Below are 144,179 nucleotides of genomic sequence, written 5' to 3'. Positions count from 1 at the left end.
CAAGGCCAATAAGATAATGGGTTGCATCAAAAGGGGCATAGATGCCCGTGATGAGAACATATTCCTACTACTTTACAAATCACTGGTCAGACCACACATGGAGTACTGTGTACAGTTCTGGGCTCCTGTAAACAAGGCAGACATAGCAGAGCTGGAGAGGGTCCAGAGGAGGGCAACTAAAGTAATAACTGGAATGGGGCAACTACAGTACCCTGAAAGATTATCAAAATTAGGGTTATTCACGTTAGAAAAAAGACGACTGAGGGGAGATCTAATTACTATGTATAAATATATCAGGGGGCAGTACAGAGATCTATCCCATCATCTATTTATCCCCAGGACTGTGACTGTGACGAGGGGACATCCTCTGCGTTTGGAGGAAAGAAGGTTTGTACACAAACATAGAAAAGGGTTCTTTACGGTAAGAGCAGTGAGACTATGGAACTCTCTGCCTGAGGAGGTGGTGATGGTGAGTACAATAAAGGAATTCAAGAGGGGCCTGGATGTATTTCTGGAGTGTAATAATATTACAGGCTATAGCTACTAGAGAGGGGTCGTTGATCCAGGGAGTTATTCTGATTGCCTGATTGGAGTCGGGAAGGAATTTTTTATTCCCCTAAAGTGAGGAAAATTGGCTTCTACCTCACAGGGTTTTTTTTGCCTTCCTCTGGATCAACTTGTAGGATGACAGGCCGAACTGGATGGACAAATGTCTTTTTTCGGCCTTATGTACTATGTTACTATGTTTTGCTGGACTGGTTTTTTTGACACCATGTCCCATTTGAAGCCCCCCTGATGCACCCCTAGAGTAGAAACTCCAAAAAAGTGACCCCATTTTAGAAAGTACGGAATAAGGTGGCAGCTTTGTTGGTACTAGTTTAGGGTACATATAATTTTTGGTTGCTCTATATTACACTTTTTGTGCGGCAAGGTAACAAGAAATAGCTTTTTTTGCACGTTTTTTTTTTTTTTGTTATTTACAACATTCATCTGACAGGTTAGATCATGTGGTAATTTTATAGAGCAGGTTGTCACGGACGCGGCGATACCTAATATGTATACCTTTTTTTTATTTATGTAAGTTTTATACAATAACTTCATTTTTAAAACCAAAAAAAGTTTTAGTGTCTCCATAGTCTAAGAGCCATAGTTTTTTCAGTTTTTGGGCGATTATCTTGAGTAGGGTCTCATTTTTTGCGGGATGAGATGACGGTTTAATTGGCACTATTTTGGGGTGCATATGACTTTTTGATCGCTTGTTATTACACTTTTTGTGACGTAAGATGACAAAAAATGGCTTTTTTTACACCGTTTTTATTTTTTACGGTGGTCACCTGAGGGGTTAGATCATGTGATATTCTTATAAAGCCGGTCGATACGGACGCGGCGATACCTAATATGTATACTTTATTTTTATTTATGTAAGTTTTACACAATGATTTCATTTTTGAAACAAAAAAAATCATGTTTTAGTGTTTCTTTAGTCTGAGAGCCATAGTTTTTTCAGTTTTTGGGCGATTATCTTGGGTAAGGTATGATTTTTGCGGGATGAGATGACGGTTTGATTGGTACTATTTTGGCGTACATGTGACTTTTTTGATCACTTTTATTACCTTTTTTGGGAAGTAAGGTGGGCAAAATTTCAATTTTCTCATAGTTTTTATTTTTTTATTTTTATGGTGTTCACCGTGCGGGGAAAGTAACATGACCGTTTTATAGATCAGGTCGTTACGGACACGGCGATACCTAATATGTGTAGTGTATTTTATTTTTTTAATTTTTATTCAGTAATAAATGTTTTTTTTTTATCTTAACTTTTTTCACTTTTTTTTTGACCCAGACCCACTTGGTTCTGGAAGATCCAGTGGGTCTGATGTCTGTATAATACAGTACAGTACAATATATATTGTTCTGTACTGTATTTTACTTACACTGAACAGATCTATGCTTTCAGCATAGATCTGTTCAGCACCATGGACAGCAGGACGCCTGAGCAAGCGTCCTGTTGCCATGGGAACCCTCCCCGTCTGCTCAGAACTTCGCAGACGGGGAAGGGTAAGCACAGGGCTGAGGGGGGCTCTCTCCCTCTCCATCGGGGGGCTGCAAAGGCACAGCAGCCCCCCGATGGAGAGGGAGGGAGCTCCCTGACCGACGACAGTTAACTTTTTCCATACAGCGGTCCGTACGGATCGCGGTATGGAAAGGGTTAAACGGCTGACATCTGCACAGATGTCAGCCGTTTATACCAGGGTGCCAGCAATGTGCTGGCACCCTGGTATACCCACTAGAAGCCAACGATCATTCATGGGGAAGCGGGCGGGGGATCGCGATCCCGCCTGCCGCACCGCCCCCACCGCATGCGACACCCCCCCCGCACCACCCGCCGGCATAAAATCGTGCAGGGGTGCAGTGAAAAATATTGATTATAGGCACTCAAAAGTTTCTGATCCCCGTGGTCAGGGACTGCGGGCATCAGAAACTGCAAAAAGCGCAGCAAACCGCAGGTCTGAATTGACCTGCGGTTTGCTGCGATCGCCGACACGGGGGGGTCACATGACCCCCCCTGGCGTTGTCACAGGATGCCGGCTGAAGGATTTCAGCCGAAATCCCGTTCCGTTTAACCCCTCGGGCGCCGGAATACTGATTTCAAGTTAGGACATACCGGTACGCCCTGAGTCCTTAAGGACTCGGGAAATAGGGCGTACCGATACGCCCTGCGTCCTTAAGGGGTTAAAATATAGTGCAAGTATGGAGATCACTGATGAATTGCATGGTGGTATATTACCATTGAAAGGAGCAGTGTATAATGTGATAGAAAAATTATTATTGACTGAAAAAAGTTAAAAATCATTATTTTTTTCTACATTGAATATATAGGTTTATGTTCTAGAACGTGTTACTACTGTTTTGTACATTGTGTACAGCAATAGCGCTCCCCATTGCCCTTGAAACCTAGAGGTTGACAGGCACAGACAAATCTAGACCATTTCAACATGAATGGGATTAAAATACATTATATTAAAATAAACATAGTGCCAGCCCACTTTTTTTTTGGTGTCATTGAATCAATACAAATTAATAGACATTATATTTAAAGAAAAAATAACATTTATTATATTTATAAGAAATTTGTATTTTTTTTATATTTATAAATCAAAAAGTTCACTTGTAAAAGGGCCTGGATTTGAAGTGGGGAGACGATTTCCCTCCGAAGATCTTGGATATCCACCTTCATATTGGGCACTCCCCTGGGCAGAAGCTTCACTTCTATAATATCTTGTTGGAGGGGGATTATGGGAAAATGTTGTCCCAAATGGCCTCCAATTTAACATAGCATCCCGATCTCTTTCCAAGTTATGGACTGTATCGATCGGTTCTTGAGGACCTGCAAATAGGTCCATTAAAAGTGCCACAGCAGATATACACCGAGCTTTTCGTTCCTCTGGTATTTTTTTAAGTAAGGGGACCAAACTTCTTATCATTGCTTCATCAGGATTCTCACCTCGATTCTGGTTTAGATACTCCATAACCCTTGATTCAACAATGGTTCGAGTATCTAAAGCAGAATCGTGGGGAGGGGGACCCCTACGTCTACCAGAGGAACGACGCTGGGTATTTATCTGCTGTGGCACTGTAATATTTTGGGGTACATCCTCAGATACACGTTCTACTTCAACATTTTCTTCTGCTGACTGTGATGGAGGTGCAGAACGATTATCAACTGAAGACTGTCCAGACGCTGCAGCAACTTGACTAGAAGAATCTTGAGGCTCATTGCTCAGGTTATCAACGGTCCTATAAAAATATAAAAAAACTTATTATTAATTAACCACTTCAGCCCCCCTAGCTTAAACACCCTTAATGACCAGGCCACTTTTTACACTTCTGCACTACACTACTTTCACCGTTTATTGCTCGGTCATGCAACTTACCACCCAAATGAATTTTACCTCCATTTCTTCTCACTAATAGAGCTTTCATTTGGTGGTATTTCATTGCTGCTGACATTTTTACTTTTTTTGTTATTAATCGAAATTTAACGATATATAAATTTTTCTCTAAATGTATTTTTCTACATGTCTTTGATAAAAAAAAAATGTTTGGGTAAAAAAATAATGGTTTGGGTAAATGTTATAGCGTTTACAAACTATGGTACAAAAATGTGAATTTCCGCTTTTTGAAGCAGCTCTGACTTTCTGAGCACCTGTCATGTTTCCTGAGGTTCTACAATGGCCAGACAGTACAAACACCCCATAAATGACCCCATTTCGGAAAGTAGACACCCTAAGGTATTCGCTGATGGGCATAGTGAGTTCATAGAACTTTTTATTTTTTGTCACAAGTTAGCGGAAAATTATGATTTTTTTAATTTTTTTTCTTACAAAGTCTTGTGACAAAAAATAAAAACTTCCATGAACTCACTATGCCCATCACAAAATACCTTGGGGTGTCTTCTTTCCAAAATGGGGTCACTTGTGGGGTAGTTATACTGCCCTGGCATTTTTTGGGCCAAAATGCGTGCAAAGTAGCTTGAAATCAAAATGTGTAAAAAATGGCCGGTGAAATCCGAAAGATGCTCTTTGGAATGTGGGCCCCTTTGCCAACCTAGGCTGCAAAAAAGTGTCACACATGTGGTATTGCCATACTCAGGAGAAGTTGGGCAATGTTTTTTGGGGTGTCATTTTACATATACCCATGCTGGGTGAGAGAAATATCTTGGCAAAAGACAACTTTTCCCATTTTTTTAATACAAAGTTGGCATTTGACCAAGATATTTATCTCACCCAGCATGGGTATATGTAAAATGACACCCCAAAACACATTGCCCAACTTCTCCTGAGTACGGCAATACCACATGTGTGACACTTTTTTGCAGCCTAGTTGGGCAAAGGGGCCCACATTCCAAATAGCACCTTTAGGATTTCACAGGGCATTTTTTTACAGATTTTGATTTCAAACTACTTACCACACATTAGGGCCCCTAGAATGCCAGGGCAGTATAACTACCCCACAAGTGACCCCGTTTTGGAAAGAAGACACCCCAAGGTATTCCGTGAGGGGCATGGCGAGTTCCTAGAATTTTTTATTTTTTGTCACAAGTTAGCGGAAAATGATGATTTTTTATTTATTTTTTTCTTACAAAGTCTCATATTCCACTAACTTGTGACAAAAAATAAAAACTTCCATGAACTCACTATGCCCATCACGAAATACCTGGGGGTGTCTTCTTTCCAAAATGGGGTCACTTGTGGGGTAGTTATACTGCCCTGGAATTTTAGGGGCCCGAATGCGTGAGAAGTAGTTTGAAATCAAAATCTGTAAAAAATGGCCGGTGAAATCCGAAAGGTGCTCTTTGGAATGTGGGCCCCTTTGCCAACCTAGGCTGCAAAAAAGTGTCACACGTGGTATTGCCGTACTCAGGAGAAGTTGGGCAATGTTTTTTGGGGTGTCATTTTACATATACCCATGCTGGGTGAGAGAAATATCTTGGCAAAAGACAACTTTTCCCATTTTTTTTATACAAAGTTGGCATTTGACCAAGATATTTATCTCACCCAGCATGGGTATATGTAAAATGACACCCCAAAACACATTGCCCAACTTCTCCTGAGTACGGCGATACCAGATGTGTGACACTTTTTTGCAGCCTAGATGCGCAAAGGGGCCCACATTCCTTTTATGAGGGCATTTTTAGACATTTGGATCCCAGACTTCTTCTCACGCTTTAGGGCCCCTAAAATGCCAGGGCAGTATAAATACCCCACATGTGACCCCATTTTGGAAAGAAGACACCCCAAGGTATTTAATGAGGGGCATGGCGAGTTCATAGAAAATTTTTTTTTTTGGCACAAGTTAGCGGAAATTTTTTTTTTTTTTTTCTCACAAAGTCTCCCTTTCCGCTAACTTGGGACAAAAATTTCAATCTTTCATGGACTCAATATGCCCCTCACGGAATACCTTGGGGTGTCTTCTTTCCGAAATGGTGTCACATGTGGGGTATTTATACTGCCCTGGCATTTTAGGGGCCCTAAAGCGTGAGAAGGAGTCTGGAATATAAATGTCTAAAAATTTTTACGCATTTGGATTCCGTGAGGGGTATGGTGAGTTCATGTGAGATTTTATTTTTTGACACAAGTTAGTGGAATATGAGACTTTGTAAGAAAAAAATAATAATTTCCGCTAACTTGGGCCAAAAAAATGTCTGAATGGAGCCTTACAGGGGGTGATCAATGACAGGGGGGTGATCAGGGAGTCTATATGGGGTGATCACCCCCCTGTCATTTATCACCCCGCTGTAAGGCTCCATTCAGACGTCCGTATGTGTTTTGCGGAATCCGATCCATGTATCCGTGGATCCGTAAAAAACATACGGACGTCTGAATGGAGCCTTACAGGGGGGTGATCAATGACAGGGGGGTGATCAGGGAGTCTATATGGGGTGATCACCCCCCTGTCATTGATCACCCCCCTGTAAGGCTCCATTCAGACGTCCGTATGTTTTTTACAGATCCACGGATACATGGATCGGATCCGCAAAACACATATGGACGTCTGAATGGAGCCTTACAGGGGGGTGATCAATGACAGGGGGGTGATCAATGACAGGGGGGTGATCAGGGAGTCTATATGGGGTGATCACCCCCCTATAAGGCTCCATTCAGACGTCCGTATGTGTTTTGCGGATCCGATCCATGTATCCGTGGATCCGTAAAAAACCGCGTCTAATATACCTGTTAGGGGTTAAAAAAAATCGCATCTACAGCCTGCCAGCGAACGATCGCCGCTGGCAGGCTGGAGATCCACTGGCTTACCTTCCGATCCTGTGAACGCGCGCATTCACAGGAAATCACGCCTCTCGCGAGAGGACGCGTATATGCATCCACCCAGAATAGCAGGGCCGCTGCCAGGACGCAATCCTGCGTACGGTGGTCCTGAGGCGGTTCAAATAAAAAAAAAATTTTATTAAGAATTATTATAGTTTATAAATTAATTGTATTTGACAGGCATGCTGATCCTGCAGACGTCAATCTGTTTTAAAACTACATTTCCCATCATTTCAGGACAGCCTACAGAAATCCTCTTAGAGAGGACCATTGTGGGAGTTGCAGTTTTCCTACTGTTTTAGAAGGACGCAGGGTCACTATCCAAGCTATAGGGTATGAAAATGCCTTAGGCCCCTTGCTGACGAGCGTAACTGATTCTGTCTGGATAGATTGGCAAACAAGTTCAAGTAAACCCACGGGATTCCTCACTCAATGTGTGCGAGATTTGTATTAAAATAAAAATTCGAACCTATAAAAAAAAAGTTTCTATTCTAAATTGAAGCTTCCCTATCACCACGAGAAAACCTCTATGTTAGAATATACCATCGGATTTCAGTTTGATTGTTAAAACTCAGATCCGACAGTATATTCTAACACAGAGGCGTTCCCATGGTGATAGGGACGATTCAAGTTAGAATATAAAAAGAACAATGTACATAATGGCCCTCGGCTGCCTGGCAGCACCCTATCTCTTACAGGGGGCTGTGATCCCCACAATTAACCCCTCAGGTGCGGTTATGTACACTGTTCTTAGTATATTCTAACTTGAAGAGTTCCCATCACTATGGGAACGCCTTTGTGCTTGAATATACTGTTGGATCTGAGTTTTAACGATCAAACTGAAATCCAATGGTATATTCTAACTTAGAGGCTTTCTCATGGTGATAGGGACGCTTCAATATAAAAACATACCATTGGATTGGAGAAAACTCAGTTCCCAATGGTATATTAATAGGGACTCCTGACTTTACATTGAAAGTCAATGGGAAATGGATCAGTTTACAATTACACCTATATTGTGTAACTGCAAATGGATCCGTCCACATTTACTTACATTGAAACTCAGGATGGATCCATTTGGTTCAGCACCTCCAGGAGCACACCAAAACTCAGCATACATCATTTAGATGTCCGCCACCAGAGCGGAATAGAGGCTAAATGGAGCCAAATATATGCATTCTGAATGGATCCTTATCCATTCAGAATGCATTGGGGCTAAACTGATCATTTTTGGGCCGCATGTGAGAGCCTTAAAACTGATTCCACAGGCCGACCCAGAAACGCCATTTTGAAAGTAGCCAAAATATAACTATAATCCTCAAAATGATATTTAAATATAATATTTATAAAACATTACTTACGGTCTGGTCTCCATTATTGGCCTTAAAAATTGAAGATGGGCGGTATATAAGTAAGGTTTTTTAGCCAATGTTCTGTCCCCGCTTCATGTTTATTTCGCGCTTAAATTGATCCCGACAGGAATACCATCGATTTTTTATTTTGGAAACTAGAATAAAAAAATAAATTTTATTAAACAAACATATATTTCAAATTTTTCCTGAAATTTTAGAATTCTACATATCTGAGATTTTCACACTATCCAAACATTATTCTACTCAATTTAATGTATTAGCTGTAAGGCAGGCATGCACTACCTGAGGCCCTCCTGCTGTTTACAAACTACAACTCCCAGCATTCCTGCACAGCCTACAGCTATCAGCCTACAGCAGGGCATGTTAGGAGTTGTAGTTTGACAACAGCTGGTGGGCCACAGCTTGAGCATTCATGCTATAAGGGGTTTAACATGTTTGCAAGGCAAAAAATGTTTTGGGCAAATGCAGCTGCATATTAATGCGTTGCTATGCACAGGTTTGCAAAGTAAATTTCTTAGACTTGGGGGTTAAAATGTTAGAAAATCTATAAAAAAAAGCATGCATATGCAGCTGTATATTAATGCCTTGCTATACACAGGTTTGCAAAGTAAATTTCTTAGACTGGGGGGTTAAAATGTTTGAAAATCAATAAAAAAGCATGCATATGCAGCTGTATATTAATGCCTTGCTATGCACAGGTTTGCAAAGTAAATTTCTTAGACTGGGGGGTTAAAATGTTTGAAAATCAATAAAAAAGCATGCATATGCAGCTGTATATTAATGCCTTGCTATGCACAAGTTTGCAAAAAAAAATTCTTAGACGTAAGGATTTGAAAAGTTTGCAAAGCAAGAAAAAAGCATGAATATGCAGCTGGATATTTATGCTATATGGAATGAATGGTCAGCCTGCTGCTCTTCAAATGCTGAAAAAATAGCCTTTATGCTGATGATGTTCTTATATATTTAAGGGATGGATATTTAGCCCTGCCCCATGTTATGAGGATAATAAATTAATTTGGTTTTTTCTCTAGATATAAAGTGAACGGTCAGAAATCTGCCCTATTACCGTTAAATAGTGTCCCCCTAGTTAAAGTGGCTGTCGTTAGATGTCTAGTGTTAACTGACTCACTGGAATATCTGGGAGTTCGGATCGGTCCCTTGGTGAGAGACTATACTAAATTGAATATTATCCCATTGATAGACAAAATAAAAAATAAAGTACGTGTATGGCAAAAGTTGACGATGGGTCAGGCAGACAGGATTGCCCTAATTAAAATGGTGCTTCTCCCACAGATGCTATATCAACTTGCTCCCTGCCTGATGTGGATTGAAGACGCGCATTTTAAAGTCCTGGAGAGATTGCTTAATGAATTAATTTGGGGCAGAAAAAGAGCACGTATTAAGCAGAATTACTTATGGCTAGCGGAGGAGAATGGGGGCTTATCTTTTCCCTATTTGCGGGGCTACTACTTGGCTTCTCAAGTACAATGGTATCTTTCTGACCCCCTTAATATATACCCCCAACTTTTTAGAGATTACAAAGGAACTCAGCGTGATATATTTAGTATTCTAGAAACTGAATATATGGGTGAAAAGGGGAAAAAATTTATTATATCACACTATGTAACTTGTCTGGAATTCACTTAAAGGGCTTCTGTCACCCCACTAAACTGATATATATATTTTTGTGTACTTATAATCCCTATCATGCGATATTGCTATACCTTATGTTATTAATAATTTTCGTTCAGTAGATTTTGCAAAAAACTTACTTTTATAATATGCTAATTACCTTTCTACCAGCAAGTAGGGCGTCTACTTGCTGGTAGCAGCCACAGAAAACCGCCCCCTCCTCTTGTTGATTGACAGGGCCAACCGCGTTCTCCTCCTCCGGCCAGCCCTGTCAGCATTTCAAAAATCGCGCGCCTGTGTTGATTCAGCGCAGACGCTCTGAGATAAGGAGGCTCGCCTCCTCAGTACTCCCTCAGTGCGCCTGCGCCGATGACGTCTTCTCTTTCGGTGACGTCATCGGCACAGGCGCACTGAGGGAGTGCTGAGGAGCCGAGCCTCCTTATCTCAGAGCGCCTGCGCCGAATCAACACAGGCGCGTGATTTTTGAAATGCTGACAGGGCTGGCCGGAGGAGGAGATCGCGGCTAGCCCTGTCAATCAACAAGAGGAGGGGGTGGTTTTCTGCGGCTGCTACCAGCAAGTAGACGCCCTACTTGCTGGTAGAAAGGTAATTAGCATATCATAAAAGTAAGTTTTTTGCAAAATCTACTGAACGAAAATTATTAATAACATAAGGTATAGCAATATCGCATGATAGGGATTATAAGTACAGAAGAAAAAAAAAAATCAGTTTAGTGGGGTGACAGAAGCCCTTTAACCACCTCAGCCCCCCACCTTAAACACCCTTAATGACCAGGCCACTTTTTACACTTCTGACCTACAGTACTTTCACCGTTTATTGCTCGGTCATGCAACTTACCACCCAAATGAATTTTACCTCCTTTTCTTCTCACTAATAGAGCTTTCATTTGGTGGTATTTCATTGCTGCTGACATTTTTACTTTTTTTGTTATTAATCGAAATTTAACGATTTCTTTGCAAAAAAATGAAATTTTTCACTTTCAGTTGTAAAATTTTGCAAACAAAACGACATTTTTCTCTAAATTTATTGTTCTACATGTCTTTGATTAAAAAAAAATGTTTGGGTAAAAAAAAAATGGTTTGGGTAAATGTTATAGCGTTTACAAACTATGGTACAAAAATGTGAATTTCCGCTTTTTGAAGCAGCTCTGACTTTCTGTGCACCTGTCATGTTTCCTGAGGTTCTACAATGCCCAGACAGTACAAACACCCCACAAATGACCCCATTTCGGAAAGTAGACACCCTAAGGTATTCGCTGATGGGCATAGTGAGTTCATAGAACTTTTTATTTTTTGTCACAAGCTAGCGGAAATTTTTTTCTTACAAATTCTCATATTCCACTAACTTGTGACAAAAAATAAAAACTTCCATGAACTCACTATGCCCATCACGAAATACCTTGGGGTGTCTTCTTTCCAAAATGGGGTCACTTGTGGGGTAGTTATACTGCCCTGGCATTCTAGGGGCCCTAATGTGTGGTAAGTAGTTTGAAATCAAAATGTGTAAAAAATGACCTGTGAAATCCTAAAGGTGTTCTTTGGAATGTGGGCCCCTTTGCCCACCTAGGCTGCAAAAAAGTGTCACACATGTGGTATTGCCGTACTCAGGAGAAGTTGGGCAATGTGTTTTGCGGTGTCATTTTACATATACCCATGCTGGGTGAGATAAATATCTCGGCAAAAGACAACTTTTCCCATTTTTTTTATACAAAGTTGGCATTTGACCGAGATATTTCTCTCACCCAGCATGGGTATATGTAAAATGACACCCCAAAACACATTGCTTAACTTCTCCTGAGTACGGCGATACCAGATGTGTGACACTTTTTTGCAGCCTAGATGCGCAAAGGGGCCCACATTCCTTTTAGGAGGGCATTTTTAGACATTTGGATCCCAGACTTCTTCTCACGCTTTAGGGCCCCTAAAATGCCAGGGCAGTATAAATACCCCACATGTGACCCCATTTTGGAAAGAAGACACCCCAAGGTATTCAATGAGGGGCATGGCGAGTTCATAGAATTTTTTTTTTTTTGCCACAAGTTAGCGGAAATTGATTTATTTATTTTTTTTCTCACAAAATCTCCCTTTCCGCTAACTTGGGACAAAAATTTCAATCTTTCATGGACTCAATATGCCCCTCAGCGAATACCTTGGGGTGTCTATTTCCGAAATGGGGTCACATGTGGGGTATTTATACTGCCCTGGCATTTTAGGGGCCCTAAGGCTGGGTTCAGACCTGAGCGTATTTGATATGCGCGTTTAACGCGCGTTTTTGTCGCACGTTTTTATGCACGTTTTTTGCAATAGTAAACGCGCGTTTGACGCGCGTTTGTGTGATTGACTGCAGTGTCCTATGGCCACAAACGCGCGTCAAAACGCCCCAAAGAAGCTCAAGAACTTGTTTGAGCGTAGGGCGTTTTTCAGCGCGTTCAAACGCGCTGTAAAACGCTCAAGTGAGAACCAGGGCCATAGGGAAGCATTGGTTTTCATGTGTTGAGCGTTTTACAGCGCGTTTGAACGCGCTGTAAAACGCTCAAGTGTGAACCCAGCCTAAAGCGTGAGAAGAAGTCTGGAATATAAATGTCTAAAAATTTTTACGCATTTGGATTCCGTGAGGGGTATGGTGAGTTCATGTGAGATTTTATTTTTTGACACAAGTTAGTGGAATATGAGACTTTGTAAGAAAAAAATTAAATAAAAAAATTTCCGCTAACTTGGGCCAAAAAAATGTCTGAATGGAGCCTTACAGGGGGGTGATCAATGACAGGGGGGTGATCAGGGAGTCTATATGGGGTGATCACCCCCCTGTAAGGCTCCATTCAGACGTCCGTATGTTTTTTACGGATCCACGGATACATGGATCGGATGCGCAAAACACATACGGACATCTGAATGGAGCCTTACAGGGGGGTGATCAATGACAGGGGGGTGATCAGGGAGTCTATATGGGGTGATCACCCCCCTGTAAGGCTCCATTCAGACGTCCGTATGTCTTTTACGGATCCACGGATACATGGATCGGATCCGCAAAACACATACGGACATCTGAATGGAGCCTTACATGGGGGTGATCAATGACAGGGGGGGTGATCAATGACAGGGGGAAGATCAGGGAGTCTATATGGGGTGATCACCCCCCTGTAAGGCTCCATTCAGATGTCCGTACGTGTTTTGCGGATCCGATCCATGTATCCGTAAAAAACATACAGACGTCTGAATAGAGCCTTACAGGGGGGTGATCAATGACAGGGGGGTGATCAGGGAGTCTATATGGGGTGATCACCCCCCTGTCATTGATCACCCCCTGTAAGGCTCCATTCAGACGTCCGTATGTTTTTTACGGATCCACGGATTGGATCCGCAAAACACATACGGACATCTGAATGGAGCCTTACAGGGGGGTGATCAGGGAGTCTATATGGGGTGATCACCCCCCTGTCATTGATCACCCCCCTGTAAGGCTCCATTCAGATGTCCGTATGTGTTTTGCGGATCCGATCCATGTATCCGTAAAAAACATACGGACGTCTGAATGGAGCCTTACAGGGGGGTGATCAATGACAGGGGGGTGATCAATGACAGGGGGGTGATCAGGGAGTCTATATGGGGTGATCACCCCCCTGTCATTGATCACCCCCCTGTAAGGCTCCATTCAGATGTCCGTATGTGTTTTGCGGATCCGATCCATGTATCAGTGGATCCGTAAAAATCATACGGACGTCTGAATGGAGCCTTACAGGGGGGTGATTAATGACAGGGGGGTGATCAGGGAGTCTATATGGGGTGATCACCCCCGTCATTGATCACCCCCCTGTAAGGCTCCATTCAGACGTCCGTATGTGTTTTGCGGATCCGATCCATGTATCAGTGGATCCGTAAAAATCATACGGACGTCTGAATGGAGCCTTACAAGGGGGTGATCAATGACAGGGGGGTGATCAATGACAGGGGGGTGATCAGGGAGTCTATATGGGTTGATCAGGGGTTAATAAGTAACAGGGGGGGGGTGTAGTGTAGTGGTGTTTGGTGCTACTTATTACTGAGCTGCCTGTGTCCTCTGGTGGTCGATCCAAGCAAAAGGGACCACCAGAGGACCAGGTAGCAGGTATATTAGACGCTGTTATCAAAACAGCGTCTAATATACCTGTTAGGGGTTAAAAAAAAAATCGCATCTCCAGCCTGCCAGCGAACGATCGCCGCTGGCAGGCTGGAGATCCACTCGCCTACCTTCCGATCCTGTGAACGCGTGCGCCTGTGTGCGCGCGTTCACAGGAAATCTCGCGTCTCGCGAGAGGACGCGTATATGCGTCCAGGAGGAATGAATCGACCGCCTCCAGGACGCGTCGCTGCGTTCGGCGGTCCGTTGGTGGTTAAAGCAATCTTGGGAATCACTCATACACTTAATTTTACCCCTTTATGGTATAATGTGAACCTTAGTGAATTTAATAAGATTGATGATATTAAATTCTGGGAAAGGAAGGGAATAATTAGGGTTGAGCAAATGACACACAATGGTGACATTAGGACTTTAGTGGATATATTTGGCCACAGAGATGTTAATATATAGATTAAGGCTGACATGTCAGCCTGCATTTGTGGGAGGGGCGCAGGCACACATAAAACAGTACTTGCGTGCGTTTCCGGTGCTTATTCCCGCCACGAACATCACGCCCTTCACAGCAGCGCAGCTCGTCAGGTAAGTAGATCCCGTCAGGTGCCTCCGGTCTTCCGTCTTCTGCAACCTGCCGGCCGGGTAAGTGATAACCACCTCCCCTCATTCGTTCCCCCGCCACTGCACAGCACAGCAGGCATCTCTTACCTACTCCCGGCTGGGCTCCGCCACTGGTTCCCGCTTCTGGCTCGGGGCGTCACGCGGTACGCCAGGCTTGAGGTCCGCCCCGCGGCGTCCCTGTTACCCGGCAACGATGTTGGCATCCTTCCCCCTGCTGTCACGTGGCCCGGCTCCCTCTCTCAGCTTCCTCTCCCAAGCTCCGGTCTGCGCTTTCTTTCCGGCTCCCGTCGCATCGCTGGTCCTTCACTTGCCCTGCACACTCGGTGGGGGTGGGGCAGAGCCAGTGATGCGGCGGGGGGGGGGGGGGGGGGCGCTGCTCACGGGGCTGTTCGGGCTCGCCGGCATGGAAGGGTGCCACTTTGAAAAAATAAAAATAATAATTAAATTATAAGATACATTTTTACAATATAAATAAAAAATTAAAGCAAACAAACCCTTCATACTGCACGGTAGCAGTCACACGCTACCACTCCGCATCGGGTTCGAGAATACAAATAACTCATAAAATATAACACCACGTCCCACTGCCACTTGGCCATACATCAGGCCTTGAGTTGATTAGAGGCAGCTTACTAATAGCATGACAGGAATTTCCATAAGCTCACAGGGGCTCACCAGGATCCCTAGGTCCTGGGTGGGAAATAAATGGCGCAGTCTCTGGACATTCACGTGCCCCCCTCACGATACTGATTATTTTGCAGACCCAGGTGCTCTACTGCTCTAGTTACATATCGTCAGCCAAGGTTTTCTCAAACAGTTCCGTCTGAGCCGACCATCGCCTATTCCACTCTGCTACATCTGCGGACGTTTCCGGTAAATACTTCTTTTTCCTATCACACTCTCATTCCGCCTCTCAGTCCTACGTGGTAATGTCACTGCCAGTCACGGTTGGCCTCCCCAGGGTGGGTAGCTTCGATTCCTATTGTTGCCTGCTTCAGGCTCTCTTGGTAGTCACCGTGTCTGTCACGCGGCAGGTTCACTTCATGGTCATACCACAATGTTCATTGCCGGTTCACTTCACGTTCACGTCTGTCAATATTATGTTGTTTGCCTGTTACGTTCAAGTGCCGTCTGTTGCCTGTGACGTTGCAGGCTTACATTTTAACATAACATGTCTGTTGCCTGTTACGCTTCAGGCTTACGTATTACTTGCCTTTGTTGCCTGTTACGTTTCAGGCTTACGTTTATAATATACCACGACTGTTGCCTGTTACGTCTCATGCTTACGGTTTTTAATTTATCATCTGTTGCCCGTTACGCTTCGGGCTTACGTTCATATCATACCATGTTTGTTGCCTGTTACGTTTCAGGCTGACGTTTATAATCTACCATGACTGTTGCCTGTTACGTTTCAGGCTTACATTTTTTAATTTATCATCTGTTGCCCGTTACGCTTCGGGCTCACGCTTATATCATACCATGTCTGTTGCCTGTTACGTTTCAGGCTCACGTTTTCATTTTGTCATCTATTGCCTGTTACGCTTCGGGCTTACGTTTATAACATTTTCATGACTATGGCCTATTACGTTCGGGCTTACGTTTGTCATTTATCTTATCTGGTGCCCATAACGCTTCAGGCTCACGTTTCCCACTGTTGCCTGTCACGCTCAAGGTTTCACGTTTTATTATTTTTCAACTCTGTTGCATGTTATGTCTCAGGTTCACGTTGTTAATGACTATTTCTGTCGCCTGTCATGTTTTCAGACTCGAATCCATATTCTCTTTCTCCGGTACGATTTCAGGTTTGATGTTCATTTTCTTCTGTTTTTCAATTTCCTGTCTGGGGCCACGCCCTTGTAGCTTCCTTACGTCATTTCACGCTCTAGTCTGGCCAGGTCCTCCACAGTAGCGCCCGTTTTTGAGCACTAGGCACTCGCCCACACTCTAGTTCTCCTTCAAACCACCATTCACGGTTCGGGTGTCACTTCGAATACAGGCCTCCAGCTCAGCTATTCATTTTCTGTTTGTCGCCTCGCAGCTACAGTATGTCGCATACCTCCAACATCGAGGAAGCCCTATCGATTCCTGAAACACCCGCATCCGAGCAGCCCAGCTCCTCATCACTAAGGAGTTGGACAATTCCTAAGTTAATTGCGGAACTTAACAGGAGAGGCATCCAACACCCTGCTTCCGCCCGAAAGGCAGAATTATATAGACTGCTGATGGCTGAACCAGCAGCCCCGGACTTGGAGCAAGTCTCCATGTCCACTCTTCAAATATCTCTGATACAGCTGCATGCCATGATGAATAACATTGCCTCCTCAGTTTCGGACGTGCAGTCCAGACTCCTGGCTGTCGAGTCCTACCAGGGGCTGGCATCTGACCGGTACGCTTCACCCTTGCCTGTAGCCTCTACTTCAGGGCCCGTTCCCCCAGGTAGGGTCCTAAGGGCGCCTGAGGTAGCTTCCTCGCATTTCATCCCTAGCAACATCAAAAAAGACATTTTAGAGGGTAAAGACGTCAATCTAGCGTCCATTCTAATAGCTACCCACGACACGATAGATAGTAAAACAATCGCTTGCGGCGACGTGTACATCGTTCTTAAGGCCAGGGATCCCTACTGGAGCGCCGGTGCCTTCTCAAACAGCTGATCGGCGGGGGTACCGGGTGTCTGACCCCCGCCAATCAGAAGCTGATGATCTATCCAGAGGATAGATCATCAGTTAAATGAAAGTGCAGAACCCCTTTAAAGTTAATGTCAGTGCAGCCTGGATGATTACAGTGTTTACTACTTTACCGTTTAGAGAAATCATGTTCAAATGTGAGCGGTGGGGAGGGTGATCTGTGGATGTCATGAGTCATTACACTGTTATAGGGGGGAGGGATCTGTGGATGATACTCTTATAGTGTTATAGGGAGGGGGATCGGGGGTCTGTGGATGTCATGACACTGTTACGGGGAGGGGGGGGGGGAAATCTGTAGGTGACACCGTTATGGGAAGGGGGGGGATCTGTTCCACTCTGTGGATGACACTGTTAGGCTCCATTCAGACGTCCGTAACAGCGGCAATGTGCAGGTCCGCATTTTTTTCCGGGAACGGAATTGCGGACCCGGAAGTGCGGGTCCGCATTTCCGTATACGGCAGCACGTCATGCTGCCCTATAGAAATGAATGGGTCCGCAATTCCGTTATGCAAATTTCGGATGTGTGAATGGGGCCTTATAGGGAGAGGGATCACTGATATGGGGTGGATCTGTGGATGACACATAGCATAAGATGCTTTAAACGGTATGTGTCATCCACAGATCCCCCTCCATAAGTGTCATCCACAGATCCCCAGGCAGCTAGGACATGTTGAAATATGAGTGATTGGGGTTTTTCTTCCCCATTGCGGTTTTAGGTATTGGGTAAAGTATCGCAGCATTTCTAAGCATACTTGTGTAAATGTATCGTTGTTATAGCTGCCCCCCCTACTTTTGTCCTGGCCCCCAGTGTGCCCCCCCAAAATTTGAAAGCTAGAGACGCCACTGCACCCCTCCAGCCATTTAGTTAGGGCAAGCAGACCATTCTCTCAGTTAGGTCCCGGTCCTTCGAGGCACCAGCTCTCTTCCGTAGCCATGACCACAAATAGATTAAGGCTGACATGTCAGCCTGCATTTGTGGGAGGGGCGCAGGCACACATAAAACAGAGGCATGCCCTCATCGTACTTGCGTGCGTTTCTGGTGCCCCACCCTCCCTCCCCTTTTCTCTCCATATTCCTCAGGGTATGCCCCCTTATAGGCCTACCCGCGGCATGACTAAGGGCACCCCTCCAGCCATTTAGTTAGGGCAAGCAGACCATTCTCTCAGTTAGGTCCCGTTCCTTCATGCACTAGCTCTCTTCCGTAGCCATGACCACAAATTAGATAAGTATAAATATTTTCAGGTTAAACACGCTTTTATGTGCACTAAAGATAAAGAGGTTTTAACGATCAAATCACATGACTTTATGGATTGGTGCTTTAACTCATATCAGAATAGTATGTCTATTTCACTAATTTACAGTAAATTGAGAGTGGAAATGGGTAAAATGAATAAGTTTAGAAGTGAAGCGAAATGGGGTCAAGATATAGGGAATAATAAAACACTAAAATGGGATGCAATATACAGAAATATTCAGAAAATTTCCATATCTGGGAATCACAGGTTAATTCAGTTTAGGATTTTACACCGTTTATATTATACGCCTTCTTCTCTCGCCCGGTTCTATAATAATGTTTCAGATAGATGTCGTAGATGCCTGGCCCAACAAGCAGATTTCATACATCTTGTCTGGTTATGTCCTGTGATTCAGGTTTTCTGGACCAATGTTTTTTCTGAGCTCCGCAGATGCTCTTTATTTAATTACGACGCAGATATAACCACTGCTGTTCTAGGCACCCCCCTATTTGATGGGCAGGGACGAGAAAATATGTTCTGGATGAAGTCGCTGATGCTGGCCAGGGTTATAATTGCCAGGAATTGGGGCTCAAATAACCCCTTGGCTGTATCTGTATGGCATCAACTTGTTGATAAAGTGAAGAAATACAAGAAACTTGCCATTCATAAGAGTCAGAAAATAAAATGGGATAGAACTTGGTCAGTATGGCCATAAGGCCCTGTTCGCCAAGGATGTGCTCCGAGACAATGAGGGTGGGTGATTAGAATTAAATAGGGTTTTTGGATATTAATTATGTACTCATGATGGATAAGCTGAGTAAATTTGTGGATATTCATTGTGTTTGTGTACCATCATGTTATTTAAATTGTCATGTTTTGGATATAAAATAAAGATAAATCAATTTAAAAAAAAAATGGTAGGCGCATAAAAGAACATCGAAAGTTGCTCCTCAACCACCTACTCCATATGGACCTCGTCCTCTTAGTTCAAGATTATTATTTTTACCTATTTTATGTTATTTAAACCCTTAACGACTTGGCCATTTTTTGCAAATCTGACCAGTGTCACTTTAAGTGCTGATAACTTTAAAACGCTTTGACTTATCCAGGCCATTCTGAGATTGTTTTTTCGTCACATATTGTACTTCATGACACTGGTAAAATGAAGTTAAATTTTTTTTTTTATTTATAAAAAAAATACCAAATTTACCAACAATTTGTAAAAAATGGCAAATTTCCAAGTTTCAATTTCTCTACTTCTATAATACATAGTAATACCTCCAAAAATAGTTATTACTTTACATTCCCCATATGTCTACTTCATGTTTGGATCATTTTGGGAATGATATTTTATTTTTTGGGCATGTTACAAGGCTTAGAAGTTTAGAAGTAAATCTTGAAATTTTTCAGAAATTTTCAAAAACCCAATTTTTAGGGACCAGTTCAGGTCTGAAGTCACTTTGCGAGGCTTACATAATAGAAACCACCCATTCTATAAACTACACCCCTCAAGGTATTCAATACAGATTTTACAAACTTTGTTAACCCTTTAGGTGTTCCACAAGAATTAATGGAAAATAGAGATACAATTTCAAAATTTCACTTTTTTGGCAGATTTTCCATTTTAATAATTTTTTTCCAGTTACAAAGCAAGGGTTAACAGCCAAACAAAACTCATTATTTATGGCCCTGATTCTGTAGTTTACAGAAACACCCCATATGTGGTCGTAAACCGCTGTACGGGCACGCGGAAGGGCGCAGAAGGAAAGGAATGCCATACGGTTTTTGGAAGGCAGGTTTTGCTGGACTGTTTTTTTTTACACCCATGTCCCATTTGAAGCCCCCGGATGCACCCCTAGAGTAGAAACTCCATAAAAGTGACCCCATTTAAGAAACTACACCCCTCAAGGTATTCAAAATTGATTTTACAAATGTCGTTAACCCTTTAGGTGTTCCACAAGAGTTATTGGCAAATGGAGATGAAATTTTAGAATTTCAATTTTTTGGCAAATTTTCCATTTTAATCCATTTTTCCCAGTAACAAAGCAAGGGTTAACAGCCAAACAAAACTCAATATTTATGGCCCTGATTCTGTAGTTTACAGAAACACCCCATATGTGGTCGTAAACAGCTGTACGGGCACACGGCAGGGCGCAGAAGGAAAGGAATGCCATACGGTTTTTGGAAGGCAGATTTTGCTGGACTGTTTTTTTTTTATACACCATGTCCCATTTGAAGCCCCCCTGATGCACCCCTAGAGTTGAAACTCCAGAAAAGTGGCCCCATTTTAGAAACTACGGGATAGGGTGGCAGTATTGTTGGTACTAGTTTAGGGTACATATGATTTTTGGTTGCTCTATATTACACTTTTTGTGAGGCAAGATAACAAGAGATAGCTGTTTTGGCACAGTTTTTATTTTTTGTTATTTACAACATTCATCTGAGGGTTTAGGTCATGTGATATTTTTATAGAGTCGGTCGATACGGACACGGCGATACATAAAAATAAAGTATACATATTAGGTATCGCAGCGTCCGTATCGACCGGCACTATAAAAATATCACATGACCTAACCCCTCAGAACACCGTAAAAATTTTTAAATAAAAACTGTGCTAAATAAACAATTTTTTGTCACCTTACATCACAAAAAGTATAATAGCAAGCGATCAAAAAGTCACACGCACCCCAAAATAGTGCCAATAAAACAGTCATCTCATCCCGCAAAAATAATACCCTACCCAAGGTAATCACCCAAAAACTGAAAAAATTATGGCTCTCAGACTATGGAAACACTAAAACATGATTCTTTTTGCTTCAAAAATGAAATCATTGTGTAAAACTTACATAAATAAAAAAAAAGTATACATATTAGGTAAGTTTTACACAATGATTTCCTTTTTCTCACTTCATTTTTTGTCCTACTTTGGGACTTGGAACTTTGGGGGGTATATTCCTTTACAATGCATTCCAAGTATTGGAATGCATTGGCTGTATGAGTAATACTGTGTGCATTACTCATACAGCTTCCTGCCTGTGAGATCCAGGGGGCTGGATCTCACAGGCTCTTCACCGGAAGGCAGCACGATGCCTTTCTTAGACATCGCGCTGCCTTCCATGCCATCGGGTCCCCCCCACAGCCGAATGGGGACCCGATGGCACCGCCGACACCCGCCGCAAACCGCAGGTCTAAATTGACCTGCGGTTTGCGGCGATCGCCGACACGGGGGGGGGGGGGGGGGGCAAAGGTGCTCTTTGGAATGTGGGCCCCTTTGCCCACCTAGGCTGCAAAAAAGTGTCACACATCTGGTATCGCCGTACTCAGGAGAAGTTGGGCAATGTGTTTTGGGGTGTATTTTTACATATACCCATGCTGGGTGAGAGAAATATCTTGGCCAAAGACAACTTTTCCCATTTTTTTTATACAAAGTTGGCATTTGACCGAGATATTTATCTCACCCAGCATGGGTATATGTAAAATGACACCCCAAAACACATTGCCCAACTTCTCCTGAGTACGGCGATACCACATGTGTGACACTTTTTTGCAGCCTAGGTGGGCAAAGGGGCCCACATTCCAAAGAGCACCTTTAGGATTTCACAGGGCATTTTTTACACATTTTGATTTCAAACTACTTCTCACGCATTAGGGCCCCTAAAATGCCAGGGCAGTATAACTACCCCACAAGTGACCCCATTTTGGAAAGAAGACACCCCAAGGTATTTCGTGATGGGCATAGTGAGTTCATGCAAGTTTTTATTTTTTGTCACAAGTTAGTGGAATATAAGACTTTGTAAGATTTTCCGCTAACTTGTGACAAAAAATAAAAAGTTCTATGAACTCACTATGCCCATCAGCGAATACCTTGGGTGTCTACTTTCCGAAATGGGGTCATTTGTGGGGTGTTTGTACTGTCTGGCCATTGTAGAATCTCAGGAAACATGACAGGTGCTCAGAAAGTCAGAGCTGCTTCAAAAAGCGGAAATTCACATTTTTGTACCATAGTTTGTAAACGCTAAAACTTTTACCCAAACCATTTCTTTTTTACCCAAACATTTTTTTTTTATCAAAGACATGTAGAACAATAAATTTAGAGAAAAATTTATATATGGATGTCGTTTTTTTTGCTAAATTTTACAAAGTAAAAATGTCAGCAGCAATGAAATACCACCAAATGAAAGCTCTATTAGTGAGAAGAACAGGAGGTAAAATTCATTTGGGTGGTAAGTTGCATGACCGAGCAATAAACAGTGAAAGTAGTGTAGTGCAGAAGTGTAAAAAGTGGCCTGGTCATTAAGGGTGTTTAAGCTAGGGGGGCTGAAGTGGTTAATAAGTGACAGGGGGGGGGGGGGGGGGGGGGGGGGGGGGGGGGGGGGGTGTAGTGTAGTGCTACTTATTACAGATCTGCCTGTGTCCTCTGGTGGTCGATCCAAGCAAAAGGGACCACCAGAGGACCAGGTAGCAGGTATATAAGACGCTGTTATCAAAACAGTGTCTAATATACCTGTTAGGGGTTAAAAAAAAAAAAATCGCATCTACAGCCTGCCAGCGAACGATCGCCGCTGGCAGGCTGTAGATCCACTCGCTTCCGATCCTGTGTGCGCGCGTTCACAGGAAATCTCGCCTCTCGCGAGAGGACGCGTATATGCGTCCACCCAGAATAGCAGGGCCGCCACCAGGACGCAATCCTGCGTACGGCGGTCCTGAGGCGGTTAACGACATTTTGATGCCATTTGCAACCCTCTAGCCCTTTCCATTACATTTTTACAGCCATTTTAGTGCTAAAAAGTTCGGGTCCCCATTGACTTGGGGTTCGGAGTCAAGTTCGGGTCCCGAACCCGAACTTTTTTCTCAAGTTCGCCGAACCCGAACATCCAGGTGTCGGCTCAACTCTACTGATGATTCATCCAAAGTTAATTCGTATAAAACTTCGCTTTAATACTGTACAGAGCGGGCGCTCTGCACAGTATTAGAATGTATTGGCCCAGATGAGCCAAAGTTATTACTTCGCGAAGTCTTGCGAGACTTCATGTAATAACTATGGAAATTAATTTCTACGGTAAAAAACCTTTGTATCGAACTCGCGTTCAGTTCCGAGTATTAAAATGAAGTTTTATGCGAATCAACTTCGGATGAAGCATCCGAAGTTAATTTGCTCATCCCTACTAATAATTACCACCAAAATAACCTAGTCAAGTACCACACGTCTCAAAATAAATCACAAACACATAAAAAAATTAATTCCGGACACCAGAAAAAAAAAAATTGCCAATTTTAACCGACTGGACGCTTGGTAAACTTAAAGCAACAGACCCACTGACGTCGAGGGGTCCTAAAAAATGCATAAGCAACACGAACGGTATCCATATTTTCGTACGTGAGGAGGTCATCCAACATATAAGGCAGCTGAAAGGGTGGCCTCTGGAGTTTGGGGCAAACGCAAGTTATTTTGGAGGGAAAAACACATTAGCTTATCACCAAAGTCTCACTGAGGTGATATGAGCTCTGCAGCGTTCTTCCACGTTTCGTGTCTTATTACAGCACACAGACGATATTCCTGTCAGGGAAATCCTCTACAATCTTCCCAGCGCTGTCTCACGCCTTTCCTTCACCTCACAAAACGCTGCTGCTGCTGCTGCGCTCTCCTTCTCCCAGAGATGTACATGGAGGGGGCGGGGCTAGCCGAGCACGTGTTTCCTGTCACTGACTGAGGCAGCTAGTACACAGACCGGGCTGTACGTCATGGTGATGGGTCCTGCTGAGAGCGGTGTAGAGGTGCAGCCGGGCACGATGTCCCCCTGTGCCCAGACCTGGCTCCACCGCCTGTTGTCGATGCGCTACTGGAATGAAGTGAAAGAGCAGTGTAAGATGGCAGGGCCTGTGGTAAGGAGAAGCTTTACAGTCCACATGGACCGTACATGATGTGTGTGCTGATCGTGACTACATGCTCTATAAAGAGAGTATATATATATATATATCAGTTATATATATATATATATAAAATTAGAATTATATTCGCATGTGAAATTGCACTTTCCTTCACTTTTCACAGCAAGAATAGTAAAGAACTTTCTTTGCTGTCAGTGGTATGAAATGGTAATTGAATTCTGTAGTAACTGAACTGTGATAACAAGAAAATAGGGGAATTTAGTAATAAGGGGTTAAATTCTCCAGTAACATGATGTGTGTGCTCAGTCGGGGGTCTTGCGGTACTGTTGTGTGGATAGAGCTGGGCACTGCAGTGCTGGTCACTTTCCACCTCCCGACCGCCTAACGCACGGATGCGTCCGGAAGGTGGTTGATTCATTCCTCCTGGACGCATCCGTGCGTCATCTCGCGAGACGCGAGATTTCCTGTGAACGCGCGCACACAGGCGCGCGCGCTCACAGGAACGGAAGGTAAGAGAGTTGATCTCCAGCCTGCCAGCGGCGATCGTTCGCTGGCAGGCTGGAGATGTGATTTTTTTAACCCCTAACAGGTATATTAGACGCTGTTTTGATAACAGCGTCTAATATACCTGCTACCTGGTCCTCTGGTGGTCCCCTTTGTTTGGATCGACCACCAGAGGACACAGGTAGCTCAGTAAAGTAGCACCAAGCACCACTACACTACACTACACCCCCCCCCGTCACTTATTAACCCCTTATTAGCACCTGATCACCCCATATAGACTCCCTGATCACCCCCCTGTCATTGATTACCCCCCTGTCATTGATCAACCCCCTGTAAAGCTCCATTCAGACGTCCGCATGATTTTTACGGATCCACTGATAGATGGATCGGATCCGCAAAACGCATCCGGACGTCTGAATGAAGCCTTACAGGGGCGTGATCAATGACTGTGGTTATCACCCCATATAGACTCCCTGATCACCCCCCTGTCATTGATTACACCCCTGTCATTGATTTCCCCCCTGTAAAGCTCCATTCAGACGTCCGCATGATTTTTACGGATCCACTGATAGATGGATCGGATCCGCAAAACGCATCCGGACGTCTGAATGAAGCCTTACAGGGGCGTGATCAATGACTGTGGTTATCACCCCATATAGACTCCCTGATCACCCCCCTGTCATTGATCACACCCCTGTCATTGATCACCCCCCTGTAAAGCTCCATTCAGACGTCCGCATGATTTTTACGGATGCACTGATAGATGGATCGGATCCGCAAAACGCATCCGGACGTCTGAATGAAGCCTTACAGGGGCATGATCAATGACTGTGGTGATCACCCCATATAGACTCCCTGATCACCCCCCTGTAAAGCTCCATTCAGATGTCCGCATGATTTTTACGGATGCACTGATAGATGGATCCGATCCGCAAAACGCATCCGGACGTCTGAATGAAGCCTTACAGGGGCATGATCAATGACTGTGGTGATCACCCCATATAGACTCCCTGATCACCCCCCTGTAAAGCTCCATTCAGATGTCCGCATGATTTTTACGGATGCACTGATAGATGGATCCGATCCGCAAAACGCATCCGGACGTCTGAATGAAGCCTTACAGGGGCGTGATCAATGACTGTGGTTATCACCCCATATAGACTCCCTGATCACCCCCCTGTCATTGATTACACCCCTGTCATTGATCAACCCCCTGTAAAGCTCCATTCAGATGTCCGCATGATTTTTACGGATGCACTGATAGATGGATCGGATCCGCAAAACGCATCCGGACGTCTGAATGAAGCCTTACAGGGGCGTGATCAATGACTGTGGTTATCACCCCTGTCATTGATTACACCCCTGTCATTGATCAACCCCCTGTAAAGCTCCATTCAGATGTCCGCATGATTTTTACGGATGCACTGATAGATGGATCCGATCCGCAAAACGCATCCGGACGTCTGAATGAAGCCTTACAGGGGCATGATCAATGACTGTGGTGATCACCCCATATAGACTCCCTGATCACCCCCCTGTAAAGCTCCATTCAGATGTCCGCATGATTTTTACGGATGCACTAATAGATGGATCCGATCCGCAAAACGCATCCGGACGTCTGAATGAAGCCTTACAGGGGCGTGATCAATGACTGTGGTGATCACCCCATATAGACTCCCTGATCACCCCCCTGTCATTGATTACACCCCTGTAAAGCTCCATTCAGACGTCCGCATGATTTTTACGGATCCACTGATAGATGGATCGGATCCGCAAAACGCATCCGGACGTCTGAATGAAGCCTTACAGGGGCATGATCAATGACTGTGGTGATCACCCCATATAGACTCCCTGATCACCCCCCTGTCATTGATCACCCCCCCTGTCATTGATCACCCCCCCTGTCATTGATCACCCCCCCTGTCATTGATCACCCCCCCTGTCATTGATCACCCCCCCTGTCATTGATCACCCCCCTGTCATTGATCACCCCCCCTGTCATTGATCACCCCCCCTGTCATTGATCACCCCCCCTGTCATTGATCACCCCCCCTGTCATTGATCACCCCCCCTGTCATTGATCACCCCCCCTGTCATTGATCACCCCCCCTGTCATTGATCACCCCCCTGTCATTGATCACCCCTCTGTAAGGCTCCATTCAGACATTTTTTTGGCCCAAGTTAGCGGAATTATTTTTTTTTTTTCTTACAAAGTCTCATATTCCACTAACTTGTGTCAAAAAATAAAATCTCACATGAACTCATCATACCCCTCACGGAATCCAAATGCGTAAAATTTTTTAGACATTTATATTCCAGACTTCTTCTCACGCTTTAGGGCCCCTAGAATGCCAGGGCAGTATAAATACCCCACATGTGACCCCATTTCGGAAAGAAGACACCCCCAGGTATTCCGTGAGGGGCATATTGAGTCCATGAAAGATTGAAATTTTTGTCCCAAGTTAGCGGAACGGGAGACTTTGTGAGAAAAAAATTAAAAATATCAATTTCCGCTAACTTGTGCCAAAAATTTTTTTTTTCTATGAACTCGCCATGCCCCTCATTGAATACCTTGGGGTGTCTTCTTTCCAAAATGGGGTCACATGTGGGGTATTTATACTGCCCTGGCATTCTAGGGGCCCCAAAGCGTGAGAAGAAGTCTGGTATCCAAATGTCTAAAAATGCCCTCCTAAAAGGAATTTGGGCACCTTTGCGCATCTAGGCTGCAAAAAAGTGTCACACATCTGGTATCGCCGTACTCAGGAGAAGTTGGGGAATGTGTTTTGGGGTGTCATTTTACATATACCCATGCTGGGTGAGAGAAATATCTTGGTCAAATGCCAACTTTGTATAAAAAAATGGGAAAAGTTGTCTTTTGCCAAGATATTTCTCTCACCCAGCAAGGGTATATGTAAAATGACACCCCAAAACACATTCCCCAACTTCTCCTGAATACGGCGATACCACATGTGTGACACTTTTTTGCAGCCTAGGTGGGCAAAGGGGCCCATATTCCAAAGAGCACCTTTAGGATTTCACAGGTCATTTACCTACTTACCACACATTAGGGCCCCTGGAAAATGCCAGGGCAGTATAACTACCCCACAAGTGACCCCATTTTGGAAAGAAGACACCCCAAGGTATTCCGTGAGGGGCATGGCGAGTTCCTAGAATTTTTTATTTTTTGTCACAAGTTAGTGGAAAATGCTGATTTTTTTTTTTTTTTTTTATACAAAGTCTCATATTCCACTAACTTGTGACAAAAAATAAAAACTTCCATGAACTCACTATGTCCATCAGCGAATACCTTGGGGTGTCTTCTTTCCAAAATGGGGTCACTTGTGGGGTAGTTATACTGCCCTGGCATTCTAGTGGCCCAAATGTGTGGTAAGGAGTTTGAAATCAAATTCTGTAATAAATGACCTGTGAAATCCGAAAGGTGCTCTTTGGAATATGGGCCCCTTTGCCCACCTAGGCTGCAAAAAAGTGTCACACATCTGGTATCTCCGTACTCAGGAGAAGGTGGGGAATGTGTTTTGGGGTGTCATTTTACATATACCCCTGCTGGGTGAGAGAAATATCTTGGCAAAAGACAACTTTTCCCATTTTTTTATACAAAGTTGGCATTTGACCAAGATATTTCTCTCACCCAGCATGGGTATATGTAAAAAGACACCCCAAAACACATTCCCCAACTTCTACTGAATACGGAGATACCAGATGTGTGACACTTTTTTGCAGCCTAGGTGGGCAAAGGGGCCCATATTCCAAAGAGCACCTTTCGGATTTCACAGGTCAATTTTTACAGAATTTGATTTCAAACTCCTTACCACACATTTGGGCCCCTAGAATGCCAGGGCAGTATAACTACCCCACAAGTGACCCCATTTTGGAAAGAAGAGACCCCAAGGTATTCGCTGATGGGCATAGTGAGTTCATGGAAGTTTTTATTTTTTGTCACAAGTTAGTGGAATATGAGACTTTGTATGAAAAAAAAAAAAAAAAAAAAAAATCATCATTTTCCACTAACTTGTGACAAAAAATAAAAAATTCTAGGAACTCGCCATGCCCCTTACGGAATACCTTGGGGTGTCTTCTTTCCAAAATGGGGTCACTTGTGGGGTAGTTATACTGCCCTGGCATTCTAGGGGCCCAAATGTGTGGTAAGGAGTTTGAAATCAAATTCAGTAAAAAATGACGAGTGAAATCCGAAAGGTGCTCTTTGGAATATGGGCCCCTTTGCCCACCTAGGCTGCAAAAAAGTGTCACACATCTGGTATCTCCGTACTCAGGAGAAGGTGGGGAATGTGTTTTGGGGTGTCATTTTATATATACCCATGCTGGGTGAGAGAAATATCTTGGCAAAAGACAACTTTTCCCATTTTTTTATACAAAGTTGTCATTTGACCAAGATATTTATCTCACCCAGCATGGGTATATGTAAAAAGACACCCCAAAACACATTCCTCAACTTCTCCTGAGTACGGCAATACCAGATGTGTGACACTTTTTTGCAGCCTAGGTGGGCAAAGGGGCCCATATTCCAAAGAGCACCTTTCGGATTTCACAGGTCATTTTTTACTGAATTTGATTTCAAACTCCTTACCACACATTTGGGCCCCTAGAATGCCAGGGCAGTATAACTACCCCACAAGTGACCCCATTTTGGAAAGAAGAGACCCCAAGGTATTTCGTGATGGGCATAGTGAGTTCATAGAACTTTTTATTTTTTGTCACAAGTTAGTGGAATATGAGACTTTGTAAGAAAAAAAAAAAAAAAAAAAAAAATCATCATTTTCCGCTAACTTGTGACAAAAAATAAAAAGTTCTATGAACTCACTATGCCCATCAGCGAATACCTTAGGGTGTGTACTTTCAGAAATGGGGTCATTTGTGGGGTGTTTGTACTGTCTGGGCATTGTAGAACCTCAGGAAACATGACAGGTGCTCAGAAAGTCAGAGCTGCTTCAAAAAGCGGAAATTCACATTTTTGTACCATAGTTTGTAAACGCTATAACTTTTACCCAAACCATTTTTTTTCTACCCAAACATTTTTTTTTTATCAAAGACATGTAGAACTATAAATTTAGAGCAAAATTTCTATATGGATGTCGTTTTTTTTGCAAAATTTTACAACTGAAAGTGAAAAATGTCATTTTTTTGCAAAAAAATCGTTAAATTTCGATTAATAACAAAAAAAGTAAAAATGTCAGCAGCAATGAAATACCACCAAATGAAAGCTCTATTAGTGAGAAGAAAAGGAGGTAAAATTCATTTGGGTGGTAAGTTGCATGACCGAGCAATAAACGGTGAAAGTAGTGTAGGTCAGAAGTGTAAAAAGTGGCCTGGTCTTTCAGGGTGTTTAAGCACTGGGGGCTGAGGTGGTTAAAGGGGTTCTCTGGGACTAATGGAGGCCGTTTATAAGGACCTGCGGACAAGAATAGGCATTTTCTATGATATTGCCGGCAAAACACTACGGTCGTCTAATTGAGCCCTAAGTCTGAATGTAATGTTTAGACTAGGTGGTTACGTGACAGCTGTCGCAGCCAGGTTCGCTAGGTAGCGGGGATCCCATAGAAATGAATGGGATTGCCGCGGGAGTCAAAAGAAATCCAGCCACGTTGGATTTCTTGTGACTGACGCAGCGATTCCATTAATTTGTATGGGATCGCTGCAACTCAGCGATCCTGGTTGTGTGACCAGTGTAGCCCTAGCCTTAGAGAGGCAGGCTGTGGGCACTTGCTAAAAACCCATTATTCCCGGAGGACCCCTTTTAATCGGAGCAACCCTGACCACTAAACAATGGGTGGAGCTCTGTAGTTCCAGTGTGAGGTTAATGGGTTCGCACAGTGATGTGGGGTGCAAACAGCCGGTGTCCACCTTAGGCCCCTTTCACACGGTCGAGTATTCCGCGCGGATGCGATGCGTGAGTTGAACGCATTGCACCCGCACTGAATACCGACCCATTCATTTCTATGGGGCTGTTCACATGAGCGGTGATTTTCACGCATCACTTAGGCGTTGCGTGAAAATCGCAGCATGCTCTATATTCTGCAATTTTCACGCAACGCAGGCCCCATAGAAGTGAATGGGGTTGCGTGAAAATCGCAAGCATCCGCAAGCAAGTGCGGATGCGGTGCGATTTTCACGCACGGTTGCTAGGAGACAATAGGGATGGAGACCCGATCATTATTATTTTCTATAAGGGAAAATAATAGCATTCTGAATACAGAATGCAAAGTAAAATAGGGCTGGAGGGGTTAAAAAAAATTATTTAACTCACCTTAATCCACTTGATCGCGAAGCCCGGCTTCTCGTCTGTCTCCTTTGTTGAACAGGACCTGTGGTGAGCATTCATTACCGGAACAGGACCTGTGATGACGTCACTCCGGTCATCACATGATCTTTTACCAGGGTGATGGATCATGTGATGGATCATGTGATGACCGGAGTGACGTCACCACACGTCCTTTTCCTGTAATTAATGCTCACCACAGGTCCTGTTCAGCAAAGGAGACAGACGAGAAGCCGGGCTTCGCGATCAAGTGGACTAAGGTGAGTTAAATAATTTTATTTATTTTTTTTACCCCCTCCAGCGCTATTTTACTATGCATTCTGTATTCAGAATGCTATTATTTTCCCTTATAACCATGTTATAAGGGAAAATAATACAATCTACAGAACACCGATCCCAAGCCTGAACTTCTGTGAAGAAGTTCGGGTTTGGGTACCAAACATGAGCGATTTTTCTCACGCACGTGCAAAACGCATTACAATGTTTTGCACTCACGCGGAAAAATCGTGGGTGTTCCCGTAACGCACCTGCACATTTTCCCGCAACGCCCGTGTGAAAGGGGCCTAAAACCTCCCCCGAAAGTGGAGACGGCAACACACATGTGCTCTGCTTTCCATTCATTTCTATTGGAGTTCCGAAAATAGCTGAGCGAGCGTGCACGGTTATCTTCATCAGTCCCATAGAAATGTATAGAGGGCAACCATGCATACACACCTCTTCTCCACTCACTTCAGGAGTCCTGTTCTGGACATCGGCGCGGGTCCCAGAGATGGGACCCGCATCTCTCTTACATTGGTGGCATATCCTTACCAATGTCTCAGATGAGGCAAACCCTCTACATATTTATATTCTATCCTTAGGACAAACTGATGGTTAGGAGTTTGACCCTCTGCATTAGCAGAACGAAGTGTCTGCAGCACTCCAGTGGTTGTGGGTACTGTAGCCGACTCCCATCCTGTCAGCAGCATCAACCCTGTTACAGCATTCCTACTGCCTGGTAGGGTTGAACCTGTTAATTAAAATGATACCTGTCTTGTCAAAATCGATTGCTGTGTTCGATTCAATTCCTTATACAAATGGCAGGTTCGAGAATGTGGTCAGCTCTGGAAAACTGAAGAGCACCAGGCGGGTGTGCTCACCCTTTGATGCACTGAAGCCCCTATGTAAGTTATGTAGTGGCACATTTTGAATAGTACATTTTTCCCATTATGCTAGTTTACAAGCCTAATTATGGTGTAGTATTATGTTATGTGTGGGGATAATAGAGTCACTACAGCTCACCTATTTGCCAATGTCCTGATATAAATCTATGGTAGGGCAGATAGAGGAGGTTCATGGGCCACCTGAGGGATATAAAACTAGGTAACATCCAAGGAAGAGGCAAGTATGGAAGGTCCATGACCGCTGATTAAAATGACAAACTCTCTATTAAAACTTCATATTAAAAACCACATTGGGTAAGAACCAGGCCATCTTGAAACACATAACTTTTAATAAATCGTTTGGAATTTTAAACTTTGGAGTTGGGCGCTCCCTATACATGAGGCTTCTTTTCATGTGTCTGCATGCCTCTTTTCCACTCCTGTGGATATATAGCTGCGTGAGTCATCTGAGTAAAGTTCACATAGATAGATTGCTCAATACAGTACAGTAAAATAGACCGCAATCAGATAGGAACTGAGTGCACCATAAATCACTATGATGCTGTCAGTTAGGGTAAGAGAAGCCACAGTCCAGGATGATACAGATAAGCTTCTGAAACCAATAAGATCTGCTGTGAATACCGAAGAAGTAAGGGAGCTTAGGACTTACAGGGGTTGTGTATTTATAACCCATTCCCAGGATAAGTCATCAATATCTGATCGTGGGGGGTCCAACACCAACCATCCTCACCGATCAGCTGTTTGAAGAGGCAAGTGCTGCTTCTTCTTCATTACATTGCGCGTCGTCTCCCCTGTAGCGGAAGAGTAGCGTAGTTACAAGCACTTGCTCCATTCAAGTGAACTTGTAATTACACTGCACTTCCGAGACGACGGGCAGTGTAATGAAGGGGCAGCAACGCTCTCATGGAGTGCCACCTCCTCTTCTAACAGCTGATTAGTGAGGGTTCTGGGTCTGACCCCTGGCGATCGGATATTGATAACCTATCATGAGGATCGGTCATCAATATAAAACCCTTGCACAACCCCTTTTTAATATTTGAATGGCTGGAAGAACGTCATTATAGATGTTTCACGGTCCATCAAAATTGCTTTCCCTCATTCTAAATAAATGGAAGAAACCAGATAAAAAGATATATATATATATTTTATTAAAAGAGGAATGAAAATGAAATATTCCTTTGAGGAGGAGATTTGTGATACCTGGGATAAGCTCCTAAAATAGATGTGGCTATTGCTAAAATTTATAAAAAATTGTCTCTTGTGGGGGTTACCAATAGGGATGAGCAAACTTGTGGTTTCAAGTTTGGCGTACAAGGTTCGGGTTATATAAGAATTCCGTTATGGATTCCGCTACCACGGAATATAACTTATGGTCTGTGACAACAGAATTCTTAGATAACCTGAACCTTGTATGCCGAACTTGAAACACAAGTTCGCTTAACACTAGTTACCATGTACCATGGACCAGTCAGACACCCTTAGGTATGTGGTCTAAGGCTGCTTTCACACTTGCGCTTTCCGTTATTGAGATCCATTATAGGGTCTCAATAGCGGGGGAAAACACTTCCGTTTTGTCCCCAATTATTGTCAATGGGGACAAAACTGAACGAAACGGAATGCACCAGAATGCATTCCGTTCCGTTTGGTTGCGTCCACATCGCGGACAGAATAACGCTGCAAGCAGCGTTTTTCTGTCCGCGATGTGGTGCGGAGAAAGATGGATCCGTCCTGACACACAATGTAAGTCAATGGAGACGGATCCATTTTCTCTGACACAATAGAAAACGGATCCGTCCCCCATTGACTTTAAATGGTGTTCATGACTGATCCATCTTGGCTATGTTAAAGATAATACAACCGGATCTGTTCATAACGGATGCAGACGGATGTATTATTAGTAACGGAAGCGTTTTTGCTGATCCAAGATGGATCCAGCAAAAACGCTGGTGTGAAAGTAGCCTAAATCTGACAACGTGGAATTTGAGAGGTTGCGGTTAAGTTGGTAAGGCTGAAGTTCAGCCTGCATTTGTGGGAGGGACTTGAGCCTTTATAAACCCCTCTTCCCTCACCTTAGTAGGCGTTCCGGTTCATGGATTTTGCACTTGTGTTTGCTACGTGTGTCTCCTTGTTCCTCCGGCCGCCTCGCGCAGAGTTCTTCTCTTCTAGTGGGTAAGTATGAGGCACTTTCGCGGAGCAGAGGACAGCGGCAGTCCGGCTCCTTACCGCATGCGATTCCTGGTTCTGATCACCGCCTGCTCTCTTCATACCCGGGGGGGGGGGTTCGTGGGGGGGCCTGGTTGGTCGGCTCGCTCCTTCGGCCGAGGACGGCGCACGGAGGCGTGCGTTCCAGGGTGGAACGCACGGGCTTCCTGGTTCCGGTCACCACTCGTTCCCCCTGCCTTCCGGCGGCTGGCGGCTCTGCGGTGGGGGACGCACCTTGGAGCTGGCTCGGCTTTCTCCATCCTCGGGGGGAGGGGGGGGGGATTCGTGGGGGAGACTGGTTGGCCGGCTCGCTCCTTCTGAGTGGCATTGCTGTCACTCACCCCCTGGCCGGGCTCCTTGCTGTGTCGGCTTGCGTTCCATGTGGAGCGCGGGCTCACAGGCAGCCAGGCCTAATAGGAAAGGGGGGAGAATAACTAGTACTTGTCGGGCTTCTCCCCGCATGCCCGGCCCTCATGTTATCATTCCACATAGGTCTTCATACCACCCATGGGTCCCGGTACAGTCCTTCGCTCGGACCACACAAGCTGGTAGCCAGTCTGCTAGCAAACACCCAGGCATGAGGGTTTAGGATCTCCAGGTCACTGCGCGGTCCTGGCTCCGCTAGGGGTGGGCCCCTGGGCATGAGTCTCCCAGTCCGACCATCCCTGTCATGGTAAAAATAAAATAAAATAAAAAACACAATTAAAAAAAAAATGCATTATTAGAAAAAAAAACAAAAAAACATGGAAGTACAAAACCCGCAATATCAGTAAAAAAAAAACAAAAAAAAAACAGGGGCTCCACATTGGGGTGCACCATCTGTAACCTAGCAGGGTGGGTATCCTGCGCAGGACTCGCTCGGCTTCCCTCGTGCTTTCTGGCACCTGGTCACGCCCAGGATTGTCTCGTCTTCCTGGTTCGCCCAGGCCACTGTTGTCGTTATGTCATAGCCGCTTATTTTGTCTCCAGGGCACTGTCGCTGGTCTTGTCACGGTTCTGGTTTTGTCACATTGTCTCCCCTGGTTCGCCCAGGGCACGGTACATTCCTGGTACGCCCAGGTCTTCATGTTTCCTCTCTAACGCATGGGTTTCACGCACCTGTCCTTTGTCTTATCCGAGTCTTTCTAAGGGGCCATCCTTCGGCTGCTCCCCCGGTCGTTCTTTACTTTCCATGGCTTCAAGGTTAGCATGTCAGTCTGCCGTCCTCCGCGGGCCGCTGCTACGCGCAGCTTCTATCTCATGGCTATGCGCCTTCTCTTCTGTCAACCGCCTGGTACGCTCAGGCGGCTCTCTCCAGTCAAGTATCTGGTCCGATGCGCTCAGATGGTTACTTGACCTAGGGGTGCGCCCCATCCTGGCCAGTTCGCCTGGTTCCAACAGGTTTGAGGTCACCCGTTTCCTCTGCACTTTCAAATTTTCGCCTGTTACTTTATTTACAGGGGTTTTTCCTATTTTTCCGTTCCAATCGGTCCTATTCAGGTCAGGTTCTACTGAGCCATCCTACGGGTTCTTATTCCGCACTGCCATGTCTCGTGCTTCGGATATGGAGGACGGCCTGTCCGTCTCCGGCTCGATCATATCAGGCCAGGCGGGTCCATCATCCCTTTGGAGCTGGACCATACCAAAGCTATTGGCTGAGCTGAACCGAAGAGGCATTCCGCACCCGGCCACCGCAAGGAAGGCAGAGCTGTACAAGCTGTTTATGACCAGCCCCAGCACTTCGGCAGTGCAGCAGGAGGCGTCGTCCATCCAGTTGTCACTGGTGCAGCTACAGTCGACCCTAAACTCCTTGGTCGACTCGGCAGCAGATGTTCGGGCAAGGGTTTCAGAGCTGGAATCCCGGCCACCCATGGCACCCCCGGCACCCGTCCCGCTGATGGCACCATCTACATCGGGTTGGCTGGCTACAGGTACGCCAAGGCCCATTCCCCAGGTGTCCCCCTCTCACTTCATTCCCGACAACCTCAAAAGAGACATTCTGGCAGGGAAAGATGTCAACCTGGCGTCAATCCTCATTGCCGCTCAAGACGTACCCGAGAACAGGGTCATCAACTGTGGCGATGTGTCGGTGGTCCTCCGGGCCAAGGACTCGCGGCTTAACCGCAAGTTGACAATCCCTGAGTTTGTCTTGGCTTTCAGCCTCTTCAGAGACATCATCTGCACCGCACAGCCGGAGAGGAGAGAAGAGCTGGACAGCTACTTGTACCTGGTCACTGACCTGGGGCACAAGTATGGTGGGTCGGCCTTCTACGACTACCATCGTTCCTTTTCGGCTAAGGCGGCGGCAGCGTTGGCGCAATTCCAGTATGTCACCAGCTGGTCTTTGATTGACACGGAGCTCTTCTGTCGTCACTTCGCTGGCCTCAGGGCACCCAACTGTGCGACGTGTCAATCAATCTTCCACTCTTCTGAATGGTGCCCAAATAGCGCCCACCCGTCTCCGGACAGGGCCCTCCCGGGCACCTCCGGGTCTTTTCCGTCTAATCCCTCCACTGACAAACTGGGCAGACCCATTGTCTATTTGGGGAAAAAGCCAGGTCTGCAACAATTTCAACTCAGGGGGGTGCTCTTATGCCAGCTGCAGATCCCTCCACGTCTGCTCCCTGTGCTTCAGGGCCCATCCACGGTCCGCCTGCCCCAAAAAGTCTGCTAAAGGGTCCTGACTAGCCGACATTAACGTGGACCTCTTGGCGGCGCTCCTTCAGGATCACCATCATCAGGACTTTGTGGCGTTCCTGTTGGCCGGCTTCCGCCAGGGGTTCCACACAGGGCTCATCACGCTGCCACAGGTTCCCTGGGAAGGCAGGAATCTGCTGTCGGCCACCCTGGACCCTCCAACAACTAGCGAGTTGCTCCAGTGGGAAGTGGCTAAAGGATTTCTCATAGGCCCTTTCCCGCTCATCCTGTTTTCTTTATGGCGAATCAACCCCATCGGCTTAGTATCGAAGAAAAATACCAATAAAAAAAGGTTGATTTATGACCTGTCCGCCCCTCATGTTTCCGGAATCCCTAGCCTTAATTCCCTGATTCCCTCGGAGGAATTTGCCATGCGTTACTCCTCAGTGGACGATGCAATTCAGGCCATCCTGTTGCATGGTAAGGGCGCTTGGTTGGCAAAGGTGGACATCGCCGATGCGTTTAAGCTCCTTCCCATCCAACCTCAGTTGTGGCAGTTCTACGGCCGGGCAGTATTTTTTGAGTGGGCCGGGCAGTATTTTTTCGCCAACAGACTCACGTTTGGATCCAAGAGTAGCCCCTGGTTATTCGACCAACTGGCCAAGGCACTACATTGGATCTTGGTCCATCACGGGGGCCTCCGGTCAGTCATCCACTACCTCGATGACTTTCTCGTCGTGGATGACCCGCAGGGCGGGTCTGGCATTCTCACCGTCCTCCTGGAGATGTTCGCCAGTCTGGCTGTTTCGGTCGCAGAGTCAAAGACTGAGGGTCCCGCCATGAGGGTCTCGTTCCTGGTCATCGTCCTGGATTCAGTTCTATTGCAGGCCAGCCTCCCGGAAGAGAAACTCGCTCAGTGTCGGGAGGTCATTTCCCAGGCGGCTTCCACGGGGTGCCTCACTAGAGTCGAGTTGCAATATCTTCTGGGGCGGCTCAATTTTGCCTCTAGGATCATGCCCCAGGGGAGGACTTTCGTGTTGAGGCTGCTCCAGCTTCTTCCCTCAGCACCCGAGCAGGACAGCGTCATCCGGTTGGACGGCCAGGCCATGGCAGACCTGGCCTTGTGGGAATTGTTCCTGTCCCGATGGAACGGCGTCTCCTTTTTTGTGTCTCCTTGGTCTCCCTCCTGCCCAACTATTTTTTTCGGACGCTGCTGCATCCTGCGGCTACGCGGCTATTTGGGGTCCCCATTGGCTAGCGGACCATTGGCCCACTTCTATCCTAGAGGAGGCCGAGTCCATCCGCACCTCCTCCCTGTTCGAGTTGTACCCCATCGTTGCAGCAGCCCAGGCATGGGGTCACCTCTGGGCGAACTTGCCAGTGATGTTCGTGACAGACAACCAGGCCTTGGTCGACATCTTAGCCAAGGGCAGGGCCAAGTCCCCCAAAATCATGGCACTATTGCGCCAGCTGGTTTGGCTGGCCCTGTCACACAACTTTCATTTGCATTGTAGCCACATTCCGCGTCAGCAAAATGTGGCAGCTGACGCACTATCCCGGTTTAATTTCACACTCTTTTTTTTCAGGTCATGCCAGAGGCCGAGCCGCTCAGATATCCCACCCCGGCTTTCAGTTCCCTGACAATGGACTAGGCATGCTCGTCTCTTCGGCAAGAGACCTGGCGCAGCAGTCCCTCGCCCCCAGTACGGCCAGGAACTATCTTTCAGGCCTGAGAACCTTCCAGGAGTCTTCGCGTCTGCACCCGCAGGGTGGCCTGGCGGACATTCCTTTCATCATGGCCTTCATTGCCCATGGTCACCACCAGTTACAACTCTCCTACAATACCATTAAGTTGTACCTGGCGGGCGTCCAACACCACACCATGCTCCGCAACCCAGGGGGCGGGTCCATTTTTTCTGCGCACGTGATTAAGGCCACCTTGCGAGGGGTCCAGAAGGGTAGGCCCAATCCCCTGTCCCGCAGACAGGGCGTCACTGGGGAGATGTTCCGGAGATTGTCTTCAGCCCTGGATGGTGCTCCTTTTGGGCCCTTCTCCAGCTTGGTCTTTAACCCCTTAAGGACCTAGGACGTACCGGTACGCCCTATTTCCCGAGTCCTTAAGGACCCAGGACGTACCGGTACGTCCTGAATTAAAATCTGTATTCCGGCGCCCCAGGGGTTAATTGGAACGGGATTTCGGCTGAAATCATTCAGCCGGCATCCCGTAACAATGCAGGGGGGGGTCATTTGACCCCCCCGTATCGGCGATCGCAGCAAACCGCAGGTCAATTCAGACCTGCGGTTTGCTGCGCTTTTTGCAGTTTCTGATCGCCGCGGTCCCTGACCGCGGGGATCAGAAACTTTAGAGTGGCTAAAATAAATATTTTTCACCCCCCCTGCACGATTTTATGCCGGAGGGTGGTGCGGGGGGGGTGTCGCAGGCGGTGGGGGCGTTGCGGGAGGCGGGCGGTGCGGCAGGCGGGATCGCGATCCCCTGCCCGCCTCCCCATGAACGATCGTTGGCTTCTAGTGGTTGTACCAGGGTGCCAGCACATTGCTGGCACCCTGGTATAAACGGCTGACATCTGTGAAGATGTCAGCCGTTTAACCCTTTCCATACCGCGGTCCGTACGGACCGCTGTATGGAAAAAGTTAACTGTCATCGGTCAGGGAGCTCCCTCCCTCTCCATCGGGGGGCTGCTGTGCCTTTGCAGCCCCCCGATGGAGAGGGAGAGAGCCCCCAGAGAGCCCCCCTCAGCCCCGTGCTTACCCTTCCCCGTCTGCGAAGTTCTGAGCAGACGGGGAGGGTTCCCATGGCAACAGGACGCCTGCTCAGGCGTCCTGCTGTCCATGGTGCTGAACAGATCTATGCTAAAAGCACAGATCTGTTCAGTGTAAGTAAAATACAGTACAGAACAATATATATTGTTCTGTACTGTATTATACAGACACCAGACCCACTGGATCTTCAAGAACCAAGTGGGTCTGGGTCACAAAAATGTAAAAAAAAGTGAAAAAAGTTAAGATAAAAAAAAAAACATTTATCACTGAATAAAAATTAAAAAAATAAAATAAACTACACATATTAGGTATCGCCGCGTCCGTAACGACCTGATCTATAAAATGGTCATGTTACTTTCCCCGCATGGTGAAAGCCATAAAAATAAAAAAATAAAAACTATGAGAAAATTGAAATTTTGCCCACCTTACTTCCCAAAAAAGGTAATAAAAGTGATCAAAAAAGTGGCATGTACGCCAAAATAGTACCAATCAAACCGTCATCTCATCCCGCAAAAAATGAGACCCTACTCAAGATAATCGCCCAAAAGCTGAAAAAACTATGGCTCAACTATGGCTCAAAAATGAACTCATTCTGTAAAACTTACATAAATAAAAAAAAAAGTATACATATTAGGTATCGCCGCGTCCGTATCGACCGGCTCTATAAAAATATCACATGACCTAACCCCTCAGATGACCACCGTAAAAAAATAAAAACAGTGTAAAAAAAGCCATTTTTTGCCATCTTACGTCACAAAAAGTGTAATAGCAAGCGATCAAAAAGTCATATGCACCCCAAAATAGTGCCAATCAAACCGTCATCTCATCCCGCAAAAAATGAGACCCTACTCAAGATAATCGCCCAAAAACTGAAAAAACTATGGCTCTTAGAATATGGAGACACTAAAACATTTTTTTGGTTTTAAAAATGAAGTTATTGTATAAAAAAAAATGTATACATATTAGGTATCGCCGTGTCCGTGACAACCTGCTCTATAAAAATACCACATGATCTAACCTGTCAGATGAATGTTGTAAATAACAAAAAAAAACGTGCCAAAAAAGCTATTTCTTGTTACCTTGCTGCACAAAAAGTGTAATATAGAGCAACCAAAAATCATATGTACCCTAAACTAGTACCAACAAAACTGCCACCCTATCCCGTAGTTTCTAAAATGGAGTCACTTTTTTGGAGTTTTTACTCTAGGGGTGCATCAGTCCAGCAAAACCTGCCTTCCAAAAACCGTATGGAATTCCTTTCCTTCTGCACCCTGCCGTGTGCCCGTACAGCAGTTTACGACCACATATGGGGTGTTTCTGTAAACTACAGAATAAGGGCCATAAATATTGAGTTTTGTTTGGCTGTTAACCCTTGCTTTGTAACTGGAAAAAAAATATTAAAAAAAAATATTAAAATGGAAAATCTGCCAAAAATGTGAAATTTTGAAATTGTGTCTCTATTTTCCATTAAATCTTGTGCAACACCTAAAGGGTTAACAAAGTTTGTAAAATCAGTTTTGAATAGCTTGAGGGGTGTAGTTTCTTAGATGGGGTCACTTTTATGGAATTTCTAATCTAGGGGTGCATCAGGGGGGCTTCAAATGGGACATGGTGTCAAAAAACCAGTCCAGCAAAATCTGGCTTCCAAAAACCAAACCGCGCACCTTTCACTCTACGCCCTACTGTGTGCCCGTACAGTAGTTTACGGCCACATATGGGGTGTTTCTGTAAACGGCAGAGTCAGGGCAATAAAGATACAATCTTGTTTGGCTGTTAACCCTTGCTTTGTTAGTGGAAAAAATGGGTTAAAATTGAAAATTAGGCAAAAAAATGAAATTCTCAAATTTCATCCCCATTTGCCAATAACTCTTGTGCAACACCTAAAGGGTTAACGACGTATGTAAAATCAGTTTTGAATACCTTGAGGGGTGTAGTTTCTTAGATGGGGTCACTTTTAGGGAGTTTCTCCTCTAGGGGTGCATCAGGGGGCTTCAAATGGGACATGGTGTCAAAAAACCAGTCCATAAAAATCAGCCTTCCAAAAACCAAACGGCGCACCTTTCACTCTACGCCCCGCTGTGTGGCCGTACAGTAGTTTACGGTCACATATTGGGTGTTTCTGTAAACGGCAGAGTCAGGGCAATAAAGATACAATCTTGTTTGGCTGTTAACCCTTGCTTTGTTAGTGGAAAAAATGGGTTAAAATGAAAAATTTGACAAAAATATGAAATTCTCAAATTTCCTCCCCATTTGCCAATAACTCTTGTGCAACACCTAAAGGGTTAACAATGTATGCAAAATCAGTTTTGAATACCTTGAGGGGTGTAGTTTCTTAGATGGGGTCATTTTTGGGTGGTTTCTATTATGTAAGCCTCGCAAAGTGACTTCAGACCTGAACTGGTCGCTAAAAATTGAGTTTTTGTAAATTTCTGAAAAATTTCAAGATTTGCTTCTAAACTTCTAAGCCTTATAACATCCCCAAAAAATAAAATATCATTCCCAAAACAATTCAAACATGAAGTAGACATATGGGGAATGTAAAGTCATCACAATTTTTTGGGGTATTACTATGTATTACAGAAGTAGAGAAACTGAAACTTTGAAATTTGCTAATTTTTTTCAAATTTTTGGTAAATTAGGTATTTTTTTGTGCAAAAAAAATAATTTTTTTGACTTCATTTTACCAGTGTCATGAAGTACAATATGTGACGAAAAAACAATCTCAGAATGGCCTGGATAAGTCAAAGCGTTTTAAAGTTATGAGCACTTAAAGTGACACTGGTCAGATTTGCAAAAAATGGCCTGGTCCTTAAGGTGAAAATGAGCCCGGTCCTTAAGGGGTTAAAGCTGCCATGTATTTGGGCTTTTACGGCTTCCTTAGGCCAGGCGAGTTCACTTGCAGTACGGCAGGGCGGTGCAGTCTGCACAGAGAACAGCTGGTGCGGAATCTAGACCATTACACGCTGAAGTTAATTTCCACCAAGACTAGTCAAACAGGCGGAGGTTCAGTTTTTCCCGACTGGTAATAAATGGTGCCCGGTACAGGTGTTTGGCCAGCTCATGCTCGCCCTCCAGGATGCTACACCTCACAGCACTCTACTACCACATCTCGATGGCGCTCTCACCAGTTCATCAGCCACATCCGCACGGTTGCTGCTGGCTTGGGGTTTGACCCCGGCGCTATATCCGGCCATTCCTTCTGCATTGGAGCGGCTTCTGCGGCTTCCCGGCATGGGGTCCCCGCCCATGTCATCCGAAAGATGGGAAGGTGGCGTTCGTCTTGCTTCACCAGATACATACCTAACCCACAGGTGGAGATTTCGCAGGCGTTTCGGTCATTGGTATTATAAGGTAATAAAGTCTTGTACCTTAACTATGTTGATTTCTTTTTTGCCCCCTTTTAGGCTGCTCTCGTACCCGGCTCCAGGCACACACCAGCCGGTTTAGGTTCTAGGCAGGCGCGCTGCCCAAGTTCGTATTTTAGCCACGACCACAAGTTGGTAAGGCTGAAGTTCAGCCTGCATTTGTGGGAGGGGCTTGAGCCTTTATAAACCCCTCTTCCCTCACCTTAGTAGGCGTTCCGGTTCATGGACCCACCCACCCATTCCCTTCATTCCAAGGGTCCTCCTTAGGGCAGCCCCATTTTAGGCTGCTCTCGTACCCGGCTCCAGGCACACACCAGCCGGTTTAGGTTCTAGGCAGGCGCGCTGCCCAAGTTCGTATTTTAGCCACGACCACAAGTAAAAATAATAAACTTTATTTGGAAGTAAGGGTTTTTCTTCTTTTTTAATAGTGTTTATTTAACATTTTCAAAGGTAATACAACAATCCCATAGGGAAAAAACAATTCTGCAGAACAGTCACACACGTAAGCATGACCAGACAATTCCATCAATGTCATAACATACGACAGTAAGAGACATAAATGTATTTAGTTACAAAACATTCTTGTTGTCGCAAAAAAGGAAGGGAAATAGAGGTCTGCACACACTTACTCACATCCGCACACACAAACACACACTTGGGTGACACAGTCCCAACCAGTAATGGACCTCAAACTGTACCCTCCGCCTGCACCCACATACCCCAGATTTTGTCAAACCGACCAGGGGTCCCTCTTGCTTCATAGGTCAACTTGTACATCTGAAGATCATTGTTAATCAGTTGTACCCATTGGTTTACCGTGGGACACTTGGGAGGTTTCCAGTTCAAGAGTATGTTCTTCCTACCATAGAACATTAAGAGTCGTAGCAGTATTCTACAATATTTGAAAGGAGTCGCATCAGCAACTAGCCCCAAAACACAAACAATAGGATCACAGATCCCTGGTAGACCCAGTTTAACATTAATGAAATTACACACCCCCTTCCAATAAATTTGTAAAGACGGACACGACCAAACCATGTGGAAAAAGGATCCTCTGTCACTTCCACACCTGTCGCATCCAGGATTTGGTATCTGCCGCATCTGATATAGACGCACCGGAGTCAGATATACCCTATGCATCCATTTGACCTGAATGAGTTGATCTCGAGAGCTCACGACAGATCTCCTCCACCCCAGACGCCATTCCTCCAAATGAGAGTCCTCCAACTCTGGGATATCCGCCGACCATCTAACAAATGATCGCTGGATAGGAGAGTCCTGCAACTTAATGATTTCACCATAAAAGGAAGAAATTGGTTTATATGGTTGTTTCCTCCTAGCTACTGATTCCAGAGGACCACACTCCAAGCTTAAGGACAAGGAGTGGAACTGTTTCTAAGGGTTTTTCTTCTAATCTGAACTCTACCATTCTTAAAAGCAGGAAAAAAGTTACCATTCCGTTTTTCCTAGGGTTTGGAAGTACGTTCCTTCAACTCTGAAAGGCTTCCAGTCTCTATTCCTGTTTCCCAGGTTGTGGAAGGTTCACGTGTCTACCCTATCTGTTCTTTTTGACCAGAGTTTTGCTTCTGAACTCCGAGTAGTTAGATTCTAAAGCAGTGTCGAGAGCCACCCCAGTGCCTCTGGTCAGCTTTTTCCCTTGGTATTTGAATCTAGTTTTTAATGCTGTTACCATGCTGCCATTTGAGCCACTTTTCTCTATTTCAATTAAAGATCTTAGGCCGGGTTCACATCACCGTTTAGTTTTCCGTCCTTCTGATCTGTCAAAAGAACAGAAAAATAAGCAAAAAAAAAAAACTGATTTGTTTATGCTCAGTTATGCACATTTTGCATCCGTTTTATCAATATCCGTCTGAGATCCGTTCTTTTAGACTGAAAAAAAAAATACTTTGTGTAGAACTCATCAAAATAATCAGCTAAGACTATAACCTGTCAGGGGGTACAGTTACTACAGGCAGTATATATACCAGAGCAATTCACAGACTACCACCAAATTAAAACGTAGCCTTTAATAAATATGCATTAAAATATAACCCCCCATCAACATAAAGAAGAGGGTAATGTACATATAATAAATATCCAGCTGAGTTAATAATCAATTTATGAAGGGGTCATGAAATATAGAAAGTTCCAGCAGAGTTTGACCCTTTAAAACGTAACTTTTACTGATATAATCAAATAAAATAATACCACCTTTGTGATTCACCAGTGAAAAAAATTGTGAAACAAACAATATCAATTATAAACACTGTTTACACGGGGCAGCCACCTAGTGATCTGGTTATAGAGGTATGGTGTACACAGGGCAGTATATAGGGGAGTGTATAGATGTCTAACCTGTCCCTACTCTCACCCGAATCACTGCTCAGCCCAGGGACGTCCCCTGATGGTGGAGACTCCCTGTCCTCGTTCCTGGACTGACTGCCCTGCGTATACCCTCCTCTCAATAAGCGATACCTGGCTGTCCCGTATATATAACGGACATTAGCTGTGTCACAGTTAATTAATGCCTGTGCAGATTACAGCCCACATAGATGAAAAACTGAGACAAATATATACAGGTGCAGAGGAAAGGATAAATCCTACAGCACCGTAATGAGAAGCCTAAAAGGAATATTTTGATGACAATATGTTCCCAGGCTATTTCTCATTAATACCCCGACGCGTTTCCCCTATTGCTAGGTTCATCAGGGGGTCAGAAGACAGTCATGGGTAAACCGTTACATAGAAAGATAGTTAAGATATACTTATGATACATGTGGAGGACATAGGATCGGATACGCAGATGCTGATATGTGTATGGGACCAAGCGGACCATTAGATACATCCCACCTGTAAATGGAAGTTAGAGATATATCAGAATCAGCCCTCATACAAGGTTACTAGTATTTCAACCCAATAGGGGTCACTTACTTATATTCCTGGACAGACAGCTCGGTCAAAAGCCCATTTAGATGAGGCCATATTATCCAAAGACTGTAAAAACATAGTGTAAAATTCTGTTTCATGCCAAAGTCCAGATAGGTCAATCAAAGACAGACCACATGGTCCCTACTTACATTTCTCTAGCGTTCCGATGACTTCCTATGCCTCCAGATGGACACACAAACCGAACTACCTACCTCCCTAAATGTACATATACATATACAAAATAATAATTAAATAGTGAGGATTAGGGCACTCATATAAGTATAGATATCGGTACCTAAATGGAGACTATCCCTAATTCTGTCCCTCTGCTGTCGGCCCTTCCTACAAACGGAATGGCCGCCCCAACAGGGGCGATCCCGTATTCAGAAACCTCCTGAATGCCCCTAGATGACCCTAGAAACGAGGCGGCCCACCGTAGTGGTATGGCCTAAAGCACATTTGTTTAATGACCTAACATAAATGCCAAAAAACTAAATTTTTTTAACTTCTAGATACAAAGAATATTCACTAGTAAAATGTCGGATACTGTTTCCACTCACAATAAAGCAAAATGTGCCAACTCATTGCAAATTAGTCTAAGTGTCCCAATATTCTAGTCAAATAGACCCAATGCGTTTCGCCCTGTATAGTTTAAGGGCTCATCGGGGGACCATGAAAAATCACTGTCAGTAGTGCTGCCTTCCAGCAGTGGTAACAGATATAGTGATCTGACAGAATGCTGCTACCAAGAACCACCAATACTACAAGAGATCAATCACCGGTTATAGTGGCCAGTAGGTCATCTGGCCCCCTATTATGCAATCAGCACAGATATAGTAGTAGATCATGATGGGTAAATCACTAGTTATCATGGCCAATAGATCATCTGGCCCCCTCTTATAAAGCAAACACAAGTTAAAAATCTAAATTCTGCTGTCAAGATAGACAGCCCAGTGATACTTGCGCGTCCCATAGTTTAAGTCCTGATCCCCCAAGCAGCACAGTTTCCAGATATAGCGTTGACTAGATGTAATGAAGAGCCCGCTGCAGCAGGGTGTCCATGATAAAGTGGCTGAGATATTTGGCGCCCAAACGCATATTGCATCACAAAACCAGCTGGCGGCCGCATAGCGCGACACCACATGACAAAGTCATGTGATGAGTCACGTGATCGGTTAAACAGGAGACAAATCCAGCCGTAGCAAATAAATAACATGACCAAATCAGGAGCGATCATGTGATGTATCACATGATTATTCTGTAAGGTCCTCTACACCATCAGAAACAGATCAAAAGAGCGGGCAACCTACGGGGGTATTACATGATTAATGAGTTTAATAGATGAATAGAAAAATTATTTAAAAAAAATACATATTATATTATGCATAATAGGAGGGAGTCAAACCTGAATAAAAATATAAACCTCTATGTTTTACATTCAGAGTTAAAACCATTAGAGAGGTTAAAAGACCAAAGGGCAAACAAGTCCATGGTACTGAAGGAATTGGCTACATATTCCCATTAGATGTTATGTACCTAAAAGGTAAGAACATAGATGCCCATTGTATAATTCGTTGGTTGGCCATTCACAAAAAACACGTATAATCAATACTTTCATTAAGATCAGCAGGTATAACGGTATTTAAAATGTAAATCGATTTAGACTCTTTCTGCCTTAGAATCCTATCAACGTCTCCACCTCTAATAGACTGCTTTATTGTCTCAATCATGGAGAACCGTAGTGATCGTATATATTGCCTCCATGATGTCTAGAAAGTGGTTTGTCACGCTTATTGCGGATATCTCCCACATTTTCAAGGATTCTCTTCTTGAACATCCTGCAGGTTCACAATCACATTGGGCTAGGTACACAACCCCCACCGTATTACAGTTTGCAAATGCACAAGTTTTATAGATGTGTCTCTGGGTACTATCGGTGAAGGTGTCCCCTATCGCCACAAAGGGGCACGCCTTACATTTTCCACACCTAAAAGTCCCTGATTTCCGGTTGGACAGCCATGTACTTTTGACTGGGGTTTCAAAGTGGCTATGTACCAATGCATCCCCTATGATGCGTCCCCTTCTAAACGTTATTGCTGGGTAGTCTGGGCAAACTTTCTCCAAATCCGGGTCTGCTTTTAATAATGATCAGTATCTCCCCAAGATCTTGTGAACCCAAGGTGCATCAGTTTGCATCAGTTCAGTCTCCATTCTGCTTTGGAGACGGACACCAAAACACAGCGTTTTGGTGTCCGTCTGATGAAACTGAGCCAAACGGATCCGTCCTGGCACACAATGTAAGTCAATGGGGACGGATCAGTTTTCACTGACACAATCTGGCACAATAGAAAACTGATACGTCCCCCAGTGACTTTCAATGGTGTTCAAGACGGATCCGTCTTGGCTATGTTACAGATAATACAAACTGATCAGTTCATGACGGATCCGCACAAAACGCGAGTGTGAAAGTAGCCTAAGCAAGAAACCATTATCAGACTGGTACAGTGGAGAAGAGGACACTGCCTTCCTTCCTAAGGTAAGCTCAAATTTTTATAGGTTTATAGGAGATTGTTTTACTTTCCTTTTGTGAGAACCTTAAGACAGAAGGTGAAGAAATATTTAATTCTGTTAGGCAATGTTTATTACAGTATCTTGCCAAATGGAGAAAACTTCTGCTCTTTTTGTTTCCAGGGTCCTAATAAAAGCAGGCCTGCAACTAAGCTCCTTGGCTATATGGGTTAGATTGGGTATATGACTAGTGTATTTATCTTCGGGACGTTCTCCTCCTGCAGAATTAAAAGCCCAGTCTACTCATTCTGTTGCTACTGCTTAGCCTTAAAGCGCTTATGCATTTGAACATCTGCAGGGCTGTAACTTGGTCTTTTACCTTTTTCGGACACTATCCACTTAACCTTCGTTCCTTTGATCCTTCCATTCGGTAGAAAGTTATACAAGTAGTGGTACCTACCTAGGATGTGTTTTTCCTGTGTTTTTTCTCGTAGTGCCATTGTGGGGGAAGGGGAAACAGTTAAATACACCGTTAATTTGATTTTCTGGAGCCCACAACAGCACTCCTTCTTCTTCTTCTTTCTTTTTTAATTTTTTTTAACCTCCCTGGGTTCTTCTTTGGGTTTCCTGTTTTCAGGGCGGATAAAAATCAATGATTAAGAAAAAAAAAAAAAAAGATTTTTTTTTAAATTTAAATCTGATTTTTTTTATATAAAATGCTTTTTGAGGAAAATATATTACCATCCAAAGGTTATTCCATCATGAAATAAAGATTAGTTTTTTAACCACCTCAGCTCCCCTATCTTAAACCCCCTTAACCACCTCAGCTCCCCTAGCCTAAACACCCTTAATGACCAGACCACTTTTTACAATTCTGCACTACACTACTTTCACAGTTTATTGCTTGGTCATACAACTTACCACCCAAATGAATTTTACCTCCTTTTCTTCTCACTAATAGAGCTTTCATTTGGTGGTATTTCATTGCTGCTGACATTTTTACTTTTTTTGTTATTAATCGAAATCGACTGAAATTTTTGCCAAAAAATGACATTTTTCACTTTCAGTTGTAATTTAAAAAAAATAAAATACATTTCTATATAAATTTTTCTCTAAATTTATTGTTCTACATGTCTTTGATAAAAAAAAATGCAATAAGTGTATATTCATTGGTTTGCGCAAAAGTTATAGTGTTTACAAACTATGGTGCAAAAATGTGACTTTCCGCATTTTTAAGCAGCTCTGACTTTCTGCGCACCTGTCATGTTTTCTGAGGTTCTACAATGCCCAGACAGAAGAAATACCCCACAAATGACCCCATTTCGGAAAGTAGACACCCTAAGGTATTCGCTGATGGGCATAGTGAGTTCATAGAACTTTTTATTTTTTGTCACAAGTTAGCGGAAAATGATGATTTTTTATTTATTTATTTTTTTTCTTACAAAGTCTCATATTTCACTAACTTGTGACAAAAAATAAAAACTTCCATGAACTCACTATGCCCATCACGAAATACCTTGGGGTGTCTTCTTTCCAAAATGGGGTCACTTGTGGGGTAGTTATACTGCCCTGGCATTTTAGGGGACCTAAAGCGTGAGAAGAAGTCTGGAATCCAAATGCTTAAAAAATGCCCTGTGAAATCCTAAAGGTGCTCTTTGGAATTTGGGCCCCTTTGCGCATCTTGGCTGCAAAAAAGTGTCACACATGTGGTATCGCCGTACTCAGGAGAAGTAGGGCAATGTGTTTTGGGGTGTATTTTTACATATACCCATGCTGGGTGAGAGAAATATCTCTCTAAAAGTCAACTTTTCCCATTTTTTTTTATACAAAGTAGTCATTTTAGAGAGATATTTCTCTCACCCAGCATGGGAATATGTAAAAAGACACCCCAAAACACATTGCCCAACTTCTCCTGAGTACGGCGATACCACACGTGTGACACTTTTTTGCAGCCTAGGTGCGCAAAGGGGCCCAAATTCCTTTTAGGAGGGCATTTTTAGACATTTGGATTCCAGACTTCTTCTCATGCTTTAGGGCCCCTAAAATGCCAGGGCAGTATAAATACCCCACATGTGACACCATTTGGGAAAGAAGACACCCCAAGGTATTCCATGAGGGGCATGGCGAGTTCATAGAATTTTTTTTTTTGGCACAAGTTAGCGGAAAATATTTTTTATTTTTTATTTTTTTTCTCACAAAGTCTCCCTTTCTGCTAACTTGTGACAAAAAATAAAATCTCCCACGGAATCAATATGCCCCTCAGCGAATACCTTGGCATGTCTACTTTCCAAAATGGGGTCACATGTGGGGTATTTATACTGGCCTGGCATTTTAGGGGCTCTAAAACGTGAGAAGAAGTCTGGAATATAAATGTCTAAAAATGCCCTAAATGCTCTAAAAAAATTTACGCATTTGGATTCCGTGAGGAGTATGGTGAGTTCATGTGAAATTTTATTTTTTGTCACAAGTTAGTGGAATATGAGACTTTGTAAGAAAAACATAAATAAATCAATTTCCGCTAACTTGTGCCAAAAAAAAAAAAATCTTCTATGAACTCACCATGCCCCTCAAAAGTGATCTTTTTATAGCGCCGCAGCGATTTTACGGTGTTTTTGCAGTGATCAGAAAAAAAAAAATTCTGTCACTGCGGTGGGGCGGACTGAACGCAAGTGTGCGCACAAGATCAGGCATAATCGGGCGAACACTGCATTTTTTGTAGAGCCTATAGAACATGTCCTATTCTTGTCCGCAATTGCGGACAAGAAAAGGCATTTTCTATATAGTTCTGGCAATGTGCGGATCCGCAAAATGCGGAAAGTACATTGCCGGTGTCCGTGTTTTGCGGATCCGCGGTGTCCGTGTTTTGTGGATCCGCAAAACACATACGGACGTCTGAATGGAGCCTTACAGGGGGGTGATCAATGACAGGGGGGTGATCAGGGAGTCTATATGGGGTGATCAGGGGTTAATAAGTGACGGGGGGGGGGGGTGTAGTGCTACTTACAGAGCTGCCTGTGTCCTCTGGTGGTCGATCCAAGCAAAAGGGACCACCAGACGACCAGATAGCAGGTATATCAGACGCTGTTAACAAAACAGCGTCTGATATACCTTTCAGGGGTTAAAAAAATCGCATCTACAGGCTGTAGATCAGCTCATTTACCTTCCGATCCTGTGAACGCGCGCTCTTGTGTGCGCGCGTTCACAGGAAATCTCGCGAGCTGACGCGCCGATGCGTCTACGAGGAATAACCCGGCCGCCCGCAGGACGCATCCCTGCGTTAGGCGGTCGGGAGGTGGTTAATTATGTAGAATAAGGCTGTACGTGGACTCCCATATTGTTGAATGGATTAGGCAGTGGCTGAGGGACAGACAACAGAGGGTTGTAGTCAATAGAGTATATTCAGACCATGGTCTTGTTACCAGTCGGGTACCTCAGGGATCTGTTCTGGGACCTATATTGTTTAATATCTTTATCAGCGAAATTGCAGAAGGCCTCGATGGTAAGGTGTGTCTTTTTGCTGATGACACAAAGATTTGTAACAGGGTTGATGTTCCTGGAGGGATACACCAAATGGAAAAGGATTTAGGAAAACTAGAGGAATGGTCAAAAATCTGACAACTAAAATTTTATGTTGATAAGTGCAAGATAATGCACCTGGGGCGTGAAAAACCCAAGAGCAGAATATAAAATCAGTGATACAGTCCTAACCTCAGTATCTGAGGAAAGGGATTTAGGGGTCATTATTTCAGAGGACTTAAAGGTAGGCAGACAATGTCATAGAGCAGCAGGAGATGCTAGCAGAATGCTTGGGTGTATAGGGAGAGGCATTACCAGTAGAAAGAGGGAGGTGCTCATGTCGCTCTACAGAGCACTAGTGAGACCTCATTTGGAGTATTGTGCGCAGTACTAGAGACCATATCTCCAGAAGGATATTGATACTTTGGAGAGAGTTCAGAGAAGAGCTACTAAGGCTACTTTCACACTTGCGTTCGGGGTTCCGCGTGTGAGTTCCGTTTGAAGGCTCTCACAAGCGGCCCCGAACGGATCCGTACAGCCCCAATGCATTCTGAGTGGATGCGGATCCGCTCAGAATGCATCAGTTTGGCACCATTTGGCCTCCGTTCCGCTCAGCAGGCGGACACCCGAACGCAGCTTGCAGCATTCAGGTGTCCGCCTGGCCGGGCGGAGCCAAACGGATCCGTCCAGACTTACAATGTAAGTCGATGGGGACGGATCCGTTTGACGTTGACACAATATGGTGCAATTGCAAACGGATCCGTCCCCATTGACTGTAAAGTCAGGAGTCCCTATTAATATACCATCAGATCGGAGTTTTCTCCAATCCGATGGTATATTTTAACTTGAAGCTTCACCATCACCATGGGAACGCCTCTATGTTAGAATATACCATCGGATTTGAGCTAGATCGTGAAACTCGGATCCGACAGTATATTCTAACACAGAGGCGTTCCCATAGTGATGGGGACACTTCAAGTTAGAATATCCTGAGAATGGTGTAATAACTGCCCCCTGCTGCCTGGCAGCACCTGATCTCTTACAGGGGGCTATGATACGCACAATTAACCCCTCAGGTGCCTGTAAGAGATCGAGTGCTGCCAGGCGGCAGGGGGCAGTCATGTACACAGTTCTTTTAGTATATTCTAACTTGAAGCGTCCCCATCACCATGGGAATGCCTCTGTGTTAGAATATACTGTCTGATCTGAGTTTTCACGAAGTGAAAAATCTGATCTGAAAAAAACAGTTATGCAGACGGATCCGTTCTGAACGGATGCAAGCGTTTGCATTATAGGAGCGGATCCGTCTGTGCAGACACCAGACGGATCCGCTCCGAACGCAAATGTGAAAGTAGCCTAAACTAGTACATGGATTGCAGGATAAAACTTACCAGGAAAGATTAAAGGACCTTAACATGTATAGCTTGGAAGAAAGACGAGACAGAGGGAATATGATAGAAACTTTTAAATACATAAAATGAATCGACAAGGTAAAAGAGGAGAAAATATTTAAGAGGAAAAACTGCTACAAGAGAACATAGTTTTAAATTAGAGGGGCAAAGGTATAAAAGTAATATTAGGAAGTATTACTTTACTGAGAGAGTAGTGGATGCATGGAATAGCCTTCCTGCAGAAGTGGTAGCTGCAAATACAGTGAAGGAGTTTAAGCATGCATGGGATAGGCATAAGGCCATCCTTCATATAAGATAGGGCCAGGGACTATTCATAGTATTCAGTATATTGGGCAGACTAGATGGGCCAAATGGTTCTTATCTGCCGACACATTCTATGTTTCTATATGTGTAATTTTTTTGGTAAATAAATTCCATTAATCCATTCACAATGTCATGCTCTTCCAGAGGTTTTTGTAAGATTATTGGGCAGTTTCTCTGCCTACAAGATATTATCACAGATGCTTGGTTTACTTTTGCAGTTCTCAAAACTGAATTTGACTCAGCAGAGATCACATGCCTCTTCTCCACAGCAAAAATGTTATAACATGAACAGAGTTGAGAAAAAGACCTTAATCCTAACTTCTACAAACCTATGAATACAGAATCAACCTAATCAAACTAATATGAAAAGTTGTTATTCTAAAATCTTCATCTACTTGCATATTATAAGTTATACCAGCAAGAATTAGTCTTTATGTAGAAAACTATGATTTAAATCAAGCCTTACTGACTAGTGATTTAAATAATTTTGATTTAAATCAAATCCACCGTGCCTGTTTTCACTTGGTTGTAGCATAAAAAAATATTTATGGTATATGAATGTATCTACTAAACTTCGGTTGGATTTCCTGTCATGCTCCTAAAGCAACTGACCGCACCCAATGATTGAGCGTTTTGCTCGTTCATTAGGTAATCGGCGGCACCTTTACCATGGCAGATAATCGCTAACTAGCATTAAAAAAAACGTTTTTAATGTTTAATTATTTGTACCTCCTGCCTACTCTAATATAACTTGGTATGCTCGATGGTAATGAGTCTTTAAAGAGGACCTTTCATGTTTTATTTTTTTTTTAAATATCGCTCCTGTGCCCCCTGTATTTTTCGCGCTCAGTATGCTAATAATGGGCATCGGTACAGGGAGGAGACTGCCCTGTTTCTCAATGGGCGCCTCCTTCTCCCTGGCTGTGCCGCGATCCAATCGCAGCGGAGAGCGTCATAGCCAGGGAGAAGGTGAGTTTTTTTTTTCTCCCTGGCTGTGATGCTCTCCGCTGTGATTGGATCGCAGCACAGCCAGGGAGAAGGAGGCGCCCATTGAGAAACAGGGCAGTCTCCTCCCTGTACCGATGCCCATTATTAGCATACTGAGCGCGAAAAATACAGGGGGCACAGGAGCGATATTTAAAAAAAAAATAAAACATGAAAGGTCCTCTTTAAAGACTCATTACCATCGAGCATACCAAGTTATATTAGAGTAGGCAGGAGGTACAAATAATTAAACATTAAAAACGGTTTTTTTAATGCTAGTTAGCGATTATCTGCCATGGTAAAGGTGCCGCCGATTACCTAATGAACGAGCAAAACGCTCAATCATTGGGTGCGGTCAGTTGCTTTAGGAGCAAAATCAGGCAGGGTGGCATCAGTGCAAGTAAAGGTATTTATCTCAATACAAAACCATGAAAGGTCCTCTTTTTAAGTGTACCTAAAGTGGTAATGGTGAACCCTATGGTGGAATGGTAGACCGTAATATATTTTATTAGAAAGTGCCTGCTTCTGCACCTATATCTTTTCCCAGGGGCGAACTAGCCACTTAAAGTGACCCTGGAAAAAAACTAAAAGTGGCCCATGCAAATTTACAGAAGGTGGGTCAGCACAAGTAGGCCGGGCAGACACAAATAGGTGGGGTCAGCCATACTGTCTGCAGTGTCGGCTACAGGCCTCTTCCAACCTGAGGTCTCAGATGTCTGCATCCCTGTGTCCTCTGTATAGGCTTCATGCCTAGTGTTCTCTTTCCTACGGGAGTGAACAGCGGGGAAGAAAGCCATGGGCATCTGTGCCCACAGCTGTTTTTAACCGTATCACCATCTTGACAATAGTGAAATGAAGAGGGCATCTGTTGTACTTGGCTGGGTACATAAGTACATGATGCACCCATTGTTAATGTTGGGAGCATGAGGTCACTATACTCTGTGGCTTCAAGAGGGCTCAAACATTATCCTTCTCTTGGATGAGATAATAAATCACTTCCTCACAGTTCTGCCTGGTCGCTGTCTGCTGAAAGCTCATCTCTCTGTTTCATTAGACAGTGAACAGGGCAAGGAGTAAGAAATAAATACAGAATACAAAATTATATAACAAAGTTCGCTAGTTTCACATATATTATTGGATTATGAAAAATACAAGTGTGGGTACAGTTTAAAGGGTTTCTGTCATGAGAAATAACGTTATGTAGCTGACTGACATGAGCGATGTGCTGATGTCAGCAGTACATAACAGTGTGCTTTATAACTCCCTGCTCCGTCTATTAACCCTTTGGCACGCCCAGGTCCAGTTGATTGACTTTCGAGTCCTCCCCAGTGTCCCGTAAATCGCGCACCTGCACCGTCCCGTTTAGTATTCGGCGCAGGAGCAGTGAGTGAAGGACGCGCTCCTGCTGCCAGCTTCCTCACTGCGCCGAAGGAAGGAAGCCGGCAGCATGAGCGCGTCCTTCACTCACTGGGCCTTCGCCGAATACTAAAAGGGACGGCGCGGGATTTACGGGACACTGAGGAGAGCTCGAAAGTCAATCAACTGGACCTGGGCGTGCCAAAGCGTGCGTAGACCGAGCCTCTAGGTGCTGAAGCAACACCCCAGTAGCACCTAGAGGCTCATTTAGCATATTATAAAAGTCTTTATTTTAAGAGTACGGCGGCCGGCAGGGAGTTATAAAGCATACTGTTATGTACTGCTGACATCAGCACATCGCTAATGTCAGTCAGCTACATAACGTTATTTCTCATGACAGAAACCCTTTAAGCTTTTCCCGCTGATTGTTGACATAAATATCAGAAGACCCTTTATTGGTATAGTTTGGTCAATATTTATTAATTTTATGCACTTATATAGCATTACTATATTCCACAGCGCTTTACAGACATTAGCATCAAGCTGTCCCCAATAGGACTCACAATCATTGACATTCATTGTCAATCGGGACAGAACGGAATGCACCAGAATGCATTCTGTTCCGTCTGGTTGTATTACCTTGCTGGACGGAAAACACTGCAAGCAGCGTTTTTCTGTCCGGCATGGGAAGTGGAGCAAGACGGATCCAGCATGAAACACAATGTAAATCAATAGTGCCAGATCAGTTTTCTCGGACACAAAAGAAAACTGACCCGGCTCCCATTGACTTACAGTGGTTTTAGTGCCGGATCCGTCATGACCATTTTAGAGATAATACAACCGGATCCGTTCATAACAGATGCATCCAGCTGTATTATCCTAACGGAAGTGTGTTTGCTGATCCCTGCCGGAAAGTGAAAGTAGCCTAAGCTGAGCAGCATCTCCATTGAAGCATGCATACATAGACATGTTATTAATAGTAAAATCACATTCATACTAATTTCTTGTTTAACTCTTTTCTAGTTCCTCTCACAAATAATGGTGTTCCTAATTAATATTGTGAGCTCCATATTCTGTGGTCATTTGGGCAAGATTGAACTAGACTCTGTAACACTTGCTGTAGCCGTAAGTATTAGCAATGTAGCTTAACTATAGATTGACAGTAAGACACATCATATGTTAATGGTTTAATTTGAAAAGGTTCTCTGGGTTTTTCATAAAATCCTGGCATCTTCCTGTGTAGGAACAGTTAGAAGAGGAGAACTCTTTCAGAATAATCCGATATGGAAAATACAGTTTGACACTTAATTTATGGCTGTGTTGTCTACGTGTTTTGGACCACACTGGTCTCTATCAGGAACACAATAACATGGCTTAATAAAATAAACCATGTAGTAAAAAAAAAAACACTTGGAGGTCAGCGTCCAAGGAATTGGGTGGAGAGTATGCAAATAGTTCACAAATAAAGTAATATATAAAATCTAAAATCGGAATAATCTATAAAACTGCATGCTCCTTATTGAAATAGCTAGTGCCGCTGAAAGAAACCTCCTCTTCTTACTGCTCCTACTGTTTAGAACCCCGGCCCGGCTGTGGACCCAGTAAGGTCTGTGTGCAGCACCTCAAGAACAGTTAATCCCCACTCCCCCTGGGTTTGGTGAGCTGCATTGCCCTGAGCAGCCGTTTGTTGTCTATACTGTCCTATCATGCTGATGTTCTCCCTCTTCTTTTCTTATTATGTGATTGTCCTGTGTAGGAAAGTAGTTTGGTCAGTATTTCTAACGTCTCACCCCCGATGCCGCTGTCGCCGTTTCCTAAGGCCCCCTTCACACGGGCATCGCGGGTGAGGGCCGGATACGTTTAGGGTGCATTGCGGGAAACCCGCGCGAGTAGGCACGCAATTTCAGTCAGTTTTGTCTGCGATTGCGTTCCGATGTTCAGTTTTTTTCATGCGAGTGCAATGTGTTTTGCACGCGCGTGAGAAAAACCTGAATGTGGTACCCAGACCCGAACCCAGACTTCTTCACTGAATTTCGGGTTTGGGTTTTGTTGTTCTGTAGATTTTATTATTTTCCATTATAACAATAATAACATTCTTTAATACAGAATGCTAAGTATAATGTCAATTCAGGGTTAAAAAATAATAAAAACATAACTCACTTCATCCACTTGATTGCGCAGCTGGCATCGTCATCTTTCTTTTTCTTTCAGGACCTGCAAAAGGACCTTTGATGACGTAATCGCGCTCACCACGTGGTGAGTGCGATTACGTCATCAAAGGTCCTTTTACAGGTCCTGAAAGAAGAAGAAGGAGAAAGAAGACTATGCCGGCTGTGCGATCAAGTGGATGAGGTGAGTTAATTTTTTTTCAATTTTTTAACCCCTCAAGGCACATTTTATTAAGCATTCTGTATTAAGAATGCTATTATTTTAGCTTTATAACCTATGTTATAAGGAAAAATAATACAGTGAATAGACTTTAATGAAGTCCGGGGTTGCTCATCCCTATCATCTCCTAGCAACCATGCGTGAAAATCGCACCGCATCCGCGGATGCTTGCGATTTTCACGCAGCCCCATTCATATCTATGGGGCCTGCGTTGCGTGAAAAAAGCTGAATATAGAACATGTTGCGATTTTCACGCAATGCACAAGTGATGCGTGAAAATCACCGCTCATCTGCACAGCCCCATTGAAGTGAATGGGTCCGGATTCAGTGCGGGTGCAATGCGTTCACCTCACAGATTGCACCCGCGCTGAATTCTCGCCCGTGTGAAAGGGCCCTAAGTCTTTCTGTTTATCTGCATGTACTGTATACTAGGGCTCCAACAATTACTCTATGTAATCGACACAAAAAAATCCTCAATGTGGTTTTCCTGCATCGAGGATTCGTTTTGATCATCTGACCACGGAGCGTGAGTGAAGTGAAGCCTATCGCTCACCGCTCCGTGGCCTCCTGTCGGCACCGCGCTGCACTGTCTTGTAACTGGCGTGCACACATCGTCAGCGTGCACTGCCTGACGCTGTGTGACGTCAGGTCCCAGTGCATGTTGGGAAGTAGAAGATGCTGTGGTCCTTCTCCTGTGGACTCCATATCAGCCAGCCGCACATCCTGCCAGGAAAGGTAAGTATTATAGGGGGAGGGGGGAACATGAAGGGGCGGATGGCACCGGGGGACATGGCATGGAGAGGATGATGGCACTGGGGGACATGGCATGGAGGGGCTGATGGCCATGGGGAACATGATGGCATGGAGGGGCTGATGGCCATGGGGAACATGATGGCATGGAGGGGCTGATGGCCATGGGGAACATGATGGCATGGAGGGGCTGATTTGCCATGGGGAACATGATGGCATGGAGGGGCTGATGGCCATGGGGAACATGATGGCATGGAGGGGCTGATGGCCATGGGGAACATGATGGCATGGAGGGGCTGATGGCCATGGGGAACATGATGGCATGGAGGGGCTGATGGCATGGCGGGGCTGATGATTTTTTTTAAAAAGGAAAATGTTCTTTTAATTCGTTTTTTTCCTTATTAGAGTACTCGATCAATCGTTGGATTAATCGATAGAATACTTGCAGCTCTACTGTATACGCAGCTGAACAGAAAGACCCTGGAACATTTCCAGTTGGGATCCAAACGGAAGAGCCTGCTGCCAGTCTGAGACAGCAGCATTGACAATGTGATGGACAGGTAAATAATGATCTATCTTTCCTACACAGGATAGAAGATGCCAGGATTTTATGAAAAGACCTCATTTGAGGGGAGTCTGTCAAGCGGATTAAGCAGTATTAAAGGGGTATACAAATGCTTAATTGTGAGAAACCGCAACTTTAAACATTTACACCCTAAGGCTCATGCACATGACCGCGCTGTGTTTTGTGGTCCGCAAATTACCAAACTGAACGGGCCGCCTATAATAGAAATTAGAGATCGACCGATTATCGGTTTTACCGATATCGGCCGATATTCAGGATTTTGAACGTTATCGGTATCTATTTTGCCGATATTCCGATAATGTATGGGGAACACAGATCGCGCTGCTGTCAGCGCTCTCCGAGTTCCCTCAGCAGCACAGGGGAGAAGGAAGCAGTGTCTCCCTCCCCCTGTGCTGCTGCCACTGCAGCCAGTGAGAGGAAGGAAGACAAGAGAAGGGGAGGGGCTGTGGCCGCTGCGCAACCAATGAAGAGAAATCTCTCATTCATTCATATACAGGAGGCGGGAGCTGGCTGCAGAATCACATAGCCGGCTCCCGACCTCTATGAGCGGTAGCTGCGATCCGCGGTAGTTAACCCCTCAGGTGCCGCGGATCGCAGATACCGCTCATGAAGGCCAAGAGCCGGATATGTGATTCTGCAGCCAGCTCCCGCCTCCTGTATATGAATGAATGAGAGATTTCTCTTCATTGATGGCGCAGTGCGCCCCCCCCCCCCCCCAAGCACCCCAGTATTAATCATTGGAGGCGCAGTGTGCCCCCCACCCCAGTATTAAAAACATTGGTGGCGCAGTGCACCCCCCCACCCAGTATTAATCATTGGTGGCAGTGGCCACAGGATCCCCTCTCCCCTGCTCCTCCGATCGGAGCCGAGCAGTGTAATCCTGGGGCTCCGATCGGTTACCATGGCAGCCAGGACGCTACTGAAGCCCTGGCTGCCATGGTAAGCTCCATGCTGCTGTGTGCACAAAGCAACAGAGCAGCAGGGACAGTGTGAGCTCCTATTCACCCTGATGGAGATCTATCAGGGTGAATAGGACAAGGGTTCTAGTCCCTAAGGGGGCTAAAAGTTAGTAAAAAAAATAAAAATATTAAGTATATAAATGAAAGAAAGATTTAAAAAAATAAAAATAAATACACGTTAACAATAAACATATTAATTTTCAGCAGATTTGTGTAGGAATTTTATTTTATTTTTTCAAAAATGAAAATTACCAAAATATCGGTATAAATTATCAGCTATCGGCCTGAAAGTTCACAAATTATCGGTATCGGCCCTAAAAAATCAATATCGGTCGATCCCTAATAGAAATGCTTAACGGAACAACGGATGCGGACAGCACACGGAGAGCTGTCCGCATCTTTTGCAGCCCCATTGAAGTGAATGGGTCCTCATCTGAGCCTCAAAAAAATGGAACCAAACCACATTCGTGTGCATCAGGTGTAAGGGAAGGAAATGACAGTAATCAAATGCATTTTTGGGCTTCATCTTCATTGTTGTTCTCTCTTGATTGTTTCGTTATTATGGGAACATTTCCATCAAGCCTCTCCATGATTTGGTTTGTCTCACCCCAGGTATAGACTTGTAGACCTTAGCGACAAGACACATTTATTTGTTTTACATTTACTGTTTTCTTTCCTAAATTTACCTTCTTCTATATTAGACCAGCACGCATTATGATATTGCTGATCTCAGTATATTTTAGAATGAATTAAAACCGTATAGAAGGTTAGAATGCTATAATGTTTAACTGTCTTTATCCTCTATTAACAGGTTATAAATGTAACCGGTATATCTGTGGGCTCTGGTTTAGCCTCTACTTGCGACACTCTCATGTCTCAGGTATGTTTTGACAGATCAGTAGCAGTGGTATAGGTGTAAAAAGTAAAGCGGCACATGGACCTTAGTACCCAACGTGGTCCCAAAGACCCCTCTGTCACACAAGAAGTTCTGTAAATTGCATGTGATGTGTCATCTTATGATAGAATAACTGCTTGTATTTGTAACTACAGTTTTAATACTCTGCTTTTTCAGAGGGGATAATGTAACAGTACCATAATTTGTGTAATATTTAATTTAGTTTTAATTATAATGTTCCTGAATCAGAAAGTGGGCCTAGAAAACAATGGATACTAAAGGGGTTTTCCAGATAATTTTTTTTCACATAGGCCAGAAAATGTTACAAATGAAAAGCATTATTTACCTCCGCCGATCCTCCGCCACTGCTGTTCCAAAGCTGCTCTGCCAACTGCAGCTTCTCACTTTCTGCCCTGGTTTGACATGCAGGAAATGCTAGAAAAGGCCCAGTAAGGTCTAGAATTTATGCCAATCACAGGCTATTTATTGGCTGAGCTGGTCTTTACTGGCATTTTACGGCATATTGAGCAAGGTCAGGAACTGGAGCAGTGTTTCAGGATTGCAGTATTTGGGGGTACTATCTCTTCTTGAGGAGAGAGCGCCTTAGTCGGCATGAGGAGAGTTATAGGCCATACATGCTCCTCTGGAATTCTGGGAAGAAAGGGATGCAAATTAGCTCTTAACAAGCTCTGCCTCTAATGCCACCAGATGTAAGGCAACTATCCTATAATTCAACGTCTGACCATTTGAATAGGCCTAGAGACATGACGCGGGTATTAAATAAGCCAGCACCTCATCTGCAGATAGCTGTATCAGGATCATTGCCCCTCAGCAGTGCAGAACAGAGAGCACTGGCTTAACTGGGTGAGAGGCCTAAGTCTGGATTTGGGGGTACTATTTCACCTTGGGGAGAGAGAGCCTTAGTCGGAGTGAGGAGATTTATAGGCCATTCATGCTCCTGGAAATTTGGGAAGAAAGGGATGCAAATGAGCTCTGAACAAGCTCTGCCTCTAATGCCACCAGTACATCAGGTAGCATTAGAGGCAGAGCTTGTTAAGAGCTCATTTGTGTCCCTTTCTTCCCAGCATTGGGGTAGTGAGGAATCAGCTGAATTGAAGGGGTTGTGCCAAGTATAGGAGTTCTCCACTATCTACTGGAAAAGGAATAACTAATGGTGGGTTTACAGAGCAATATTTTTGGGCCAATTTTTGAGAATGAACGCTCTTTCCAGATAATTGGACAGTGTAAAGTTACCGCAGATCACCTGATGAGTGAACTAAATGCTGAAATGATCTTTTGTGCAGAACATCAATCATCGTTTCTGAGCAGCAGATTGTGCTGAGTAAATGAATTTGTATGAATGCCAGTAGCCATTGCTCATCCTTATACAGTGGAGGTGATCACTGCATGTAAATGCAGCTCTTTCCTCCACAGACGAGCAGGCAGTTATTGGGACGGGACGCTTCTTGATAATTGTCTGCTCATCCACCTTAAGTGATCAGTAGGGGTCTGACCGCTGGGACCCTCAGCAATCCCAAGAATGGGTGTCCTATATTCCCATATTGATGGAGCGTCTCTTTTCATTCTCTATGGGACTGGTAGAGATTTGAAGGGGTATTCCCCTTACAGACAATGGGGACATATGCCCCCATTGTCTGATAGGTGCGGGTCCCTCCTCTGGGATCCGCACCTACAACAAGAACTGAGCGGGAAGAGCTGTGGCTGGAGGACCCCAGATTTCCCGGGGTCCGTTCATCACCAAGCGCTGCTCCCATAGAAGTGAATGGGAGCGCACCGCGCATGCGCAACCCCTGCTTCCATTCATTTCTATGGGGCAGACGGAAATAGCGCTCGGCTATTTTCGGCGGCCCCATAGAAATGAATAGAGGGCGGCTGCGCATGCGCAGTGCTCCCTCTGTTCATTTCCCCGCTCTGTTCTCATTGTAGGTGCGGGTCCAGAGGTGGGACCTGCACCTATCAGACAATGGGGGCATATCCTAGCTATTTGCCCCCATGGTCTGGGATGGGAATACCCCTTTAACATTTTCACATTTAACATTTTTGGGTATTTTTTTTATTCAATTCTGCCGGAAACACCCTTTTAATATTGTTGTTGTTTTACCATCTATTCCGCTCAGCTTAAATTATTCTATTATTTAATAGAAGGTTAATAGTTATTCTATGAACAGTCAATCTCTTGCCTAAGTGATCTGTTACCCTGAACCTGTCATTTATCAACCAGCCTTTAATGTTTAATATCCAGACCACAAAACCTCTAATGGTTTTTTTATGTCTTATAATTGTATTCTTGCAGTAACTCTTGCTTCTGCTGAAGTTTATATAGTTATATATTAGTTTTATTGTATAATGAGATTTGCTGCTTCCACGTACAATTAATCGCCCAGCGTTTCACCGTTTGATACTGAACAGAAGCAATCTTGCCCACATTCATGGTTTGAAAATATGTCTTGAACGAGTCCTGTTCATATATTATTCATATATTAGAAGGATTGTTACATTGCTCTTATGTCAAGGCCATTCTCCACCAGTTAAAGGGGTTGGCCACTATATAAGTACTTTCCACTATGTAGTGGGAGGTAGGGTAAAAAAGAGTTTCCTAATATACTTTATAAAAACATTACCATTCGGATTTTTTTTATAATAATCCCCGCTCTGCGTGCAGCCAGTTCGGTAATGGCTGCACGCGACATGGAGGAGCTTTAGAGAAAGCTCGTCCATGGCTTTATTGTAACTGCACATGTGCTGCTTTTCCTAATAAGAGCAGCGCATGCCCAGTTTGCCACTGGCACGCTCCCTGCTCCGACTCTGTCTCTACAGCTGGCTTACTATTCCTGTCCGAGTTCTGAGTGGGAAGAGAAGTAAGAACGTGTCGGGGATCAGACAGGCTCTTACTTTTCTTCCCGCTCCGAACTCTGACAGGAATAATTAGCCGGTTGTAGAGACAGAGTCTGAGCAGGGAAGCGCACCAGTGGCAGGGGCAGACTGGGCATGCGCTGCTCTTATTAGGAAAAGCAGCGCAGGTGCAGTTACAATAAAGCCATGGACGAGTTTTCTCTAAATCTCCTCCATGTCGCGTGCAGCCATTACCGAACTGGCTGCACGCAGAGCGGGGCTTAGGGGGCGGGGCTCATTATAAAAACATTACCATTTGGATTTTTTTTTATAAAGTATATTGGGAAACTCTTTTTTACCCTACCTCCCACTATATAGTGGAAAGTACTTATATAGTGGCCAACCCCTTTAAACACAGCAACGACACAGACCTCAGGCTAATACATTGTGAAAAGCTTATCACCACGTGTGGGCATTGGCTTCGGCTTCATTCACTGACAACAGTGAGAGATGTTGTAAATCATAAACATGTAACACAAAAAGTATATTCTTTAAGTAGTTAAAGGGGTTGTCCAGGATAAGAAAAACATAGCTGCCTTCTTCCAAAAAACGCGCCACAGGTAGTGCATGGTATTGCGACTCTGCTCAATTCACTTCAATGGAGCTCAGCTGCAATACACATACAACCCATGGACAGAAGAAAGCAGCCATGTTTTTCTTACCATTTAATTTTTAGTCAAAGCCTTTTAATTTTCATCTTTTTTTTTACCAGAGTAATATTATCATTGTGTTTCACCTAGAAGTAGCTTTCTGTAGCTATGAAGTCATATTATTTAGCAATAAGAATATACTGTATGTGAAAAATGGCACCTAACATGCCGAACAGACATCCAGTTACACTGTGTGATATCTTAAGGCATACAGAAAAATGTTCTTGAATTGTAGTGATGCCACTGACAAAATCTTATGACTATGAGTATAAAGCATCTCTACATGCATTCCTCTGGTCTCAATAGCGAAGTCTGTACCCAGCAGACGGAAGAGTGTATCTTCAGGGGATGAGAAACTTCAGAGGGTCTATAAATAATGAGTGTTTTAGGAAGACAATCGTGCTATAGAGCCTGCAGTTTTTTTGCCTGTCAGATGATTGGCACATGGCTTTATCAATACAGTCACATTGCTAAGAATGTATAATGAACAAGGTAGAAAGAATAAGGAATCAGCGGCACTGCTGCTCTCGCCGCACGTTCACCCCAACCAAGGGCCCAGCAGTGTGTACAGATTGGCGTGGTGCTCAGCGAGGTTGATGCAAGTAATTACTTGATATTACATGAGAGTAGATGAAAGAAATCGCGCGAAACGGCCGCAAGTCTTGCGCGAAACGGCCGTCACCGCCTACTCACACTGAAGGGCCATCCCGCTCCCCAGCCCGCGAACTTCCTGCAAGAAATAAAGCCTTGAAGTTCTCCTATGCAGTTGTGAGTGCCGCGATTTCTTTCATCTACTCTCATGTGATATCACATTGCTAAGAATGTTGATTCAACGAAGGTGCTTTGAGCATTATTCAGCATATTCCTATGCACAATACAATAAATTCTCCACAGATGAAATAATTTGTCAGAGATGATGGCACTGGGGTCCTGGGTTCCAATCTGACCAAGGGCGACATCTGCATGAAGTCTGTATGTTCTACATGTAATCTGGTTTCTGACTGCCCTCCAAAGACCTACTGATGGGTAACTTGAGCCCCACAGGGAATACTGAGTGGTAACAGTGTTTTGTAAAACTGCAAGAAAAAGGGGGTCAGCCAGCACATCCCAATGCGCAGGTGCACGCTGCGATGGCTAGAAACACGAAGAAAAAAACCACAATGCAACAGCACTCTGCAAATGCAAATAAAGTACATTAACCCTTTTCACCTTCCTGACCAGGCCATTTTTTGCAAATCTGACGTGTCACTGTATGTGTTGATAACTTTAAAACGCTTTTACTCATCCAAGCCATTCTGAGATTTTCTCGTCACATATTGTACTTCATGACAGTGGTAAATTTGAGTCAAAATATTTCATTTTTATTTATAAAAAAATAAATAAATTTACAAAAAAAAAATAAAAAATTAGCAATTTTCAAAATGTCAATTGCTCTGCTTTTAAAACAGATAGTGATATCTCCTAAAATAGTTATTACTTTACATTTCCCATATGTCTACTTCATGTTTTGGATCATTTTGTAAATAGATTTTCTTTTTTTTTGGGATGTTAGAATTTTAGAAGCAAAATAAATAAATGTGGCTGGCTGCCAGTAGTTTGCAGGTGCTTTTACTTCATAGTGCTGCATACATATAGTAACATAGTATATAAGGCCAAAAAAAGACATTTGTCCATCCAGGTCGGCCTGTTATCCTGCAAGTTGATCCAGATGCAAGCAAAAAACAACAACTGTGAGGTAGAAGCCAATTTTCCCGACTCCAATTGGGCAATCGGAATAACTCCCTGGATCAACGACCCCTCTCTAGTACCTATAGCCTGTAATATTATTACAATCCAGAAATACATCCAGGCCCCTCTTGAACTCTTTTAGTGAACTCACCATCACCACCTCCTCAGGCAGAGAGTTCCATAGTCTCACTGCTCTTACCGTAAAGAATCCTCTTCTATGTCTGTGTACAAACCTTATTTCCTCCAGACGCAGAGGATGTCCCCTCGTCACAGTACTGGGGTTAAGTAGATGATGGGAGAGATCTCTGTACTGCCCCTGATATATTTATACAAAGTAATTAGATCTCCCCTCAGTCGTCTTTTTTTCTAAAGTGAATAACCCTAATGTTGATAATCTTTCAGGGTACTGCAGTCCAACCATTCCAGTTATTACTTTAGTTGCCCTTCTCTGAACCCTCTCCAGCTCTGCTATGTCTGCCTTGATCACAGGAGCCCAGAACTGTACACAGTACTCCATGTGTGGTCTGACCAGTGATTTGTAAAGTGGTAGGACTATGTTCTCATCACGGGCATCTATGCCCCTTTTGATGCAACCCATTATCTTATTGGCCTTGGCAGCAGCTGCCTGACACTGGTTTTTGCAGCTTAGTTTGCTGTTCACTAAAATTCCTAGATCCTTTTCCATATCAGTGTTACCGAGTGTTTTACCATTTAGTATGTACGGGTGACTTGCATTATTCCTTCCCATGTGCATAACTTTACATTTGTCAGTGTTAAACCTCATCTGCCACTTATCTTCCCAAGCCTCCAATCTATCCAGATCCCTCTGTAGTAGTATACTGCCCTCTTCCGTGTCAATTACTTTACACAGTTTAGTGTCATCTGCAAAAATTTATATTTTACTGTGCAAGACTTCTACAATCAAAATATTGAAGAGAATAGGGCCCAATACTGACCCCTGAGGTACTCCGCTAGTGACAGTGACCCAATCTGAGTGTGTACCGTTAATAACCACCCTCTGTTTTCTATCATTGAGCCAGTTACTTACCCACATACAGACATTTTCTCCCAGTCCGAGCATTCTCATTTTATATACTAACCTTTTATGCGGTACAGTGTCAAATGCTTTGGAGAAGTCCAGATATACGACATCCATTGATTTGCTGCGGTCAAGTCTAGAACTTACCTCCCATAGAAACTGATAAAATTAGTTTGACATGACCGATCGCTCATGAATGATATGGCGTTATTTGCTTATTTTCATTGAGGTACTCCAAGATAGCATCTCTTAGAAAACCTTCAAATAGTTTACCCATGACAGATGTTAAACTTACCGGCCTATAGTTTCCGGGCTCTGTTTTTTTGACCCTTTTTGGATATTGGCACTACATTTTCTATGCGCCAATCCTGTGAAACACTCCCTGTCAGTATAGAGTCCGCAAATATCAGAAATAAGGGTCTGGCTATGACATTGCTTAATTCTCTTAGGATACGGGGGTGTATGTCATCTGGCCCTGGCGATTAGTCTTTTTTAATCTTTTTAAGTCGCTGTTGTACTTCTTCCTGGGTCAGACAGGGCACTTTTAATGGGGAATTTACTTTTACATTCTGCATTTCATCTGACAGTTTTTATTTTTCTCAGTAAATACAGTGGAGAAAAAAATATTTAATAGCTTTGCTTTCTCCTCATCGCTCTCTGCAACTCCCCCCTCATTACTCTGTAGAGGGTCAACACCTTCAGATTTATACTTTTTACCATTTATATAATTGAAAAACATTTTAGGGTTAGATTTGCTCTTTGGCAATTAATCTCTCGGTCTCTAGTTTGGCTGCTTTTATTAGTTTTTTACATATTCTATTTTTTTTCCTTATAGTTTTTCAGTGCTTCCTCACCACCCTCCTGTTTTAGTGATTTTAAATGCTTTCTTTTTGTCATTTATTGCTATCTTTACAGTTCTATTTATCCACATTGTTTTTTTCTTGTTCCTTAACCTTTTATTCCCATAAGGTATGTACCTCTCACAATTAGATTTTAGGATGCTTTTAAAAATATCCCATTTTGTGGCAGTATTTTTATTTGTCCCAGTTAGTTAGGCTTATTGCCTCTTAGTTGGCTAAATTTAGCTTTTTTGAAGTTTGGTATTTTTTGTTCCTCCCCGAAGAAACACTCTTTTGAATGATAATTGGAAGGTTATTACTTTATGGTCACTATTTCCCAGGTGTCCCCCAACCTGCACATCTGTTGTTCTGTCAGGTCTATTGGTTAATATTAAGTCCAGTATGGCCGTGTCTCTATTCGGGTCCTGAACCAGTTGGGAAAGGTAATTGTCTTTGGTTATTACCAAGAACCTGTTTCCTTTATGAGATATACAGGTTTTAGTTTCCCAGTCTATATCTGGGAAGTTGAAGTCCCCCATAATAACCACCTCGTTTAGAAGTAGATTTTCTGTGGACTCTGGTATATTAGGTGGTTTATAATAAACTTATTAATATTTTATTATTGTTTTTGCCTCCATGTATTTCTACCCACAGTCACTCCACATGTTCATGTCCCTCACTTATATCTTCTCGGACTGTGGGCTTTAGACAGGACTTTATATAAAGGCAGACCCCTCCTCGTCTCCTGTTTTAGCGACCCTTTCTAACCCTGTACATTACTGCCCAGTCATAGCTATCATCCAGCCATGTCTCAGTTATTCCCACTATGTCATAGTCCTCCTCACACATCACTAATTCCAGTTCCAGTTCAACTGGCCTGGGCGGGGCTAAGCTCCGTTCACTTTAATGGAGCTTAGCCCCGCCCATGCCAGTTGATACTAGTCGTGACGTCACTGGGCCAGTGGTAAACAGTGAGAAGGGCGCGGCACTGCTGAAGCGCCGCTGCCTTCTGAAAAAGCTGATCGGCAGGGGTGTCGGGTGTCGGGCCCCTGCCGATCAGATGCTGATGATCTATCCAGAGGATAGATTATCAGTTTAAACAAACTGCAGAACCCTTTTAATACAAACACACACTTAAAAATAAAACACGTGAACGCTCACAAACTCGCGTTATTTGCCTGCTTGTATAAATGCAGCTCTCGAACCAGCCTGCTTTTTCTTCCTCTGGATTATATAAAACATTTAATAAAATAAATTGGAATAAAATAAAATAACAATCCCCAAATACAATTCTATGTAATAAAAGTCCTTATGTTAGGTTGATAAACTTGATCCCAATTGAATTTAAAAATAAATAAAGCAAATGCGGTTTTCATATGCAGTTACTTGGTTTTAGGCATGTGGTTAGGTGGTATATGATTTTGCTTGATTCAATCGCTTGATATGGATAGATTGAGATATGTCCATATAATTTATGACACTATATTCTCGTGTCTATTTGGATCAATGCGCTTGGTTGCAATCAGTTTGCATTCATATATGTGAATGCTGGTAAAATGTTCATCAAGTCCATGCTTTCATATCACAAAATGATCCAAATATATAAGTTGTGCTCAGAGGACGCTCATTTTCATCCACACTTAAGTGTAACTATAGTCTGTGTTACTCACGACCTTATGTGGTTTTCAGGATCAGTTCAGGTCTGAAGTCACTTTGTGAGGCTTACATAATAGAAAATATCCATAAATGGCCCAATTTTAGAAACACCCCCCCTCAAGGGGTGTTACAAACTTTATTAACCATTTAGGTGTTCCAGAAGAGTTATTGGCAAATGGAGATGAAAATTCAGAATTTAAATTTTTTGTCAAATTTTCAATTTTAATCCATTTTTTTCCAGTAACAAAGCAAGGGTTAACAGCCAAACAAAACTCAATATTTATTGCCCTGATTCTGTAGTTTACAGAAACACCCCATATGTGGTCGTAAACTGCTGTACGGGCACACAGCATGGAGCAGAAGGAAAGGAACACCATATGGTTTTTAGAGGGCAGATTTCACTGGGATAATTTTAAGTTGCCATGTCATAGAAACATAGAATGTGTCGGCAGATAAGAACCATTTGGCCCATCTAGTCTGCCCAATATACTGAGTACTATGGATAGCCCCTGGCCCTATCTTATATGAAGGATGGCCTTATGCCTATCCCATGCATGCTTAAACTCCTTCACTGTATTTGCAGCTACCACTTCTGCAGGTAAGCTATTCCATGCATCCACTACTCTCTCAGTAAAGTAATACTTCCTGATATTACTTTTAAACCTTTGCCCCTCTAATTTAAAACTATGTCCTCTTGTAGCAGTTTTTCTTCTTTTAAATATTCTCTCCTCTTTTACCTTGTTGATTCCCTTTATGTATTTAAAAGTTTCTATCATATCCCCTCTGTCTCCTCTTTCTTCCAAGCTATACATGTTAAGGTCCTTTAATCTTTCCTGGTAAGTTTTATCCTGCAATCCATGTACCAGTTTAGTAGCTCTTCTCTGAACTCTCTCCAAAGTATCAATATCCTTCTGGAGATATGGTCTCCAGTACTGAGCACAATACTCCAAATGAGGTCTCACTAGTGCTCTGTAGAGCAGCATGAGCACCTCCTTCTTTCTACTGGTAATTCCTCTCCCTATACACCCAAGCATTCTGCTAGCATTTCCTGCTGCTCTATGACATTGTCTGCCTACCTTTAAGGCTGGTTTCACACGGGCGTGTCCGGATTAGGTACGGATGCGTCCCGGTGTGTTGCGGCAAACCCGCGCGAGTAGGAACGCAATTGCAGTCAGTTTTGACTGCGATTGCGTTCCGATGTTCAGTTTTTATCGCGCGGGTGCAATGTGTTTTGCACGCGCGTGATAAAAAACAGACTGTGGTACCCAGACCCGAACTTCTTCACAGAAGTTCAGGTTTGGGTTAGTTGTAGTGTAGATTGTATTATTTTCCCTTATAACATGGTTATAAGGGAAAATAATAGCATTCTGAATACAGAATGCATAGTAAAATAGCGCTGGAGGGGTTAAAAAAAATAAAAACATTTTTAACTCACCTTAGTCCACTTGTTCGCGAAGTTCCCGGTATGATGAGTTGTGGGCTAAAGGACCTTTGGTGACGTCAGATCACATGCTCCAATCACATGGTACATCACCACGGTGATGGACCATGTGATTGGAGCATGTGATCTGACGTCACCAAGTGATCTGACGTCACCAAAGGTCCTTTAGCCCACAACTCATCATACCGGGAACTTCGCGAACAAGAGGAGAAGGTGAGTTAATTTGTTTAATTTTTTTTAACCCCTCCAGCCCTATTTTACTTAGCATTCTGTATTCAGAATGCTATTATTTTCCATTATAACCATGTTATAAGGGAAAATAATACAGTGAATAGACTGTCACCTAGCAACCATGCGTGAAAATCGCACCGCATCCGCACTTGCTTGCGGATGCTTGCGATTTTCACGCAACCCCATTCACTTCTATGGGGCCTGCGTTGCGTGAAAAACGCAGAATATAGAGCATGCTGCGATTTTCACGCAACGCACAAGTGATGCGTGAAAATCATCGCTCATCTGAACAGCCCCATTGAAATGAATGGGTCCGGATTCAGTGCGGGTGCAATACGTTCACCTACCGCATTGCACCCGCGCGGAAATCTCGCCCGTGTGAACGCAGCCTAAGTCTTCTGAAATAATGACCCCTAAATCCCTTTCCTCAGCTACTGAGGTTAGGACTGTATCACTGATTTTATATTCTGCTCTTGGGTTTTTACACCCCAGGTGCATTATCTTGCACTTATCAACATTAAATTTTAGTTGCCAGATTTTTGACCATTCCTCTAGTTTTCCTAAATCCTTTTCCATTTGGTGTATCCCTCCAGGAACATCAACCCTGTTACAAATCTTTGTGTCATCAGCAAAAAGACACACCTTACCATCGAGGCCTTCTGCAATTTCGCTGATAAAGATATTAAACAATATAGGTCCCAGAACAGATCCCTGAGGTACCCCACTGGTAACAAGACCATGGTCTGAATATACTCCATTGACTACAACCCTCTGTGTCCTGTCCCTCAGCCACTGCCTAATCCATTCAACAATATGGGAGTCCAAGCCCACAGACTGCAATTTATTGATAAGCCTTCTGTGTGGAACAGTATCAAAAACCTTACTGATGTCTACTGCACCTCCTCCATCTATTATTTTAGTCACCCAATCAAAAAAATCAATAAGATTAGTTTGACATGATCTCCCTGAAGTTAAACCCATGCTGTTTTTCATCTTTCAATCCATGGGATTTTAGATGTTCCACAATCCTCTCCTTAAGTATGGTTTCCATTAGTTTCCCCACTATTGATGTCAGGCTTACTGGCCTATAGTTGCCCGATTCCTCCCTACTACCTTTCTTGTGAATGGGCACAACATTTGCTAATTTCCAATCTTCTGGGACGACTCCTGTTGCCAGTGATTTGTTAAATAAATCTGTTAATGGTTATGCTAGTTCACCGCTGAGCTCTTTTTTTAATAGCTTTGGGTGTATCCCATCAGGCCCCTGTGACTTATTTGTATTGATTTTAGACAGCTGACTTAGAACCTCTTCCTCTGTAAAGACACACGCATCAAAAGATTCATTAGTCTTCTTTCCTAACTGAGGTCCTTTTCCTTCATTTCCCTTTGTAAAGACTGAACAGAAGTATTCATTGAGGCAGTCAGCTAGTTCTTTATCTTCTTCCATATACCTTCCTTCTTTTGTTTTTAATTTTGTAATTCCTTGTTTTAGTTTCCTTTTTTCATTTATGTATCTGAAGAATGCCTTATCGCCTTTTTTCCTTGACTGAGCTAATTTCTCTTCTGCCTGTGCTTTAGAAGCTCTTATAACTTGTTTGGCCTCTCTCTGTCTAATCTTATACATTTGCCTGTCATCCTCGTTTTTTGTTTTTTTTATAATTCCTAAATGCTATCTTTTTGTTTTTAATGATTTTGGCCACTTCTGTTGAGTACCACAGTGGTCTCTTCCTTTTTTTGCTTTTACTGACAAGCCTAATGCAATTTTCTGTTGCCTTCAATAGTGCCTCTTTTAAGTAGTCCCATTTCTCTTGCACTCTGAAAGTGCTGCAAATGAATTATGGAGAGCCACAGACTGTGGGACATGTCTTCTATCCACAACTCTCAGTCTACCAGAACCTACAGTAACCCATTTTCCATTTCTAGGGGGCCTCTGTGGCAGTGGCATTGCAATGTTCTCAGCCTGAGTTTGTTTAATGGTTAATTTACAAATCTCATATTTCAAAAAGGTACTTTCCTGTTGCATTATGGAGAGCTGTCTACAGATCAGACAGTATCCAAACCTCTGAAGAGTGGAACCTGAAATGTCACATTTGAAGACCCCCCTGATGCACCCCTAGAGTAGAAACTCCCCAAAAATTACCCCATTTTGGAAACTACAGGATAAGGTGGCAGTTTTGTTGGTACTATTTTAGGGTACATATGATTTTTGGTTGCTCTATATTACTCTTTTTGTGAGGCAAGGTGACAAAAAGTAGCTGTTTTGGCACCGTTTAAATTTTTTGTTATTTACAATGTTCATCTGACAGGTTAGATCATGAGGTATTTTTATAGAGCAGGTTGTTACGGACGCGACAATACCAAATATGACTACTTCTTTTGACTACTTTTTTTGGTTGTTTCAGTTTTACATAATAAAGCATTTTTAATAAAAAATGATTTTTAGTGTCTCCATATTCTGAAAGCCATTTTTTTTTTTGGGGGGGGGGGGGGCGACTGTCTTATGTAGAGGCTCATGTTTTGACAGTTTGATTGGTACTATTTTAGGGTGCATATGACTTTTTGATCACTTGCTATTACACTTTTTATGATGTAAGGTGACAAAAAATTGCTTTTTTGACACTTTTTTTTTTTTTTTTATGGCGTGCACTTGAGGGGTTAGGTCATGTGATATTTTTATTGAGCAGGTCATTACGGACGTGGCAATACCTAATATGTATACTTTTTTTATTTAAGTTTTACACAATAAAATAATTTTTGAAGCAAAAAAAAAATCGTATTTTAGATCCAGCAGGACCGCGGCTGTGCGAGGGTTAATGCGCCGGCATCAGTGTTTTCACCTATGCCGACGAATACAGCAGGGGTCCGGCTATCAGTGACAGCTGGACCCCTGCCGCTGATCGGGCGGGCGCAGCTCCTGCACCCGCCCGACCAGCCCGCCGTACATGTACGGCGCTGGTCCTTAAGACATGTCCGCCAGCGCCTTACATGTACGGCGTGGGTCCTTAAAGGGTTAATGTCATAGTTATAGAAAATATTCTGGTGCTAATGTTACGCTTATTTTGTAAATTTGAGATTCTTGGCAAATACATTATGTACAAAATTATTTGGGCCCATCTGCCGGCGACAAGGCAAATCTCTTCAAGACGGGAACCTTACATTAAATACTACCTGTTATGTGCCATACTGGCCACCATAAAATTCAGGGAATGCAGGTTCCACATGCATGCTGGGACAACTCTGCCTTTTACCATTTTTGTTTGTACAAAATGTATTTAGCAAGAATTTCAAATTTTCAAAATAAGCGTAACGTTACCAGAATATTTTCTATAACTATGGCATTATTGTACGTAATTTGTGTTTGCAGAGTGCTGTTGCATTGTTTTTGGTTTTTGTTTGTTTGTTTTTTCGAGTGTTTGTAAAGCAAATATTTTGTGCTGAGGGACATGGCCAACTACCAACATGGTGAGACGTGTCTAGCTACAGCCCACTAGTTTTTGCATATCCTTTTATTTGGCTTAAAGTGGTTGTCCCATGAATAATATTGTACAGTTTACAAACCAGCACCTGGATCTTAATGCTTTCGTAATAGCAATTTCGTAATTAAAAATTTATTGTAGCCACTGAGTTATTCAATAAAATGTTTGTGTAAAGCGCCACCTGCTGTTTGTTTTTATTCTTATTACTTTGACCTGCTCACTGAGATGGCCTCACATGCTCAGTTTTATCCCTCATCTGCCTCCTGAGCTGTGATAGGAAGAACATGGACACGCCCCTTAACTGCAGCAGAAAAGACACTCCCCTTGAGCTTTCATCTTAATATAAATCCAGCAGAGCAATGAATGGGGAGATTTCTGGACCCATGTGAGGTACAGGGCTGGTTCTAGCTTTGATAGCAAGAGATTGTACTATGATGTCTGATTTTCATTTTTTACGTTAGTCATGGGATAACCCCTTTAAGACATCTCTGCCATTACACAAATGGTTATGGTCATTTTAAAGGTGTTATTCAAGAATTTCATATTGATAGTCTATCCTCAGGATAGGTCTTCAATATCAGATCAACTCGGGTCTGACTCCCGTCACCCCTACTGTTCAGCTATTTGAGGAGGCTACTGCACTCGCTGCAGATCCATTGAGTGCTGCCGTCTCTTCACTGCTTACCAAGTACAGCACTGTACATTGTTTTGCAGCCTAGCCCCATTCACTTGAATGGGGCTAAGCTTTGCCTAGGCCATGTGTCCAATGTATTGTGACGATGCTGGCCTAGGAAGAGGCATAATCTTTTATGGAGCACAGCAGCCTCATTGAACAGCTGAGCTGATATTGATGACCTATCCTGAGGATAGGCCATCAGAAGGTGTGGAGGAAAAAACAAAAATAAAAATATGAAAATTGACCTAGTCCTGAAGGGTTTTACAGGAGTTCTCCAGGAACATAACTATTCCTACCTTCTACACTACCCTTATCTGTATATAACCTGTTTTTATTGCACTTTCTGCTCTTTGCACTTCTGATTAGATGCACTTTCTGCTCTTTGCACTTCTGATTAGATGTAAACTGTATCTCGTTACTCTGTATTTATACATGTGTAATGACAATAAAGTTGAATCGAATCAAATCAGGAATATTCCCTTTTTATCTAATGCATGCATTCTGCCTTCGAAAGATTCATACTTAGCTGCTCTGGTCCTCCGCGCTGGCTCCCACATATCCATGTTCCGGTCCCTAGATTGTTTACAACCAGCACGGCATAGTGACATCATCTGCTGCAGCCAATGGCTGGCTTCAGCAGTGATGTGGCCACATGGAGCCAGCACAGAGAACTGGAGCATAAAAATATTTCATTCTTTCCATCCTTCAACATCATTGTAGCTGTTTACTTTCTGTTAACTTTATAGAGCTACGGAGGAAAAAACATGAAGCGCGTGGGGACAGTATTACAGAGAGGGATTCTGATCCTGATGTTGTGTTGTTTCCCATGCTGGGCCATATTCATCAACACTGAACAAGTGCTGCTCCTGTGTAGACAGGACCCAGATGTTGCCAGGTGAGCATTGTTCTAATATTGCATTGTATACCATTGTACAAACCTTACAGTGGGTCTCACAGTGGCCTGTTGAATTAAATGCCATACAAAATTCTCAACTTAAAAATTTTGACTGCTATATTTGGTCAAACATATAAGTGACTTAGAGGTAAGTTACAGAAATTGCACTTCAATTTTAAAAAATCGACAGCGCTGTATTTTTGCAGCACAAAATGGCGCCTGCACTATATATATTACATATAGTACAGGCGACATTTTTACCACATATAGCCGTCTAATTTTTAAGTTGAGAATGTTTTATATTTAGTTCTTTATTTGGCATTAATGGTAGCCAAGCTAAACCCAGGGGGTCCAGAGAGGGGTTCACCCAGCTTTCACTTTCCCTGCCACTGTCCCTGCCTTTGTCCCTTTCTCAGCCTCAGATCTGCCCCCACCTCCATCAGCCTCCTATCAGACCCCCGAGCCTACATCCGCCTCAGATCAGACCCTAACCAGCCTTAGATCAGACCCCCAGCCTCAGATCAGACCCTCCCCACCCTCCATTAGCCTCAGATCAGCCACAATCAAAAACCCCCAGCCTCAGATTAGACCCCCATCAAACCCTCCCCACCCTCCATTAGTTTCAGATCAGACCTCAGATCAGACATTTAAAAAAAAAATAACCTTACCTCTCCAGTTCGGGACGGCGCTGCCACTTGGCAGATTCACTTACCCTCCCTGGTCTTCTTCCCGCCATGCTGTACTGTGACCTGACAGCGCACAGCATTGGGTCATAGTGCGCATCTACATGCGCTATGTCCTGACACTGTACGTGTCAGGACACAGCGTGGGGCTGGAAGAAGAAAGGTGAGTACAGCCAGCGCTGTTCTAATCTTCCTGTGGCTCCCATATGCTAATGACCGCTTCGATAATGGAAGCGGTCATTAGCATTTTCACAGGGGGGGTCCACATGAAATGGTTGTATGCGGCCCGCGGGCCAGAGGTTCCCCACTCCTGCCGTATCCAAAGAATAGGAGATAACTGTTAGATCAGTGCTGGTCCAACCACTGGGACCACCATCTATCACTAGAATGGGAGCCTGTACTTTGCATGGCCCTCCGAAATGAATAGAGCAGCAGGTCACCATGCACACTGCCTCTCCATTCATTTCTATGGGACTACTGGAGATTGGTGTTCTTTTCATTTGTTTGATTAGTTACAATGTATTGTAATGTTACGAAACAACACAAATGTTTGCTGGCGTTTTTGCCGCTTTGTGGAACAGTATGTATAAATAGCTTCATAAAAAAAAACATGGATCCGCAAACCATGGATCTGCAAACCATGGATCCGCAAGATACTGATACCGGTTATGTTCTGCGGGCCTTATTGTCTAAAGCCCTATTTTTGTTACCAAAATGGACAAGAATAGGACATTGTCTATAATTTCTGGAATGGCCTCACGGATGCAGGCAACACACAGATTACATCAGTGTGCTGTCTGCATTTATTGCATCCCCGTAGAAATTAAGGGGTCCGTGTGTGATCCGTAAAAAATGCTGTCGTTTTGCATGAGGCTTTACTTTTTATCAGCTGTAGACGTTGAAACATTTAGCAACACCAGGAAACTAACGAAAAATGCTGACCTGGTTAAATAATATTTTGTATTAAAAGGGTTTGCTGAGACTTTACTACTGATGATCTATCTTCAGGATAGGTCATCAGTAGGCTTGAGCGAATCGAGCTTCAGATCAATTTGTTGAAAAACTTTGTAACAGGGCTGTGGAGTCGGAGGCAATTTTGGGTACTTGGAGTCGGCAAAAAATGAACCGACTCCGACTCCTACTAGATTTAAAGAGGACCTTTCACCAGAATAAAACATCTAAACTAACTATACAGACATGTAGAGCGGCGCCCAGGGATCCCCCTGCACTTACTGTTATACCTGGGCGCTGCTCCGTTCGCCCGGTATAGCCTCTGGTATCTTCATAGGTAGGCTCCACCCAGGGGAACCTGACGGCGTCTCATTCTCCCATGCTGTAGCGCTGGCCAATCGCAGCGCTCAGCTCATAGCCGGAGAGAAAAAAAACCTCTCAGGCTATGAGCTGAGCACTGCGATTGGCCAGCGCTACAGCATAGGAGAAAGAGACGCCGTCAGGTTCCCCTGGGTGGAGCCTAACTATGAAGATACCGGAGGCTATACCGGGCGAACGGAGCGGCGCCCAGGTATAACAGTAAGTGCAGGGGGATCCCTGGGCGCCGCTCTACATGTCTGTATAGTTAGTTTAGATGTTTTATTCTGGTGAAAGGTCCTCTTTAAATTGGAATAAAAAAAAAAGCAAGTTTAAATGTCCCAATTCACAAAAAGTTATAATTAATTACCGTATTTTTCGCCCTATATAAGACTCGCCTGCCCATAAGACGCACCTAGGTTTTTGAGGAGGAAAATAAGAAAAAAAAATGTTTTAACCAAAAGGTGTGCTTTTGGTGGGTTTTGAACTAATGGTGGTCTGGGGATGGCACTGTTATGGGGGCATCTGTGGGTGGCACTGTTATGGGGGCATCTGTGGGTGGCACTGTTATGGGGGCATCTGTGGGTGGCACTGTTATGGGGGCATCTGTGGGTGGCACTGTTATGGGGGCATCTGTGGGTGGCACTGTTATGGGGGCATCTGTGGGTGGCACTGTTATGGGGGATCATTGTGGGGGCATCTGTGGATGACACATATATAGCATCTTATCTTATGTGTCATCCACAGATTCCCCCCCCCCCCATAACAGTGTCCCTGTGTAGTGAATGGGGGCCGGCATCTGTTTCTGTAATGGCAGCGGGGCCCGGTGCCTGCTTCATTCATAAAGTGGGCGGAGCAGGCGCGTGACGTAGTGAGCTACTCTACGAGCGCCCACCCGGCCTCCTGACTGCCAAGAAGTTAGTAGTAAGTAGTACAGCGCTAGATTTAAGATGATTGGAATACTTTAACAATACCCACAAGTTAGATATGATTACCGTATACTACAGTGAGCAGGGCCCGGTGTAGTAGAATACAGTGACTGCACCGGGCCCTGCTGCCATTACAGAAACAGATGCCGGCCCCCAGCCCCTCCTCCCTCTCAGCCTATTCACCGGACGGTCGCAGCATTCGCCCCATAAGACGCACTGCTATTTTTCCCCCACTTTTGCGGAAAATACGGTACTTCTCTACTGTAAGAATAAAGGCCAATGCATGCAGTGCGTCACGTTACCGCAAAACGAACACGTTAAGTGACCATGAAGAAGCATGCTTTTCATATGCTTCACTATATGGCACGCAACGCACAGTTAAGGAGCGGCAATACTTATACTTTCCATCCGCTGTTCCATGGTTAACCTAGCCTCTCACTGATAACTGATTAAGTAAATATGTTTTTTGCAGGACTAGACACTTGTAGAAGTGAAGGGAATGGTCAATAGTTCAAGACTGAAGCTGTAAACCATTTGAAAAACTGCTGTCATTCAGCTAAGGCTATAAAAACTTGTAAACTCAGATTGTTAGCTTAAACTTTAAACATGACTATGGGATTCTAGAAGGGAAATCATGTTTTAGAATAAATGCCCCTTCCTGGATCCTCCCACTGCCCTATCTTCAGCAGAAGATCAGCAGCTTCCTAGCCAGTAGTTCTGTGGTAATGACATGTATGTTGTCTTTCTTTCCTTCAAGGAATGTATAAAATATATTTGCATATTAAATACGTCGGAGTCGGAAGTACCAAAAACTGAGGAGTTGGAGTCGGAGCATTTATCTACCGACTCCACAGCCCTGGTTTGTAATGCTGTTTCCATACAGCATAAAAATGTATGGGCTCCATGTAGCAAAACTTTGTCTTGGCCGAAGTTGCGTGAGACTTAGGTGAATGACTTCGGTATTCCTATCTGCGTATTTAAAAACATTTTAAAATGGGAATCCGAAGTTGGCTTTGGTACCAAGGTACCAGCCAGTACCAAATCCAACTTAGGATTCCTATTTTAAAATATTTTTTATTAAGCAGATGGAAATGCCAAAGTCATTCACCGAAGTCTCATGCAACTTCGGGCTTCACAAAGTTTGGCATTTTAATGCTGTACGGAAACAGAATTACAAAACAAAGTTTTTTTAACTAATGACTTTGGATCTATGATCTGAAGCTCGATTCGCTGAAGCCTAGTCATCAGTATCTGATTGGTGGGTATCTGACACCGATGACCCCCGGAGATCAGCTGTTTGAGAAGCCATTGGCACTCTGTGTCGTTGCCTTCTCAGACAGCTGATCAGTGGGGGTCCCCGGTGTCAGATCCCCACCAATCAATCAGTAGTATAGTATCAGAAAGCCCATTTAATTCTGTAACTTCAAAATCTGTATCATTAAAGGGTCAGTGAGTTTTCATAAAAGCTTTGTCCTAGAGAAAACCTTTGTCCTGCAGCAAGGAGAGTGAGCACAATCAAATCCTTTGGCATGACATATTAAGATTTTTATGAAAACTCAATGACCCTCTAAAAAGGTTGTCCATATTTTTTCAAATACCCCACTCTCCCAGCTGGATCGGTCAAAGAAGCATATTTACCTGCACCCTGACACTGTTTCAGCTACATGAATCACTGTGTTTATTGCACCTTGATCCCTGCCTATAAGCTTTCAGCATGGACAGGGTCATGTGCACTGCTGCAGCCAATGAGGCACATCACTGCCGAAACCAATTGTCAGGAAACGGGTAAGTATGCTTCCCTTGACATGTCCCGATGAGTGAGGAAGGCGGGGATTTAAAAAACTTTTATGGGATTGTCCAGGCTAATGATATTGAGGACCTATCCTCGGGATAGGTCATCGGTACTGCTCAAAGGGGGGGGTCTAACTCTTGTCCATGCCTAATTTGTGCGTTTTCCATCTGTTTTTGGCGCAGATCTGCTTCAAGCTGAAAATTCTGATTTGTATCGAATCCATTGTTTAAAAAAAAAAATCTAAAATGTGTAAAAATGTTTGAAAAAAAAGCTTTTTTCATGCTAAAAAAAGACACTTGGATTCTGTAGTGAGTTTTTTTTTATTTTTAAGCATGCTTCTCAAAATCAGTTGTGTGAACTGGCCGTATAATCAGATTTAAAAAATGAATGAAGCCAGCAGAGGAGGCAATATGGAGAATCACAATACATAAGTGTCTTGTATTAACTTTATCCACATGATAAATGTAGCTGTTCAGGTAAACCTGCCTACAAAGTGATCGGTAGGGGTTCCGGTAGTCAGACCCCCGCCCATCTGATGTTGATCTTGAGTATAGGTCATCAATATCTGCAGCCCAGACAAACCATTTAAGGAAAAATTCCTTTCCTTGCATAAATGGATGACACAATAAAAGTTATTTTTTTACAAGATAATGTCACACAGATTAATCATCTCTCCTCTTTCACAAGATTGCATGAGTGACCTCCGTTTACACATTGACTTGGATCTAAGTTCATTAATAAATACCTAGGTTTGTAAATGCCAGGTGTTTTTTCTATTTCCTAGGTTGACACAGACCTATGTGATGATATTTGTTCCTGCTCTCCCTGTAAGTTCTCCCATTTGCTTTCTTTTAATACATTAGTTAAACAAGGAAATGGGCAAAGCAGTGATTCGCATTGTAAAAAGTCACACACAAAACTTTGGTTTTCCAGTTTGTTGAACAAATTATTTAAAGGGAGTGTGTCACCAGGAAATTCACTGCTAAGGGCGGGTTCACATCAGCATTATTGAATTCCGTTATAGGTTCCGTTATAACAGAGTGATAACTGAATTCTAGGACGGAATGCAAAATGGAAGTCTTTAAGAGGCGTTCCGTTTTGCCCTGTCCTAATACATGTCTGTAGGGGGACATAACTGTTCCCTTTGTTGCCGTTCTACATGACGGAAAAAATTGTCCTGTCGACAGGACAATTTTTTTCTGTCATGTATAACGGAAACAAACGGAACCGTTATGTGCCCCCATAGACATATATTAGGACGGAGCAAAATGGAACGCTTATGAAAGACTTCCATTTTGCATTCCGTCCAAGAATTCCGTTATAACGGAACCTATAACTGAATTCAATAACGCTAATGTGAACCCGCCCTAAACCAGGCACAATGCCTTGTAGGGCTAGCTCAGCTGAATGCAATTATACTTTTCACTTGGGAATCCGCTGCTTCATTATGGAGGAAAATTATTTAGAATCCATATGCAAATGAACAGTTAAGTGCACTGAGGGCGGTTCCAAGCCACTCTGTGCATCCTTGTTCCTCCTAATTCCTCTGTCAGCCCCTTCCTCTTCTAGATACGGTCCGCTTCCTGCATCATCACCTTGGCTGGCCCTGTCAGTTAAGAAGGAGAGGCTGACAGAAGAATCAGGGAGAGTGAGGGTGCACAGAGTGGCTTGGGCATGCCCTCGGTGCACCAAACTTCTCATTTGCATATAGATTAAAAAGTACTTTCTCCAGAATGAAGCAACGGATCAGTGAGCGAAAGGTATTACAGGCAGCTGAGCTAGCCCTACAAGGCATTGTCTGGTTTATCAATACATTTCCTGATGACAGATTCCCTTTAAGGCCTCATGCACACGAATGTATTTTCATTCTGTGTAGTTTCACTCCATGTGCATTCCGCTTCCGTATGTCCGTATTTCTGCTCCGCAAAAAAAATAGGCATTACGGACAAGGATAGGACTGTTTATATAGGACCGCAAAATACATACGGTCGTGTGCCTGAGGCCTAACTCTCCTTTCGCATGGATGCAAAAAGTATATTTCTTCACCTTACAATTCAAGTTTCAAAAAAGTGCAGGCACCAGATAATTGTTTTTCCACTGATGTTGTTAGATTTAAATTTTTCCACAAGTACAAATACTTGTGTTTACTGTGTGAGTTAAAAGCAAGGTCATCAGCCTTGTTGTATACTTCGCCTTATTTCTGTTATTTTATTCTAATTTTGATGACATATTGGGGTTTATTTATCAAAGATTGGCATCAGACCGGGTCTTGCTGGTGGATGCCCCTAAATTTAATAGAGGCGTGATCCTCGCATTCTGCATTTTATGGAAAGTCCTATCCTCTGTTTTGGGGGGACAAGGTGACTAAAAATGGCAAATCGCGCGTTTGTTTTAGTTTTTTCTGTTAAGGCGTTCACCGCATAGGAAATATTTTTTTATATTTTAATAGTTCACACTTTTTCGGGCGTGGCCATATGTAATATGTTTAGTTTTTATTGTTTGTAAATTTTATATGTAAAACTGGGAAAGGGGACGATTAAACTTTTTTTTTTTTTACACTATTAGCCCCCTTGTCCTATTCACCCTAATATAGCTCTATTAGGGTGAATAGGACTTCACACTCTCCCTGCTGCCCTGTGCATAGTGCACACAGCAACAGGAAGCTTACCATGGCAGCCAGGGCTTCAGTAGCATCCTGGCTGCCATGGTAACCAATCGGAGCCCCGCGATTACACTGCTGGGGCTCCGATCGGAACTGCCACTGCCACCAATGGAGGGGAGGGGACCCTGTGGCCACTTCTACCAATGAATATAACAATTGGGGCGCACTGCGCCACCAATGAATGTAATTAACACATTAATTCAAGTATAGGAGGCAGCGGTATCACAGACTAGGCACCCGGCCTCAATAACAGGGCATGCGATCCGCCAAACCGCAGCAATTAACCCTTCAGGTGTGGCACCTGAGGGGTTAATTGCCGAGGTTCGCGGGATCGCTGTGCCCTGTTATTGAGGCCGGGTGCCGGGGCTGTGATACCGCCGCCAGCACCCGCTGCCTATACTTGAATTAATGTGTCTTACATTTATTGGTGGCACAGTGGCCGCAGCCCCTCCCCTCCTCCTCCCTGCTATCTCCCCATTGGTGGCAGCGGCAGTCACGTCACAGTGGGGACGGAGGGACTCCCTCCTTCTCCACTGTGCTAGTGAAGAGAACATGGCACGCGCTGAGAGCTGCGCATGCCATATTCTCTAACTAATACTAGGCTGTACAGCAGCGCAGCCTAGTATCGGTAAATAGTAAGACCCAGTATCGTATCCATACTTCAATACCCGGTGCAACCCTACATTGATGTCTAATCCAGTCCCTGAAACAGGTGTAAGGCTGGGTTCAGACCTGAGCGTATTTGATATGCGCGTTTAACGCGCGTTTTTGACCCGCGTTTTTATGCGCGTTTTTTGCAATAGTAAACGCGCGTTTGACGCGCGTTTGTGTGATTGACTGCAGTGTCCTATGGCTACAAACGCACGTCAAAACGCCCCAAAGAAGCTCAAGAACTTGTTTGAGCGTAGGGCGTTTTTCAGCACGTTCAAACGCGCTGTAAAACGCTCAAGTGAGAACCAGGGCCATAGGGAAGCATTGGTTTTCATGTGTTGAGCGTTTTACAGCGCGTTTGAACGCGCTGTAAAACGCTCAAGTGTGAACCCAGCCTAAATGTTAATGAATTTGCCTGGGGCAGCGGGCCTGGCCCCGCCACTCCCCGGTGCCAAGGACAGAGTAAAATTTTGTTGCATGGCCGTTTAAAAGGTCACGAAACAGGGTCTTGCAACTTATTTATTTTTATTTATTTTTTTACACCAAAAACCCTCTTAATAAATAACCCCCATTGTTTTGTGAATCAGTGTATGTTGATTTTAGTGCTGTTTCTTATTTTCCATTACAGGCAGTGTTCCTTTATCAGCTACAGACACGATACTTAACAAACCAGGTACATCTTGTGATATTTGAACTCTTTCACTAAATTAGAGATGTTTTGTACAGTTGTTTTCCTTAGTTTCTCATCATATTGCATGTTTCTATTAAAGGAGTTTTCCAGGGACAAAAATAAAAATGGACAATGTTAAAAAATTTAAAACACAATGGGAAAAGTTGTGTGTACTAAAATAGTACACCAATTGATACTTTCTGGCGCAAAGACACAACCTCAGTAGATAAATGGTCTTTATTGATGAGTAACAACGTGTTTTGGAGTCAGTACACTTCTTTTTCAAGTCTGTGGGGTCCGTGCTGGGGCTTGAAGCAAGGCCGCGCGTCAAGCCCCAGCATGGACCCCACAGACTTGAAAAAGGAGTGTACTGACGCCGAAATGCGTTGTCACTCATCAATAAAGACCCTTTATTTTTCTACTGAGGTCGTGTCTTTGCGCCAGAAGGTATCAATTGGTGTGCTATTTTAGTACACAAAACTTTTCCCATTGTGTTCCATATCATTCCTCTGGAGAATTGGCCACTCCACCTACGAGGACTGAGAAGATACCGGCTGCACCGACCCCCCTGTCCTCACGAGTGTTGTGCCTACGTATGCACAACACTATAAGGTGAGCACAACCATTGATGTCCTATTTTCATACATTTTTTAGTGAACTTATTACCCTATGAGCGCCTTCCTATCTTTTTTCGCCATAATCGCCAAAAAATTTAAAAATAAACTTTGTTCCCCCACTGATCTCCTGCCATCACTGTCCCAATGCTGCTCTGGGCCCCACTGCTCTCCACTATATGCCTGGCTCAACACAGCCAGAAACTGAAAGAAAGTACCACATGGCCGATCACTGATTGAGGTGCGCCACCACTAAGGCTAGTGATTGGCTGTGTGGCCCTTTCTTGCTATTTTTACCCGGGACAGGAAGCGGCATGGGAAATGCAGTGGCATTGATCAGTGGAGGTGCAGTAACACTTCTTTTTTTTTCTATGTCTTACCCTTTGAGCCCGTTTGAGCACTGTATGGCTGAAATGTCCCTAAATTCATAGAGGACTCCAGCATAACGGAAACCAGATGGACCTGTTATTCAGGCCATAGACTTCTATTATGACGGAATGCCTCTAAAGGCATTCCGTTATGCATTCTATCATGGAATTGCGTTATGGTCCGTGGTAATGGAATACATAACGCAATTCAGATTATACCACAACCTGAACTCGAATTACAAAATATGAAATTCGCTCATCCCTAATTATACTCCATATCTGTTGCATATTGCAGTTTGTACCGTATCTGAACTTTTACACAGATTTTACTATCTTTTCATTATTTTGAAGTTTATAATAATTTTTTTGTTTCCACCCAGGGTATAATATGGCCTCAAGTTATTACAGGTCTTGCTGTAAACCTCATTAATGTAGCAGTGAATGCCATCTTTATGTATGGCCTGAATCTGGGCGTGGTGTGAGTCTTTTTACATATCATAGTTATTCATGCAGTGTCCTCATCTGTCATTATGTACTTCAGAAAGTTAATTATTCTGTTTATTTAAGCTTCACTGTGTGTACTGCATATCCATGAATTTTACACAGGGAAATAAAATGTGTCCTGTAAGGGTGCATGTGGTGTAGTATAATGTAACTAGTCCCATCACTGTGGCAGCATTGTGAAAATACATGCGCACAACTGTAGTATTTAATGCGACCAACCACCCTGCCCCTCACGGTATAACTGGGAGTGAGCACAGTACTTACCTGCTGCCTTGTCATATTTTCAGCTGCAGATCCCATCTTCTCAGACTACCTGCATTTGATAGTCCAAGACCCTTCCTGCTGCTTTGGACTGCTCATGTGGACAATCAGGAAGTGTCTTGGGCTACTGATCCACAGTGTGCATCAGGTAGTCTGAGAAGTGGAGCCGCCATCTTGGATGACAGAATAGGAGTCTGGGAATCGTCAGATCTGCAGCTGAAAAGATGTAATGGAGAGTACCAGGTTAAAGGGCTTCTGTCACCCCACTAAACTCACTCATTTATTTTTTTCTTTGTGTACTTATAATCCCTATCCTGCCATATTGCCATACATTATGTTATTAATAATTTTCGTTCAGTAGATTTAGCAATAAACGTACTTTTATGATATGCTAATTACCTTTCTACCAGCAAGTAGGGCGTCTACTTGCTGGTAGCAGCCGCAGAAAACCGCCCCCTCATCTTGTTGATTGACAGGGCCAGCCGCGATCTCCTCCTCCGGCCAGCCCTGTCAGCATTTCAAAAATCGCGCGCCTGTGTTGATTCGGCGCAGGCGCTCTGAGATAAGGAGGCTTGCCTCCTCAGCACTCCCTCAGTGCACCTGCGCCGATGACGTCTTCTCTTTCGGTGATGTCATCGGTGCAGGCGCACTGAGAGATTATAAGTACCCAAAAAAAAATATAATGAGTTTAGTGGGGTGACAGAAGCCCTTTAAGTGTTCTGTTCATTTCCAAGTTAAAGGGCTTCTGTCAGCCCACTAAACCGTTTTAGTTTTTTTTTTGCTTAATAATAACCCCTACACTGCGATTTATCCATACATAAGTAAAATAATAATTTTGGTTCAGTAGAATTTGCTAAAACCCTATTTTTATAATATGTAAATTACGTTGCTACCAGCAAGTAGGGCGGCTACTTGCTGGTAGCAGCCGCATCCTCCCATCATAATGACGCCCCCTCTGTTTGTTGATTTACAGGGCCAGCGGACGGGATCTTTCTCCGCTGGCCCTGCCTGTTTTCATTCAATATCTGGCGCCTGCGCCGCGGCCGTACCTATCTTCAGTCGGCGCAGGCGCACTGAGAGGCGGCCACTCACTCGGCCGCTTCATCCTCAATGCGCCTGCGCCGATAACTTCACATCTACACCCGGCGCAGGCGCATTGAGGATGAAGCGGCCGAGTGAGTGGCCGCCTCTCAGTGCGCCTGCGCCGATTGAAGATAGGTACGGCCGCGGCGCAGGCGCCAGATATTGAATGAAAACAGGCAGGGCCAGCGGAGAAAGATCCCGTCCGCTGGCCCTGTCAATCAACAAGCAGAGGGGGCGTCATTACCATCGGAGGATGCGGCTGCTACCAGCAAGTAGCAGCCCTACTTGCTGGTAGCAAGGTAATTTACATATTATAAAAATAGGGTTTTAGCAAATTCTACTGAACCAAAATTATTATTTTACTTATGTATGGATAAATCGCAGTGTAGGGGTTATTATTAAGCAAAAAAAAACAAAAAACGGTTTAGTGGGCTGACAGAAGCCCTTTAATGTGTTTTGTGTTTTTTGAACCGGGGGGGCATTTTAACATTATGCTTATAGTTACTAGCAGGGGCGGATTGGCCATAGACTTTACAGGGAAAGTTCCCCGGTGGGACGATGCCCAGGGAGCCACCCAAGCCCTCCTCTCTGCCAATGGCCAGGTACATAATGAGTTCTCGGCAATAATTAACACTGTGAGGATCGGGTACTCATATACACAGCCGGTGACCGCACATACCCTGCTGAATTCAACTGATGTGGCCGGCATCTCGCCTCCTAAGGCCCCTGCTCCATATCCAGAAACGACTGGAGGTGTAGGGCAGAAAATGGCATCTAAGAGGGACTGCTTTTTCGGAAATATATTGTGCTGCACTGTGGTATATAGTTCTGCTGGGACAGCCCTACAACATAGGGCCACTTTTAGTTTTTTTCCCAGGGCCATTTTAAGTTCCCAGTCCGCCCCTGGTCAATAGAGAGCAAAGATTGTGTTGGCGAGCTATTTCCTGCATATGATAATCAGTTCACATTACAGAACAAGTGATTTTTCCAGTGTTGCTTGGCTAATGAATGAAATAGTCAACATTTCTGATTTAGTAATAAGGAAAAAAACAAACCAACAAAAACACTAAGGCAATTATTGGGATCAGGGCTGGGCGATATGGCCTAAAATCTATATCTCTATATAATTTGAAGCATGTGCGATATAACAAAATATCGCGATATATTATTTTTCTCTGTATGTATACAAATTACAAAACGCCATCAGCCCCATGCCATTGCCATTTGCCATTATCCATGTCCCCCAGCCAGCACCATTAGCCCCATGCCATTTGCCATCATCCATGTCCCCCAGCCAGTGCCATCAGCCCCATGCCATTGCCATATCATCCATGTCCCCCAGCCAGCGCCATCAGCCCCATGCCATTGCCATATCATCCATGTCCCCCAGCCAGCGCCATCAGTTCCATGCTATTGCCATTTGCCATCATCCATGTCCCCCAGCCAGCGCCATCAGCCCCATGCCATTGCCACCATCATCATGTCCTTCAGCCAGTGCCATCAGCCCCATGCCATTGCCACCATCATCATGTCCCCCAGCCAGCGCCATCAGCCCCATGCTGCCATTGCTATTTGCAGTCATCTATGTCCCCCAGCCAGCGCATCAGCCCCATGCCATAGCCATCGACCCCCCCCCCCCCCCCAGGGGCGTTGCTAGGGTCTCAAAAGATCCGGGGCACAAGCCGCAATAAATATGTTGCCGCTATACCTGTCACATCCAGGGCCTCCAGGTGACGTCTCCTCTCTGTCATCATCTTCTCTGTAGGTCTTCTCTCTCATCATCTTCTCCACTCGGTCTGGACAACTTCTCTCAGCTGCATCGTCTTTGCAGAGTGTGACACACAGACATCTTAGCTTCCTCACATTCTATCATTATCCCCCAACTGGAGGCCCCACAGTGTTATCCTGCTGCTTGCTGTGACACCCCCCCCCCCCCCCCCCCCCCAGGGGTGTAGCTATAGGGGGTGCAGAGGTAGCAGTCGCTACCGGGCCCAGGAGCCTGAAGGGGCCCAAAGACACTTGTGCCGCTTAAGAAGACACACAAAGCACTGAGGGAAGGGGGGCCCAAGCTGAACTCTTGCACCGGGGCCCATGAGCCTTTAGTTACGCCCCTGCCCCCCCCCCTTCCCCCCCCCCAATACCCCCAAATACTATCCTGAAGAAATATTACTGCCCCCCATAGTAATAGTGCTCCTAATAGTCCTACCAATAGTAATTCCCTTCTAGAATGCCCTCATTAGTAACATGCTTCTCAACAATGCCCCATTATTAGAAGAGCCCTCCCATATTAATAATACCCTCACAGAGTCCCCAGTAGAAATAAGGCCCCCTATTGTTCCCCCAGTGGTAATAAAGCTCCCTACAGACCCCTCAGTAGTAATAAGGCACCCATAGTGCCCTTAGTAGAAAAAAGGCGGATCTATAAGACCCTCCTATAGAGCCCTCAGTAGTAATAAGACCGCCTATAATGTCCCCTGGATCTGCAGTGCCCCCTGCAGTTATAATCCTCCCTCCACCATACAGTCCCATGTAAATAACATCACCTCCTCCCCAGCTGCCTCCAACGCACAATCCCATGTAAACATCACCCCCTAAGGCTACTTTCACACTTGCGTTCGTGTGGATCTGTCCTGCACCGATAATACAAACGAATGCATCCGTTCAGGACCGATTCGTTTGTATTAGATTTGAATTTCTAAGTCCCAATACGGATCCGTCTTGACTTACATTGAAAGTCAATGGGGGACGGATCCGTTTACAATTGCACCATTTTGTGTCAATGCAAAGGGATCCGTCCCAATTGACTTACATTGTAAGTCAGAACGGATCCGTTTGGCTCAGCATCGCCAGGCGGACACAAAAACGCTGCTTGCAGCATTTTTGGGTCCGCCTCCAAAATGGAAACGGGGGGGGCGTACGGAGACGAACAAATGCATTCTGAATGGATCCGCATCCATTCAGAATGCATTGGGGTTAAACTGATGCATTTGGGGCTGCTTGTGAGAGCCTTGAAACGGATGTCACAAGCGGATCCCCGAACGCAATTGTGAACGTAGCCTAAACATTAAGTCCCATGTACATAAACATCATTCCCCCCCACCATCCACTTTCAACATACAGTCCCATGTAAATAACATCACTCCCTTCCCCAGCCACCTCAAGCACACAGTCCCATGTCAATAACATCCCTCCCCTCAGCCCTAACATACATCCCAGTTAAATAACTACAACTCCCAGCATTGCTCTGCCTCTCCCTTCACTTACCTTTTTTCATGTACAGACATCACGATTAGGCTCCTTCTCTTCTTCGCTCCGGTCCAATCCTGCACTGGTCACATGATGGTGACAGTATCCAGGTCATCCTATCACAGCCTGTTTTGCTGGTCACATGACCTGTGATGTCACCACAGGCCCAGGCCCCGAATGTTTTAACCTAGCGACGCCCCTGGACCCCTTCCCCGGGTAGATTTGGGCCCCTGCTTATATACTTAACTTTCCTGCAGGGTGCGCAGCTGGCTGATGGAGTCCGCAGGAGACGGACTGCGTCTTCTTCCCTGCATGCACAGGGAGGGACCTGACGTCACACACAGCGTCAGCCAGCGCGCTGACGATGTGTGCACGCAAGGGCCTGGCCAGTGCAGCGAGGTGCAGAGGCGGAAGGCCACGGAGAGGTGAGTGAGAAGCTTCTTCAATTCACTACTGCTCCGTGGTCATCTATCGCGATATAGACTAAATCTGTATCGTTGCCCGAATTTATATCGTATATCGTTTAAATCGCCCACCCCTAATTGGGAACATACCAAACGTTCCAGTTGCCTGACTATGGGCCAAGGTAATAAGCTACATTTACATGTAGCAATTGTCTCCCCTGTACAGGGACGATCAGAAAACGATGAGCTGAGATGATAAATTTGGGTACCGCATCAATAATTCTTTCCCCCTATGACCAGTGGCACATTTACATGGGTCAATTATCGGAAACAAGTTCATATGCTCAGTAATCTGTCTGTGTGAAAGGGCCTTTAATAAGGAAAATAAATTGTTTTCATTTTCTTGTCTGTGTTTTTTGGTTTCCTGTAGGGGATCGGCATGGTCAAACACATTATCACAGTTTGCAATGTCTGGATTGCTTTTTATTTATACTATTTGGAAAAAGCTCCATCTTTTAACCTGGGGAGGTATGTGACTATTAATAAATCTACAGCTACTGTCATGGAAATGGGGAACTATGCTAGAACTACATAGTGCTTTTATCATTTGGGTTTTTTCAAACCTTATGTATATCACACTGTTGGTGCTGTAACACTGACAACTTTATAGATCCAGGTTTTTTCATGGTTATTAGTCTTTCTTCTTCCATAATATTTTAATATATTTAATATAGTTCTTTTACTTGTTCTCATCAAGATTCTTGTTCACATTACTTATAGAATATGATTTGTTTTTAGGTTGGTCCAGGGATTGCTTGCAGGAATGGGGCTCCTTTATACGCTTGGCCATACCCAGCATGCTCATGGTGTGCATTGAATGGTGGAGCTTTGAAATTGGAGGGTTCTTAGCAGGTTAGCCCACACATATTTCTGCAAAAAAAAATTCTCTTAAAAATGCTTTTAAACATAAATCCCTGAGTCTTCAATCTGTGCAATCTATGATTAAAGGGGTATTCAGTTTATAACAGGTTATCCCCTATCCACAGGATAGGGGATAACTATCAGATTGGTGGGGATCCTACCACTGGAACCCCCAATGATTATGAGAAGGGGGCCCTGTACACTGTAGAGACCCCCTTAAAAGGAGGGAGTGGCTGGTCGGAAATGCGCACTGCCGCTCCATTCACTTCTATGGGAGTGCCAGAGATGAGCTCTGTACTCTGCTATGTCCCGCGCTCCCATAGAAATTAATGGAGCTGTGGCCATTTCCAACCAGCTGCACCCTCCAATCTGCCCTAACCCCTGAAGACGCCGGTCACGGCGAAACATGTCGGGGGGGAAGCGTGAGGCTCCAGTTTTAATACAGTGCAGGTTGCAGCCCCAAACAGCATAAGGGGAATCGCAACACTGAATATACAGCATGCTGGCAGCGCGCAGCCAGCCACATCAGTAGTGTCCTGTACCCTGCACCTAGTAAGGGGGCGCTGTATAACACCATAGCAAATTAAATAGATGAGTGAGGACTGCGACGCACTGGAATTTTAATATTTACCGTATTTAAGTTAGCAATACGTTTTGACAAGCATACCAATAAAAGCTAAGTATTAGGTATATGAGTAGGTGCTGGATTAATAGGTGCAAATTAGTCCTTTGGACATTAGTAATTTATTATTTTTGTGGAAAAACACCGCATCCAGCACTAAGGGAAAGTTTAGTTTTGCTCTCCAATTCAGGGGGCTCCACAGAGTACAGAGCCCCCATTCTCGTGATCTGTGGGGGTCCCAACAGTACCCCCACCTCTTATAGCCCTAGTTTACACTTATATGATTTGGTTGGTGATTTCTATCAGTGAATGTGAGCCAAAACCAGAAGCGGAGCCTATATAGAAATCAGGTATAATAGAAAGATTAGCTCCTGGTCTGTGTTTTTTGACCTGTACCTGGTTTTGGCTGAAATCACTTAAGTCCGAACTAGGCCTGAAACAGAAAAGATGGCATTTCAACATTTAAAAAATATCTGCAGCTGAAAGGGTTGTTGTTTATGCATAACAGAGGTAGGAGCATAGAGAGCAACTTGTGAAAGAGTATAGAATAAAGATTGCAAGAAAATATTTTAAAGGGTTGTCTGGGATTTTGCTATTGATGGCCTATCCTTAGGACTACACACTCTCCCTACTGCCCTGTGCTTTGTGCACACGGCAGCATGGAGCTGACTATGGCAGCCAGGGCTTCAGTAGAGTCCTGGCTGCCATGGTAATCGATCGATGCCCCAGGCTTACACTGCTGGGGCTCCGATCAGAAGCTGCCACTGCACCACCAATGAGGAGGAGGGGACCCTGTGGCCACTGCCACCAATGATTAATACTGGGGGGCTTGGGTGGGGGGATGCACTGCGCCACCAATGTTTTTAATACTGGGGTTGCGTGGGGGTGGGGGGTGCACTGCGCCACCAATGAAGATAACTCGCCCATTAATTCATATACAGGGGGCGGGTGCTGGCTGCAGAATCATATAGCCACACCCGACCTCTATGAGCGGTAGCTGCGATCCGCGGCACTTAAACCCTCAGGTGCGGCAGGGGTTAACTGCCGAGGATGGCAGCTACTTGTCATAGAGGTCGGGTGCGGCTATATGATTTTGTAGCCAGCACCCGCCTCCTGTTAAATTTGAATGAGTGAGTTAACATCATTGGTGGCGCAGTGGCCACAGCCCCTCCCCTCCTCTTCTTCTCTCTCCTCTCATTGGTGGCAGCAGCACAGGGGGAGGGAGACACTGCTTGTCTTTCATCCCCATTCATTGTTTTGGATCGTGCTGCTGTCAGCGCGATTCGTGTTCCCGATTCGTTATCGGCAAAATAGATGCCGATACCGATAACTTTGAATCCTGAATATAGGCCGATAATATCGGTAAAACCGATAATCGGTTGATCCCTAGTCTCCAGAAATGACAGAATACAGAACCGTCCTGGAGACCATAGAGAGGAACGACAGATGCATACAGGCTCATCTTTTTGTATAGTGTTGCTATAAGGTTATGTTCACATAATAGAAATAAAAGTTGCAAAAATATCATGTGTATTTTCTGCAGTAGCCGCAGATTCAAACCTGAGCCTTGGATTTCTGCGGATCCATCCATAAATTTAGCCACATCACTGAAACCATGGCAAGGATCCTCGCACATAAAAATCTGTACTATGGTGTAAATTCTCATTATAATCAATGGGCAGTTAAAGGGATTATCCTATTACAGTAAGCGTTTGATAGGCAGAGGTCCGACCACGGAGGCCCTCTACGATCACAAGAATGGGGACCCTGTGTTTCCCCGTTTGAACTAAGAGCAGTCACGCTTGCATGCTACTGTTCCATTCACCTTTATGGGACTGATGGAGATAGCCGAGTACAACTCTCCAGCAGTCCACAAAGCAAAGCTGACAAGCAGTAGAACAAAAGGCAATGGTAACATGGCAAGCATGAAAAAATATTTTATAGGGATAAAACATTTTTTTTTAAAAGTGTATAATAAAAACCCGATCTAAAAAAATAAGATCTTAATTAATTTGAGGGTTTTAGCTTATGTTCATTTTATTTCCTTAGGGCTTATCAGTGTTGTGGAGCTGGGGGCTCAGGCTATAATGTTGGAACTAATGACCGCTGCTTACATGGTAAGTTAAAGAAGTTAACAGAGGCCTGCTGCAATCCCAAGCACGGCCACTATACAATGTATAGTGCTGTGCTTGGTATGCAGTGAGGCAGTCCCTTCATTGAGCTGATTGATGAGTGTCTGTCTACTGGCACCCCCACCAATCAGATATTGATCTATCCTGAGACTAGGTCATCCATCTTTAATTTCTGGAAAACCCCTTTAAGGATACAATCAATAGTTCATTGGATATGTAGCTTTACTATTTGTATTAGGCCTGTTTCACATCTGCGTTTGACAGATCTGGCAGGCTGTTCCATCACTGCCAGGTGCTGCTGGAATTCGGTCCGGCCCCATTAACTATTATGGGGACCTGCAGAGATCTAGCCATGTTTGCCAGGTTGCAACCGAATCTCCGCTTGTCCCCATTATAGTCGATGGGGCTGGTGGGTGTCAGTTAGCATCCGGCAGTGTCAGATCCAGACATTTTGCCACAGGCTGCTCCCTGCCAGAACAGCCTACCAGAGATGGCAAATGTTAGTGTGAAACTATCCTTACCAAGAAAATGTTAGATATTTCTCATAGACACTGAGTTTATATAGCATGTTTGGAATTTGCAAGCAATCTTTTTTCCACTCAGATTTCTGTTGGATTCAGTGTGGCTGCAAGTGTGAGGATTGGGAATGCTCTTGGAGCAGGAGATGTGGAGCAAGCTAAAACATCCTGTAAAGTTTCCCTATTATGCATAGGTAAGACTGATGATATTCATTAAATAATTATCTACAGATACCTATGTTTCAGCAATTTATTGATATTTAAGTTTATTTGGCATTTAGAGAAAATCTAATAGACACAGATTACTGGTGCAACAAACAGATGTTTTCCAGTGTGTTTTCTTTGGTTGGATATGTCTCTACAAACCTGAATTCTGTCAACCCCACAAAGGGGAGCCAGAATTCTGTCTCAAATTCTGCCAAAGAAGTAGTGTGTATGTGTATGGCATACGACAAATGTAAGGGAAGTCAGAAAAATGGCACCATTCTACAGCATTTTATAAGCACACAGTATTGGTGTACTCCACCTAAGTGATGGCCTGAGCAAAAGAAAAATGTGTATCATGTCTAGCAAGGTGAGCCAGATTAAGGCTACTTTCACACTAGCGTTGTTCTTTTCTGGCACTGAGTTCCGTCACAGGGGCTCTATACCAGAAAAGAACTGATCAGGCATATCCCCATGCATTCTGAATGGAGAGTAATCCGTTCAGGATGCATCAGGATGTCTTCAGTTCAGTCGTTTTGACTGATCAGGCAAAAGATAAAACTGTAGCATGCTACGGTTTTATCTCCGGCAAAAAAAAACGGAAGACATGTCTGAATGCCGGATCCGGCATTTTTCCCCATAGGAATTTATTAGTGCCGGATCCGGCATTCAAAATACCGGAATGCCGGATCCGTCCTTCCGGCCTGCGCATGCGCAGACTGGTAAAAATGTGAAAAAAGATTCAAGACGGATCCGTCTGTCCGCATGACAAGCAGAGAGATGGATCCGTCCTTGCAGTGCATTTGTGAGACGGATCCGCATCTGGATCCGTCTCACAAATGCCTTCAGTCAGCCGGATCACACTGCCGCAAGTGTGAAAGTAGCCTAAGGCTGCTTTCACACTAGCGTTTTTGCTGGATCCGGCAGGGTTCAGCAAAAACGCTTCCATTACTGATAATACAACCATCTGTATCTGTTATGAACGAATCCGGTTGTATTATCTTTAACATTGCCAAGACGGATCCGTCATGAACTCCATTAAAAGTCAATGGGGGACGGATCCGTTTTCTATTGTGTCAGAGAAAACTGATCCGTCCCCATTGACTTGCATTGTGGGTCATGACGGGATCCGTCTTGCTCCGCATCCCAGAACGGAAAAAAAAACACAGCATGCTGCGGTTTGCTCTCTGGTATGAGAACAGAACAGAATGCATCTTGAAGCATTCCGTTCTGTTCAGTTACGTTTTGGCCCCATTGACAATGAATGGGGACAAAACGGAAGCTTTTTTTTACGGTATTGAAACCCTATGACGGATCTCAATATCGTAAAACATTAACTCTAGTGTGAAAGTAGCCTAATTATAACTTGTCTGCCGGTGTGATAAATTTGGTACAGGTTTTATCTGTCTGCTTTTGTTTTATCCTAACTTCAGCATAGTACTATTATATCTACCTTACTATGTTCTGGATAGCAGGAGCACTTCAGTGACACTCACTGTGAATAGAAGACAAAAGGTGGCCATACACATTAGATGAATGTCAAATGAACCTAACCATTTTGGCAGTGCTAGGTGTATATAGGGATGCCCCAACTTAACCCCGATGGCAGAAGATGGGAAAAAGAAGGGTCCTTTATTCTCAGAAAAATAAGACACCACCATAGGTGTCTGGTGGCTGTTAACAACCTAACTGTTTTGCCCGAGTCCAGCTCGGGCAGTGGGAAAATTAGCTAATTGGATGGGGAGGTCTGCTATCTCCTGAATGGTAGCAGCTAGAAACATGCAACTGGTCTTGTTTGAAAGCCAAAATGACAGCTAAAGTCCAAGCAACAGAGGAGAAGACGCTGTTAGAGTCGGGAATAATCGCAGGTAAAACCTGTTTTACTTTCACTTTCAGCTGCATTCACAGTATGGCGATTTCTATCAGTGATCTCTTCTCCTGGACTGAACATATTGCTGTCATTGTGGTATTGTATGAAAGCTTGGAATGTCAACCTTTAAACAAGACCAGTTGCATCTAGCTGCTACCATTCAGGAGATATCACCATCTAAAGCAGCCCTCCCCCCTCCAGTTAGCTACTTTTCCCACTGCTGGAGCTGGACATGGCAAAACAGTTAGGGTTTAAGCTGACCATTGACATTAGATAGTTGTTCGGTCCCACCAAAATCTAATGTATATGGGAGCCTACTGACGGACGATGTTGGGGGGAAAAAGGATCAGACTTGTTGGATTTCACCTGCCCATTAATTTTTTTTTTTTTTGGGGACCTAAGCCGCAACCAGAAAAGTCTGGTAGCAACTTACTCCCCCTCTTGATACCAAAAACACATGCTTGCTTGGTCAAGCTGAGAAGGTATCTGTGTGAGGGGATCAAGAGAGTGAGCTGAAGGAACAAGACTGGGCATTTGCGTCAATCAAGTTACATTAAAGGGGTATTCCCATCACATACAATGGGGGCGTATCGTTAGGATCGCACCTAGAAGGAGAACTGAGTGGGGAAAGCTGTGGCTGGAGGAGCCAGGGTTCCGTCCACCACCAAGCTCCCATTCATTTCTATGGGGCAGACTGAAATATATATTCGGCGGCCCCATTGAAATGAAAGGGGGGCGGCTGCGCATGCACAGTGCGCCCTCCATTAATTTCCCTGCTCCTTTCTCGTTGTAGGTACGGGTCCCAGAGGTGGGACCTGCACCTTTCAGACAATGGGGGCATATCCTAGCAATATACCCCCATTCTATGTGATGGCAAAACCCCTTCAAGGCCTGGGCTACACTGCGACTTTTTGTAGCTCGACTGATTGATTTTAACTATTGAACTACAGCTGTAGTCCAAATGAATGCATTCAGTTGAACGCAATCTTGGGGACAGCAGCTGTCATCCATAAGTTAAAATCAATCAGTTGCACTGCAAAAATTAGGTATAATGTGTAAATACAAAAATAATTTATAATAATGGGCTGGATTTAACTATAAATATTTTCTTTGTGGGACAACCCCTTTAATCCAATAGGATATACCATAAATGTCTGGGACATGTTCTTATATCAAGAATGGGGCCTGGCTGTGAATGGAGAGCATACCTTACATGCATGGGGTCCTCACGTTCACTGTTATGGGACTTCCAAAAATGGCATCTGAAAATCCTGTGTTCAAATCAACTTTAATGTATGCTGTCTTATGGTACTTTCACACTAGCGGTTTTCTTTTCCGGCATAGAGTTCCGTCCTAGGGGCTCTATACCGGAAAAGAACTGATCAGGTATATCCCCATGCATTCTGAATGGATAGTAAGGGTACTTTCACACTAGCATTAGTTTGATTCGGCAGGCAGTTCCGTCGTTGGAGCTGCACGCCGGATCCGCCGATCAGTTTGACAACTGACAGCATTTGTAGACGGATCCGGGTGCGGGAGTCTTGCGCAGACTGGAAGGACAGATCCGTCCTTCAGTTGTTTTGGCGCCAAAAACAGAGCTACAGCCCGCATTCAACAAGCGCCCGCAGGCCACAGAGCCCCCATACAACGGACCACAGAAGTCCATACAGGAATATTAGGACCACAGAAATCCACATAGAAATATTAGTAAGCGGCTCATCCAGTGATCTCACGAAGGCTATAAGCCGAAAAACGTTTAATTTGTATACTGGAAAACAGCCTATGCAATAAAGTACTGCACTTAAAGCAAAAGTGGAATTCAGGAGTCTTTCTCTACACAGTGACAGGGCTCCAGATGGCGACCAAAACGGTCGCCAATGCGCCTTAAAATTTGCAGATGGCGACAAGACTTTTTAGTCTTGTCGCCATTTGCGACTGTACCGCCGCGATCCTGCGAAGCCCAAGTTCTCTTCACTCGCACAGTGGAGAAGGAAGGAGTCCCTCCCTCTCCACTGTGACGCGTCCGCCATTACCACCAATGGGGATATAGCAGGGAGGAGGAGGGGAGGAGCTGTCGCCACTGTGCCACCAATGAATGTAAAACATTAGTATAGGCAGCGGTATCACAGACCCGGCACCCGGCCTCAATAACAGGGCATGCGATATGCGGCAATTAACCCCTCAGGTGCCACATATCGCATGCCCTGTTATTGAGGCCAGGTCTGTGATACCGCTGCAGACACTTGTATAAATGAGTTCAAGAGGACCTTTCATGGGTCCAAAGAATATGAACTTCGTAGCAGGCTGCATAGAGCGGCGCCCAAGGATCTAAGTGCACTTACTATTATTCCTGGGCGCCGCTCCGTTCGCCCGCTGTGGCCCCCGGTAATTTCAACATTTAGAGCAAGGAGGAGGAGACGCCAGTGTCTCTCCGTCTCCATGACAGCAGCGCTGTCCAGTCAGAGCTCAGAGCGAGGGAGTTTTTTTTTTTTCTCCCTGGCTCTGAGCTCTGCGCTGTGATTGGACAGCGCTGCTGTCAGGGAGAAGGAGAGACACTGGCGTCTCCTCCCCCTTGCTCTGAATGTTGAAATTACCGGGGGCCACAGCGGGCGAACGGAGCGGCGTCCAGGAATAATAGTAAGTGCACTTAGATCCCTGGGCGCCGCTCTATGCAGCCTGCTACAAAGTTCATATTCTTTGGACCCATGAAAGGTCCTCTTTAATTACATTCATTGGTGGTGCAGTGCGCCCCCCCCCCCCCCCCCATTGTTATATGGTGGCCACAGGGTCCCATCCCCTCCATTGGTGGCAGTGGCAGATTACACTGCTGGGGCTCCGATTGTTACCATGGCAGCCAGGACGCTACTGAAGCCCTGGCTGCCATGTTCAGCTCCCTGCTGCTGTGTACACAGAGCACAGGGCAGCAGGGAGATGTGAGCTCCTATTTACCCTGATAGATCTCTATCAGGGTGAATAACACAAGGGATGAAAAGATCCAGGTTCTAGTCCCTAAGGGAAGAAATGGTTATTAAATAAAAAGTAAAAAAAAAAACACCAAAATACTAAAGGTTTAAAGGGCCCCCTTCCCAGTTTTACATATAAAATTTACAAACAATAAAGAATAAACATATTACATATCGCCACGTCCCAAAAAGTGTGAGCTATTAAAATATAAAAAAACATTTCCGCTCGGTGAAGGCCGTAACAGTAAAAAAAACTCTAAACCACGCAATTCGCCATTTTTAGTCACCTTGTCCCCCAGAAGATGTCCCTGGATGTGAGAAGTATGTGGTGCTGTTTTCTCATAAATGTAGTGCTGGCTCACTACTGTCACCTGCGTCTCGTCTTCTCAAAGTCCTTTTTTTTTTTTATATGCATTTTAAATTTGGCGACTAAAAAATGTAATTTGGCTCCTAAATATTTTAGTTTAGGAGCCAATGGCTCCTGGTCATTTTTTTTGGTCTGGAGCACTGAGTGACTGAACGGAAGGCATACTGATGCAAACTGAACGGATTTCTATCCATTCAGAATGCATTGGAATGAAAAGAATAACGCTAGTGTGAAAGTACCCTGATCCGTTCAGGATGTCTTCAATTCAGTCATTTTGACTGATCAGGCAAAAAGAGAAAACCGCAGCATGCTACGGTTTTATCTCTGGTGAAAAAAACTTGCCTGAATACCGGATCCAGCATTTTTTTTCCATAGGAATGTATTAGTACCGGATCAGGCATTCAAAATACCGGAATGCCGGATCCGTCCTTCCCATCTGCGCATGCGCAGACCGAAAAAAAGGTGAAAAAAATAAATGCCGGATCCTTTTTGCCGGATGACACCGGAAAGACTGATTCGGCATTTCAATGCATTTTTTTGACTGATCAGGCATTTTTAAGACTGATCAGGATGCTGATCAGTCTTACTAATGCCATCAGTTGGCATACTTTTTGCCGGATCAGGCAGGCAGTTCCGGCGACGGAACTGCTTGCCGGATCACTCTGCCGCAAATGTGAAAGTAGCCTTACATTTAGAACTGGCACTGGATATGCCGAAGTTATGTAGAGGCCGGCACCTCTACATAACTTCAGCAATCCACTGCTAGTGCAGGGGCTTATTAAGACCGGTGTCTAAAACGCTGGTCTTAATAAATGTGCCCTTTAAAGAAGGGAAAGGGGGATATGATCTAAACCTTTTAGGCTTATTTCACACAGTGATACAGACTGATTCGAGGTCTGTTCAGAGACAATTTGATGGTTTTGCATGCACGTTCAATCAGTTTTATCTGCAATTGTGTTCAGTGTTTGTTTCTCTCCACATGGATGCAATCGGTTTTTGATGTGTTTTTATGCTTGTGAAGAAAAACTGAAGAATAACACTCAAAATTTCCTTGCAACCTTCAGTGAAAAACACATTGCATCCGGATGCCTTCCATTTTTCATGCAAGCACCATTTATTTCTATGTGGCAAGGGCTGCATGAAAAACGCCCAATATGGAACATGATGCAGAGATGATCAGTGATGAACAATGATGATGGGCACATACCCATTGAAATGAATAGGTCAGGATTCGGTCCAGATGCTATCCGTTCTATACACTCATTGCATCTGAACGGTATGTTAAGGGCATAAATAAGGTTCAGGAGGGAAGTGTTTTCAATAAAATAAAAAATCAACACAAGATCAAGGGGCATAATTTAAAATTTGTTGAGGGGGAAGAACAGAACCAATATCAGAAAATATTTTTACACCCAAAGAGTAGTTGAGAGGTGTTTGGGAAATCTACAGGAAGTGAATTTAAACATGGCTGACCTAGGACAGGTCTATCCTAAGATACATAAGAAATAAAACAAGGCCAGACAAGATGGACCATGTGGTCTTTTTCTGCTGTCAATATTCTTTGTTTCACTATGTCACTTTTGGCTTCTGCACTTTATTAACACAAGGTTTCTTTGTGCAAACAATATTCCAGAAGAAAAATGCATTAAAAAAACCTTATAAAAATTATGTTTTGTCCATGTTCACATGAATCCAAAAGACGCCATCATGCGTTCTACACATTTCATTTGTTGTGCATTTGGCTGGCGTGTTCTCAGAGCACAGTCCACGGCATCGGGGCAGCATAAGGAAACTGGCACGTAATGCTTCAAGTGGGTCATGACCCTCGAAATGTTGCGTGGCTTATGCTGCTCTGAGAACACCCCAGCCGAGTGCACAACAAATAAAATGTGAAGAATGCTTGATAACTAAGGCGTCTTTTGGATTCAAGTGAATATGGACATTTTTGTAAGGTTTATTACATTTTTCTAATGAAATGCTGTTTGCACAAAGAAACTTTGTATAGAGGATAAAAGTGACAGTGAAGTTGATTTGAACACAGGATTTTCCATTATTGTGTATATGAATTGAGTAGTGGAGCTTTGAAATGTATTCTGATTAGTAGCCACTTGATTTTTGGTGTGAAGGGCTTAAAATAGCCCAGTGATCGAGCTCAGCTATTTTCCAAAGTCCCATAGCAGTGAATGGAGAGCAAGTTGCGCGTGCATGGCCACCCCTCCATCTACTGCTACAAAACCTCCAAAAAATAGCTGAACGCTGGCTTATTTTCGAAGTCTCTTAGTGGTAAATGGAAGCCTGATGTCTGTTCACTTTGAGGCCCCATTCTTGAGATAAGTGGGTCCCAGAGGTGGGATCTGAACCTGTTGGACATTTATGGCATATACTATCAATATATCATTCCCAGATGGGAATACCCCTGTAAGTAGTAATTGTTTTAGAGTAGACACAAAAATGTTTTTTCTTTTTCTTTTTTTTTGTAGAAAAGCAAGTTATTGCCTTCAAATAAATTTAGAGTCTGTAGTGATGTGATCATGATTTTCCTTTTGTGTTTTAGTGTTCTGTTCTGTTCTCACTGGTAGTTTGTTGGCCGGGCTAAAAGATGTGATAGCTTACATTTTCACTTCAGACAGGTTGGTGAATTGAGTTTTCTATAATTAAATTATTTCCCATGCCATTGGATACTAGTCGTGATGTCACTGGGCCTGCGGTAAACTGCCAGCGCCTCTGCCTTCTCAAACAGCTGATGATCTGATCGGACCCCCGCCGATCAGATGCTGATGATCTATCCAGAGGATAGATTATCAGTTTAAACAAACTGCAGAACCCCTTTAAGTAAGAAAAAAATATGGTAAAGTGTCCTTACAAATGTGTTCTTCTCAAGCAAAATAGGTTAGTGAGAACCATGCCTTAATGGGGTTTTCCAAGATTTTTTTTCAGTTTCTGATCGGTGGGAGTCTGACACCCAGGACCCCTGCCGATCAGCTCTTTTGAGAGGGCACATGCGCTTGGTGAGCAGAGGGAAGGCTGCAGAGCTAGGCCTTCTCCCTGCTCGCCAAACACAGTGCCATACAATGTATAGCAACTTTGCTTGGTATCACACTCAGCCCTCTTCATTTATGTGGCCGAGCTGCACCTAGGCCAAATGACACATGAACGTGTTGTCACTCAGCCTAGAAAAAGCAGAGAAGGCCGCGACTCTCACAGGAGCACTGGTGCCTTCTCAAACAGCTGATTGGCGGGGTTCTGGCTGTCTGACCCCCACCGATCACATACTGATCAGTATTAAAATCTCAGAAAACCCCTTCAATGCAAACAACTTTTAGATCTCAGAAAATGTGTTAGAGATATATACATAAACCTGGAAAAGGTTACAAAAGCAGTGCTAAAGACTTGGGTGTTCATCAATCCATGATTAGACAAATTATCTACAGGGAAAACTCAGGATTGTTGCTACACTCTTGAAAAGGGTGTCCTGTTAGGAAACATTACTCCAAGAGCACAATGGGCAATCCTGAAAGAGGTGCGAAAAAATCCAAGGTAACAACAAAAGACCTACAGCAAATGCTACAATCTTCAAAAACATCTGTTCATGTGTCCCTTGTTAGAAAAACACTGACAAAGAATGATGTTCGTGGAAGAACAATGCAAAGGAAGCTGCTGCTGTCCAAAAGAACATGCATCCTATCTCATTTGCCCGACGCCACCTGAATGTTCAACAGTGCTTTTGGGAAAATACTCTATGGATAGATGAGCGAGAAGTGCACAACACTGGAGGAAAACGAACACTGCACACTAACACCAAAATCTCATCCCAACTGTGAAGCATTATTGAGGGAGCATCACTGTTTGTGGCTGCAAGAGAAGCTTTGGGCAGCAGTCCATGACCTCATGCTGAAGAGACTTTGGGTGATACATTAAAGAGGACCTGTCACCACAAAATGCAATCTGAAAGCGCCATGTTATAGAGCAGATTGATATGTAGTTTTGTGGGAAAACATTGAGTAAAACCTGTAATTTATACATTTATATCTTTGCTTTTTTGCAACCCTGTGAATACCTATCAATACAGGAAGGAGGTGTTATCAGTGATTAACATTGTGTGTAAAAAGGGCCCTTTACACAGGCCAAGAATCGCACAGATTATTGCCAACAAGTGTTCATAGTAACGCTCGTTAGCGTTGATCGGGCGGTTTAAATGTACCACCAATGAATGAGAGAAATGCTCGTTCATCAGGTAATCTGATCATTTGTGCACATGAAAAAAATGATTGTTTACTGGCAGCAGATCATTCTGTATAAACACGATATGCTGCCAGCAAATGAGTCAGTATAGGAAAAAACTATAGTATTAGTGATCGCTTCTCCCCATACTGTGGAGGAGATCACTGCATGTAAATGCAGCGGTCTTCTCCACCAACGAGCAGGGGATTGTCAGGAAGGAACGCTTCTTTCCCGACTATCTGCTGTAATATCGTCCCATGTAAAGCGACCTTTAGTGTTCATACAGAGATTGCTGTTAGTCACTGATAAAACCTTCCTGCTGTATTGATAGTTAGATAGATATACAGGTGAAACTCGAAAAATTAGAATATTGTGCAAAGTTCATTTATTTCAGTAATGCAACTTTAAAGGTGAAACTAACATATGAGATATACTCATTACATGCAAAGTGAGATATTTCAAGCCTTTATTTGTTATAATTTGGATGATTATGGCTTACAGCTTATTAAACCCCAAAGTCACAATCTCAGGTACCCTTTGCTCAGGGGGTTTGGATTATTAGCCGACTAGAGTGGGACACTTTGAGCCTAGAATATTGAACCTTTTCACAAAATTCAAATTTTAAGCTGCATTAATGCAATTCCTTTTAATTAGCATTACTGAAATCAATGGACTTTTGCACGATATTCAAATTTTTCGAGTTTCACCTGTATATGTATAAATTACAGGTTTTACTGAATCTTTTCCCACAAAAATATATATCAATCTGCTTGGCTTCTGCTGCTCTATAACATAGTACTTTCAGATTGCATTGCATTTTCTGGTGACAGGTCCTCTTTAAGGGGGTTTTCCCATAAGTAAGATTTTTAGGCAAGTGCTCACAGCCTGCCCTCTGAAGCAGAAGAGTCAAACTTACCTGCCCAATAGCAGTCCAGTCCTCCACGCTGCCTCCACTGTCTGCATCTTTTGGTTCGTTCACTGTTTTCTTCCAGCGGCATGGTGCACCGCTCCTGCCAATAACTGGCTTCAGAGATGTTGCCACAAGCTGTACGGCACTGCTGAAGCCTGTCATTGGCGCAGTGCATGTGACCATGCCCATGCATCAGAAGAAGGAGCACGGAGGACCAAAGCGGTGTGGAGCAGTTTGAATTTTCCATTTCAGAGTGCAGGCTGCGGGCACTTGCTTAAAAATCATTATAACCAGAAACCCCTTTTAAGACAGTGACCCAAAGCTCAAGTAAATCAGCTAAAGAATGGTGGAAAAGGGAGATACAGTCAGGTCCATAAATATTGGGACATCGACACAATTCTAATATTTTTGGCTATATACACCACCACAATGTATTTGAAATGAAACAAACAAGATGTGCTTTAACTGCAGACTGTCAGCTTTAATTTGAGGGTATTTACATCCAAATCAGGTGAACGGTGTATGAATTACAACAGTTTGCATATGTGCCTCCCACTTGTTAAGGGACCAAAAGTAATGGGACAATTGGCTTCTCAGCTGTTCCATGGCCAGGTGTGTGTGTTATTCCCTCATTATCCCAATTACAATGAGCAGATAAAAGGTCCAGAGTAATTTCAAGTGTGCTATTTGCATTTGGAATCTGTTGCTGTCAACTCTCAAGATGAGATCCAAAGAGCTGTCACTATCAGTGAAGCAAGCCATCATTAGGCTGAAAAAACACAACAAACCGATCAGAGAGATAGCAAAAACATTAGGCGTGACCAAAACAACTGTTTGGAACGATCTTAAAAAGAAGGAACGCACCGGTGAGCTCAGCAACACCAGAAGACCACAGAAAACAACTGTGTTGGATGACCGAAGAATTCTTTCCCTGGTGAAGAAAACACCCTTCACAACAGTTGGCCAGATCAAGAACACTCTCCAGGAGGTAGGTGTATGTGTGTCAAAGTCAACAATCAAGAGAAGACTTCACCAGAGTGAATACAGAGGGTTCACCACAAGATGTAAACATTGGTGAGCCTCAAAAACAGGAAGGCCAGATTAGAGTTTGCAAAACAACATCTAAAAAAGCCTTCAAAGTTCTGGAACAACATCCTATGGACAGATGAGACCAAGATCAACTTGTACCAGAGTGATTGGAAGAGAAGAGTATGGAGAAGGATAGGAACTGCTCTTGATCCTAAGCATACCACCTCATCTGTGAAGCATGGTGGCGGTAGTGTCATGGCGTGGGCATGTATGGCTGCCAATGGAACTGGTTCTCTTGTATTTATTGATGATGTGACTGCTGACAAAAGCATCAGGATGAATTCTGAAGTGTTTCGGGCAATATTATCTGCTCCTATTCAGCCAAATGCTTCATAACTCATTGGACGGCGCTTCACAGTGCAGATGGACAATGACCCAAAGCATACTGCAAAAGCAACCAAACTGTTATTTAAGGGAAAGAAGTGGAATATTATGCAATGGCCAAGTCAATCACCTGACCTGAATCCGATTGAGCATGCATTTCACTTGCTGAAGATAAAACTGAAGGGAAAATGCCCCAAGAACAAGCAGGAACTGAAGACAGTTGCAGTAGAGGCCTGGCAGAGCATCACCAGGGATGAAACCCAGCGTCTGGTGATGTCTATGCGTTCCAGACTTCAGGCTGTAATTGACTGCAAAGGATTTGCAACCAAGTATTAAAAAGTGAAAGTTAGATTTATGATTATTATTCTGTCCCATTACTTTTGGTTCCTTAACAAGTGGGAGGCACATATGCAAACTGTTGTAATTCCTACACCGTTCACCTGATTTGTATGTAAATACCCTCAAATTAAAGCAGACAGTCTGCAGTTAAAGCACATCTTGTTTGTTTCATTTCAAATCCATTGTGGTGGTGTATAGAGTCAAACTTCTTAGAATTGTGTCGATGTCCCAATATTTATGGACCTGACTGTATTTTTATGGAGATGGTATGGCATATGAAGAGGGTTGTGCATGAAAGGCATCCCAGAAATATTGATGAACTGATACACATCTGAAATTCCTCAATGTCAAATCTTAGGGGGGGGCTTAGGGGGTTGGCGGGGCTGACCCATTCACGCGCATAACAAAACACAAGGTGCATATTAAAATATATAACCCTATATAATGACTATATAAACTTACTATAGTCTCTACTGCACTGGTCTCTGCTGCACTGTACCGTATTTTTCGCCCTATAAGATGCACCTAGTTTTAGAGGAGAACAATAAGAAAAAAATATTTTTCATTACACCTCAGGTCAGACCTCAGATCAGACCCCTAATGGCTCAGATCAACCCCCCCAATGTCAGCCATAAACCCCCCCAATGTCAGCCATAAACCCCCCCAATGTCAGCCATAAGCCCCCCAATGTCAGCCATAAGCCCCCATTAGCCCCTCATGTCAGCCATTAGCCCCTCATGTCAGCCATAAGCCCCCCATTAGCCCCTCATGTCAGCCATAAGCCCCCCATTAGCCCCTCATGTCAGCCATAAGCCCCCCATTAGCCCCTCATGTCAGCCATAGGCCCCCCATTAGCCCCTCATGTCAGCCATAAGCCCCCCATTAGCCCCTCATGTCAGCCATAAGCCCCCCATTAGCCCCTCATGTCAGCCATAAGCCCCCCATTAGCCCCTCATGTCAGCCATAAGCCCCCCATTAGCCCCTCATGTCAGCCATAAGCCCCCCATTAAATAGGTTTTGGAACCGCGCTGCAGGAAAAATATGTATTCCGGTCCCAAATGGATGATACACGGGTGTCGGCCCTTCTCCTCGACAACCAGAGGGTACGGTCCTCCCAGACCCCCTCCTCTACAAGATTTAAGGAGATAGGCAAGATAGTGAAGCACCCCTGAGAATGTTATAATAAAAGGTTTTATTCTACTTACAACAGGTCAGTAGACAAAAGGCATAAAATTACAAGATGATCGTCACGTTTCTGCCCGACCCGGGTTTCGCTGCCTCGCTTCTTCAAGGGCGATGACTGAGCATGCTCACACACGAGCCCTTTAAATAGCCCAGCTGTCTCATTATTCAAGCGGGTGTGGTTCCGATCCCAAAATGACAGTTTTAGAAATTCCATTCATACGTTCATAAATACAATCACTTTTAAAATGTAAACATAAGATACATAAAATACACATACAATACACATTGATGTACATAGTCATTGCCAATTTATAAGTAAACCCCTTCGAGTTGCCGCTCATATCCAAAATCAATATATTCATTAGTAAATTCAGCCCCTTTCTCTGTATCCTCTCCCACAAGATCTTCTCATGTCCTAACATTTTCCACTCATTCTAATATAATGGTCCTATTACTCTATGCATATTATCCACTCTTACAACATTATACAGGTATCCTCCCCATTAGCCCCTCATGTCAGCCATAAGCCCCCATTAGCCCCTCAATGTCAGCCATAAGCCCCCCATTAGCCCCTCATGTCAGCCATAAGCCCCCCATTAGCCCTTCATGTCAGCCATAAGCCCCCCATTAGCCCCTCAGGTCAGCCATAAGCCCCCCCATTAGCCCCTCATGTCAGCCATAAGCCCCTCATGTCAGCTATAAGCCCCCCATTAGCCCCTCATGTCAGCCATAAGTCCCCCATTAGCCCCTCATGTCAGCCATAAGCCCCCCATTAGCCCCTCAATGTCAGCCATAAGCCCCCCATTAGCCCCTCATGTCAGCCATAAGCCCCCCATTAGCCACTCATGTCAGCCATAAGCCCCCATTAGCCCCTCATGTCAGCCATAAGCCCCCCATTAGCCCCTCATGTCAGCCATTAGCCCCTCATGTCAGCCATAAGCCCCCCATTAGCCCCTTATGTCAGCCATAAGCCCCCCATTAGCCCCTCATGTCAGCCATAAGCCCCCCATTAGCCCCTCATGTCAGCCATAAGCCCCCCATTAGCCCTTCATGTCAGCCATAAGCCCCCCATTAGCCCCTCATGTCAGCCATAAGCCCCCATTAGCCCCTCATGTCAGCCATAAGCCCCCCATTAGCCCCTCAGGTCAGCCATAAGCCCCCCCATTAGCCCCTCATGTCAGCCATAAGCCCCTCATGTCAGCCATAAGTCCCCCATTAGCCCCTCATGTCAGCCATAAGTCCCCCATTAGCCCCTCATGTCAGCCATAAGCCCCCCATTAGCCCCTCAATGTCAGCCATAAGCCCCCCATTAGCCCCTCATGTCAGCCATAAGCCCCCCATTAGCCACTCATGTCAGCCATTAGCCCCTCATGTCAGCCATAAGCCCCCCATTAGCCCCTCATGTCAGCCATAAGCCCCCCATTAGCCCCTCATGTCAGCCATAAGCCCCCCATTAGCCCTTCATGTCAGCCATAAGCCCCCCATTAGCCCCTCATGTCAGCCATAAGCCCCCATTAGCCCCTCATGTCAGCCATAAGCCCCCCATTAGCCCCTCATGTCAGCCCCATGTCCCTCATGTCAGCCATCAGCCCCCAGTGCAAATAAAATTAAAAAAACACTTACCTCTCCTGCTCCTGGTCACCATCGCAATCCTCTTCATTCTGCTGTCGGCTGGCTGTGTATAGCGGCGCACAGCGTGAGGTCACAGAGAGACCTCACGCTGTGCGCAGCCATGCACAGCCGATAGCCGAGGACCACGAAGTGGTGAGTACAGATCCTTCACCGCTCCCTGGTCCTTCTGTACTAATTAATCGCTTCCATAATGGAAGCGCTTCATTAGTACAGAGTTAAAGACTGCCCTGATCGCCGCGGCCCGGCTAACAATCCTCCACGGCCACATGCTCACATCAGTTGCTTGGGCGAATTGTGCTGACAAGGTGTATTTTCCATTTCATGTAACCTCTTTTTTGGTCAAAAATATTGCATATCAATTTATAGATTGCATTTAACTATATATATATATATATATATATATATATATATATATATATATATATATATTTATTTATTTTTTCTGCAGGGAGATTGTTGCTCTGGTTTCTCGCCTCATGCTCATTTCTGCGCCATTTCATCTGTGTGATGCTATAGCTGTAAGTACTTGAGAATGCTTGTCACATGTATACGTATAGTTTAGCATTGCTTGTTATAATTTACACCCTTTATTGATCATTTTTAGGGCACTTGTGCTGGTATACTTAGAGGATCTGGAAAGCAAAAGATTGGTGCAATTACAAATGCTGTTGGTTATTACCTTGTGGGTTTGCCTGTAGGAATTTCATTGATGTTTGCAGGAAAACTTGGAGTAATAGGTAAGCACTGCTATTATTGTATTGTGATTTGTAGAGGGATTGCTTCTGAGTAATACTGTCTGTAAAGCTTAATGCGTAAAGGGAATCTGTGAATAAAATGTTCAAAAAGTTATACACACTCCAAAATGGTATCAATAAAAACTACAGATTGCCCCGCAAAAAAAAGAGCCCCCACTCTACATCATAGATGTAAGTAGACAAACGTATTTAATATTAAAACACACAAAAAACTATAAAAATGTGTTATCGCTGTAATCATACTGACCCGGAGAAGGAGATAACAGGTCAATTTTACCGCATAAGGAAGGCTGTAAAAACGAAACCCATAAAACTGTGGCGGAATTGCTTCCAACTCCACTCCATTTAGATTTTTTTTCCAGCTTCCCACTTCATCGTATGCAATATTACAAGGCAGAGTGCTGAACCAGTCCTTCCAAGCCACTTCCAAGGAATCGCAGCCAGAATCCTACTCCGTACTGATGAGGGGCAAACACCCTGAAACAGCAGTCTATGGTTGGATATTTGGCTTCGCTATATTCCCTTGTCAAATCCCAAGGCTTGTTGTAAAGTGAGATCTTGACTCATAGGGAGCCACTTCCAACATGTGACGCTGGTGAGATGGTTCTCTTTCTTTCTTGCATATTCGTTTGGAGCATTGCCAATAACTTTCCATAACATGGAGTATTTCCAGTAAGTCTCCATACAGCACTGGTCTCTTTGAGGAGATTCAGCACTCTGCCTAATGAGTCAATGGAAGCTCTTAGCGCACATATTTGATCAAACGTGTGTCGACACACATTTAGTCAAATATGTGCGCTAAGAGCTTCCATTGACTCATTTATAATGGGTATGATACCACTTTTATTTAGAATGACCCCCATTTCTTAGCTCTTTTGTTTGTATGTATAATGGTGTACAGCCATTTTCTTTTTTATAATCATGTTTGCTTCATGGATATGCACCTGTGATTCTGAAGGTTCTAGTCTAAATTTTCTTATAGTATTAATGGTAGCGCCTATTTTAGCCTGAACACGCCCATCTACCTGGGACTTCTGAGCAGAGTACGTATGTAGCTAGTCTCTACACTTCCCTGAATATTGTAGGCTTAAGTAAGTCCAAAGTGAGGCAGTATATTTAGTGATAGGGACCCATCTGCGGAAGCCACCTTGACGCTTGGTAGATAGGCCTGACACACGTTTGATCAAATATGTGCGCAAAGAGCTTCCATTGACTTATTTATAGTAGGTATGATACCACTTTTATTTAGAATGGTCCTCATTTCTTAGCTCTATAGTTTGTATGTATAATGGTGTGCAGCCATTTAGTTTTTTATCAATCATGTATACACATTCATACGGGGATGGTTGTAAATCACTGAGATGTAACCATTATGCGTTTGGTACTAGACAATTTATACTGAATCTTTTCCCATAAAGCTATATAAGTCTGATCAGCTCCTCCTGCCCTAGAACATGCTCCCTTCAGACTGAACTACATTTTCATATTGAAAGGTTTGTTTAAAGGGAACCTGTCACCTTAAAAATACAATGCAATCTGCGGGCAGCATGTTATAGAGCGGATGGAGCTGAGCAGATTGATATAGCTTTATGGGAAAAGAGTCTCCGATACTTGTAATGTATTCATTTAAATCTGGGATCTCAATGAGATTAGGAGTCTATTGGGCATTCCTGTTGAGTGATTGACAGACCTCCCTGTATACAGTCTACAACTGATAAGACCACCCATTGGACTCCTAAGCACAGAAACCGTAGAAATTAAAACAAATGACAAGTTTTACAGAATCATTCCCACACAACTATATATTAGTCTTTTTTTTTTTTTTTTTTTTTCCTCCTTCTTTCCTCCTTCTCTATAACATGTACCGTAGGTAAAAGTGTCCAAAATTAAAAACATAAAATTGAAATGCAAATACCTATTTGCCATTTCATTTTCAACCCATGTGTGCAAAATTCATGTCCTAATTAAAAATAAAATGAGATACTTTTATTTGGATCTTCATTTTCATCCTAAGCATATAGTCAAATATCTGGACTTCTCCAAAGCATTTGACACTGTTCCACATAAAAGGTTAGTATATAAAATGAGAATGCTCGGACTGGGAGAAAACGTCTGTATGTGGGCAAGTAACTGTCTGAGTGATAGCAAACAGAGGGTGGTTATTAACGGTACACACTTAGATTGGGTCACTGTCACTAGTGGGGTACCTCAAGGGTCAGTATTGGGCCCTATTCTCTTCAATATATTTATTACTGATCTTGTAGAAGGCTTGCATAGTAAAGTATTAATTTTCGCAGATGACACTAAACTGTGTAAAGTAATTAACACTGAAGAGGACAGTATACTACTACAGAGGGATCTAGATATATTGGAGGCTTGGGCAGATAAGTGGCAGATGAGGTTTAACACTGATAAATGTAAAGTTATGCACATGGGAAGGAATAATGCAAGTCAACCGTACATACTAAATGGTAAAACACTCGGTAACACTGACATGGAAAAGGATCTAGGAATTTTAATAAACAGCAAACTAAGCTGCAAAAACCAGTGTCAGGCAGCTGCTGCCAAGGCCAATAAGATAATGGGTTGCATCAGAAGGGGCATAGATGCCCGTGATAAGAACATAGTCCTACCACTTTACAAATCGCTAGTCAGACCACACATGGAGTACTGTGTACAGTTCTGGGCTCCTGTAAACAAGGCAGACATAGCAGAGCTGGAGAGGGTCCAGAGAAGGGCAACTAAAGTAATAACTGGAATGGGGCAACTACAGTACCCTGAAAGATTATCAAAATTAGGGTTATTCACTTTAGATAAAAGACGAGTGAGGGGAGATCTAATTACTATGTATAAATATATCAGGGGTCAGTACAGAGATCTCTCCCATCATCTATTTATCCCCAGGACTGTGACTGTGACGAGGGGACATCCTCTGCGTCTGGAGGAAAGAAGGTTTGTACACAAACATAGAAAAGGATTCTTTACGGTTAGAGCAATGAGACTATGGAACTCTCTGCCTGAGGAGGTGGTGATGGTGAGTACAATAAAGGAATTCAAGAGGGGCCTGGATGTATTTCTGGAGAGTAATAATATTACAGGCTATAGCTACTAGAGAGGGGTCGTTGGTCTAGAGAGTTATTCTGATTGCCTGATTGGAGTCGGGAAGGAATCTTTTATTCCCCTAAAGTGGGGAAAATTGGCTTCTACCTCACAAGGTTTTTTTTGCCTTCCTCTGGATCAAGTTGCAGGATAACAGGCCGAACTGGATGGACAAATGTCTTTTTTCGGCCTTATGTACTATGTTACTATGTAAGCATGGGTAATATGTGATAACTTAAAATTTTCTGTTTTGTCATTTAATTATCATCACCTTTGGTATTTTATGATCGCAATTAAAAATCAAATGCATAAAAAAGGACATTTCTACATATCTACACAGATGAAAACTGTGGTTTTGACTTTCATTTATGCATTTTGCATTTCATTTTTAATTTTGACTATAAAATACCAGTATATGTGATGATAATTAAGCTTTTTTAATTTTTCTTACATATTACCCATGCTTCAGTTGAAAATATAAATTGCAAAAGAAAGTATTTTGTTTTATTTTTAATGAATTTTGCACACATGGGTTGAAAATGAAATGGCACATAGGCATTTGCATTTCAATTTTATGTTTTAATTAAAATTTTGACCTCTCTTACCTCCCATATAACATGCTTTCTGCAGATTTGCACTGCATTTTCATGGTGACAGGTTTTCTTTAAAGGGTTTCTGTCACTAGAATTTTCACTATTAAACTGGCTGACATTAGCAATGTGCTAATGTCAGCTGCACCTAACTATGCTATTCTTGTGATTATTCATGCCCCCGTTACTACAGAATTCTTACTTTTATAGTATGCAAATTGGGGAAATCTTGCGCCGTTCAGTAGTCGATGCAGGCGCGGTAAGGAAGCTGGCAGCCGGCGAGCGTCCTTCCCTACGCAGAATACCAAACAGCGCACAGGGGCGGCAGGAGGATGCGAACGCTGCCTGGCCCTGTCAATCAAGACTAGGAGGGCGTGTAATGAGGTGGGGGAACGGAGCCTCTAGGTCTGTGATGGCTAACCTCCGGCTCTCCAGCTGTGGTAAAACACTTGCTTGGCTGTTCTCAAAACTCCATAGAAATGAATAGGGCATGCTGGGAATTGTAGTTTCAACACAGCTGGAGTGCCAGAGGTTAGCCATCACTGCTCTAGGTGCAGGAGCAACGCCCCTCCCTGCTCCTAGAGGCTAATTTTCATAATATAAAAGTAAGAATTCTGCAGTAACGGGGGTATGAATAATCACAAGAATAGCATAGATAGGTGCAGCTGACATTAGCACATCGCTAATGTCAGCCAGTTGAATAATGAAAATTCTAGTGATAGAAACCCTTTAAAGGGGTTTTTCGAGACTTTAATACTGATGACCTATCCTCTGGATTAGGTCATCAGTATTATCATTGAAGTGATTGTGCTTGGTTTTGCAGCTCACCCTCAATCGTCATACAATGTACGCTACTGTGAGCAACACTGTCTTTTCAAACAGATGATGGCCGGGGGTCCCAGGGGTCGGAAACCCACATATCTGATACTAATGACCCATCCAAAGGATAGGTGATCAGTAAAAAAAAAAAAAAAAATCGGAAAGCCCCTTTAAATAGGTTAATGTGCCAAGTACTGATGCAGTGGAATATGTTGACACTACATAAACAATGGGAATAAATAATAATAGAACATAATTACAGAGACGGTGAGATCATTAATGGTAATTTCTTGATCTAAAATAGCTTATTTGTTTAAGCAAACTTCTTTTGACATGCTTCAATTATGTTTTCTTTTTGAAGGCCTCTGGTCTGGAATGATGTTTCCGGTCTTTTTACAAGCCTCATTTTTCATGATCTATGTTTTGCGCATGAACTGGGACAAAGTGTGTAAAGAGGTATGATGCCCTAGGCCATTGCGATTTTTAATTTAAGAATCCTTGTGATTGAAATGGGAATAGATTTATATAGTATGCCGTTAAATAAAAAGTTTATTGTAAACATAATTATTCATAATTGTTGATGGAATTTCCATTGCTCAAACCATGATAATATTTACTTAAAGGTGTTCTCTGGGAATTAAGAAAATGAAAATACTTTAATATTACTTCCTAATAAATATATTACCTAATACATTTCATTAGTTATAATGGCTCATTTTGTCAGGGGAGCAGTCATTAGGAAAAATAAAATGGCCACCATTTCAGACTACAGGTCCGAATAAAACCTTTCCTAATTACACAGGAAGACAAGTTAGAGCTGGGCCGTCTTCCTCTCTTACTTGTCAGGGATTTTGATCCTGAATACCGTTTAATATGATCTTCAGATTAATTTCTGTAGGAATGGAGTTAATTAGGAGACATGAAGTGCAGAGAAGATAGTGGGGGTATAGATAATAAGCAGCAGCACTTGTATGCAGTCTTCATTACCACAGTCTGTCCTGTCCATCCTCTCTGTACTTCATGTCTCCTCATGAACTCCATTCCTACAGAAATTCATCTGAAGATCATATTAAACGGTATTCAGGATCAAAATCCCTGACAAGCAGATCAGAGAGGAGGATGAGGCAGCTCTATACCTCAGTGTTATGAAGTAACTTGTCCTGCTGTGTGATTAGGACAGATTTTGTGTGTGCTAATAGGACGGCGGCCATTTTATTTCTCCTAATGACTGCTCCCTAGACAAAATGAACCACTATAGATAATGAAATGTATTTGAGAATATATTTATAATAAAGTAATATTTAAAGAGGACCTTTCACTAGTTTAAAAACTAACTATATCAGTGGGCAGAGCGACGCCCAGGGGTCCCCCTGCACTTACTAGTATGTCTGGGCGCCGCTCCGTTCGCCCGGTATAGGCTCCGGTGTCTGCAGCTCCCTCTGTTGTACTGGGCAGAATTTTTGTATTAGGGTTGTCCCTTGCTGCAGCGCTGGCCAATCGTAGCGCACAGCTCATAGCCTGGGAGTCCCATCTTGAAAAGTTTCCCCCCTCACATATACTAATGTGCCACAAACAGGAAGTTAATATCACCAACCATTCCCATTTTATTAAGGTGTATCCATATAAATGGCCCACCCTGTAGATTAAAGTTCGAGGATGAGGTCAAAGTGTGGAGATATAAAAGTATATTGGCAATGGTGTTTACATGTACTACTATTAATTCCTGGTAGATTAACATATGAAATGTAGGTGACAGATTGCTCTTGCTCCGCACAGTATTGAAACAAAGTTTTATGCGAATTGACTTCGGATGTTTCATCCGAAGTCGATTCGCTCTTCCCTAGTTATGACCACCCTGCAATCCAGCAGCGGTGGCCGTGCTTGCACTCTATAGGAAAAAGCACCTATAGTTTTCCTATTATAGTGTGCAGACACGGCCACGGCTGCTGGATTGCAGGGTGGATGTAAGCCCTGGATCTGAGCAGTATATAATATGATGGAGAAATGAATGAAGCCAGCAAAGGTGGCAATATGGACAATCACAATACGTTAGTACCGTATTTTTCGCCGTATAAGACGCACTTTTTTCCCCCCAAAAGTGGGGGGAAAATAGCAGTGCGTCTTATACGGCGAATGCTGCCGATTTTGTCGGGTTTTCAATGATACACCCGCCGCGATGCCGTGCGGCGGGTGTATCAGCTGTGAGGGAGGCGGGACTGGGGGCCGGCATCTGCTTTTATAATGACAGCGGGGCCCGTGCAGTGACTGTATTCTACTACACGGGCCCCGCTCACTGTATGATCCTATGTCTAATAGTTACCGTAATTGTAATTGTATGTAATCAGGAGCGCTGTGTATTGCCGGTACTTACAACTAGAAGCGGTAGGTAGCAGAGAGGAGGGAGGAGGGAGGAGGGAGGAGGCAGGCCGGGAGGACGGAAGCTGGCAGCGTGAGTCATACGTCATGCGGCTGCGCCGCCCACTTTATGAATGAATGAAGCAGGCGGCGTAGACGCATGACGTATGACTCGCGCTGCCAGCGCCCGTCCTCCCGGCCTGCCTTCTCCCTTCTCCCTCCTCCCTCCTCTCTGCTACCTACCGCTTCTAGTTGTAAGTACCGGCAATACACAGCGCTCCTGATTACATACAATTACAATTACGGTAACTATTAAACATAGGATCATACAGTGAGCGGGGCCCGTGTAGTAGAATACAGTCACTGCACGGGCCCCGCTGTCATTATAAAAGCAGATGCCGGCCCCCAGCGTGTATTGAGGGTCATTCACTACAGGGACACTTATGGAGGGGATCTGTGGATGACACATAGCATAAGATGCTATATATGTGTCATCCACAGATCCCCCCCATAACTGTCATACACAGATCCTCATAACAGTGCCATCCAGAGATCCCCCATAAGTGTCACCCAGAGATCCCCCATAAGTGTCACCCAGAGATCCCCCATAAGTGTCACCCAGAGATCCCCCATAAGTGTCACCCAGAGATCCCCCATAAGTGTCACCCAGAGATCCCCCATAAGTGTCACCCACAGATCCCCCATAAGTGTCACCCACAGATCCCCCATAAGTGTCACCCACAGATCCCCCATAAGTGTCACCCACAGATCCCCCATAACAGTGCGCCACCCACAGATCCCCCATAACAGTGCGCCATCCACAGATCCCCCATAACAGTGCCATCCACAGATCCCCCATAACAGTGCCATCCACAGACCACAATTGGTTCAAAACCCACCAAAAGCACACCTTTTGGTTCAAAATATTTTTTTTCCTATTTTCCTCCTCAAAAACCTAGGTGCGTCTTATAGGCCGGTGCGTCTTATAGGGCGAAAAATACGGTAAGTGCCTTGTAATAACTTTCTCTACATAATAAATGCCATTTGCTGGTGGCACAACACCTTTTAAGGGCCTCTTGGAATGTCTTGCCCAAGTTCCCCATTTACCTGTGCTTTTATTAAGACACTTTACCATGGTGGTTGATCCATTCTGGGATAAAGTACAGACAGCTCTACAGTCAATGAAGGCTATTTGACTTATTTTATCCATTTATTACAGGAAACCTACTCTAAGCTTAGTCCTATATTGATCAAACAAAAATAGTATACATGCTAAAATAGTATACCTTACCCGTAGTATGTCAGATCATTCTCCTTTATTGATAGAACTACATTCCTCTAATGGTTCACTGAGGGACAGAATGTAGACGATTAATGCTTTCTGGCTTAATAGTGTGGATATTACTCATGCTTGAAAATATGCTTGTTGAGTTCTTTATTATAAATCAAAACAGGGTTAGGAAATGCATTGAATGGGATGCTATGAAAACTTATTTCTGAGACATACAAATTGAACTGATTAGTTGAGGTTAAGTAGAATAAAAGCACAAAGTCTCTGTATAGGAAATAGGTCCACTCAAGCGCTGCAGATCCCAAGACAATGTGGGTAAAAGTCTGTTAGATAAAGTGATAGGAGAAAGGATTGCGCTGCAAGAGAGGATTCTTTTATATGTTCCTATTATTTTCTCTTTCTTACATTCTGAAAAATCTTCAGTTAGATGGACCACATTCAATCATAGATTTTTAACAGATGCATGGAAACCTAAAATGCAGTGAAAAAAACGCACTATGGTGTAGTATGTTCAGACACCTGTCGCATCAGATGTATGCGATATACTCACAAGGATCACTTGTAATGCGCATAGAGAGTGACCGGTGTGCCTTCAGTCAAGGAGCTCAGGTTATAGGGCAGGTCAGGACCAGAAACCGTCAATTCAGAAGATCTTTGTCTGAACTAGGATCCTACCAGGAGAGCGTCACTCCAAGATATCAGCCGTCTCACACTTCCATAAGGCTCAAAAAAGGAAGGAAGGCGCAAAGATGGTGAAGTACGTACCAGTGGTTGCAATTGAAAAGGGTTTATTGTACTTACAAAAAACATAGGAATAAAATCGTGTTAAAAACAATGTATGCTGCCCAGTTGAGGTTAAGGCCAGAATAGGCCATCTTGGACACTAATTACAGCGTAGAGTTAAAGGGCTATTCCGGTAGGTACAAGTTATTACCTATCCAGGGGATAACTATCAGATCGGTGCTCGAGTACAGCGCTCGGCTACCTCCGGAACTCCCAAAGAAATGAATGGAGTAGCTGCACATATGTGCAACTGGCCGCTCCAGTCTATTTAGGGGAGCAGCAAGGAGTGTGCAGGGGGGTACAGGGCCCCCAGTAGTCCTATGGGAGCCTTGATGTTAGTTTCATAGAAATGAATAGAGAAACTGACTTCCTGTCCACACAAAATGTGGATACAAAAAATTGCTCTGGTATTGAGCCGAAACGTTGCCTTGCCACATGGGTGAATAAAGTTTTCTACATTGTTTCACAAGTCTGAAGTGCTACCCGCTTTTTGTATTCTGCATTGGGTAAGCTTATTCCCATTGGGCTGTGCACCCATTTTCTCTTTTTTGATTTTTTTCGGTGCTGCCATTTTTTCCTTTTTATATATATAACAGTTTGAGACGGAAAATACACTTTCAAACAGTATGCAGATTAACATGAACTCGAAGGAGGCTATTCTTTTAGCCTCCATTGAAAGAATAGAGAACTTTCCTGGCACATATGCTGACTGTGCAGGGGAAATTTGATGTGAACAGAGCCTACTATGCCCTAGCAATGAGCACACACTTTGTCAGTTCAAGTCTTCATGAATATGGCTGCATTATAGTTTTTTTTGTTTTTGTACCAACTTAGGAAGCATTATATTAGTGGGAAATTACAGCACATGTCCTGTCTCTGACAGAAAGCTGAATGCAATGTCCTTAATGGATGCAGCTACCCCTTCCTGCACTGTGCTGATGAAACAGATCCGTGCCAGTCAGGGATGGAGAGACTGTGATGTTATGATTGAGCAGTTACACAGTTCTCCCTGTGATCAGACGGAGCGATTTTATAATTTGCCTAATCTTTATGATCTTAATGAAATATCGGGTGCAAATCTGGCACTTTTTTTTTTTTTTTACCATCCAACAGATATGATAAATTAAACTTTTTTTGTATGTTTAATCTAAAGCGTGCGCTTTCTGTAGCTCTTTCGGCTTATCAGCAGATTTGGTAGCACACAGAAACTCAACAGAACATCATATAGAGCAGGGCTGGCCAACCTGCAGCTCTCCAGCTGTTGCAAAACTAGAACTCGTAGCATGCCTAGACTGCTAACAGCTATCAGCCTACAGCAGGGCATGGTGGGAATTGTAGTTTTACAACAGCTGGAGAGCCGCAGGTTGGCCAGCCCTGATATAGAGGCATAACTGTGTAAAAGGCTTCTCACGTACATGACCAATAGTAGTCCTGTGGACAGATTCTCTCACCTGAGCTGAGCCTCTCTGCAGCTCCTCCAGAGTCTCTTGGCTGCCTCTCCAATTAGTGCTCTCCTTACCTGGGCTGTCGGTTTGGGTGGATGGCCATAGTTGGTATGCTTACAGTTGGGCCATACTCCTTCCATTTTCCGATGATTGATTGATTGATTGGTTGAATCAATGTTCCATGAGATGTTCAGAGCTTGGGATATTTTTTATAACCTAAGCCTGCTTTATACTTCTCCACATCTTTATCCCTGACCTGTCTGGTGTGTTCCTTGGTTTTCATAATGCAGTTTGATCACTAATGTTCTCTTAACAAACCTCTGAAGCCTTCTCAAAACAGCTGTAATTACGCCTCATTCACAAAGTCAGTGTTTGGTCAGTGATTTCCATCAGGGATTGTGAGCCAAAACCAGGTGCGGCTCTAAACACAGAACAGGTGCTGATCTTTCCCTTATACCTTATGTCTGTGGAGGCTCCAATCCTGATTTTGCTTTACAATCACTGAAGGAAATCACTGACCAAAACACTGATGTGTGAATGAGGCATTATACTGAGAATAAATTACATACAGGTGGACTCTATTTACTAATTAGTGACTTCTGAAGGCAATTGGTCACACTGGATTTGATTTAGGGGTATCAGAGTACAGGGGGTGAATACAAATGCATGCCACACTTTCAGATTTTATTTAGTATTTTGAAAACCATGTATCATTTTCTTTTCACTTTACACATTTTGTTTGGTATTTTTGACAAATTTTGTTTGTATTACCTGCTTACTAAAACATATTCAAGTCATAGTTATATAATCCACATGGACATAAAGTCCAGACTTTTAGCTTTGATTTGAGGGTATACACATTAAAATTGGATGAAGGGTTTAGTAACTTCAGCTCCTTTACATGTGACACCCTGTTTTTAAAGGGACCAAAAGTAATTGGATAGTTGACTCAAAAGCTGTTTCATGGGAAGGTGTGGGCATTTCCTTAATTATTTCATTCTCAATTAAGCACATAAAAGACCTGGAGTTGATTTGAGGTGTGGTGCTTGCATTTTAAAGATTTTTCTGAGAAGTAAACATGCGGTCAAAGGAGCTCTCCATGCAGGTGAAACAAGCCATCCTTCATCTGCAAAAACAGAAAAAAAATCTGAGAAACTGCTATACTATTAGGAGTGGCAAAATCTACAGTTTGGTTCATACTGAGAAAGAAAGAAAGCACTGGTGACCTCAACAATGCAAAAAGACCTGGATGCCCACGGAAAACAACAGTGGTGGATGATTGCATAATAATTACCATGGTGAAGAGAAACCCCTTTACAACAGCCAACCAAGTGAACAACACTCTCCAGGATATAGGCGTATCAATATCCAAATCTACCATAAAGAGAAAACTCCATGGAAGTAAATACAGAGGGTTCACTGCATGAAACAAGCCACTCATAAGTCTCAAGAATAAGAAGGCTAGATTGGACTTAAAAAACCATCACACTTCTGGAAGAACATTCTTTGGACAGATGAAACCAAGATCAACCTCTACCAGAATGATGGAAAGAAAAAAGTATGGTGAAGGCATGGTACAGCTCATGATCCAAAGCATACCACATCATCTGTAAAACACAGCGGAGGCAGTGTGAAGGCTTGGGCAAGCATGGCTGCCAGTGGCACTGGGTCCTAGTGTTTATTGATGATATGACACAGGACAAAAGCATCCGGATGAATTCTGGGGTTTTCATAAACATACTGTGTGCTCAAATGCAGCCAAACTGATTGGTCAGATGGACAATAACCCAAAACATAAAGCTAAAGCAACTGAGGCGTTTATTAAAGCAAAGAAGTGGAATATTCTTGAATGGCCAAGTCAGTCACCTGATCTGAACCCAATAGAGCATGTATTTCACTTGTTAAAGACTAAACTTCAGACAGAAAGGCCCACAAACAAACAGCAACTGAAAAGCGCAGTAAAGATCTGGCAGAGCATTAAAAAGGAGGAAACACAGCGTCTGATGTCCATGAGTTCCAGACTTCAGGCAGTCATTGCCAACAAAGGGTTTTCAACCAAGTATTAGAAATTAACATTTTAATTACAATTATTTATTTTGTCCAAGCCCCGGAAATGAAGGGATTGCGTTTAAAAAATGCTTTAGTTCCTCACATTTTTATGCAATCATTTTGTTCAACCCACTGAATTAAAGCTGAAAGTCTGAACTTCAACTGCATCTGAATTGTTTTGTTCAAAATTCATTGTGGTAATGTACAGAACAAAAATTGGAAAAATGTTGTCTCTGTCCAAATATATATGGACATAACTGTGTGTGTGTATGTATGTATATGTGTGTATATATATATATATATATATATATATGTGTGTGTGTAATATATATATATATATATATATATATATCCATAGAAAAGGTCAGGCAGCACTCCTTCACAGTTATGCGGTGCCCGCGGTGGTCCCTCGATACAGGACGGATAAACAACAAAAAGTCCGCAGCACTCCTTGAAGTAAAAAATGTGCAGTTTATTCACACATGTCAGAAAATTGACAACGTTTCGGTTCTCTCACAGAACCTTTCTCAAGTCAGGTCCTGACTTGAGAAAGGTTCTGTGAGAGAACCGAAACGTTGTCAATTTTCTGACATGTGTGAATAAACTGCACATTTTTTACTTCAAGGAGTGCTGCGGACTTTCTTTGTTGTTATATATATATATATATATATATATATATATATATATATTATAATATAATGATTTATTTATTTCTTAGGCACAAGTTCGAGCAGGAGTAAAGAAAGAAGATGAAGGGCCCAGCATTTCACAGAAGGAAACTAGCCCAGGATTTGGCATGTGTTCATTCGGCAAGTATCTGGCTTATATATACAGTGTACCATGATGCAGCACGACAGTACAATAGATATTTTATAGCACAAGAGCACTGCACACTATACAGTAATTCTGAATAAAGCTTCACATGTCAATCAAAAAGTAATAAGTAACAAATAGGAGATGAAATATGGAAAGAAGAGTTGTTCATGAGCGGTTTCACAGACATGAAGGCTATCACCAGGCCATGAATATTATTTTAGTTTTGCCTCAGGTAGTATTACCTGGGTCTTCTGTTTTATGAAAGGTACTTACGGTATTCTCCTTGTGGAGATCCTGTGAGAGTCTGTAGAGAAATGGAAAAAAGTATTAAAAATAGTTCTCCTACCTGCTGATAACTTGGTAACTTAAGCGTCAGACATTGGCTTGGCACAAGAGACAGTCTTATGCCTTTTGGAAAACAGCTATTTTGGATCACCCTTGAAAATACTGAAAACCTTTTGTGTCTAACACAGCTCCTTCCACTTCAGCTGTGTTTATGTACGGCATAGGGATGGCACAGACTCTGCAGCTAAGCCCACATCATCTGCAGTTAGTGACAACTGAAACTATACTGCACAGTTAGGATTGGAGAGAAATCTGATTCTGGCTGATTAAAGCGCTACTGCATCTTGAAAGGCTTAAAGAGGACCTTTCACTAGAATAGAAAATCTAAACTAAGTATACAGACATGTAGAGCGGCGCCCAGGGATCTCCCTGCACTTACTATTATCCCTGGGCGCCGCTCCGGTCTCCCGGTATAGCCTCCGGTATCTTCATATGTTAGGCTCAATCGCAGCGCTCAGCTCATAGCCTGAGAGAAAAAAAAAAACTCTCAGGCTATGAGCTGAGCGCTGCGATTGGCCAGCGCTACAGCATTGGAGAAGGAGACACCGGCAGGTTCCACTGGGTGGAGCCTAACATGTGAAGATACCGGAGGCTATACCGGGCGAACGGAGCGGCGCCGAGGTATAATAGTAAGTGCAGGGAGATCCCTGGGCGCCGCTCTACATGTCTGTATACTTAGTTTAGATTTTCTATTCTAGTGAAAGGTCCTCTTTAATTTTGTATTATTTTTGGCTTCAAACTTCTCAATGAACTCCAATTAGTAAATGACCTATAAATATGGCTTTATTTAAACTACCATAAATTACCGTTATGTAACCAAATAAAATTATCAAATTCTTTCTAGTACATCATTTTTTTTTTACTAGTAATTCAAGGAAGATTAACACAAACAGGATGAGTTGGTTATCTTTTAAGACATTAAATGACGTGGTCAAGAGAAGGCACTTCTGTTACCCAAATGCAATGAAGCCCATCTGGTTTGCCATCTTTGTATAGCCATTAGGCTCTGCCAGAGATGGGTTCTAATAGGTTTCCAGTGATTATTATGCTGACAAGCATAATACAGAAGTATTGCAGTGTATTGCATGAACGATCATGTGATCAAGTGCCCTAACTGTAAAATTATCACGAATAATGGAAACAATAAAAAATGATGAAAAAGTTGTATGTACTGCAAAATATGAAAATGTTAACCCGTCCCTCAAAAAAAACAAGCTCTCGTGGATTAAACCCCAAGATGTCTTTTGTGGGTAATTTCGTCCCAAGAAAGGGATACCTGCTGATGCTGCAAGTGCCCAGGAGATGGTCTCTTCGTGTTTTACCAAGTGCAGATCCGCGCATCCCCCCTCCTTCCCTCTGCACTGTGTGACAGCTCTATATCCTAAGGTCCCTGTTTTGCAACTTTTCAAAGCAAGAATTTTGGAGTGCAGGGCATGATAAATCCCCCCCCCCCCCCCCCATAGTGTATTATGCAACTTTAAAAAAAAAATCTTTACTATGTTATTTATGTTAAGCTATTTCTGACATATTGTTACAGAGTCTTCTGTAAGATGAGTTGGTTGCATCTGATTAACATTTTTAATGTATGTATTTTCTATCTGTTTAGATGATGAATATTCTGCTGTGGATCAAAGTATAACTGCAGGTGCCGCCATCTTGCCAGATGTCTTTTTTAGTGAAAGTCACTCAGATTATCTGGTTCTTGAAGATGATCCATCCGAGGCTTCCGATATAGTTGGCGAGGTCCTTTCCACAAGACAGCTGATTTTCAGGCGGGGTCTAGTAGTCTGTTTAGCTGTAGTGGTGCTGCTGACTGGGATCATAATTAAAGTTTTTACTGGTAACGGATAGAGTGGTCATGAAGCCATAAACGGAGTTAAGCCAATGTCTAGAATCCACCCTGTCCATACTGCAGTCCATGTTCAGGTGACGGGCCACTCTGGAGTACAAAGGACAGTTGTTAATGAAATAATTTCTATTTTAATTCCAGTCTTTAGAATAATTTCTCCATTACATGTCTTCTGACACAACTTCACTGAGACAATAGTAAAAAGGATCTGCCGTACACAGAGCTAGTGATATGGATAAATTTTAAATAAATTACCCGTATCACTGCACACTGTGTGCAGCTGAGTCTTCCTACTGTCATGGATTGAAGAATTGTTCCGCAGAGCACCAGTAACCTACAGTGTACGGTACAATTTCTCCATTAATTAGATCAGAGACAAGTTATATGTCATTGGTTTAATCAAATAAACTGAGACACTGCCCCCTCCCCACACACACGGATTGCTAGAACAATAGGGCTGCATGTGTTTCTCCTTACCATTTATATCAATAGAAGATCCAGTGATCCAGCCCTGTTGCCATGTCAGTGAGAGTCTTGACAACTGTATTCCCAGTGACATGTCAGATGATGTGAAATGTACTTCACTATAAGTACATTTATCAAACTATTTTACACTCTAGAAGTTTTTCTATTAAAGGGGTTTTCCCATCTTAGACAATGGGGGCATATCGCTAGGATATGCCCCCATTGTCTGATAGGTGCGGGTCCCACCTCTGGTATCCGCACCTACAAGGAGAACGGAGCGTAGAAAGTTGAGGAGGGCGCACTGCGCATGCGCAGCCGCCCTCCATTAATTTCTATGGAGCCGCCGAAAATAGCCGAGTGCTGGCTTGGCTATTAACGTCGGCCCCATAGAAATGAATGGAAGCGGTGGCTGCGCAGTGCGCTCCCTTTCGCTTCAATTGGAGAGGTGGGGAGCTGCGCCTGGTAGTGGACGGACCCCGGGGTCCTCGAGCCACGCACCTATCTGGGACCCGCACCTATCAGACAATGGGGGCATATCCTAGCGATATGCCCCCATTGTCTAAGATGGGATAACCCCTTTAAGTACCAAAAATTGAACATTTTACATTATTGTTTTTGATTGGTGTGCTTGTATACAAGTTTCTGCCCACATTTGCACTATTCTCTTTTTGTCCAGGGTTTCAGTAATTTGGTGGCAAAAATAACACAGTCTGAAACGCATTATTAGTCAGAGATCTGTTAGGAGCTGTTGATAACTGTTTGAAAACAGATTATTCATGTTTCATAGGCAATTTTTAACATGTTGTGGACCAGTGATGAGTACTGTACGGTTGACATGAGTGACAGGCAGTTGTTGCATATTTCTGTTGCTGATGTCACTGTTGCTGTACCTGTGCGATTAGGAGTAGTACTAAGGTTACTATAGCACAAAGACTATAACATTTCTTCATTGCATTCTGCATTACCCTCAACATCAAAAGTGGAAGAAACTTCAACCAAATGCCTCCAACAGAAGCTTATGAGGCGGGTGCTAGTTCCCATTAACTTTAGTAATGACGTTGATGACAGTAACTAAGACTGTTTGAGGTACTGTACCTTTAGATGTATCTGCACAATATGCAGCTTCAGGGATAAAAAATGGGCACTTGTGAATTCCCATAAAGCTACCTTGTGTTTTTGCTATAAATGTGTATGTTGTAATTACTATAAATAGTATATTAAACATTTATATTATACCCAAGGTTAACATTTGTACTATTTTATAGTACATCTGTCTTTTCTGCTACATTTTTTACTTAAAATGTCCTAGAGAGTGATCTCAAATAAATTTGAATGTTTGCCTGGAAAACGTTTTTTTGTTTTTTTTTAATTTGTGTTCCATATTTAATCTAGTAGCAAAAATGTCTGCCACTGAAAATTAGATCCAAACGGTGATGTTTTTATAGAGAGCACACAAATTTCTGCACACACATGTGGCAGATTTTTTTTAGACCATTGTGTTCTTGTACCATTCTTCTGAATGAGGTTTGCAGAAATCCATGTGCTTGCTCACAAAAACAGTGCCATTGAGATAAATGGAACTGATATGCAGTTGCAGAAATTATAAAGATACTACTGCTTTTTTTTATTCACTTCTAGTTTTGGCTTTAAAAGCTGCATAAAAAAACAAAAAAAAAAAACAGAACATTCCTGCACACACAACAGCCTAAGGCCTCATGCACACGGCCGTGTTCCGCGGCCGAGAGCCGTCCGTGGTAACCCGACCGGGATTCCTGCTGACAGCAGGAGCGCACGGCGTCATTGGTTACTATGACGCCGTGCGCTTCATGCCGCCGCTACTGTACAGTAATACACTCGTATAGATCATACGTGTGTATTACTATAGTGCAGCGGCGGCATGAAGCGAACGGCGTCATAGCAACCAATGGCGCCGTGCGCTCCTGCTGTCAGCAGGAATCCCGGCCGGGTTACCACGGACCGCTCTCTGCCGCGGTACACGGCTGTGTGCATGAGGCCTAAGGCTACTTTCACACTAGCATTTTTGCTGAATCCAACAGCCTTAGGCTACTTTCACTCTAGCGTTTTTGCTGGATCCAGCAAGATTCAGCAAAAACGCTACCGTTACTGATAATACAACCATCTGCATCCGTTATGAACGGATCCGGTTGTATTATCTTTAACATAACAAGGACGGGATCCGTCATGAATACCATTGAAAGTCAATGGGGGACAGATCCGTTTTCTATTGTGTCAGAGAAAACGGATCCGTCCCCATTGACTTGCTCTGCATCCCAGGACGGAAAGCAAATTGCAGCATGCTGCGGGTTGCTCTCCGGTATGAGAACAGAATGCATTTTGGAGCATTCCATTCTGTTCAGTTACGTTTTGTCCCCATTGACAATGAATGGGGACAAAATGGAAGCGTTATAGGATATTAACGCTAGTGTAAAAATAGACTAAGAAATGCACTTAATTTATGACAAATTGCATAGATTTCAGTTATTTACTTCAGTAAATTGGTGTAAATGTTATCTGCCAAGGCCAATGACCCTGTTTGAGCAACACCTGCACCACACACCTTTTTTTTGGAATGTGGTGAGGGCAGCATAAAGCATAATTTGTGCACTTTGAGTCCTGTTTTCATGAGCAGAATTCCTACTTTTACCCTACCCCTTGGAAAGCAATTGGCAGGCTCCTGTGTATATACTTATATACATCAGCATGTCGATCACCGTCCTGAAGGGAGGCAGGGTAAAAGGTCTGCTCGTTAATACAACCAAATTCATATGAGTCTGGTGTGTTCTTTCAGTGCTGTTAGCAACCAAATGGCACAATGTTTGGGCCATTTGGGTGTGTTGTACTACAGGTCAGTAGCTGAAATAAGGTCCCCTTAATACATATTAAGCTGACAAATCTGCTTTAAGCACAATCAGGGGAAAAGCATGAAAATGTTGAAAATTAGATTCAAAAGATCATGGTTACAGAACTGCATAGTTTAGTTCAACCTTGGGGTTTCCAAATGTCATAATCCATGAAGACAACACCTCAATGACCAGAAGCTTTAGGGACAAGTTACATAAAAGAATCCTTTCCTATCAAGCTTTTAGCCCCCAGAGCAAAGTAACCTTTGATGTACAGTCCTGATCAAATTAACCTACAAAAAGGCAGCTCTGTCAACTTAGACAGCTATAATGACCACTTGTACCACATCCAGAGTAAACTAAAAGCCAAACAAGTGGAATGTTTATATCAAAAGATATCATTTATTATAAAATATAAATAATGGAGAACAACAGGATGTAATACAGTACACGGAGAAGCACAGGGTAAGTAAATTCATAGGAACCACCATAGAACTGCGCAAAATAGAGCACAGTTCTTGCGCAATGTGAAGCATAAAACAGGTGCGACCTATAAAGCAAAAGCTAAGACTCTGGGCAACCAGATAAATATCACATATATGGTCTCCCTAATAAGGGTATGGTACACAAGTACCACAGGCCAGATATAGTAACCCCAGAGTCGTAGCAGGCATGCACGGTATGATGTAGATGTCACAATCAGCCAAAAACAGTGATATGGTAAATACAAAATCACTATGCTGAAGTCAAACCATAACTAACATGCACCAAAGTTCAAGGGACCCAGCGTGGATACATACAAGGGCACCCCGCAAGTAGCATGCAACCGCGCTAAGAATAGGACGTACCTGAAGACATGGTGGCAAAATGAAAGACCGGCCCTGGGCGCGAGACCTCGACGCGCGTTTCACCTCAACGGCTTCATCAGGAGGTACTATATAATGCATAGGCAGGGTATATATAGAATGAAATGGGGGTGGGGCGATGGACAAGAATCACCTGAATGCTGCACACCTGCGGACCACTCGATCGGGCGCGGGAAGCACCATGATAGACGGCGCCATCTCCCAGCGCGTCCACGTCTGCGCACCGCGCATGCGCGGCGGCACATACAGACGTCACGGAGCGCGTCAAGATGGCGTCGCCCAGCGCATGCGCACCCCGCGGCCCCCGTGGAACGCAGGTAAGCCGCAATCCGCCGCTCTTAAAAAACTAGATAATGGGACATGATCACAAAATTGCCACAATGCTACAGGCACGTACCCGCTGCATCCACACAGGGTCCCACGCTCACAGGAATTATCATATAGGGAGAAACCCCTCAGTAGATATCTAATATAAATCAAAAAAATAATGATAAAAAATATAATGACGTGATCATAGATCTAATAATAAATAACATAACTGCGTGATCAACACACATAGTGACATATCAAGTAAAAAAGTGACATATACGAGGTCCATATAAATGGAACCATGAGAAAGGCTAGCTATAGCGTAACTCCGTGGCAAATACATAAAAAGCATGTGATGTACTGGGGGTCCATAACAATGGAATCGCAGTATCATTATAGCGATCATACAGATGATCTGATTATATAGTGAGTAAGAAAAAGAATAGTGAAATAAAAACATAATATATATGCAGGAAAGTGCTGTCAATGGTATACATGTAATCATTATTCTACATACTCCAAAAGGCATCCAGTCAGATCATGTGGGTCAATAATACAAGTTAGGTCATAATTAGCCCATAACTGGATGCACTCTTCATTTCCTACTCGATTATACATAATGATACAGTCTCTCATATAACAGAACAAATACATGTGTACAAGGAGAAAACACCGTAAAACAGGAAAAACATGTGGACCTGACAGATATGTGTAATAAAACGATCTATACAAGTACAGGGAATCATCCCATAGCAAAGGATGATACTGTGTGAAGCGCTATATAATGCAGACCCTCTAGGATAATGGTAAGGGGTGGGGGCGACATGGGTGGCACCCCGGGCAGCAATTGGCAGCCCGCGGTGTCACCCCAGGCACACCCAACCCACCGACCGACACAGATAACAACAAGATCCACAGAGTCCTGAAGGGGCAAGGGGTGGCCGGGGTGACACCACCGGCGGCAAAGGCCGCCGGCGGGGTCAACCGAGACACCCCCAGCCAACAAGACAAAAAGCAGCAAGGGTAAAAATATAAACAATGGCAATGCCCATATGGCACCAGGCACGTCAGAAATCTAACAAGACCTCCTTAAAATGTAACAATGTCATAGCAAAAGGTCTCACTGGCTAGAATATGCCAAAAAGATCTACTACCCATATAAAATCGAAGCACAAAGTAATGCCCCGCCATATGTGTGTACTAAAGAATGATAGAATATCATATGAATATGTTGCTAGGAGATCTTGACGAACATCTTCTCTTGTGGCGGTCATGTTGTCGCAATAGGTAGCTCTGTCCATCGTCACCAATCCCACACGGAAATAAATAGTATGATCTCAAAAGAAAACATGAAACAATATTATAGAAAGTACAATATAATAGAAGAAAAGAAAAAATATACCCCGCAATAAAATTCGCGCAATATTCATAGAAAGGAAGAAAAACTGTTAGATTCATTAAGGCCGTACGGAGTGACGGTGTCAAGGTTGACAATCCACCTAGTCTCTCTACGGAGTAGAGCCACTTTAATGTTACCGCCTCTAGACCCTAGATGGATTCTGTCAATACCCTTCACCGTCAATCCCCCTGGATCGGACCCGTGGAACCTGCGAAAGTGTCGTGGAACCGCCTGCAGTGACTCCCAATCCCTCTCAGGGATTTCCGCCGCTGCTCGAATCCTACACACATGTTCCAAAACCCGTGTTTTTAGGGCTCTCTTTGTCATACCAACATAAAAAAGATTACATGGGCATGTGATTAGATATATCACAGCCTCAGTATTACAGTTTATGTTGTGTACGATTTTAAAGTCTTTTCGGCCTGAGGAGTCACTGAAAGCGGTAGAACGAATCATATACCTACAGGCGGCACACGATCCACAAGAGAAGGACCCCCACTTGGGGCCCTTACTACCGAAAATACCCCCCCTGGGTGTGGGGACATAGTGACTCTTGGTGAGGATGTCACGCAAATTGCGTGACCGCCTCCACGTGATCTGGGGATATGTGGGGAGACATACCGCCAGATCACCATCTGTGTGTAAGACCGACCAATGTCTCCTCAGAATATTCTGAATATACCTCCATTTCGTATTGAACGGGGTAATAAATCTCACACATGTGTCACGGTTATCCCTTTTCTGAACTCTACTCACCAACAAGGAGTCTCTAGATGTTTTTTTGGCTCTTTCATAGCCCCGCTGTATGGTATTATATTGATAACCTCTTTCAAGAAATCGTTGTGTCAACATGCCGGCTTGATGTTCAAACTGCTTATCACTGGAGCAGATCCTGCGAGTTCTCAGGAACTGCCCTGTAGGTATTGCCTGAATCGTATTGGGATGGTGAGCAGAGGAGGCGTGGAGAAGGGCATTGACGGCAGTGGACTTCCTGAAAAGATCAGTAGACAAATAACCGTCGGATCCCTTAGTGATCATTATATCCAAGAATTCGACATTCGTAAGACTATATTTCCAGGTAAGTCTAATATTGCGTGTGTTGTGGTTGAGACGGGCCAAAAAGTTTTCCAAGGCCGGAATGGTATCCTGCCATAAGAAAAACACATCGTCTATATACCTAGACCATAGGAGTGCGGCATCATATCCAGGTGTGTCCTGGACGATCTCTCTCTTCCACAGCCCCAGGAACAAGTTGGCATATGCGGGGGCACACGATGCCCCCATAGCTGTCCCCTGGAGCTGTAGGAAGAGGCGGTCCTTAAATAAAAAATAGTTATGCGTGAGCATAAATTCTAACAATGTCAGAATAAATTCAATCATACTATTGTCATAATCTGACATGGTCAAAAAGGATCTAGATGCCCGCACTCCCTGGTCATGGTATATAGACGTGTATAACGACTCAATGTCGCATGTAACAAGGACCACATCCGGGTCCACATGAATCCCATTTAACCGTCTCAGCATGTCCGTGGTATCTTTAACAAAAGAAGGAAGGGTTTCTACACTTTTCTGGAGAAAGAAATCGATGAACCTACCCACATTGGTACACAAGCTGCCGATCCCCGAAACGATCGGACGCCCGGGGGGATGGGTACGGCTCTTGTGCACCTTGGGGAGCAAATATAGGGTAGCTTTGACCGGGAAGTCCACTCTCAGCCCTTCCATCATTTTAGTAGTGATGATACCCTGATCACAGGCTTCAGCAAGAATGTCATCCAGCTCGTTTTTATAAAGTGTAGTGGGGTCCCTCTCAATTCTACGGTAGCATTCCTTATTGTTGAGCTGCCTAAAGACCTCTCTTTCATACATCTGCACAGGCCATATCACGACATTACCCCCCTTGTCTGCGGGTTTAATAACCACATCTCTCAAATCCTGTAACTCCCTCAGTGCCTGTCTTTGCGAACGAGTCAAGTTGTCTTTCCCAATGTGTACATGGTCTATATTTAGATCTCGTTTTACTAGTTTCACAAAGACATCCACTGCGGGGCACAATGTTTTAGGGGGGAATGTACGTGAGCGCCTGTGCAGATGTATGGGGGACCTACTGGGTACAATAGCCATCTGATCCTCTAAAAGGGATTCCAGGTCACGAATCGCCTGCCTCTCAGCCGGAGACATCAAGGCAGTCGCGTCGTGACCCCGACCAAAATGCTTCTTAAATAGAAGTTTACGGGCAAATAATTCCAGATCTTTGACCACTTCGAAATAGTCAAATCTACCCACTGGGGAAAAGGATAGCCCCTTCTGCAGAACCTGCTGTTGTGTTAGAGTGAGACTAATGGTAGAAAGGTTAATTACCTTCAGTTCTGTACTCTCTTCCCTCGGCCATTCCCATTCCAGTGTTTCCGTTTGTATACTGGGGTGCGTAGATTGTACCCTCCCCTTTCGGGATCCGGACCGCGTACCGCGGCCGGGCGTCCTTCTAAAAAAGGAGCGCCACATTCTTCTTCAGATGTTGAAGACACCAAAGATTGGGAACGTGAACGAGATTCAGGTCTGAGGTTGCTACGTTGCCACCTAAATACTTTGTTCTGTTGGTAATCCCCCAGATCTCTCTGGAATTTTTTAGTTTTAATAGACTGAATCTCACGCTCCCACTTGGCAAGATCGTCTTCTAGACTTTTATCAAATGATTCCAGTTCTTCCTTGGTCAGGAGTAACTGGATACCGTCCTTGTGGCCGTCAATGTCCTTCTCCACAGCCTCCAAAGCTCTGCGATCCGCCCCAATAAGCAGCTCAATAAGGGTTTGAGAACATTTAGTGAGGGTTTCCTCCCATTTGGTGGTAAATGTGGGGTCCTCCCCCTCCAACGTGGGAAATATTTGGACCCTAAGACCTCGTGGTATGATATTTCTATTGAGGTAATTCTCTAATGCGGCCTTATTCCACCACAGTTTGGTCCGTTTTTTCAGGGCCTCTCTGATCTTAAGCTTAAGTTCCTTGCTATCGCATTTCTCCGTGTCCTGTGCCGTAGTATCCCCAAATACTGTTCCCAACTGTGACAACCAATTTTTGTCACGTGCTCGGAAATCCATGTATGAGGAATTGCCTGAGAATATATATAAATACAATTAACCTACAAAAAGGCAGCTCTGTCAACTTAGACAGCTATAATGACCACTTGTACCACATCCAGAGTAAACTAAAAGCCAAACAAGTGGAATGTTTATATCAAAAGATATCATTTATTATAAAATATAAATAATGGAGAACAACAGGATGTAATACAGTACACGGAGAAGCACAGGGTAAGTAAATTCATAGGAACCACCATAGAACTGCGCAAAATAGAGCACAGTTCTTGCGCAATGTGAAGCATAAAACAGGTGCGACCTATAAAGCAAAAGCTAAGACTCTGGGCAACCAGATAAATATCACATATATGGTCTCCCTAATAAGGGTATGGTACACAAGTACCACAGGCCAGATATAGTAACCCCAGAGTCGTAGCAGGCATGCACGGTATGATGTAGATGTCACAATCAGCCAAAAACAGTGATATGGTAAATACAAAATCACTATGCTGAAGTCAAACCATAACTAACATGCACCAAAGTTCAAGGGACCCAGCGTGGATACATACAAGGGCACCCCGCAAGTAGCATGCAACCGCGCTAAGAATAGGACGTACCTGAAGACATGGTGGCAAAATGAAAGACCGGCCCTGGGCGCGAGACCTCGACGCGCGTTTCACCTCAACGGCTTCGTCAGGAGGTACTATATAATGCATAGGCAGGGTATATATAGAATGAAATGGGGGTGGGGCGATGGACAAGAATCACCTGAATGCTGCACACCTGCGGACCACTCGATCGGGCGCGGGAAGTCCTGATCAAAAGTTTAAGACCACTTGAAAAATGGCAAAAAATCATATTTAGCATGGCTGGATCTTAACAAGGTTCCAAGTAGAGCTTCAACATGCAACAAGAAGAAATGGGAGTGAGACAAAACATTTTTTGAGCATTCAATTTAATGAAAATAGACAGTAGATGGCCTTTGTGCGGCCGTCTTCACAACTTGGAGAAATGTTCCCACTCACCTCATGGAAACGCTTGCATCAAGCATGCCGAAACAATAACGGTGGAGCTACTCATTACTGAGTTCATGTTTGGAAGTTGGATTTCTGTTTTGGGGGGGTTTAGTTTTTTTTTTTGGAGGTGTGGTCCTAAACTTTTGATCAGCTGAAAAACAGCCTGTTTCAGTTTAATCGTTATTTTCAATTAATTGAATGCCCAAATTTTTTTTGTCTCACTCTCATTTCTTCTTGTTGCATGTTGAAGCTCTACTTGGAACCTTGTTAAGATCCAACAATGTAAAATATGATTTTTTGCCATTTTTCAAGTGGTCTTAAGCTTTTGATCAGGACTGTATGTATGTGTGCGTTTTTTTTATTTATCTATCTATAGTACACAGTGCCCAAATAATATTTCCAGGATGTCCTCCATTAGGCTACTTTCACACTTGCGGCAGTGTGATTCGGCGGGCAGTTCCGACAGACTGAAAGCATCTGTGAGACGGATCCGGATGCGGATCCGTCTCACAAATGCATTGCAAGGACGGATTCGTCTCTCCGCTTGTCATGCGGACAGACGGATCCGTCTTGTATCTTTTTTCACATTTTTACCGGTCTTGCCATGCGCAGGCCGGAAGGACGGATCCGCCATTCCGGTATTTTGAATGCCGGATCCGGCACTAATACATTCCTATGGGAAAAATGCCGGATCCGGCATTCAGGCATGTCTTCAGTTATTTTCGCCAGAGATAAAACCGTAGCATGCTACGGTTTTATCTTTTGCCTGATCAGTCAAAACGACTGAACTGAAGACATCCTGATGCAAACTGAACGGATTACTCTCCATTCAGAATGCATGGGGATATGCCTGATCAGTTCTTTTCCTGTATAGAGCCCCTAGGACCGAACTCTATGCCGGAAATGAAAAACGCTAGTGTGAAAGTACACTTACTTCACCACAGAAAGATGTACTATTGACCTCTGAAGGGACAGAAAAACAGAGGTTAAAAGGCCCCTTCCACTACCACCCACCAGTTTTCTTCCTGTCCTCATAGAGGACAGGTACTGTAGAGGTTTTACATTCCCTGAGGCTGAGGCTTGATCAGGGTGGACCTTTCCGCTATCCTGCCCCCTTCAGCCCAGCTAACACCTATTGGGACAGAGGTCCCTTAGCCTGCAGCAGGACCTGCATGAATAGTACTTGACTACTTGCCAGCCAATGGTCCCATTGCTGCCAGCTAGCAGGTGTTCTCTGGAATGCTACACTGCTGGCCAGCCTCCCCACCACAATATGGCTTGCTGTGGTGTTGGAGGACAGTCGCACAGGGTATGGCACTCATTCTTGGAGTGTGTCCAACGGTTTCCCTCCCATGTCACCACTTACTGTATGGATCTGTGAGTGACCAGCACACTGGTGGATGTGACATCATAGGATTAGAAGGGGCCTTTGTCTCAGCGTCTGCTGATACCATAATTTCAGTGCTTCTGCTGGTATGTAATGCTGTGCTTGGAAAGCTGCCGGGAGCCTGCATCACTCACCAGAGCTCCAGTGAGTGCAGAGGTTTCCCTGAATCTGCTGACTGGCATTGATGCCAGGACTCAAACCCCCTAGTTTATAATTTCTCTTTTCCAGGATAACCCCTTTAAGAGCGATCTTCGAGACTCTAAGAAGTGCTCAAAACTTTTTGAAAGGGTTTTATCTAAGAATCCTACAGCATCAGGGAGATATAAAGTATCACCATCTTTAGACTTTACCAGGAAAAATCTTCACTTCGGAAGAAATGTGGGTGACTTCTATTTCAGCGATTCACTTAACGGGCTCGGAAAATCAGACAGCAGACTATCTAAGTTGAAGACAGCTTCAACCATGAGAGTGGTCATTACACAACGATGTCTTCATTCTTCTGGTGGAGAAATGAGGCCTTCCCCAGACAGACTTGTTCGCGTTCTGGAAAAACAAGAAAGTTACTGCTTTTCTCTCAACAAAAGGGACAATCCCTTAGCTGTGGAAGCTTTGTCCCAACCTTGCGAGATGAATCTAGTCTATAATTGAAACAGTCTCAGATCTCTGTGGTTACTTATCGGCGCTGCAGATCCACCAAGTGACGTGGGTAAAGTTCGCTTCACAGTCAAAAGTTCCAAAAGATTGATTCCAGAGGCTGATGCACTCACGTACACCTGCACCCTAGACTTCTCTCTAGGGTGCAGGTGTACGTGAGTGCACCACCCTCTGGAATCCGATTGTTTGGCTAAAAGGTAAAAGAACTGCGCATTTGGGATAAGAACCTGGGATTGGAATCCTACACTCATAGGCAGCATGAATCTAGTCTATGCTTTTCCTCAAGTCATCAGGGAAGAATCAGCAAAGATTATCCTAGTCCTTCTGTCCTGATACATTAGGAGTTGGTTCACACCCCTGAGACTTCTGGCACTAGAAGATCAAATACTTCTTCCGATCAGGAGGGGCCTGTTATCTCAGGGTCTCCTTCACTTGGGTGTTCAAAGCCTAAAGGGTATATTAGATGGGCAGATTTTCTGCCCGATAACCGCTATTCCTTTACCTATGAATGCTCATTAGTGTCTATTCACACGTCCGTAGTGTATAGCGGATTCGCAATACACCGGGCCGGCACCCCTATAGAAATGCCTATTCTTGTCCGCTATTGCGGACAAGAATAGGACATGTTCTATTTTTTCGGGAGCCGCAGCCTGGAAATGCGGATGCGGCCGCATCCTTTCCGTCCCCATTGAGAATGAATGGGTCGGCACCCGTTCCGCAGACGTGTGAATGGATCCTTAGCGATCATCTGGGAGTCTAATGCTGCCTCTGATTGCAAACACTCGTTCATCAGCCAATTCAGATCTTTCAGCATGCTGTGTAATCACGATTTGCCGCCAGCAGACTGCTGTCCTGCATGGAGACAAGCGATGGCACAGCGATCTCTCCTCCCCATGCTGCAGAGAACATCGCTGCATGTAATGGCAGCGGGGTCCTCTGCTAGCTATCTGGCGACTGCCGGCAGGAAACGCTTCCCTCCCGACGATCGCTTGCAGCATTTGGGGGGTCTAATACACCCTTAAGTTTTGCTTGATCCTGAAATTGAATCCCTAAAGAAACACGCATCAACAAAAAGAGCCATTTCCACTCTTCAACAAAGCCGTAAACAGGCGACATCTGCTATCTGAGCAAAAGGTGTAGGACGGCTCACCCTTTTGTTGATGATGTGTAGGTGCTCCAATCTAGTGCAACACCCTATTCACCAAGTTAATCAAAATATGTAAAAGTGATTGGGCACTCTGATATATGGAGGTTGATCACGATTGAAAATGTATTAATATCACACATTAAAAGGATCCTAAATTATCACTGGCATATAATAAAATTCAAAGGTATAAAAAAATATTACAATCAATCTAAAAATTATATATAAAATGTAAATGATTGGTTGCCTCCTATCAGAAATGGGAAGGAACCAAATTTCAGGCACGAAGTGGAGATTGAATCACACAATTTCTGTAAGCATAACAGGTAGCTCCACAATATATATAACCTGATAAATTATGTTGAAAAAAAAGGCTCTGATATAATGGAGCGGCTTATAGGTAATAATATAGAGTTCGGACCGCGCATATCATCAAGGCCAGTATGCAAACAATTTTTCTTTCTTCCTTCTCCCTTTTGAAAGAGAACCGAGGGCTGCAAATACCCTATATATGGATATCCTGCAACTAATAAAAGTTTAAGATAGTGTAAGTCCGTATGGTTAGGTAACCTGCACTGCACAGATTATACTTACACAGCGCTATGTCAACCAAGGCATGTATATAATCACTCCGTAGCTAGTTGTTCTTATTTTGACGGAGATCCACGTTCTCATGCAATACCGCAGGATCTACACACGGACTTAATTCAGGTATACCCCAGGTGAATCTGCTGTTTTTTTCTTTCGATTTCTTTTCCTAGAGGTTTCTGTGAATACAAGTGGCTTCTGCAATAGTGAAGCTCCGTTGGTGTTTGGTTAAAAAAAAATTATTTGCACATACTCACAAACACGCTCTTTAAAATTGGCATTTAAAAATCCCAGCGTCTTAAACTTTTGCCCGACCCGGGTTTCACTCCTTGAGCTTCGTCAGGGGCACACCTCATCTTTCCCTCCCCCTTCTTTTTATTTGATAGGCTGGAGTTAATCAAGCATCAGATGTGCTACTCCAGACCACTTGCCTTATACTGCTTTAACCCTAGACTTGTATCACCTAATCCTCAGGGGAAAAAAACGGATGCTATAAGGTCCCAATTCACATGGACATAATTATTCTATCAGTTTTATATTCTAGTTTAGCACAGCTTGCAGGTCAAAGTCTACATTCAGACCTCCTGGTTGTAATGTACCTAATTCATATATCCACTTGCTCTCTTTTTTATTAATTTTTTCCAAAAAGCTTCCTCCCCTCCAATGATTTTGTACAGATTCTACCCCCATAAACTTTAGGCCTTCTGGATTTTTTTGGTGACATTTTTTATAATGAGCCGATACGCCATGACTTTCAAGTCCTTTTTTGATGTTTCTTATGTGCTCCTGCACACGGACCTTAAAGAGGACCTTTCACCGATTATTACACTATGAACTAACTATACAGACATGTAGAGTGGTGCCCGGGGATCTCACTGCACTTATTATTATCCCCGGGCGCCGCTCCGTTCTCCTGCTATGTCCTCCGCTATCTCCGTTCACTAAGTTATAGAAGGCGGAGATTCCAGTCACTAAGTTATGGTAGGCGGAGTCTGCCCTTGTTCTGCTCAAGCGCTGGCCAATCGCAGCGCAGAGCTCACAGCCTGGGAGGTTATTTTCTCCCAGGCTGTGAGCTCTGCAATGCGATTGGCCAGCACTACAGAAGAACAAGGGCAGACTCTGCCTACCATAACTTAGGGAACGGAGATACCGGAGGGCATAGCAGGAGAACGGAGCGGCGCCCAGGGATAATAGTAAGTGCAGTGAGATCCCCGGGCGCCGCTCTACATGTCTGTATAGTTAGTTCATAGAGTAATAATCGGTGAAAGGTCCTCTTTAAGGGGTCTAATGGTCCGTCCTACATACTGGAGGCCACAAGGCACGAAGTGGAGTTTGAATCACACAATTTCTGTAAGCATAACAGGTAGCTCCACAATATATATAACCTGATAAATTATGTTGGAAAAAAAAGGCTCTGATATAATGGAGCAGCTTATAGGTAATGTCCACAGGTTTGCCTGTATAATATGCGGTAAAGTTCATACGTTCCTCAGAAAAGCATGTATGATAATCCCACGAGTATTGTACCGGCCTAGGTATGCTTGTCAGAGGATATTGATCCTTTCTAATTTCACAGTTATATTGGTATGTCGATGATGGTAATAACCGAACTTATAAACAATGTCACTTTCAGATGTATCATCAATCTGTTGTTCTGAATGAATTACACAGCAGAAGGTAGCTATTAGGGCAGTTTGCTCTCAATGTGAGCGTGTGGTACTCACGTTTTGCAGCTTCAATTCGTGGCGTCCCACGTGCTGTAGTTGAGATGATACGCTTACCTACTGCTTTGTCCAATGCAGAGATCTTTCCTTTAGTTGTATATCAAATCTTTAGTCCTCTGCTGAATTGTGACTATGTTGAGCTGTTGTATACGCGGTCCCGATGGTTCGGCTCGTTGTACGATCAGTGGGATTGTTTTAGCGTCCCACGTGTATCAAAGTCTATGGAGCCTCACTGTTTGGTGGTGTGGCGGCTATGTGCCGATTCCTACCAAAATGGCAGTGCTGGGTTTCCACTGGTATATACCTTTGATGAAGCGCTTCACTTGTGGGCAATCCGATCGGTGTTGTCCGACATTAAAACCGGCTATTTCAATCCAATGACCGAGTATTACCGCCAGACGCGTTTCGGGGACTATTCTTGTCTCCTTCCTCAGTGGCTATGCTCGGTCTCTGAGTGTGGCCGGGTTTTATACGTGTCCACTTCCAACTGTCCGGAAGCAGTGGACTGGAGTTCATAATAGAACAATAGAGGTTTGTCTTTGCAGTATGTATGCGGTATGAATGCGTCTTTTCA

The 144,179-nt window shown here is 43.8% G+C and overlaps 1 protein-coding gene across 4 annotated transcripts; it reads left to right on the top strand.

Annotated features, from left to right (window-relative positions):
- Positions 1 to 24,211: 24,211 nt before the first annotated feature.
- Positions 24,212 to 128,858, top strand: LOC120995510 (multidrug and toxin extrusion protein 2-like). 4 transcript variants are annotated; one of them, XM_040424772.1, is made up of 17 exons: positions 24,212 to 24,383; positions 57,346 to 57,447; positions 61,817 to 61,885; positions 77,296 to 77,444; positions 82,941 to 82,983; positions 86,098 to 86,142; positions 87,502 to 87,599; positions 93,050 to 93,147; positions 93,418 to 93,531; positions 96,212 to 96,279; positions 96,898 to 97,006; positions 104,771 to 104,846; positions 112,365 to 112,434; positions 112,521 to 112,653; positions 117,541 to 117,635; positions 125,821 to 125,911; positions 127,870 to 128,858. In XM_040424772.1, exons 1-17 carry the CDS (start codon positions 24,243 to 24,245, stop codon positions 128,112 to 128,114), a joined length of 1,746 nt encoding a protein of 581 aa, XP_040280706.1. In that variant the 5' UTR covers positions 24,212 to 24,242; the 3' UTR covers positions 128,115 to 128,858. The 4 variants fall into 4 exon arrangements, with proteins under 4 accessions (XP_040280706.1, XP_040280710.1, XP_040280708.1 ...); XM_040424776.1 differs by having other exon boundaries at positions 24,249 to 24,363; XM_040424774.1 differs by having other exon boundaries at positions 24,320 to 24,425.
- The last annotated feature ends 15,321 nt before the right edge of the window (positions 128,859 to 144,179 follow it).

The sequence above is a fragment of the Bufo bufo genome, chromosome 3, assembly GCF_905171765.1.
Source record: "Bufo bufo chromosome 3, aBufBuf1.1, whole genome shotgun sequence".
NCBI classification, from domain to species: domain Eukaryota; kingdom Metazoa; phylum Chordata; class Amphibia; order Anura; family Bufonidae; genus Bufo; species Bufo bufo.
This window is presented reverse-complemented; position numbering and strand designations above follow the sequence as displayed.

Coding starts and splice junctions, on each gene's coding strand:
- LOC120995510 (XM_040424772.1), top strand. CDS start 24,243: ATGGTGATGGGTCCTGCTGAGAGCGGTGTAGAGGTGCAGCCGGGCACG. Junction 104,847..112,364: donor TACATTTTCACTTCAGACAG/GTTGGTGAATTG, acceptor TTTTTTCTGCAG/GGAGATTGTTGCTCTGGTTT. Junction 112,654..117,540: donor AGGAAAACTTGGAGTAATAG/GTAAGCACTGCT, acceptor TTCTTTTTGAAG/GCCTCTGGTCTGGAATGATG.